Source organism: Monodon monoceros, unplaced genomic scaffold (assembly GCF_005190385.1).
Source record: "Monodon monoceros isolate NGI ecotype Baffin Bay Population unplaced genomic scaffold, NGI_Narwhal_1 Super_Scaffold_18, whole genome shotgun sequence".
NCBI classification, from domain to species: Eukaryota; Metazoa; Chordata; class Mammalia; order Artiodactyla; family Monodontidae; genus Monodon; species Monodon monoceros.
Genome location: NW_021703774.1, coordinates 176,524,868 through 176,662,928, shown reverse-complemented (window position 1 = coordinate 176,662,928; position 138,061 = coordinate 176,524,868). Strand labels below are relative to the sequence as shown.

The following is a 138,061-nucleotide window of genomic DNA, read 5'->3' as shown; positions in this document are numbered from 1 at the left end:
GGGCCTCTGGATCTTGGCTGGAGCTTCTCCGCAGACACCAGACGGTGGTGAAGGGCCCCAGCGGGCTGCCTCCGGTGGATCGGCTGTTGCAGTTCCTGGTGGACAGCTCAGGGGATGGTATGGACGTGGTGCGCTGTGCCAACTGCGACCAGGAGTGCGGCAAGCAGGCAGGGGCGCCTGGGGGTGGGGTGGGGAGCGGAGGGTGCCAGGTTGCACTGTCCTGACGCTTGCAGTGGGTGCCATGTCATCAGAGGATCACCCATCAGGGCATTCTCCAACGCCTCTCTAAGGCACCGTGTATCCAGAATGTGGGCCCCATTTTACTGGTGTGGAGACTGAGGTCCAAAACAACTGCCTTGGGCCAACACCAAGATAGTTGCAGGAGTTAAGGCTATTTCGATTTGGGGAGAGCTTACTGGTCCCCAACTCAGAACACAGTTGTGAATTGGAACAGGAAGGGCATGCCAGGGCACAGGCCTAGGCCAGCCCTCTGGGGTCCGCTGCTACCTGGGTAGCTGTGAGCAGCTATCAACAGCCCAAGGGGAAGTGAGGACATTGTGCCGTTGGGGAGGGGCGATCCCGAAAGACCAGGGAGCAGAGGCCAGGCTTCAGGCTGGACTGTGAAGGGCACGCGAGACTCTCTCTGGCCTGTGGAGGCTGGACCAGGTATTCCAAATCCCAGGAGGATGTCCCTGCAGGAGCAAAAGGTCTGGGAGGGCGGGCAAGTTCTAGAATATGTGCTACGCAGAAGTACAGACATAACCAGCAGGAGGTGAGGGGCTGGAGGTCGGGAGAGCGTGGGGAGGAAATGGCCTTGAGTGCCAACGTAGGAAGTTGGGGTCTGTGCTTTCATAGCCATTGCTGGGGTCAGTGCCCTGGGGAAGGACTCTCAGCCCTGGGGAAGGGCACCTGCAGGTCTTCACTCCTTTTCGCCTCCCAGCCAAGTTCCCACTCCAGATGGCCGGCGTAGGCATCCATGTGGCTACTAGTGAGGGCGCCAACGGGGGGCTTCACACACACACACACAGGCGTACACATACGTTTTTGTTATAGGTGAAATGTTTTGCAAATGCAGTGCCTGCCCTCCCCACAACCCCATGTAACCCCCTCCGCAAGACCGTCCTGGGTAACTGCTCCTTACTGGACCTACTTACCTATTCTCTGAGCCTCAATATTCTCGTCTGTAAACTGGGTACATGAGAGCGCTGCGCGTTGGGGTTACATGAAAGGGCTGCATGTGACCGCGCGCCTGCCCCAGGCCGGGGCCAAGACGCACAGCCACGACGTGCGGAGGCTGCAGTTCCCTCGCGGGCCGTGATGGGATCAGGCTCCCAGTTCACGGGCGGGTTGAGCCCGAGCTCTGTCCGCAGGACGCAGAGACCACGTACTTCTGCAACACGTGCGGGCAGCCGCTGTGCGCGCGCTGCCGCGATGAGACGCACCGGGCACGCATGTTCGCGCGCCACGACATCGTGGCCTTGGGCCAGCGCAGCCGCGACGTGCTCCAGAAGTGCAGTGAGTGCGGCGTGCCGGATGGGGACCAGCGCTGGGCGGGGATGGGGGCGGGCACCGGCCGGAGCCCTCACCGCCGCACTCCCCCCCTCCGCCGCAGCACTGCACGCCGAGCCCTACATCATGTTCTCCACCGACAAGAAGTCGCTGCTGTGCATCCGCTGCTTCCGGGACATGCAGGGGTGGGTAGAGGGCGCGGGAGGTCAGGGGGCTGGAGGGTGGCCCGGAGCAGGGCTCATCCGCGGGCTCGCGTAGGGGGAGCCGGGCTCACTGCGTGGACCTCGAGTCGGCGTACGTGCAGGGCTGCGAGCGGCTGCAGCAGGCGATGCTGGTGAGCGCGGGGCGCCCGGCGCGCCGGGGCGGGGGTTGAGAACGCGCGCCCACAAGACTGAGGCCGCCCTGTCCCCAGGCGGTGAAGGCGCTGCAGACCGCCACAGGGGAGGCCATCGCACTGCTGCAGGCGATGGTGGACGAGGTGCGACGCAGCGCGGCGGATGAGGAGGCCGCCATCCACGCCCTCTTCGGCAGCATGCAGGTGAGGGGTAGGGGGGACTAGCCGGCCACAGGCTGAGCATCCTTATCAGCCATGGCCGGTGCCCGGGACACAGGGCAGGCCCCTCCCCCCGGGGGCCCGTGTGGAGTTTCCAGTGTAGCAGGGCAGCAAGTCTTGAGCTGCTTTCAGAAGTTACTTAATCATCGTAGCTGCCAGGAGAGTTCTAGAGGTGGAGCACGGGCCTGCCCCAGGCTGGCGCTGGTGGTGAGAGGGTGTCAGGGAAGACTTCCCCCAGGAGGTGACATTTAAGGTGAGGGCACCAGGGCTCTCAGGCGGTGAGATGCAAGAAGGAGGTGGCCCGGGCAGCAGCGCTGGTGGGCTGGAGAGAGCCAGCCTAAGCAGCTGTGTGGCTGGGGCCCAGGGGACTGGGAGAGCGCTGGGAGGTGGCAGGGCGGAGCTTGCCCAGCCAGTAGCAGACCTTCCCTCCCAGGACAAACTGGCAGAGAGGAAAGCGCTGCTGCTGCAGGCTGTGCAGAGGTGAGTGGTGGCGGGCTCTCCATCCCCTGCCCCTTGACCTCCAGACACCTATCTCATAGCCTGGGCAGGTGCCGGCCCACCCTGGAGAGCAAGACATCCAGGTGTCTACCGGTGAGGAGGAAAGCTCAGGGCTCAGGGAAGGGGTGTCAAGGAAGGATGCACAAAGCTGGTGGGGAGATGGAACCACCCAGCTCTGAGCCCGCCCCCAAAGTGGGGGTGGGCAGCCCTCCCCTTGGAGATGAGGCTGCCTGCTCCTCCCCCAGCCAGTATGAAGAAAAGGACAAGGCCTTCAAGGAGCAGCTCTCCCATTTGGCTACTCTGCTGCCCACCCTCCAGGTAAGGGGAGCTGGGGGCACAGGGCCGGGCACCCAGCCCAGGCACTGAGCAGTGTCCCTCTCACAGGTCCACCTGGCCATCTGCTCTTCCTTCCTCAGCTTGGCCAACAAGGCTGAGTTCCTGGACCTGGGCTATGTGAGTGCCCACAGATTCTGTGTCTCCCCCCCTCCCCACCAGGAACCCACCCTGCACACCAGAGCCCCCCACCTCAGGGCTGGGCAGCCTGTTACCTGGAGGCTGGGCCAGGGGGTCTTTGGGTAGCCCCTTCTTCCACACCATCATCTACAAAACATTTAGGGGCTGGCTGAACCCCTTTTAATAGGACAGCAGGGAATTCCCTGGCGGTCCAGCGGTTAGGACTCCACCCCGTTCAATCCCTGGTGGTCGGGGAGCTAAGATCCCGCAAGCCACGCAAAGCGCGGCCAAAAACTAAATAAAAAAATAAGAGGACAGCAAAGCCTAGAAGGGAGCATAAGCCTCTCCCCCAAAGTGCAGAGTGTCTACTGGAGTCCAGACCCCCCAGTCTTTCCTGTGGATTTGGGGGCAGGGGTGGTGTGGAAGGATTGGATGGCAGGTGAAATCCTAAAGACGGACGCGTCCTCCGGTCCTCCCGCCTCCCTGTCACCCCCACGCCCCCACCCACCTGAGCGCAGGAGCTGGTGGAGAGGCTGCAGGGCATCGTCACGCGGCCACATCGCCTACGGCCCGCACAGAGCAGCAAGGTGGGCGGGGCCGCGGGGTGGGCCGGGCCGGGGGCGGAGGCCCGCGGAGTTTGGAGCTGCCTCACGAGCTCGTCCGTCCCCCCAGATCGCCAGCGACTACCGCGCCGAGTTCGCGCGCTGCCTGGAGCCGCTGCTGCTGCTGGGACCGCGCCGGGCGGCGGGTGCCGGGGGCGGTACCAGCACGTGAGCCGCAGGGGCGCCGGGACCGGGAAGGGGATGCGGGCACAAGGTCCCCGCTGGGGTGGGGGCCGCCCTTCCCAGCTCGCCGAGCTCCCCGCGCCGCGTCTGGGCTCCAAAGATGTCCACGCGGGAGGGAGAGTCCGCCCAGCCTGGAAACAGCCGTCGGGGCCGCCCTGGATCGGAAGCGCGTGGCTGACCTGGAGTGGAGCCAGGCCAGGGGTGGACAGAGGGACTCAGGGGCTCCCCCAACCGCCGCCGCTGCACCCGGACTGGGGTGCCTAAGCCCTGAAAGGAAGGGGTAGCTTAGGGTGGGGCCTGGGTCTCCAGAAGCCGCAGGGGGTCTGACTTCCGCCCAGTCTAGAGAGCTGGAGACCCCCGGGGGAGTTAGGAGAAATGCCTAAGCTGGATACGTCTGCTAAGAGCTCCAGGGCCCCAGGCAAGGGATACTGGGCATCAAGCCAAATTTGCAAGGTCGAGTGTGTGTGGGTGAACACACTGTCTGAGGATATCCTGGTGGACGCTTCTGCACGTTGGCATCACCCTCAGGATTTAACAAAATACCCTGCTGATGCCATTGGTCTTGGGTGCACACAGCCTTGCATCAGGTTTTTTCAGAGCTCCTGCGTGGTTGTGGTGTGCAGCCTGGGGTGAGAGGGTTGAGAAGGCTGAGAACGCGCTGGGAGGCTGGAGGAAGGGAAGACCCTCTGGAACCCCCACGTCTACATCCACACTAGTTCTCTCCCCAGGCTAGCAGGGGGCTCGGGCCCCAAGGTGCTGATGGGACCCAGCTGCCCCTCCCCCGTGGGAAAGATGTTGGGGTCACCGGTCCAAAAGCCCACGCTGCACCGGTCCATCAGCACCAAGGTGCTGCTGGCAGAGGGCGACGATTCACCCTTCACGGAACACTGCCGCCACTTTGAGAACTCCTACCGGGTGAGGGGGCCAGGGACCTGCCAGCTGGGAAAGGCCCCACCCCTTCTCGCCAAGGTGCAGTGGCCAAATCTAGTCCTGGCCACCTGGCCTGCAGGCCGTCCCTCCACTGAGGCCCCCGCAGTGCACCCAGCCTGCAGGTAACACAGGCACTCACGCCGTCTCTCCCCCCAGCGCCTGCAGGCAGAGATGCAGAACCTGAAGGACCAGGTACAGGAGCTGCACCGGGACCTCACCAAGCACCACTCGCTCATCAAGGCCGAGATCATGGGTGATATCCTGCACAAGTCCCTGCAGGTGGACACACAGATCGCCTTGGAGTATGCTTCCGTGGAGGGCATGAGAGCAGTCTTCCAGGAGGTAGCCCTTCCCGAGGAACCTCCCTCCCCTGCAGCCCCACCTGTCAGCATGTACATGAGCTACCCCAAGACAGGAAGGGGGAGGAGGACCTTGGCCTGGTGCCCCAGGAGGCCCTCGTGTGGCAGGCTCTGGAACCTGGGCCTTTGCTGCCTGGAACCACGTGAACTGGCTGGGAGTGCCCTATGGCTCTGAGTAGCTAGAGGACAGAAATGCTGCCAAGGGAAATTCCAACTCACGGCCACGTGCAATATCCAACTTACTTTCTCTTTCAGATTTGGGAGGAATCCTACCAGCGCATGGCTAACGAGCAGGAGATTTATGAAGGTCCCGGGCAGCTGCTGGGCGCACCCCTGTCCTGGAGCTAATCCACATGCTTTCAGGGGGAGGAAGCCAGTTACCAACTAACCAGATACGAACCCCCGTGCTCTTCCCCCTAGCTCTTGACTTTGCCTCACAGCTGCTAACTGGCCCCCAAATGATATATCTGAGATCAGGATTCAGTAAGTAGGATGCCTTCACAAGTCTTACCTCACTCTTTAATTAGAGGTAATCACTGAAATAGTTGGGTTATTTATATGGTTCAAGGCTGGAGAGTAAGAATTTGAAGCCAACAAGACCTAACGCTCTGGCCTGGGCCCCCACAGCCCAGCTCCATGACCTTCTCCAGCTGAAGCAGGAGAATGCCTACCTGACCACCATCACCAAGCAGATCACGCCCTACGTCCGCTCCATTGCCAAGGTGAAGGAGCGGCTAGAGCCCAGGTGAGAGCAGGGAGTGTTCCGGGGGAACCAAGACGCTTCAGAATGTGCGTAGGAAAGGTGCCACACCTCTGGAAGAGCCCCTTTCAGGGAAGTCAGTGGGCCAGGTCATGAAGGTTTAATCAGGGCATCTGGGAGGACCAGGTGCTGGACATCTGCCAAAACACAGAATGAGCAGGCTGCTCTGAGTTTCTGCTTTTAGGCACACAATTGCCCATCTCTTTACACCTTGGGGGTGTAATGAGGGTCCTCAGCTGATCCAGATAGCAGGACACAGAGCAAAGAGAACTTCCCCAGTACACGGTTAAGACAAGTCTAGATAGGAACCTGGACCAGGCTCTCAGCACCATACTTGAGCACTGGAGGTGTTAACAGTGGCAGGTCCTCAGTGTGCCTGCCTCTCAAGTCTGAGCCCCAGGGTGGTTGCCCTGTAGGGCTGGTACACAGTGGTCAACCTAGCCTCTCCCTCCACCACCCTCCAGGGGTCTCCATTTGCCTCACTCCAAAGTGAGATCTCCTGATGCCCATATGACACGTGTCCTCTTTCATGGTTTGGTGGAGCCCATCCCCCAAGCAGCTCCTTGAGAAAGGGTACAGAGAAGGGACGTGTTTTGAACAGCGTAAGGCTGCAATATCTTTATTCTGCCTTTGCACTTGACTGATAGTTTTGCTGGGTATTGAATTCTAGATGGAAATTCTAAGTTGGAAATGATTCTCCTTCGAAGGCATCACTCTATTGTCTTCTAGCTTCCAAGGCTATCTTTGAGAAGTTTGAAGGCATTCTGATTCCTAATCCTTGTAATGTGACCCACTTATTCTCCTTATTTATTTATTTATTTTAATATTTATTCATTTATTTATTTCGGCTGTGCCGGGTCTTAGTTGCGGCACGTGGGATCTTTAGCTGCGGCATGCGGGATCTTTAGTTGCGGCATGCGGACTTCTTAGTTGCAGTGTGTGAACTCTTAGTTGCAGCACGCATGCGGGATCTAGTTCCTCAACCAGGGATCGAACCTGGGCCCCCTGCATTGGGAGCACAGCGTCTTACCCACCGGACCACTGGGTAAGTCCCCGCTTATTCTCTCTTCAGAAGCTTGTGGAATCTTCTTTGCTCCCAGCGTTCTGAAATTTCACGTTGGTGAGGGTCTAGTCCCGTCCATTGGGTCCTTTCAATCTGGAAATTGTTTGGGCATATTTCTTCTTGAACTGGTTAGTTGATTTTCTCCACTTTTTCTCTTTCTGGAATTCTTATTGGGTATTGGCCTTCCGGGGCTGGCCCTCTGATTTACCATCTCTTTTCAGTCTTGTTTTCCACCTCTTCATCTTTTTGCTATACTTTCTGGGAGATTTCCTCTCTTACCTTCCGACTCTTCTATTTAGTTCTTCATTTTTTATTTATTTATTTATTTATTTATTTTTTTGCGGTACGCGGGCCTCTCACTGTTGTGGCCTCTCCCGTCGCGGAGCACAGGCTCCAGACGCGCAGGCTCAGCGGCCATGGCTCACGGGCCCAGCCGCTCCGCGGCATGTGGGATCTTCCCGGGCCGGGGCACAAACCCGTGTCCCCTGCATCGGCAGGCGGACTCTCAACCACTGCACCACCAGGGAAGCCCTAGTTCTTCATTTTCGAAGAAAATTTCCAAGAGCTCTTTTAAATGTTTTAAATTGTTTTTCATTTCCAAAGAGGTGTTTTTGGTACCCTGACTGCTCTTGTTACACAGCATTCTGTTGTTGCATGGACAGAATATCTTACCCCCTTTGGGGGCCGACAGATGTTTTTTTGCTTTTGTTTTTTTAAGTTTCCTTCTCCCTGAAGTCTGTTTCCTCCAAGTTACGTTTTATTTAGGTTTCTACCTTCCCTGTTAAAGGCTTTTCTCAGCTGTCAGGAAATCTTCAATTACCGGTTCATGTTAGGAGTTAGGGTGGAGGAGAGCAGGCTGGAAGCTCTGAGCACATGGGCGGTGCTTCGGTGTAAGGGATCTGGGTGGGCAGCGTTTTTCGTTTTGCTTTGTCTTAGTTTTGATGCCCCAATGTCAGTTTTAGATCTTTGCCCAGTTTCCTTCCTGGAATGTCACCGTATGGAGCATCTGTACACACAGCTGACTTTCTGTCTTTCAGTAGTTCTCACGGTGTGTCGCACCCTCCCAGAGACTAACCCTTCAGTATTGGGGGTGGGGGCAGCGGTTCGGAGGTAGGGATCTTGACCTTCATCGTCCTATTTCAGTCCCACCCTCCTACTTGCAGAGGCATTGGGGCTACCCGTTCCTGGGCCCCCTGAGGATTCTGTGGTGGGAACTGGTCGGGCCTCCGCCGCTCAGGTCTGCTGAATTAGTGACCATTGTCTACATGCTCTCCAGTTCCAAAATTTTGCTGTTATCCTTTCCTGCTGTCAACCTGGAGAGGTTTTTTTCCCCCTCATTGTTTTGGTCCCTTTACTAGTTTTAATGAGTTTGGGGAAGAAGGAAAAATTTGTGTGTGTGTGTGTGTGTGTGTGTGTGTGTGTGTGTGCGCGCGCGCAATTGCTGTATTAATCCAGAACTGCCAAGCCACCTTTAAAGTGACTATTTTAACGTCACACTGAGAGGTTGCACTCATCATGCCTTCTGCACAATTTTGATCAAATCCCTGTCCAGCCAGGACTAGTTACAATGTCCTCCAAAGCTGACATTTACTAAGCAGTTTACTCCAGATGCTGTGTGATTCCATTTATAAAACCTCAAAACCAGGCAGAACTAACCTCTGGTGTTAGCAGTTGAGATTGGGATTATCCTGGGGGGCCTCTGGGTGGAGGTGACATCCTGGTGCCGCCTACCCAGCCTGTTCACGCTGTGTGCCCGTTCTAAGCCGTGCTCTTACCATTGGCGTCCTTTCCCTTCTGTGTGCTCTGCTTCGGTGAGCAGCCGGCTTCAAGTAGGGTGCTCCTGCCTGCCTGCAAGGGGCAACACCCCGGCAGAGTCACATCTCTGTGGGGAAGTGGCCTCCGTGCTTGGTGTCGGCAAATGGAAAGCTCGGGCAGGAGCCCAGCTCCTGGAGGTTTGGGGCAAGCAGGGAGGCTGCCTCTACCCTTCTTCACAGCACTGCTTTCCAGGTATCTGGAGCTGCCCTCTGCTTCCTCCCCTCCCACTGCTGGCAGCTCACACCAACCCCACCTACCAAATCTGCTCCTGTTCCCACCATCAGCACCTTGTGTGCTACATCCCTTGGCCTCGAATCGTGAGCCTGGACTGTCTGTCACCTTCATCACACTCTTCTTTTGTTTCTGAGACGCCCCACACTCCCGGTTTGGTTTTCCTCCTGCCCCTCCAGCTGTTCCTTCTTCTTTTGTTTTTTTTTTAAAGGGAAAGAGAACCTTTTTTAAATTTTTATTTATTTTAATTTATCTTTATTTATTTGGTTGCACCAGGTCTTAGTCGCGGCTCGCCAGCTGCTTAGTTGTGGCATACGAACTCTTAGTTGCAGCGTGCATGTGGGATCTGGTTCCCTGACCAGGGATCGAACCCGGGCCCCCTGCTTTGGGAGCGCAGAGTCGTAACCACTGGGCCACCAGGGAAGTCCCCCAGCTGTTCCTTCTTAGTCTCTTTGGCTTTGGGCTCTGCCCGCTTGGCTCAAGGCCCAAATGTCAGTTTTCCCCAGGGCTCAGTGCCAGGCATTCTCCTTATCCTACGCCCTCTCCTTAAGGGGCTTCACCCAGTCTCCTGGCTTTAAAACCCCATGGTATTGCAGATGACCCCCAATCCCCCTCCCCAGCACAGATCTGCCCAAGCTCTAGACTCATCTCCAAGTGCCCCCTCCTGGGGGAGTCTCCTCTTGGTGGTCTCAGGGCACCTCAAACCCCACAATGGCCCCGAACTTGGTTTCCTCCCCCCCGAACATGCTACTCCTGTTTCATCTCAGTGAAGGCATCACAGTCACCCAGATGCTCAAGTAAAAAGCCCAGGAGACTTGGATTCCTTTCTTTCCCTCATCCCTTATTGCCAACCCATCCTCAAGTCCTGTTGACTCAACTCTCTTGGTCCGCCTGCTTTGTCTCGACTGTGACCCTCAATCCAAGCCGCCGTTGTCAAGCCCCGCACCCTGGCCCCTCCAGCATGCCACAGTCAGTGGTCTTTCTAAAGCCTATCGTGCTAGGGCCTGAAAGTCCTTCTGGGACCCTCTCTGCCCACCTCTGACCACATCGGCCCCTCCCCACACCCCAGGCACAATGGCCTCTCAGTCCCGCAAAGAAGCTAGACTGGCTGCCACTTCCCTGCCTCTGCCTGGAATGTTCTTGCTTCTTCTTGTTCCATGGACCTCATCACCCAGGTCTTGTCAGCAGGGAGGCCTTCGCAAACCACCCTAGTGAAAGCAGGTCTCCCTCACTGTCACTCCCCACCATCCGTCCCGCTGGGGCTCCTTCCCAACCTTGGCGTGTCTCCCCCCGCAGAACGGGTCTCCCACGAGAGCAGGGCCCAGCCTCTCTCGTCCACTGCCGTGGCCCTGGCCCTCGGTAAATATTTGAGGCCCAAAGTGTTTGCTCAAGTTCGGTGTCTGTGCAGTGAGCCTAAGCGCGCGCAGTGGGCTGGCCCTGCTGCATCCGCATTCCTGGGAACTGCTTTCTCTCACGCAGGTTTCAGGCCCCTGTGGATGAACCGTCAGACCATCTCCAAAACACGCATGATGATGGCGTGAACGGCGAGGCCCAGGCCAGGTAAAGTGAGTCTTTCCAACCTGAGCGGGCAAACGATGTAATCTCAGAGACAAATACAGGCGACAAAGACTGACCTCCGGTTTTCTTTTGGTCCCAACGTGCCATTGACCAGCTAGCTCTACGGCCTCAGCTGGGCCTCAGTGTGTAAAATACAGGGTCAGAGGGGTTCTTAAACTGGGCGGTGCCTTCAAACAGATGACCTCGTGACAGATGTGACCTTGATAGACATGACGTGAGGTTTCTAACTAGGGACAGCCGTGGTTGCCGCCTGCCCAACCCACACCTCCGAGAGCGCAGGCTCCTACACCACTGTGACTCGAGAAAAAGGGATCGTGGGTTATTTCCTCCTGTGAGAGAGCATTGCTACTCACTGGAGCCACAGTGTTTGCCAAAATGACTGCCAGAGGGAGAAAAGAATGTGCGATAACAGATGTGTCACTATCACAGGCTGATCTTTTTGTAGTTCTCTGGAGTTGTAGGAAGTCAGAGCTAAAAGGGCCTGGGGGCAGGGAGAGGTCTGCTGCATCTAGAGCCACAGAGCAGAAAGCAGCCCTACCCTCCCAGGCATCATGCTTCAGGGGAGGGTCAATTCAAAGAGCCGGGTCACCACAAGCCACTGAAACGGTCTGCACTGCCGATGTTTTGGCAACTAAAAGTCATCAGAAGTGAATAAGAATCCTTTAGGAGGGGCTTCCCTGGTGGTGCAGTGGTTAAGAATCTGCCTGCCAATGCAGGGGACACGGGTTCGAGCCCTGGTCCGGGAAGATCCCCCATGCCGCCGAGCAACTAAGCCCATGCGCCACAAGTACTGAGCCTGCGCTCTAGAGCCCGCGAGCCACAACTCCTGAAGCCCGCTACGCCAAGAGCCCGTGCTCTGCAATAAGAGAAGCCACCGCAATGAGAAGCCCATGCACCACAATGAAGAGCAGCCCCCGCTCTCCACAACTGGAGAAAGCCAGCGAAGACCCAATGCAGCCAAAAATAAATAAATAAGTTTATTTAAAAAAAAAAAAAATCCTTTAGGAGATGATGTAGTTAAGGTTCTACCACCCGCTGGTGCCTTCCCGGAAGGCTGGCCGTTCTGAAAGCCTCTGCCTGGGTGGATTTTAGCACTGGGACACAGTGAGACAGGGGAGCAGAGAGGAGCTCACATTAAGTGTTTCTTTAGGAACGATCCAGTGAGTGTCTCGGAGAGGAGAGAGAAGACCTCAGAGCCGAGAAACAGCCGGACCCTGAGCAGCCTCGCAGAAGAGCCTCCACTAAAAAATAAAGATTCTCACAGACCCAAACCGAAAAACGGGGGTGACGTCCCCACATGGAGAGAGCGCCCAGCTTAGCATGGGACAGCTCCCGGAGGTCGGGCGTCTTACAACGTGCACATCAATGCTGGCATATTTAAGAAAAGGCGGTTCCCGTCATGATTTCCTGTTTAATGTGTAACAATCATGCATCAGCAGAAAAACCCAGACACTCTCTGCCAGGTCCCAGTTTCAGGCTCTTTGGCTTGAGCTAGACTTCGTGTTGCCCCGAGTCTTGGTCCTCATCAAGGTGACTCGGGACGGCATCCCAGTCGGCGTGGAAAACGTTACACGAGTGAACGTCCAGCCTGAAGCCCCTCACTGCCCCTGCACCTCCCTGGCGTCTGTGTGCTAGTCCCGTGAGCGCCCGTCTGAATTTCGGGTGATGAGACTCGCCCACTGTGCAGCACCTGCCCTACCACAGAGGAATCCGGCTCCGCCTGAAGCACAGCCCCACTGTTCACCGGGCGCCGCTGGAAAGTTCCCCCCGCTAATCTGAGCGCTGACTCAGCATAGGGGAGAAAACCCTTTGCTCCAGCTTTTCTCACTGAGCGCATAAAGCAACGCGATAGCACCTGGTGGCCTGCATGGCAGGAGATGGCCTCCGTCACGACTTCCCCACCGCTGTCCCCCCCGCCTGCTGTCACTTTCCTGTGTTCACCTTCTATTGGTATTAAAGCACGATTCACCAGCAACTTCGCTCTAGTGGTTTTCCACTCCTACCCAGTACCCGTTCTATCAAGCGGAACTTAAACAAAATGCTTAAAAAAGAAAATTAACCTGCATGACCTAAAGTGTAAAGTTTCGGAGGCAAAACGATGCCCAAAGAATCATGCTTTAAGCAAACATCAGCTTGATTCGGTGGTTCAAACGGCGAGTGGCTTCTACGTGCCAGGTGGGCCTGCAGGTCAATACGCTGACGCATCCGCCACGTCCGTACCCAACACCTCCACACCTGCTCTGTCAGACGTTCCCATCCCAGAGCATCACAAACGTCCACGGTAGCCTGGGGGGCTGGAGGAACTTGTCATTACAAACTGGTTAGAGGTAGGACTCCAGAACAGAATCGAGGAGGCAAAACACATCTGGTTTTACGCTGTAGGTCTTGGACATTTCTTAGCCAGAAGCAAAATGACCTTAAGAGTTTCTGGGGGCTTCCCTGGTGGTCCAGTAGTCAAGACTCTGCACTCCCAATGCAGGGGGCCCGGGTTCGATCCCCGGTCAAGGAACTAGATCCCGGATGCCGCAACTAAAAGATCCTGCATGCTGCAACTAAGACCCGGCACAGCCAAATAAATAAATAAATAAATAAATATTCAAAAAAAAAAAAAGTTTCTGAATCCCACACGATCATACTATTGTTCATAGTGAAATCAAGTACAGTTTTATTTAAGCATTGGAAATAATTTCTGTGAAAGAAAATCCAATATTTAAATAAACATTTCTGCATGTAAAAAGAAGAGTAATTACCCCATTAGGTTACTCTCCTAGCCTAAGCTATGGGACAGTCCTGCAGGAGCAAGCACTTGGGACCGAGCCCAGGACAGGGCGTCAGGCCTCCACAGCAGGGCACAGACAGCAAGCCTCTCGCACCATGCCAGACAGGCTGGGGTCGCCTGGCCTCACCAAGTCACTGCAGAAGCAAAACACAGAGGGAGAGCACAACTATCTAAGGCAGTAAGAAAGCGCGGAGAACGGACAGTGGTTCACTCTTCCTGTCACAGAGGGGCTGCGACCAAACGGAGCTGCAGTCGAGACCCTACGGAACCTCACCTGTCAACACAGCCGGCTGGTTTAGCGATGTTCCCCCATCATGTTAAGCACCCGGAGTGCTAAGTAAGTGGAAGCGGGTTGATAAAGCTCACTTTGTAGGCTTATGCTGCAGTGTATGACAATGAAGGGCCGGCGGGGTGGCTGCCTCCTGCCCTCTGCCAGGCTCACCTACAACCTCGTTTCAGTAAACGGCCGGTCTCGGCCCCAGCCTGCAAACCCTCGTGAAGTGTTTTCACTTTGCACTGCTTCAAAATAGCTTTGTTCTGTGCAGTGCCTATTTTCCATTTCAGAGTCTCCGCTTTGAAACCTGCAATGGAAGAAGAAATCTCCTGACGGTTTCTTAATTTGAGGGAACCGGTGATGTGGCCTTTCCCCAAAATAAGCTTTCGGGAATACCCAAAAAGCCTGTACCCCATTAACCTGATTCTCTTCCTTGTGCGCTGTCACTGCTGAATTTATAAAGTTAAAAATAACCTGAAGATCTCAGTGCTAGATGAAAGTCAATCACTTGCCAAATCCTGCCCCTAAGTAGTTCATCTTTGATCCCCAAGTAATTGCGGACTTCCGCCCTGGGTTACAAATCAGGGTGGGAACTTGCTAGTGGAACTGCTCTTTCAAGCAGAGCAGAATGTCACGTCCAGCCCAGGTGGTGTGACAGCAGCATCTCCCTGCCGACACCAGGGCCTGCCTCCTGAGCTCCAGGCCTGGCAGGCCGGTGAAGGACAGACCGTCAGAGGCCAACACCTCCGGCCTTACTGTCCACAAAGCCAGGGTCGTCACTAGCTCCTCTCCATCTGCTAAAGAGACAACTTCACGATCCCCAGCTGGGTCCTAACCTGCTAGATGCAGCAAGAAAGGACTTTCCCTCAAAGAGCTGGGGGTGGCCGCCAAAACCCCAGCTACACCCTCCTCAGTTTTGCAATCCTATGAAGGGGAGTGTATTTCACTAGGAGTGGTCTGCAGAACAAGTTTACCACTGATTCAAGTCCCCAGACACAGTAAGTGCATGTTGATGTCCCGCCGGGCAGTGTTCCCGCCAGAAGAATCTGCCGCGAGACCCTGGCTGCTGCCTGGGTTGTCTGCCTGCGAGACCTCAGGAGGCCGAGGCTGGAATCTGTCCGGTCCTCAAACCAGCAAATGTCACACCTGTCACCGATGAACCTGTAAACCTCTTTGGTATATATAATGATGAAAAAACTAATTAGGCCATGAAATCTAGAAATAAGTTAATATTTTGAGTTGGTAAAATGCTTTTTTGAACACACATTTCCGGTATCTGGTACAGTGAATCAAATGTCCATTTTTGTGTAATTCATGCAATATTGGTTTCGTTTATGTCATCTCTGTCACCAAAGTATTAAAAACGTTTGACATTGTTCTTCTAAGTCTTCACAAGACCCCTGCGAGGTAGGTGGTATTGACCCCATCCTACAGATGGGGAGGTCTAGGCACGGAAAGGTTTAGTGGCTCCTTGAAAACCGCGTCGCGTCGCGTCGCGTCGCGTGGCAGCACTCCAGCCAGGGGCCGATGCCACCTCTGATTCACGCTCTGTTGGTGCCACTGCAGGACTGCATGGAAGGAATTCACACTGAGAGCAAGTTGCTCTCTGGTCCAGAATTCAACAAGGGTCTCAAAGCTTACATGTTTGATTCATAAAGCCAGCCCATCTTCCCGAACTTGGAAAACAAAAGTACTGACTAAATCTCAGCTGGGATTATTTGCCCTATTTTTTTCATGAGTTGGCTTGCCTGAATTTCATAGTTGTTTATGCTCAAACCCCTTTGGAAAAGATAGTTTGAAATGGCATTAGGGACGATGGAATTTTGAGAACAGAACATAGAAATCAATGGTTAACAGATTTAAGTCAAAACACAAAAATATAAGCTATGATAGAATAAGAAAAAACCCCAAGTAAACGGAGAGCAGTATTTCTCAACGTTTAACAATGCCTTGCACAGAGCAGGTGTCCAGGAAGCATTTTTTTGGATAAAGGAGAAATGACACACCTGTGACATGCCTGTCACTGGTAATAGCCCCCTTTGGGAGGAGCCAGGACCCAGGAAAGCCACAGGGGCCCACAGTGTCCCTGGCCCGGGGAGCCCTGGTAACACAGAGCATCAGCTGAGTCATCTGGAGGTGTCTGTGCTGCCTTTCTGCCAAGTGAAAGGTGGGGCTCACACGCCAAGCGAGTCCCCTGAGTTCATACTGCTGTTTTTGAAAACAGGTAAGTAAACATGATGAGATATATGAAGAGCCAAAGTGCCTTATAAGGAAGTGTCTTTAAAATTGTAGAGATGCTCATGCACTTAAGGACAGAAACAGGGAGGTTAAAGCTGTGCTGTTTGTGTGTTTCGGTCAAAGTAAGGACTCTGAATGGGTTTCTAACACTAGTAAGTACTGGTGCCCACATACCCCTTCCTGCTGCAGGAGCCTCACTCAGCATCAAGAGTGAGCCCACTTCTCCCCAAGGGTCTTGGTTACAACTTAACAGCCCTGGCCTCGTGGGGGAGGGAGTGTGGCCTAGGCTCTGCCCAGGCGCGTCGGCGGTCACTGCCAAGGACTGCGGTTATTCGCTTCTTGTCCACCTTTAATCTACGTCCTACCTTGATGCAGCCCGGGAACAGGCTGCCCGGGCAGCGGGGAGGTGGGAGTGGGGGTGGGAGTGGGGTCCTTTGGTCCTAAGGCCTTCTGACCATTTGATCTTGAGTGATATTCCAGAAGAGTCACTGGTGACACACAAAATGATTTAAGAAAGTCCGTTCTGCAGAGTGGCCGACAGGAAGCAGTTCCGTCCCACGCTGCCTGGAGTGGGGGGCCCCCCAGCCTGGCCTGGGCCGCCCGGGCCTATCATAGCTCCACCTTGACCCCCTTTATGAAAGGCAGGCCCGTGGGCACCCGCTTCTTATACTCCAGGTACTCGTCTCCAAAAAAGTGAATCAGCGAGATCTCCTCCTCCTCTGTCCGGTCGCGGAAGAAGCGCCACACTGTCAGAGCGTAGCTCACGCCACAGATGGGGTTACACAGCACCACCTGACGAAGGGACACAGGGTTAGTGGACTGGGGTCAGTGTGACCCGAAACCTTGAACTTTAGCGGCATGTGCTGCTCTCCAATGACCACAGAGGACTTCCTGCCAAGGGCCCAAGAAACTCTTGAAACATCACTAGGGTCTTTGAGACCCTGAGCCAGGGCGCCATTAACGGAAACCACACCATCACTTTCACAACAGGGCTAAACACCCATCACTGTAGCTTTCGTTCGTACGCTTTTCTGTTGTTCCTCTTACCTGAGAGATACCTGAAAACTGAAAGGAAAGAGCAACCTCCTGGATTTCAACCCCCAGGCAGGGGTGCTGGCAACTCCTCCCTCCACCCCCATACGTGAATTCCCATTCCAAGCACCACTGCCTTCCCGCGTGGCTCCCAGCCTGCCCCCTTCCTAGCACGCTCCCTCCCACCCCACAGCTGCCTGGCCTCCTGCCTCTGGCCCCCGCAACCTTCCTGCGTACGTGCCGTCGATACATTGCTATCAGCTGAGCCCCCAAAACCACTTTTCCCATCAGATCACTCCCCTGTTCAGAAAGCACGAAGGCCTCAACCACGCCTCCTTAGCCCAGCTTTCGAAGCCCAGGAAAGCAGCTCCTCGGCCCACTTCTTCTGTGTAGCTCAGGGAGCCCACTGATCCACCCCCGCCCACTCCGACGAACCCCCCGGCCCCCGCCCGGGACGTACGTCTTCCCCACATGGGTGACCTCACTTCTTCTCACCACTGTTTACTGAGCACCTACTGTGTTCCCAGCACATGCCAAGCCCTTTACCACCCGCCAGTAAGCCATTCGACGCCCAGAGCAAGCCTCTTGAGTAGCGCTGCCGCCCCCGCTTAACCCGCAAGGAAACGGAGGCCAATCAGTTGATGTTAGAGCCGGACCGGCCCCACCCGCCCGCCAGGGACCCCAGAGCGGGGTTTCACAGTCTCAAGCCGCAGCCCGTCGTGGAGCCAGGAGATCAACCCCGTGCATCCGAAACGGCATTACAAACACTAACAAGATAGGAAACAGAGTGTTTTGTACACAGTCAGGGTGAGTGTTGCTCAGGAAAGATCTGTGCAGTTGTTACACACACTTGTGTGCTGGGTCATGGTGTAGAAAGATCTATAGGCAAAGAAGTATGAAAAGCTGTCCAGTCCTAGAACACTTAGGTTTATTAGTTATAGCACTTACGGCAAATTACATGATTCCACTACCGTCAACCTGTTCCCGGGGAATGTGATTGTTAATGCGGCAGTCTTAAGTTTCAGGGTTGCAAGTTTTCACACAAGTGCTGTGCAGTAACCTACTACACCACTGGGGGTCACCAGAGTGCCCCCCCATACCATGCACTGCAATGGGATGCCTGGGGGCCCGGATTGGATGTTCCCGAAGAGATGATGAGTTTTCTAAGCTCTATCCACATTCTCTGTCCAAGTCCTTCTAGGACTAAGAAAGCAGATTCAAGAGACGATGCTCAAGAAACAAGGCTCGGTCTGCAGCCTGAGACAGAGCAAACCTCCATCGCTCATGTTAAACCTGACACATGACCCTGGGCTCATCCACAGCAGCCTCTAATGAAAATCAGCTAAGCTGCCCCTTGAGTGGCAGAGGGCTCTCCCCAAAGCCCCATGTCTGTCCTCATCCCACTGGGATGCTCCAGATCTAAGTTAAAGAGGCAGAAAAGGGGTACGACAGAGGGGGTAACGGCACCTAGAATCGCCGAAAGTTTACAAGCTTAGGACACCCAGATTTTAAGTACATAGCAAAAAGCGCTAAAGACTAAATCAGTTCTTTTGACTTTTATTTAACTATCACTTGAAACATGGCAGGGAACACGTGTACCTATTTAAAAAGGACCAACAGGGAATTCCCTGGTGGTCCAGTGGTTAAGACTCCATGCTTCCACTGCAGGGGGTCCAGGTTCAGTCCCTGCTAAGGGAACTAAGATCCCACCAGCTGCAATGGCGTGGCCAATAAATAAATAAATAAGTAAACACAACACTTAAAAAAAAAAAAAAAAGACAATGGCAAACAAATTAAAAAGACCAACAACTTCGTGAATACACTGAAATCTACTGAATTATACACTTTGAAATGGTGAATTTTATGATATTTAAATTATATGTCGATTTAAAACATATTTTTAAAAACTTTAAAGGAGACCAGTATCGTATCTGATACCATACCTGGGTTCCGATACTCCAGTAAAACCACCCAACATAAGAAGGATGCCGGAACCAAGCGTATACTCCGCTTGTCACCAGAGTGTGGGTTTCTGACTTTTCATTCTGCACCACGTGGTTGAAATTGGAACCAGCTGTAAACATCGCCGCTTTCCGCAGACACTCTCCAAAGACCACCATCAGCAGCCCCGTGGCGCTGAGCCAGGTGATCTGCTTCAGTTCTGCAGGAGAGGGATGGTGACAACCGGGGAGTGAAGACCCTGGACTGCTGAGTTCCCCTCTGCATGCTTAAAATTAACCTATGTTTCGAAAGACAGGAACACTAGAACACATGCTAGTGAGCAATCGGCATCTGTCATCACACTAAAATTTAATTATAAACAAAACACATTCCCCTAAGTTGTGCTGTTCACCCATTCACGTTAAACCGCCAACAGCCCAGTTAGAGTGTCATGGCAAAGAGGTGCCAGGCTCTCATCCACACACACCCCCCCACACACGCTCCCATCCTTCCTCTGGGGACAAAGACAGCTAAGTGAAGCCGAGAAGGATCCAGCGTCTCCCGCCTTGGCCCTTTACTGAATCTTAGGAACTACATGCATTTCATTTAACTTGCTGTGGAAAGTTCAGTGTCAGAGTAGGTTCCAGATGCAGTAGTTTTTGCTAATAAAATTTTTACATGAAATTTCTCAAGTCACAGAAAATGAACAGATCCAAATCTTCTGACTGTAAAACTGGTATTACAGCTATCAGACGTTGGGACTTCACGTTAAATGGTACACACTACGTCCTGCAAGGCTTAAAGCGTAAGGTCAACACATCCTCCATTCAAACTCCAGAAGCGGAATTCACAAGTGGAGCTTGTCCTTTATAAAGAGCTTAGTGAGGATAGAGGTCTGGGGAAGATCACTCGGGGAGATTAGACCTGAGAGGTGAACCCACGTCACTGTCCTGAGGCCCACGTGGAAGCCACCCATCTCCCCTGCAGAAGGGAAAGCAGGGCACACTGACCTGGCCAGAAGATATTTTCAAGTGTGAACTCTATCCAAGAAGAAAGAGCTGCTACTGTATACTCCACACTGTGATTCAGGAGAAAGGAATCCAAGGACAGACTCTTGGGATTATTGACTGCTGTGACTAAGTACTCAGAATAGTGGAACAATGACAGGGAGCACATATACCTATTTAAAAACAAAAAGAACGAGAGGTAAGTTGGGGCAAGGGAATCAAGTTAGCCTTTAAGTCCAAGGATAGATTTGGTCTGAACTGTCCCTGAATTCTCTGATGAGGGCCTGCTGTCACCTGTCTGAGAGTGGACATCAGGCACCCACATGTAGCATTATTCCCTGAGGTTTGCAGAAAGTGGGGTTGTAAAGGGACTATGTTTTTGAATGTCACAGGAGGGAAAAAAAGAAAAAAAAAACCAAAAAACAAAAAACATAGGTTAGGAAGGCACTATGGGCCTTCAGCCTTTTTTCAAATGACACTACACACAGTAAAACATGAAAGAAGTATCAAAATAAAGTAGTGATGTATGTCGAGTACAAAAATTCGGAAAACTGAAATAATTCCAGCAAAGAAGGATTAGATGGCTCAGAGTATTGATAGTAGGAGATAAAGCTTTTTACCTTGAAGCCACTGGTTCATATCCAGGTCAGGGACTAGAAGGCTCAAGGGACTGAAATCATAGTGTAGGGAAAAATCCTACACTGGCCGTGGGGGAGGCACTAGATGTGACCTAATAGAAATTAGAGACGGAAAAGGCCTGTGAAGACGAGCCAGAGCCTTGCCCCTTCCTGTCACCGAGGACCAGGACCCTCTTCTGGGAGGGGCTGGTCACATTACTGAAGGTGCGGTACATGAGAGCACCTGTGGGAAGGGTGCCAGGGAGACCTGTTTCCACCTGCGACAGAAGCAGCCAACAGGCACAAGTCCTCAAGGTTCAAGATGCGGGAATCTAGGAAGCTAGAGGCCTCATTCCCTTAGAGCCCTCACTAGCCTTCAGCCAGCCAGGGATGCGGGAATATCACTACTGACCCTCTGATCCGCCCACCCCCGCCTCAAAACTGTCATTCCCAAAGCACTTCTTACCAGCCAAAGTGATTCCAAGAAGACTGGCTAAAACTTAGTAGCACTCCACAGCCAAACACAAAGCCAAGGAAACAGGCTCGGATGGCTATCTGAAACGGACCCAAAAGAGGATCAGTCACCTGGTTGTTCACAGAGCATACATCGTACTTCCTGGGATAAGTAGGCCACCCGCAAGTCCATGGAGCCGATTTGCTCAGAGGTTAACAGGGTGAAGCACGGCCGCCTGGGTTCAAATCCCAATCCCACCCCTCTATGGCTCTGTGGCCTTAGGCAAGTTACTTAATCTCTCTGGACCTCGGTTTCCCCATCTACACAATGGGGATGACAAGAGTACCTACCTCTGAGGACTGCTGTGAAGATTACCCACGTAAAGCACTTAAGGCGAAGTGCTTCGTAAGTAAGGTTTAGCTACCATTACTATTATGATTGTTATTGTCACTCAGGGCTGTGGGAAAACTGCGTTAAACCTAGCTTATTGGCCGGATTCTCCCAAGTCCATGCAGCGAATCTGGTCGGGGCAGCCGGGACTCTGCGCCCAGCCCCCTCCACGTAACTGCGGGGGCCTCTGACCTCAGACTTGACAGCAGGTAGTTCTCCACACCTTAAATTACATAAAAGAACTCGTGGGCCCGCTCACTCCCCACCCCACGTGCATCTGCCGCAGCTGCTGAACGGCACCAACCGCAACTTCCCACCCGCTCCGCCGGGTGGAGGGGGACCGCGACCCACGCCCCCCGGGACTGGCAGGGAGGGGGCCCTCCTGCCACCTGAACTCGCAGCTGCTAAAAGACGCGGCCGGGGGAGGCAACCCCTCTAGCGGGCCGCGCTCTCGGCAGACCCGGACCTCGACCCCGGGGGGACGGTGCCCACGCGCCGCGCCCAGCCCGCCCGGCCCCCGGTACCCGCCCCGGCCCTCGGCCCGGCCCGCACCTGGTAGCGCGGCGGCCGGTAGAGCAGCAGCAGCAGCGCGTTGAGTCCAGCCACGTAGAGCGCCAGCCCGGTGCGGCCCTGCAGGCCGGCGCGCGTGAGCAGTGGCAGCGCGAGCACCGAGGCGCCCAGCAGGAAGGTGGCGAGGCTGAGGCGCGCCTCGGAGCCCGGCGGAGCCCGCGCCGCGCAGCCCGCCATGGCGCAGGGCGGCGGACCAGCGGGCGGCGGCCCCAACTGTAGCCTGGGGAAACCCGCCCGCTGCGCCTGCGCACTGCGCTGCCGACGCCGGCCGGGAAGGGCAGCCGCCCAGACCTGCGCACCGCCCGCGAGCTCTCGCGATACCGCCGCGCCGCGCGGCGGGGGCCCGAATTTGACAGGAGCGCCCCGCCCCGCCCCGCCGTCCCCCCGGGACCCCCTGACCCAGGCACAGCTGCGGTTGGCGGGCGGGGCCGCGGGGAGTCTGGGTCCTGGGCCGAGAAGTTGCCGGCGGCGTCTGCCAGGAGTCGGCCCCAAACTCCAGAATGTCCGCATCCAGAGAAATCACGTGAAATCTAAAGCACCCAGCCCCCGCCCCCGCCGCTCACGGGCCCCGCGCGATCCCTGGCGAAACCGACAGTCCTGGGCATGCGGGCGCGAGCCGGCGATCCGCCTCCACCCCGCCGCGCCCCGGGGGGGTCCGCGCGCAGAGACCACCCGCCTACGGCAGGTTCTCCGAGCGCCCGCTGGGCGCCCAGGCTGCGGGGACACTACCCTTGGGGCATGCACGCAGCGGGGTGACCGCCCACTTCAGTTCGTGTCGAGGGAGAATGTTAGCCGACGGTGGAAATCCTCAAGACATTACGTTTTTTATAATGCAGCATGCCAAACTTTGCAGTGTGATCCTGACTTCACTTGGGAAAAAGAGAAGCATATGTGTGAGCCCGGGAAAATGTTTGGAATAGAAGCCAAAATTACTTCACAACGATAATCTTCAGGTGGTAGGGACTCTGGGAGACTTTTACTGTCTTTTTTTATATGTTTTTGTATTTTCCATATGGTCCACAATCAATCTGTATTACTTAGGAATTTTTCCTTACTTTACCGGCGCGGCATTTTGGAACTTCCCGGACAGGGGATCCAGCCCGTGCCCCCTGCAGTGGAAGGGCTTAGTCTTAACCACTGGAGCACTGGGGAAGTCCTGTTCCTTAATTTTTTAAAAGGTAAATGCCTCCACTTCCGGGCACTCACAAAGGCCTGATGGAGGAAAAAGGCAGGTAAGCAAATGACTAGAATAAACTATGGTGGGATGGGAGTGGGTCAGAAGCCAAGTAGGGATAGAGAGGGAATGGGAGGGACCCCAGGGAGAGGCCCGTGGGTGGGAGCGTTAGGAGTGTGCCCGGAAGAGTCGGTAGTGGCAGCCCGCCTGAGACTGGAAATGAGAGCAAGGACATCTACAGGAGGGAGGGGACCGAGTTTTGCAGACACAGAGGCAGGAGGAAGCAAGCCTGAAGCGGGATAGGGGACAGGCCCTGGGGGAGGCTGGAACCCAGAGTAGTGGGTCAGAGAGCCATAAGGGCAGGTGGGCTGTGAGCTGCAGTCAGCCCAGTCTGCCTCCGAGTCCCTGGCCACTCTACCTTCCTGTGTCCTTGCAGGACCAGGCAGGAGGCCTGGTGTCTGGAAAGCTGGGTTCAGGGAAGGGTGGAGAGCCTACCTCAGCAGCGTTGTGAGCTCGGGCAAAGCAACTCTGTGAGCCTCAACTTCCTATAAAATAGGGATCCTGATTTCACGGGTCTCACACCAATGTTCTGTAAACCCAGTATCATGTTTAAAATGTGCTCAGAAGACATTTGCTAAACTCGGTAGATGGGAACTGAAAGGAGATTTAATGTTTTAAAATCCAACGTCACCCAGTTGCAGCACCATGTGGGAAGGAAGCCTGGACTGTTACTGGGGGCTGAGAGCCAGGGTCCTGCCACTGTCCCCTGTTTCTACTGTCTCCCCCCACTCAGGACCTCTCCTGCATCTCCAGGACACCTCAGGGCCACTAGAGGGTGCTCACTGCACCTTCACTCCCGGGAGTGAGTCTGGTCCTGGGGCAGAGGGCTGCTCCCAGGAAGCTCCTTTTCTGGCCATTGGTATCTGCTCTCCACGTTGACTTACGGCAGGGGCAGTCCCTGTTCTGGGGGGCACAGAGTAACATGTAATGCAGATTGGAAGGCTTGAGCAACTCTCTCTTCTCTGCCCATCAGTTCGTCTTAGACCATACATCTCCATCAGTCCCAACTTGGAGAAAGGAGAAAGAAGGGGGAGGCAGTCCCCTTCCAGGTAGGGCCAGACCAGCGGGAAGGGGAATTTTTAGAAGTCACTAGAGCTGCTGAATCTGTCAGGGCCCAGGGGTTCACAGAGGAGTGATGGAAGGGAAAGGCAAGTAAACGAATGTATGTACACACTGGCATAGACCCAGAGCAACAAAGTCACACAGAGAGATACACAGGCACACAGAAAAACAGTAATTCACAGAGCTATAGACAGAAACACAGAGACCTGCTTTCCCACCAGAGAGGAAAGCAATCTGATCAAACATGTCCACTCTGCACCCAGCTCTCCCGTGTCACTCCAGTTTGTCCTCCCCTAGGCTAGAGGAACAGCACACCTACAGTAATATAAGAAAATAAAGAGAAACCAGTCAGCCTGGAGATGCCATGCTTTCCATTTTTTCCCCTCTAAATAAGCATTTGAATGTGTTTTGTTCTAGGAGCTGTGAGGCAAGCACAAAGGGAACCCTTTCTCATGCAGGAAGTTCCCTCTCTAGGGCCTCCCCTCCCCGCCCCCCAATCCAGCCATCCACCCACCAGCTGAGGTGGCTTTCCATCCTGGGCCCAAGTGGGGATCCCTCTTGTTTTAAAAAGCCGTCAGAACCATGTTGACTTTTCCAAGTTAAGCTGCAGGCTGAGGTGAAATTAGTCTCCCTTTTCTCAAACAGGGTTGCTTTACGGAGAAAGAGGAAATGTAGGAAGGGGGAATGCTGCAGAGCAAGCAGGAGAAGGAGCAAGGATGGGTGTTAACCAAGCACCTCCACCCACACCAGCTTCCCAGGATGAAGGGCTGGCTCCTGTCCAAGCCTGACACCAAGTAGGAAACAGCTCTGGAACTCTGCCTCTCCCTCCTCCCTGATGGTGGGTGACCTCCTGGGACTCCTCGTCACTCACAGGCCTCTGCCCCATCCACTTCCCACGTGGAGGCCAGGAGGGGCCTGTCCAGTGTGGCTGCAGCTCGCTCTGATCCTCCAAAAGCTGTTTTTTCTTCCCCTCCTCTGGCCACTCCCCACTCCAGGCATGAAAGCACCCCCCACCCCCCCACCCACCCCCCACCCCTGTCTGGTAAATGACTCTCGTAATTTATGAGCAGATCAGCCCAACGTGCATAAGTCATATGTGCACAAATGGGCCGGGTAAATATTTAAAGATTAGAGCCAGCTGGGGAGAAGCACAAAAGGCTGGGACAGTGAGGGTCTCCCAGAATTCACTCTCTCTGAGCTGGGCCAGCCCGGTTCAGTGTTGATGCACTCACCAGAGTCCCAGCCTTTGTCCCCTGGAGGGCCCTTGGCTGCCAGGCTATTCGGAGTCCTAACCCAGCCAAAGAGAGTTAAACAATTGCAGCCTCTCCAACCCCATCTGGAGACAATCGGCTGAGTCATTTCTGAGCTTTTGCTGTGTCCCAATAGTTAATTACATGGAGCAATCACTTCGTTCCATTTAGAAGTGCATCCTGGAGGGGGCCGCACATTTCTCCCTCCAGTCACTGCACAGGCAGTGGCCTCGGCAGCACCTAACAGCTCGGGTAGCTTTAAATGCCTGGGGGCTGCAGGAAGGCAGGGGTTCCCATCCAGGGCCTGCATCGTTCTGTAATGTTCTTTCTTTTACCAAAGGCAAGAAAACCAAATGGAGGAAGAGAGGACAAAAGGCACAGGTCACTTTGGGCCTTAAATTCCCCAGCCTGAGGAAGCCACGGGCTTTGAGTAGCCCTGGAAGCCCCCAGAGCTCTCCTGAGTTACAGAAAGAATTTTTCCTGAATGAGCAGAGGGCAGCCTGTGTCCCCCCAGCGCTCTGCCTGGACCTGTGCTCCTTTCCAAGCCCCCTGGGAACCCCAGAGGCTAAAGATGGAAAGGGAGTCGGTGGCCTACATCCCGGCTTGCATAAGCCGGGTTTCTAAGTTGGTCCATGCCCTTGCCGGCAGCCCGAGAGCGCTTGGTCCTGCTTGCTCTCAGAGAGGACGAGGTGAACCCGCAGCCGTTCCCCCTACGTCGGAAAACGCCTCCCCAGCCTCTGCACGCGCCCTCGGAGCCCAGCCTGCCTAGGGTGTGTAGGATGCCCAGACGCAAAACTTGCAAACAGACCTGGGGGTCCCTAGCCTAGGTCTCCGAGCAGGATCTCGGTGGAGACTCCGGTCTTTTCCAATGACCTTGCCAAATGCAAAAATCTGCCTTTAACTTACTGGGGGGTATCGGCTGCCCAGAAGACTAACCCGAACTGGGGGTAAAGGGTGGCGAGGGTGGCGAGGAAACTGTCTCTGAAGGTGGGTAAAAGGTAAGATGGAATTTGCACAGAGATCCCTTTCAGCCTTGAGTCCCGCGCGACCCTCGGCCAGCTGGAGGCGACGAACGCGCCAAGGTGGCTGTTTGTGGTGAGGGAGCCGAGCGAGGACCCGGGCAAGCCCGGAAAGTGGGGGAGGGGATCGGCCTAGGTGGGGAGACGCCAGCTGAGGACCTGCCAGAGGGGGAGGGGCGCAGCGGGCAGTGCCGGGGTGGGGGTCGGGGGCAGCGGAGGCGGAGGCCCATTAAGCCGGCAGGGGCGGAGCTTGACAGCCCGAATTCCTCCCGGGCCGCCCGGGCCGGCCTCGCCTGCTGCAGCCAAAGCAGAACATTGCGAATTAGCGCATTTTGCGGTCAATTTTCCACTGCTTAAGAAACACTAAGCCACCCACGTGAGCGGCCCCACCCAGAGCGGCCGGGATCTCGGGGCACGGGCTCGAGAGGGGTGGTGGCCCTAGGAGCTGCGGGGGCCAGGGTGCAGGCGGGGGCGTCTCGCGGGGCCCTTTATTGCGGCCCGAACTCTGGATAGGGGGCGGGCCCGGCGCCCCCGCTGTGGGCAGCGAGAGCTGCGCCGAGGGCCATTGGTTTGCTAATAACGCCGGAGTTGAAAGGCGCGGGCGGCGGTTTATGGGGAGGGATCATAATTAGAGGACAAATTGCCCGGCTGCCCGCGCGGCTCGAGAGCTGGGCGGGGATGAGGGGGACCGCCCGAGCGAGGCGCGCGCCCAGCCTCCCTGCAGATGTGCAGCAGCTGGAAGCCCGCGCGCGGCAGGGCGCCCGGAGTTTGGTCCCGAGGGGTCGGGCGGGGGCGCGGCTTTGTAGGGCCGGCACAATGCCCTTAACACTCGGCTGCCCCCTTTGTGCCCGGCCTCGCCGCCCGCCCGCCCCGCGGCGCCTTTGTACCGCGCCGCCACCGCCCCAAGCCGGAGCGAACCCGCGGAAGCCACTCGGGGCTGGCCGGCCCCGGCGCTTCAAAGCCGCCCGGCGCGTGCCAGCGCCCGCAGTCACGCCGCGGCCCCGCCACCCGCCCTGGGCCGGGCCCGGTCCGGATCTGACCGGCGGGCCCTGCGGCCGGGGCGAAAGAACACTTTGGAGCCGCTGTCGCCGACGCTTCCGCCTGAAAGGAGGGCGGGGAGAGATTCTCCACGCTGCTTGGCGCCTGGGAACGCCACTGCCGGGCAGGGGCCCATCAATGCCCCGAGCGGGGGTGGATGGGTAAGAGGATGGAGCTGGGGCCCACCAAGGACCCAGCAATTTCCCCTCCCCCCCCACTGGGACCCCGCAAAGTCCAGTTTGTTCAGTCTTCGGCAGCAGGGCTCCACTGCCGAACTTTTGGGTCCTTGCGACTTCCACAGCGCCCTCACAAGCAGCGCTAGGGGCCGCATGTTCACTGAGGCCAAGGGAACTCAGTAAAGGGAGCTGTGTAGGTTTGAACCCAGGGACTCCCGCAGACGTCAGTTTTCCCGTCCCTCCCAGCTCCTGCAGCCCAGCCTCCTGAAGCCCAAGCAGGGACTGCACCAGAGTCGTGCTATAGGGCCTAGTGGGTCCGGGGGCAGGTGTCTCCTCCTCTGAGCTCCTTGGGTCTTCAGCCACAGCCTGAATAATGAACAGGGGTTGACATCCCGGACCTCCAAACGTGCAGAACGGTGCTCTCCCCAGATGCTCAGTGGTCTTCACCACCACCTCCCATTTGTTGGGACCCAGAGAAGGCCAACGGGCAGGGGTGGGGGGAATAAACTCCTAGGCCTTCCCTGTGAGGGAAAGGTCCTCAGAGCCTGAGTTTTCCAGCCTGCAAACTCAGGACTGGGGGTGGGGGAGGCCTTTCTGACTGCCCTGGCCTGAGGCTGCCTGCAGCTTGCCCCCCAGTTTGAAGAGTGTGGGTTGGGTCCTAACAGGGCCGGAGGGCCCCTGAGCCCAGACTGAACCCCGACGCAGGACGGCTCCCAGTCCCGAGGCCCCAAGGAGGAGGCTGGCTGTGGCCCCGCGGGCGGGCTGCATGCTTTAATGGGACACATGTTGCTGCTTGGCCCCTGCGGGCCTGCTCTGCACCTGGCTTTGAGTGGCCACGGGCAGAAAATTGCTGCATTGTCCCGACATTAGGGCGAGTAATGTGGCATCGCCAGCGCGGCCCGAGCGTGAAGCCGGCAGAAAGGCCTCGCTGGTGGCTGCTCCCTGCCTCCGCGTCTTCATCAGGCCCGAGGAGGACCGGTGCTCAGTCATAGTCATTAGTGGGTCTTGCAGCCATCTGTGCCCATGGACCTCCCCCAGTGGGCTTGGTGGTGAGGCCCAGAACTTAGGGAGACTGGGACGGGAGGGGATGGGCATGGGAAGGAATTCCAGACTCAGGCAGTAGTGAGGGTGAGAGGGAGAAAGGAAAGACTGAGAGGACCTCCCTGGTGGCGTAGTGGTTAAGAATCCGCCTGCCAGTGCAGGGGATACGGGTTTGGTCCCTGGTCCAGGAAGATCCCACATGCCGTGGAGCAACTAGGCCCGTGAGCCACAACTACTGAGCCTGTGTGCCGCAACTACTGAAGCCCACGCGCCTAGAGCCCGTGCTCCCCAACAAGAGAAGCCACCGCAATGAGAAGCCCGCGCACCGCAACGAAGAGTAGCCCCCGCTCACCGCAACTAGAGAGAGCCCGTGCGCAGCAACGAAGACCCAACGTAGACAAAAAAAAAAAAAAGGAAAGACTGAGAAAGGGTAAAGGTGGTCCCTCAGGAGGGAGGAGGGGTCCTGGAGGTGAGGCCTGGACTAAGGGAAGAGAAGAGGCAGAGGGAGGTGGCGAACTTCCCAGTTTGTCCCTCTCTCATCCCCTCCCCCTGGGGGTTCCACAAGTCCAGGAGCGCCTCATTGACATGTAAACGAGGTGCCCCTATAAAGGCGGTGCCGCCTCCAGTGGCCTCCGCTACGACAACATGGGCACTGAGTCCGAGACCCAGGGCAGCTCTGGCGGCCCCGCCGGCAACTTCCGCAAGGTCTGGGGTCCCGAGGGCTGCGGGCGTGAGGGGTGAGGCAGAGCGCGAGAGGGCCAAGGCCCTGCCCTCTAACTGCTGCTCACCCACAGATCTCCAAGCCGCTGATGGAGAAGAAGCGACGGGCGCGCATTAATGTGTCGCTGGAGCAGCTCAGATCGTTGCTAGAGAAACACTACTCGCACCAGGTGAGAAAGGGGACGCGGTGGAGGTAAGATGATACGGTCCGCAGCCTCATCTGCCCCAGCCCAGGCTGCGGTGCTAAGAGCCCTTTCCACGGATCCCCAGATCCGGAAACGCAAGTTGGAGAAGGCAGACATACTGGAGCTGAGCGTCAAGTACATGAAAAGCCTTCAGAACTCGGTGCAAGGTAGCGGGATGGCTTGGGGAGTCGGGCGAAGAGGCGGGGGAACTTGTGGGGTCAGAGCCACGGATTCTACAAGGCCAGATAAAGGAGGGATGGACGGAGAAGAACTGCTCAGGGCAGTGGGCAGCTGAGTGACAAGGGGGCCCCATATTGCTATGAGTGGGCAGGCAGCAAAAGCCCGGCTGGCTGTGGAGTTGTAATCTGGGTGGGCGAAGGTCTGGACCCAGGAAGGGGGGAGCGGGTTCGGGCTGACTCCCCTCCCTTCTCTTCCCTCCCTCCACACTTCTCCCCTCCCTTGCTCTCTCCTCTCTCCATCTTTCCTTTCCTACTCCTCTCCCCTCCTTTCCGCATTTCTCTCATCCGCTCCCCTTCCCCCAGGGCTCTGGCCGGTCCCCAGCGGAGCCGAGTACCCGTCGGGCTTCCGCGGCTGTCTACCGGGCGTTAGCCAGCCTCTGCGGCGCGAAGAGGAGGGCGGCGACGGTCTGCGCTGCCCCCTGGCGCACGAGCGCGCGGGTGGCAGCACCATGGACAGCGCCAGTCCCGGCCCCGAGGCACCCGCGCGGCGCGGCCCCGGCGCCCCCCCAGTTTGGGCCCCTGCTCCGGCCGCCGCCGGCTCGCGGTCCCCGCCACCCCGGCTCCTCTTATCTGGAGGTCTCCCCGGTCAGTCCACCAGCATCCCCGCGCCGCAGTCGGCGTCTCGCCGCTTCGCCGAGAGCCCGGGGCCGGGGCTGCGCTTGTGGCGGCCCTGGTGAGGATCAGGTACGGCCTCGGACTCACAGAGGCCCTCGTCTGGCCTGGGGACGCAGAGACTGTTTTGGACGGCCGGGACTCCGGTCATCGGTTCTGGTTCCGGGACGGGGTGGCCGGGAGGGTGCCGCGTCTCTTCGAACTCGGGGAAATACACGAAGCTACGATTGGACCGGGTTCTGCGCGTCTAGGCATAACCCACCCCCCACCCCAGCCCTACCCACTTAGGCCGGACCCGCTTTCTCCTCCTCCCACCTTCCATTGGGGCTGGGAGTGGGTGTCCCGGGCTGCGCCCCTTTCCCAGGGCCCCTGGCGGGCAGCTCGTCCCCGCCCCGCGGCCGCGCCGCGGTGGGAAGGTCGCCGTCCGCAGCAGCACAGAGCGGACCCCTCGCAGCGAGGAGAATCGCTGCCCCGCCCCTGCCCATTCAGCCGGCCAGGGACACCCGGTTCCCACCGGCACAAAGCGCGCCAGGCCCCGCCCCCCCGGCAAGGGGCCCCCATCCCATCCCCATCCTGGACCCACTCGACTTCCAGGGATCCCCACCCCCTCCGCACGCGGCGCGGCCCACCCGCTGGCGCACGCTCCTAAGTCTGCCCTCTCGGAAGCCCCCTCCTTAGCGACCCTGCCCGGCGCCCGCTCAGCGCTGTGGCCCCGCCCGATAAGATGCTCCACCTACCGCCCCGGCCACCCGACGCTTGGCTCCGCGCGGCCTCTGGTAGGGACCCCGCGCACCGTCGCACCAACTTGGGGGCTGCTAGGGCACACCCCGGCTCCTCTCAAGGGAGAGTTCACTTCTTCCCACTTGGAAAAGACCCCGGCCCCGCAGAGCCCCCGACTCTGGACCTCTGGGGCCTCCAGGGAGCCCACCACCCTTGACAACCCTGGGAGTGCTGTGCGACGGTTTACTCGTCCGAAAATGAGGTCATTGCTGTGCCCGGACTCGAACCCGGGGCTCCCGGCCCTCGAGGGGAAGCCTGGGGGTGGAGGACAGGGACCCTGCCCTGAGCCCAGGAAGAGATCCTAGCACCTCCTCCCACCAGCTTGAAATTCAAAATAAGGACAGTGCGAACTTCTGAAATGGGTATAAAGAGGCCACGAAGGTTCTAATTGCTCCCGTGATGCCTACTTAGGTGAATCTTTTTGAACTACCAACATCAACTTTGTATAAAACGTTTCTCATTTTGGGCTGCCCCTGCCTTGCCGTGTGCTAAACCCGTCCTGGTCAGACCGCGGGGAGAGGGCGACCCGGCTCCCCTACCGCACCACCCAGCGGGCTCTCCGGTGCTGGGGCGGGGCTCCTGCAGTGGTGGTCCCGGGGCGGCCTCTCGGGTCTCAACTTCCCGACACTAATCCTTCTGCAGGCCACCAGGCTCCTGCCGGCCACCAGGTGGCGCTCTTACATCGCGGACCCAGGGCACGTCCTCGGAATTCCAACCCAGGCTGGTGGGCGGGTCAACCGGCACAATGGGTCCTCCTCCCCTAGGCACGGCTCCAACTGCTCTGCCTTTCTCGCCCTCCGGAATCAGCCTCACTGGTACTAGTGGTCCCTGAAGCCAAACCTGGGCAGGGGCTGCCATCTGCACTCATAGGTCATCTCCGCCCTTTATTAGGGCTTTGGAACCCACCAGGCCGCTCCATCCTGCTGCTGCCCCAGGTCTGACTCACTCGCTGGGTGGGGCCGCTGGATTTGCCTAGAGAAAGGGGCAAGTCCAACCCAAATGAAGGGTGCACTAGCGGAGGAATTCAGGACCCAGAGGGAGAGACGTTTAGGGGCAGCTGGCCAGCGGTGCTGTTAGGTTCTAAGTGTTTCCATGAAATCGGCCTCGGATTGCCTGGTGCAAATCATAGGAAGTTTTTATTAGATTCTGTACAGAAGATAAATGCTCAGTTGTCAAAAAAAACTACAAACGGATCCCTGGCTCTGGGCTGGGTGGTGGTATGAAGACAGAGCTCCCTCCACAGTGAACCCAGGGCCAAGCTGCTCATCAGGGCAGCAAACAGGCCTGGAGGCAAGACAAGGTGAGAGAGGGAGCCCCACGCTCCGGGGGCCTCTGCCTGGGGTCCTCCCTCTTCTTTAATAATTTTGTAAAAACCAGGACTGGAGGGACTTCAGGGGGCCACGCCTCCTTGCAAGTATTGCCGTTGGATATGAAATACACAGATTGGATATAAAAACCCAAGGTGACAAATCGGCCGGCGGGGGGTGGGGAACAGTGGCTAACCGGCTACCTCCGCCCCCACATCCCATGTGGGTCCTTGAAGGTACAGCAGCGTTGGCGAGGCAGGCCTCCCATGGCTGAGGCTGGACCGGAGCCTCCTGCCTTACTCACCTGTGGCCAGCTCCTCCCCCCAAGTTACCCCACAGCCAGAGACTGAAGGGGCCTCTGAAGGTGAGACAGAGCTGCGTAGTCCCCCCTGTTCTCCCGGCTCCCAGAGGCCTCTCTGGAGCTGGGACCCTGTCTGGAGGGTGAGGAGACAGGCTTGGCCACCTGAGGGGCAGAGGCAGTGCTGCAATTCCAGGTTACAGAGTAGGAGGGGAGAGGGGGTAGACCAGCTCCTTGCAGGCCCTGGAACCCCCTCCAGATCTTCACATGGAGGGGCCACTGCATGGAGGCAGGGGATGGAATGAGACAGTCTTTGCATTCATCCCAGCCCCTCCAGCTCAAAGTCCACAGCTATTCCTGGGCTTCTCCTTAGCCTGAGTCGAGGGTCTTCCTCCATGCAAGACCCAATAGGCCCTCTCAAGGGCCCATGGCCAAGCCCAGGCCTGCAAGAGGTCTGCCCAGCATGGAGAGCAAAAGAAGACCCCTGCCCCAGGGTGGAGGAAGACTCTTACCAGAGACCAGGCCTTGAACCCAGAAGCTGCGAGGCCTCTAAGGCAAGATCCCTTCCTGGCCAGACCTGCATAGGTTGGGGATTGGCACCAGGAGAAGGAAGCCCGCTCCCCCTTTGCTTCAGTTTTCTCCACCACGTACCCACGACCTTCGTGGTGGGAGTCAGAGAGGTGGCTGACATGTTGTGCATAGGCAATGGAGGCACAGTGATGAGGGTGGGATGCTAACAGCGGCCAAGGTGGGTGTGTGCCAATGGTGATGGTGCGAAAGTGTTGTGCTTTAGCTTGGCTGGGGAGAGTTCTCAAGGGGGCCAGGGGCACTAAGTGTGGGAGGCCTCAGGCTTGGGGGCCACGCCAGGCCCCTGAAAACTGAGCCCCACAAAGGACCCATGGAGGGTCCTCCACTACTCACTCCCTGTCCCCTCGGTGGCGGCCGGGGCACACAGACCAGGAGACTTGTCCAGACAGTCCTGAGAGCTAACACGGTCACCTGCTCCTCACAGATGCAGAAACCAAGGCAGAACAAGTCAGCAGGGAGACCTGCTCAGAGAACTTGGTTTGGGCTCTGAAGACCCCTGTGCTTACAGACCCTCTCTGTACCCCACCCCCTGAGGTGTGACAATTACGGTGCAGAGTGGGAAGCGGCTGCAGTCTGGTGGCTCCTGCAGGGCTGGGCTTTGTTCCGTCCGGCGGTAGCCAGCTGCCCCGTGCGGAGCCCGCCTTTTCCCAAGCCCCAGCCTCACTCTGCCCAGAGATGCCCTGCCCAGAGGCTGGCCCGTGCCCAGTGTGGTCGTCCGGGGCGGGCTTTGCCCCTCCAGGCAATGGCCGCTTCCGGGGCGGCACAGAGCCGCCGCCCCGTCAGGGCTAGCGCAAGCCCAGGCGCCGCCGGCGGCCTCAGCGTAGCCTGCCCCGAGCCTGGGCCGGGTTAGGATGGCATCTTTGGTGCTTTGGCCCCGTGGGTGGCCCGGCCCGCCTGGAGACTTGGGGAGGCGCCGGCGGGCCCTAAGACGCCGAACCCATCGAGTCCGAGTGCAGCGTGACGTAGCCCGACGACTCCGAGGGCGAGCTCAAGAAGCTGCTGATGCTGCCGCCGCCGCCGCCCGCCGCGCGCAGGCCCCCGGGTTCGCCCCACGACGCGCTCAGGCCGGTCCGCAGGGTCCTGGAATGCGCGTGTGCGGCCGGGCGCGGCCCGGGGCTCCGTTGCGCGCCGCCGCCGCCGCCAGGGGGCGCCGCGTCCCCGCCGGGCTGGGCGCCGTCGCGGGGCAGGGCGCGGACGGGGAAGGGCCCCGGTGAGGCGGGCTGGCGGCGCAGGGCCTGTGGCTCCCGCTCGAAGGCGGTCAGCGCGAAGGCGTCGGGAAGCAGCGAGGCCGAGGCGCAGCGGGCGCCGGGCCCGGCGCGGCGGTGCGGGCTGCCGGGGGGCGAGCCAGGGGCGAGGCGCGGGCCGTTGTCCAGGGCCGGGGGACGCAGCGACAGCAGGCTCTCGGCCGAGCGACGGCGCGGGCGGAAGGGGGGCGCGTCCTCCGCCAGCAGGCCGCCGCGGCGCCGGTCGGGCCCGCCAGGCAGCACCAGGGCGGCCAGGTCCTCGCCAGAGCCCCAGCGCGGTAGGAACGTGGGCAGCGGAACGGCGGCCCACACGTCCGCGTCGTCGTGGGAGAAGCGTCGCGTGGGCGGGACCTGTCAGGACCAAGGGGTTAACCCGGGCTGCCCTCCTGGAAAAGGGGGACCTAGCCTCCCCTCACCGGGCAGGGCCGCCCGAGGTCAGGGACCAGGCCTGGTCCAGGGCACCCTGGTTTAGAGCTGTGAGATTTGGGGCAAGTGACAATCTCTTCAAACCTCAGTGTTGTCGTCTGTAGCTTGGGTCAGCTGGGGACGAGTCCCTTTGAGTAGGGTGCTGAGCCCCAAGGAGACAACACCGGCACCAAATGGACCATCCTCCTAGAGCACCAGCGAACTTGGGCACAGGGGCTGGGGTGCCGCCCATGGGTCCACCTGCACAGGCTCTGTGACCTGGGGCCAGCCCGTCTTGGGAGGATGAAAGCCAGCCCCAGGAGCTGTGGCAGGCGTGAGATGGGCTCAGAGAGGAAAGGCCTTGGAGAGGCATATTTGCATCTCCAGCACTGGCTGTCCCTACCTGCAGGTACTGCATCTTGTCCTCCTGCAAGGGCCGCAGAGGGTAGAACTGGGGCAGGTCCCCCTCCAGGGCAGAGAGCTCATACTTGGCCGTCCTGTCCAGGGCCACAAAGTCACCCCCATAGCTGTAGTCCAGGGAGCGGTCCAACACTAGGTCTGGGGGGATGCCACCTTCCAGGCTGGTTTCTGCAGGGCGGGGCAGAAGCTTAGGGCCGTGGAAACTTGGGGGCATCCAGGAATGGGTCCCAGGGACCCCCCAGAGACACACGCAGGGCTGGTGGGCTGGTTAACAGAAAAGGAGCAGGGCGGGGTCCTCTATTCAGATCCTGACTCTGCCACCTTTTAGTTGAGGGCCTGGGGAAGTCACAGACCCTGAGCCAGTTTCCTCCTCTATGGGGGTGAGAACTAAATAGACACAAGGAGCTGACACTGCCTGCCAGGTGGCAAGGGCTCAGCCCAGGGTCACATTATTACTGCTGGCAGGGAGACAGGACCGGTCTACAGGAGCCCCGGGGCAGTTCGCCAGGACCCCTAAGGTTGGAAGCTCCAAGAAACACGTTCAGGCTGCAGTCCACAGCCCCTCTGTTAACCAGAACGTCTGATTAACTGGAACCCTGGGGGCGGCCAAGCCATACAGGGGAATGCCCCGTGTGACACCAGGCTTGAGTCCTTGAGGGGTTTAAGAACCTTTGGGGTAGAACAAGGGGGCTCTGACAGCTGTTATCCCGCGGACCCCCAGTGACCTCACCCAGGCGCCACTCTCCCTGGGGGGCATGCTCAGACCGTCCTCACCATCACCCGAGTCCTCGTCGTTGGCCATGAGGGCCATGCACTTCTCCCAGACAGCCTTGAGGTCAGCGCGGTAGCGGTCGCAGGCCCAGAGGACTACGGGCAGCAGCAGGGCCTGGGTCACTGAGCACCAGAGCACACACAGTGCCATCCAGGGCGCCGAGGCGTCAGCCCACAGGCTGCTGAAGCTCACCACCTGTGGGCACAGGGCTGGGCCTGGCACCCGGCAGGACCCCCATCACCCAGCTTCCCTTCCCGGCCTCAGTTCTCCCACCTGTGGGGCAGGTCTGACTGCCTACCTGCCGGAGGCGGGGGAGGGGGAGATAGAGGGGGAGGGGGAGGACAAAGCCCTGGGGTTTTGGGCAGGAGAGTGTGAGGGGAGAAGCCCCTGCCCACCGACAGCCGCTGGTGCCAAGATGAACAGTCACAGCCCCATGTGTGCAGAGCCCTTCACAGTGCACCAGGTTGCACTGGGCACGGCCTCCCTCATTTCACCCGTGACCGCCCAAGGAGGAGAAGGCGTGGATTACCAGCCCCTTTTTGAGAGCCAGGTCTCAAGTCTCCCAGTTCAGGGACCTTTCTACCATCCCTGCTGCTCCATGGCTAGTGGCCTCCTTGGCCCTCCCCCTACTCTGAGGGTCTAGACCTCAGACCCCAGAGATCTAGAATCAGAGTAGTTTCTGGGGGTCAGAGGATCCAACCAGGTGGCCTTTGGGTCACCGCCTAGGGATGCCTCATTCCTCTGCTCCCAGGAGAGTTCATTCCCCCACTGAGTGACATAACTATTCCTCTTTCAGAGCAGAAGTGGGCATGATGCAGACATCATGTTGTTTCTTCCATGCGAGCTGTGTGACCCTCAGAAAGATGCTAAACCTCTCTGGGGCTCAGTTTCCTCATCTGTGAAATGGGCCAGGAACACCCCACAGGGTGAGGTAAAGATTCCAGACACCATACCAGGCCCGCAGCATGGAGTGGGTTCCACAAACGGCCCTGAAGAGAAGCTGGGGGGCCCTTCCCCCACTGCTGTTCCCATCTGGCTCTGCAATTTCACACACACATCTTCCCTCTATCATCAAGGGACTGGGGACACCAGGCCCCACTGCACACAGGAGGACTCTACTCTGGCCCACTGAGGGTGGGGCAGAAGGTCACCCCTGACTATGAGGCTGCCACACCACCTGTCACCTTCTGGAGCTTGGGTCCTGCGATGACTCCCTGCCCAGCTGCTAGGATGAAGCCTCTATCTGGTCCTTGCCCCTAGACCCTTCCCTGTCCAGCTCCATAGCCTTCAGGGGCAGGGCTGGAGCCCTATCAGTGGGAGGGCTTGTCTTTGAGTCCAGACGTCATTCTTGGGCTAGGCCTGGGGCATAGCCTCACAGACAGGACCCCAGGCAGCCTCGGTGGACCTTGGACCCTTGCTGGCAGGGTCTTCAGACCAGCCCTCACCTTGACCTTCCTCAGCTCCTGGGATCAAGTCCAACTCCCCAGCACACATTCAAGGCCTGCCCTGCCTCCCGATTCGGGATCAAAGCCAATTCTGCCACACTAAATCCCTCCTCTGTCCATCCTGGGACCTGGACCCACCAGAAAGCCTGTGGCATGTCACCCCACCTTCCATACCCTCTGCATCAAATGGGTCTCACTCAGGTCAGGAAAGTCCCCTGCCGTGTGACAAAAGACCCTGGTCTCTGCAGCCACCTGCCATGGGTTCAGACCCCACCATGGGTGCCCTGACTTTAGGCGGGTCATGTGACCTCTCTGAAGTTCAGTCTCCACCTCCGTAAAATGGGGATGATGATGCCTCCTGAAAAGATCGGGTGTGAGGATTCACCCACCTAACGCCTGGAGCACGCCTGGAGCACGCCTGGAGCACGGCTGTCCCAGAGCCCACGTCCCCCCGCCAGGCTCCTACCACCTGACAGGCTCACCCACCAGCACAGGGAAGCCCATGAGGCAGTCGTATATGACGACGATGGTGGCCACCAGGCCGGTGATCTGCAGCGAGGTCCTGGCGGGCTCGGAGCCGTCGATGGAGGAGCGGCGCTTGCCCTGTGCGTCCTCCACCACGATGGTGGGCACGGTGAAGGCGTGGAAGTCGGCCCGGCGCCCCACCCGCACCGCCAGCGTCTGGAAGAGGGCGATGGCCGTGCAGACCATGCCCATGGCCACGCTGCCGCCCACCAGCAGCAGGAAGCAGACGCCGAAGCCCAGGCCAATCTCAGCCACGATGAAGTGGCAGCCGTGGGTGTAGAAGCGCTCGCTCGTGTCGTGCCAGCCGACGGCAGGCAGCGCCGACAGGATGAAGGACACCATCCAGATGCCCATGACCGTGTGCACCGCCTGCTTCTTGGCGTTGCTTAGCCTGGCATGGGGCGGGGGCAGGACAGAGGGACCTGGCGTCACTCACAGGGTCTCTCCAGAGGCCCCTGGGGACCGGCAGAGGGTCCTCAACTGCCCCAGCCCCGCAGTCAGCACATCGTCACGTGTCCTTCTCACCGAGCCCTTCTGCACTGGACACTGTACGCACCCACGTACACCTACACGCGCTCGTCCCTGCAACCCCAGCACAGCATGGGTGCGGCACACCGCACAGGGACCCTGTCCCCACACCGAGGGTACCTGCGCGCTCAGGCACCCACGTCCCCCTCTCCAAGGACACCAGATGTTCAGGTGCACACGGGCACACGCCCAGGAACTCACCGGTAGTTGACGGGCCAGCGGACCATCCACATGCGGTGGTAGGAGAGGGAGGTGACGGAGAAGCAGGTGGCCAGGGTAAGGGTGTAGAAGGTGGAGACGAAGACCTTGCAGAGGCCCTCGTTCCATTCGTAGTCGGGGCGCTGGCGCCGCAGCTGCACCACAGCGTAGGTGGCGATGGGCACGGCCACGTTGAGCATGTGGGTGGCCGCGAGCGTGCACAGCAGGAGCTCCAGGGGCTTCCACTTCTTCTGCTTGGCCCCCACACTGAGGATGCCCCACGCGTTGGCCAGCAGGGAGAGGCCTCCACAGGCCAGCCAGCCCACCGCGCTGCCAGGCAGCCGCCGCTCATCACTCATGGTGCAGAGGGGAGCTGGCCGGCGGCTGGGACATCCTCCTCAAGCCAGGGCTCAGCTCCGAGCAGCAGCCCTCACACGTGGCGGCCTGGGGACACCAGGGACCGTGAACATCTGCAGTGGGTTTGGGGGGAGCCAAAGAGCTCTCAGGGACCCTCCCTTGGGCTCCGGCAATGACGCTCCTGGGGCTCTTGGGAGTGCGAGATAGAGGGGTCCCCTCATGCTCCATTGCCTGTCTGGTCCTGGCTTGGGCTGGGCCGCTTCGCCCTCCTCTGCCCTCTATGGAACCTCCTGGCTCCCAGGGGATGTATACAGGGGTGCTCAATAAGTGCATATCCCCTCACCTCCACCTACTCCTGGTCAAGGTGCGGCACCTAGGCTTCCTTCCAGGCCGCCTGCATCCTCAGGGAAGCCGCCAGGCCGGGCCCAGGTGGGCGCTGTGCCGCGTGTGTACCTGGTCCTGTCCCAGAACCAGCCCTCTCACCATCAAACTCCCCAAATCCTCACACAGCCCACGCGAGGCTCCCCCAGTGCATGCTGGGGGCCCTCACTTTCATTGGTTTCCACTTCCTTTGGCCAATGAGGACATGCCTGGAGGATGAGTGCCCTGAACCTCCCCTGTAAGGAAGGGATGCTCTGGGGACCACTCTCGTGCCCACCTTGGGAAAGGGCGGCCTGCTTTACCCAGGTCAGCCCCCAGCAGGCCTTCCATGGCCGTGCACGCCTGGCAGGCCCTGGCACTACCCCGGGCTGGGGGGTACACTAAGCTCTAGTGTACTAGTCATGTGGCCCCAGCAAAGTCCCTGCACCCACGTCCTACTCTGAAACAGGGACGATGAGGCTTCCTCCAGGGGGAGGCTGGGGTGGACAGACGCCCATCTCTAGCGCCTGGGGCGGGCCCGGTCTCACACACGGTGGCTGCCCTGGATGCCGCAGGCAGCATGGGACTGTAGCTGGTCCAGGGACCAGAACCTGCCCCCAAGGACGGCCTGTGGATAGGTAGGAACCAGGGACCTAGGACGCGGGCCAGGAGGCACGTGTTGGGGAGCCGCCCCATCCTGCCAGTGGGCCTGGCGGTGAGTCCCCCCGCTTCCCAGCTCGGCGCGTCCCTGCGCAGAGCACTGGCCGGTCCCTCTGACGTGAGGCCCCCCACAGCAGGCCCCTCTGGCCACAGCCTGGAGCAGGTGGCGTGGGGGACAAGTGCAGTGCTCAGTGCAGGTCTACTATGTACGCTGCCTACACTTGGGCCTTCTCACCCTCTAGCCTGTGTAATCTCATTGGCTGCAAATTTGTTGCCCCCAACACTTATGGGCACCACTGAACCAGACACAGCCACGTGATCCTTCAGGGACTGTCTCCAGCTTGGGGTGGACAGGCCATTGCAGGCCCCTGGCGCTCAGGACAGGGGAAGTGACACCTCCCAGCCTGCTGCCAGGCTCCCCTGCTTGTCTCGTGCAGGGTGTGGCCTGAGCCCCACGGACACCGAAGGATCTCTTGAGTCCTGATGGGTGTCATTCATCTCTGTGCCCCTGCAGTGGGCCTGTCCAGGCCCCTGACCCACAGGAGGAGTCTAATCTGGACCACACCAGTGCCCACTAAGGGCCTTTTAGCGGGGGCTGGGGGACTCCTGGGGCCAGGGAACTTCCTTCCCAAACATTAGGCTTCTGCTCACAAAGCTGCCTCCCCTTCCCCACCCCAGACCCAGCGTGGGGGGTGAGGTGGCCCCGCTGAACCCTCCACCAGCCGTTCTGCTGTCCAGCAAGCCTCCTTGGCTTCAGCATACAGAGGCCACTCGGTATGGGGTGAAGAGCTGTTAGACTCCAGCTTTAGCTCCCCAGCCAGTCACGTGACTCAGCTGGGCCTCAGTTTTCTCATCTGTACGTAGACATGATAGTCTCTATCTGCCTCGAGAAGTGTGTGGGTAGCCGGTAAGCTATGCCAGGGAAAGCGCTTAGAATGGAGCCAGGCACACAGTAAGTGCTCAATAAATGCTTGCCACGTAGATGTCTGTACCAAAGACCTCCCTGCTCACTGAGCTATGCTGTCTCTTCAAAACACTGAGCTCAGAGGTGTGCACGAGCCTCAGACCTGCAGGCAGACGCACAGTCACCCCAGCCAGAACCTGGGACAGCCCAGCTTGGAGGGTAATGAGGCCACAGGGCTACACACAGCCAGGTGGGGTGTCTGGCAGCCTACCAGGGGTCCAGAGCGGGCAGAGGCTTACATTGTCAAATGGAAAACCGGACTCGGCATGCAAGTGGTGGGCTGCCATCCATTTCTACTCGCATCGCGCCGCCTTGGCCGTCAGGTTGGGAGGCCTTCCCTCAGAAGCCCAAGCAGGCAGGCTGTCTGACTCTTGTGACCCTGCGCCTGGCCCAGCCCACACTGCCCACCTGTTGATTGCTGGTCCAGAGTGGTAGGGAAGGTGCCACAGGCTGCCACTGGTACAACCCTTCCTGGTGCCGGTTCTTCCCTGAGTCTAGCCGAGCAGTGTCTCACTGCAGGGAGAGGCCCTAGGTCTGTGTGGGCAGGAGAATGTGCCCTACAAGTAGAGGGAGGAGGCAATCCTCCTTCGAACAGGCACACCCCCCTCAGTTCGCACCCCCAGTGATCTTGTCTGAAGGACTGCCATTGTTCCCATTTTACAGATGGTTAAGGGGAGGTAACCAAGCTCTTAGGTTCCCGAGCCAGGATCCAAACTCCACTCTCCTGACATCAAAATCCTGATGTCTGAAACAATGAAATGCTCAGAAACTTGGCATTTTTTTGTTCCTTGAGCTGAGGTGGTCTTCCTGGGCCTCCTGCCCCTGCAGGATGGGTCCTACTGTCCCCACAGTGTAGATGGGAACACTGAGGCTCAGAGCCCAGTGCAGCACAGGGAGGAAGTATGGAGGCTGGCTTTATGGACTCCTGAGCGTGGTGGTCCTGCGATGGGAGAGGAGTGTCACCGGGGTGGGGTGGAGAGCAAGGTCTCCAAATGCAGAGTGAGAGGGGGCTGGCTCTGCGGAAACAAGCAGACCCCCTTCTTCCAGGCTGGTGACACCTTCTGTTCATTCTCAATCACAGGGAGCAGGGGACACTAGGGTCCAGGCCCCAACACTCCAGGGGTGTTACCGCCCCCTGTTGGGAAGTTTCTCCCGCAGCCCACTCAGGCTCCGCAGCATTTCAGGACTGGGCTTCCCGCTGCGCCTGGATCCCGGAGACGCTCCCTGCCACCCCCCGCGCCCCCCCCAGGACACCGCAGTGCAGGCTGCAGGTGTGGCGGACCTGGGACCCACCGGACTCTCTCCGCAGGGTCAGCGGGCGGGGCTCCGGCGTGACGTCGCGGCCCCGGGCCAATGAGGCCCCACGGCCCCCGGGCTCTATTGCGCAACAAAGAGAACCCAGAACTTGAAAGGATTCCCGGGCTCAGGCTGCCGCCCCCAGGCTGCTCTCCGCCGGCGCTGCTACCCATCAGTCCCGCAGGGCCCCGCTCGGCCGCCGCCCAGGGCGGAGCTCTCGGCGAGTAGCCTCCACATCTCCGCCACGCCCGCCCTCCACCCTCGCGGTCCCCGCTCCTCCGTCCTCCGATCCCCCGCCCGGCCAGGCGCGCGGTCCTGCCCCAGCGGGGCCCCCAGCTCTGCCCAGCCCCGAGGGCGCGTCCGAGCGTCGGCCGCGAGCCAAACGCTGACGGGACTGCGGTCCCGGACGCCTCCCGAGTTACGCTGGGCAGGGGTGGGCCCAGGACCCCCAGAGCGGCCATCCCCGCCCCCTGAAAGCAAGCCCCCCGGGGCGGCGCTGCCAGGCTCAGAAGAAGGGGCGGACCCCGGGGAAGTTACCCCGAAGGTCCCCAAGTTGGGGGGAGGGGTGCGCAGCCTTAAGCGGAGCCCGCGGCCATCGGACAGACCCCGTGACCGACCGACCACGGACAGCCCCTCCCCGCCCAAAGTCCTCCCGCCGGGGGTCCCCTGCCCTGCCGCCTCCGGGCTAGGGCGGCGGCGCTCACCCTGCATTCGGGCGCCCGGGGCTCCAGCTCGCTGCTCCCGCCTCCGGCTCCGGCTGCGGCTCCCGCGCCCCCGGGCCGAGCGCGGGCCGCCGGGGACCGCGTGGGTGGCCGGCGGCGGAGCGGCCAGCGGGCCGGGGCATCCTGGCGGCGGCCGCCCGTGGCCTGCGCGTCCCGCTCGTCTCGGCTCGGCCCCGCCGCCCCTCCCTCCCTCCGTCCCTCTCTCCCTCCCTCCCTCCCTCTCTCCTCCCTTCGCGCCGCCGCCGCAGCCGCGCTCCGATCCCGCCGCTCGGCTGGCTGCGCCCGGGCGGCCGGGGGCGGGGGGCGGAGCAGGGCGCAGGCCTCCGAGGGCGTCTCCACACCGCCTCTCGGACCGCCCAGCCCTCCCCTCGGAGACGCGGCCCGCCGCGTGTGTTTGTGTGTCTGCCGCGCGTTTGTCTCGTACCCGCGGGGGCGCGCCCTCCGCATCCGCGCCTCCCGGCCGAAGACCCCTAGGGAGGGCGGCGCCTCCCGCGACGCCTGGATCAAGCTTGGGCCTCTCGCTGCCGACTCGGGTCTGTCCATACTCCCGACGCTGGCTGCGAGCCTCCTGGGGAAGACCTAGGCCAGGGGGGCCTGGGGCAGGAATGGACACTGGGGACTTAGGGCCGGCGGTGGGGGGGCTCAGTGAGGCCTTACTGAAGGAAGTCACATCTAAGGTGAACTATAGGGGCGGGGCGTAAGGAGGACTTGGGGGCCCTGAGGACTGGTGGCCTCTAGAAATTGGGGAGTCGTTTATGGGGGGGAGCCAGGGCAGGAAGAGGTGAGGTTGGGTCAGCTAAGGATTCAGACTTACCCTCGGGCCTTTGGGGGGGCGGGGGTTCCACCGCGGGAACCAAGTGAATGGACCACTGGGCCGCCTGCCGGGTGGTTGTCCCTCCCCCCATGGGCTCCGAAGTGTTCTCTGTGAAGCTGAGACCACGACCAGGCAGCTGGGAGAGGCCAGGACCTGCGACCTGACACCCATGGCCCTCTCTCTTCCCTCCCTCAGGAGCTTGCCCTCCACTTAGCACTCCTAGCAGGGCACAGGCTGTCACCTCTAGGCTAGGTGGGGAAACCCATTAATCCCCTTGATGGGGTTCTCTGGAGACCCAAGTCACAAGAGAGAGTGGCCTCTGGCATCCTGGCCTCCCATCCAGTCAGAGGATCCTGCCTGCCTCTTCTAGAAAGCCAGGGACCACACACACCCCGGACGAAAGGCCTCTGGAGTCGCTCTGGGCTGCCCCGCAGGGCACTGTCCTGCCCCACAACCGGGAGCACCCACGAGTGCCCAGCCCTGTGTCTGGAGGAAGGCGGGCATCTGCTCGGGACTGGACTCAACAAAATGCAGCCAGTGCTGCCTGTACCACTCCATAGCCTGGCTTCTGTGCCCACCTACACCATCTCCTCCACACCCCAGAAACAGCTGGGGAGTTAGAAGCAGCTTTTAGGGGGCCCAGAGTGAGTCTTGGGATCAGGTTTTTTTTTTTTTTTTTTTTTTTTGACCGCGCTGCACGGCACGTGGGATCTTAGTTCCACGACCAGGGATCAAACCCGCACCCACTGCTTTGGAAGCGTGGAGTCTTAACCACTAGACTGCCAGGGAAGTCCCCAGGATCAGTCTCAGACAAAAGTCAAAGTGTTTGTATAGCAAAGGTTCCACAATGAAGCAGAGCTGGTGAATGGCGAGTCCTGGGCCATGCGCTCCCTGTGTGTGGCTTCTGGGTGGTCAGGGCCCCTGATGAGCTCTCCGTGGACAGGCCAGCTCCCTGCCCATGTGACCCTGGTTGTAAACAGGGCATCAGCAGTAGGAGGCTGACACAGGGTAGCTGGTAGTCAAGTGTGGCATTTCTAAGGCAAACAGGCAATCCAGCCATCCAGAGCATGGGCCAGGCCGCTGCCCAGCTGGCAGAAGGCAGCCTGCCCCACGCCTGTGGCCCCAAGTGCACCTCCACGAGCGAGCCCAGCTCACCACGGCCGCCTGTACTAGTGCCCCTGCCCCTGGCTTAGCTTGCTCTGGGGGCAGGTGGGAGATTAGCTTCCGATGGCCACCGTGGGGAGCCCCAGGGCCCAGGCACTTTGGGGCCGGCGTGGCCGACTCTGGTTTCTCAGACCAAGGCTTTGGCCGGCCTGGGCTGGCTCGCCTCCGCACCACTCCCTGCCCAGGGCACCGCCTATAGCCTTCAGGAAGTTGGCACAGGGTGTGGGTGGAGCTGGGGAGGCTGAGGCAGCCTCCAGGGGGCCAGGGAGCAGGGTGGGGCTGCCGTGGCCTCCTGTGGTCTGTTCCCCCCCCACTGCTCCCAGGCAGGAAATAACCCCGTCAGCCAGGACTGGGGCCCGAGACGGATTCCGGAGGTCCTGGCGGGCGTTTCTGCACATCTGGAGCCACGTTCTCTCTGTCGGGGCCCGAGGGAGCCCTGCATGAGGCCGTAGTTGTTGGTGGCCAGTCTCATCCCAGGCTTCGGGGACCAGCCTGGGTCAGGAGCATTCTCCTAGGCGATGGTGACTGCCAGTGCTTGATGCAGGGGCCTTTCTCAGCTGGGGCTGGGGCTGGGGGGCTGGAGTGGCCTTGGCAGCGTATCTGCCCTGAGGCTGCTGGACCAGGTGCACACACACAGCCTCATACTTCACATGTGCGCACACACGTGTGCAGAGACAGGGATGCCGACACACGTGCACACGCGTGCACGCACACACACACACACACACACACACACTGCCCCTCGGACCCCCACCCCACGAGCCTTCCCAATAACGCCCCTGCCCGAGTGGCTGGGGGTTCCCACATCGGGCACAGGGGCCCTGGCACCAGCTGGGGAGGCTCCCTCCAGCAGGATCCCTGCCTCTTGCTCCAAGGTGTCTCAGCTGCCTCCAGGGAGCAGAGGCCAGGCCCAGGGCAGGCCTGCCCCATGCTGAGCTGTGGTCTGGTCTGGCTGAGCCCGGCTCTTTCTGCCCACCTCCTTGCCTGAGTCCTCACAAAAGCACCCCAGCCCCATCGACAGGAAGGCCAGCGGGACACTGGTTGGGGCCTCAGAGCCAGGACACGGAACCAGGGCCCAGGAGGGGGTTGAAGGGTGGGAAGGGAGGAAGTGGTGCTCTCTCTCTGTCCAGCAAGCCGTCGGGCAAACACAAGTGGGTGCCGCTGTGCCCAAGGTCCTGGGGTACGTGCAGGTACAGGCACCGGGGGGGGGGGGCGGGTGGCCCTGAGGAAGGGGGGGACCCGTGGGAGCCCACCGCCCCCAACACCCCGGGGAGAGCAGCCGCCCAAGACAAGCAACCACCCAGACCAAGGTCCAGCCAAACAGCAGCTTTATTAGTGATGCTGGGCTCTTTCCATACCATACAGCGTGCGCCCCAGTATTCCCCAGGGTTTCCAGGGAATGCCTTGGGGCGTCGGGACAATACTGTGTAGCATTTACACTGGGATGATATAAATAAAGCTTTGGTGTATAGGTTTCCAGGAGAGGTTAACACAGGTTAACACTGCGAGACGAATACTTCACACAACACCAGCTGTCAACGTGAACTGGGGTTTTGGCCAAGGGGTAACTTCTAAATGATGAGACGCTGGGGGCTGCTCCAGGCCCCAGCGGTAGGAGGGGGCGTCTAGGGCTGAGGCTCCGCTTGACCCTGTCGTTTTGCCTTCATCTGCAGGTACCGCCCTTTGCCTTCCTCAAAGCGCTTCTTCTCGTCCTCAGTCTCGGGCTGCGGACCACACACAGAGAAGCAGGCAGGTTAGAGAACCTGTGACTGCAGCGGAGCCTGGGCCCTGCCCCGCCCCGGCCCCAGCTTCCTGACAGCCCACAGCGAGCATCCCTCCCCGTGTCACCTTCCACAGCAGGCCAAACGCTGAGCCCAGCGCCATTTGGGTGATGAACTTCAGCGGAAAACACAGTTGATGATGAAACGCGGGAGGGGAGGCCTAAAGCAGAGCCGAGCCAGCGCAAGAAAAAGGGACCCCCACGTTTGCGCCACTCCCAGGGAATGCCAGCTGCTGTCCGTCTCTGCCCCGAAGGGAAGTGGGGACAAGCACCGTGCTGGCTGGGTGACCTTGAGAAGGCCACTTTACCAGGAGTGAGTGACCACACTGTGGGCAGCGAGTCCTGGCCAGCACAGATGCCTAGGAAGTGGCACCTGGTGTCCTCTTCACCTCTTCTCTGCTGCTTCCTTCCTCTGAGCAACCTAAGAAGCCAGGTCCCCGAGTGACCAGGGGACTTGGCCAAGGGCTGGGTTTTGCCCAGGGCAGTCCCGGCTTGTGCCTGCCGACCCAGCAGGATGGCGAACGGTGCCCCCTCTCACTCTTGAGAGTGGCCTGGCCTGGCCGCTAAGTGGTGTGGCCCTGGCCAGAGAGGTCCACTGCGGCAGCATCAGGGGGTCACTTCCCAAGGCTCCATCTCTTGCCCCCCAGGGCCAGCGATTCGGGCTTAAAGAGCTGTGCGAATTCCTCTGGGACGACACTGCCTTGCGACACTATGAAGGTGTCTGAAAGCCAAAGAAATGGGGCAGTTGCCCTTCATCCACAATGACACCAAGCCCTAGCAGCTATTTTTGGCCCCAGGGTTTTACAGACAAATGGTATATTGGCAAAAGAGAGAACGATCAGCCTGAGGATGGAATGTCAGGTCATACCGAATACTTCCTCCCCTTCAGCCTTCTCAGCAATTGTTCTCTAAATGTCACCAGGTGTAAACTGTCAAACCTTGCGGCTCAAAGCCAGTAGAAAGTTCTGGTATCTGAAGCACTAGGATCGTGGTCCTTATAGTGGTTCCGGTTCCTGTCTGAAGAGTCTCAGGGCAAACATGGGAAATGGTGGCTTTTCCAAGACACTTTATTGGAGGCCTGCTCTGGTTTCACCTCTGGCTGACTTTTTAAAAATAAAATTTGAGGCTACTCAATTTGACTTGAAACAGCACAGGGAGGTAAACTGTTCTATCTCAGTTTCAGCAGGCAGTTCTAAGCGGGCAAGACCCCCGAGTCCTCCAGCCCCTGCTGCCCAAGGCACCCCATGAACACAAGTCCACATCCTGCTGGGCCCAGCCCAAGGTTTCTGCACACATCCAGGTAGAATGTCGTTTTGCCTTCGCACGAATCACTTGAGGATCTTGTAAATGTGGATTCTGACCTGGTGGGTCTGGGGGTCAGAGGCTGAGACCTGTTTCTTTTTTTTTTTTTTCTTTTTAATAAATTTATTTATTTATTTTTGGCTGCATTGGGTCTTCGTTGCTGCGCGCAGGCTTTCTCTAGTTGCGGCGAGCGGGGGCTTCTCTTTGTTGCGGTGCGCAGGCTTCTCATCGTGGTGGCTTCTCGTTGCGGAGCATGGGCTCTAGGCACGCGGGCTTCAGCAGTTGTGGCACACGGGCTCAGTAGTTGTGGCTTGCGGGCTCTAGAGCGCAGGCTCCGTAGTTGTGGCGCACGGGCTTAGTTGCTCTGCGGCATGTGGGATCTTCCCGGACCAGGGCTCGAACCTGTGTCCCCTGCACTGGCAGGCGGATTCTTAATCACTGCGCCACCAGGGAAGTCCTGAGACCCGTTTCTAGCACGGGTCCAGGTGATGCGATGCTGCTGCCCGCAGAGCACTTTGGGTAGCAGGACCCTGGCTCCTCCCCATCTCCATCCCTGTTCCAAACGGGGGACAGCCAAAGCGGCCAAGAATGCAAGGTCAAGGCCACCGGGCTAGAACAGTGGGGGCTTTTTCCTCCCCCTCCCCTATATGGAATTTGCTTGGCATGGCTGAGGAGACCTGTGGCTCCCATCCACCTGCAGCCCGAAGGCACAGCCCTTCCTTAGTGGGAGGAGGGGTGTAGCCGGGCTTCCTGCCTGCCTCGCAGATGACCCCATCAGTGCCTATGGGGTCCCAGAGCTGGGAACCGGGGAGTCGGGGCCCGGTGGGGCTGGCTGAGAGGAGAGCTGGAGGAGGGCAGTGGGGGGTCTGGACCACGTTCCAAGGTTCCTGCCAGCTCTAGAAACCCGCCCCTCTCTGCTGGGGCTCTGGAGCAGGCCCTCCTTCTAGCTGGTGGAGTTGCCATCTCGGGGGCAGGGGAAAGAAGGCAAGGGCTTATTAGAAAGAAAACGATTTCTCAGAAGCAAGAGAGTGTGAGCTTGGCCTGGGTAAGGCAGCAGGACCAAGAGGTGGCGGCTACCAGGCCCTCTGCAGAGCCCCCTGGAGCCACGGCCTGCCTCGCGAGACGGGCTTCCTGTTTCTCCAGCCCATCAGTAGTCTTGGAAACCAGCAGATATGGGATTCAGGTGAGAACTGGGTCCCTAAGTGCCAGGGTCATCAGCCAAGTGCTCCTGGGGCTCCAGGGAGCAGGGAGGGGACCCAGGGAGGGTGGCAAACGGCCCCGTGGAGCTGCTGGCGTGAGCTCAGGAGCTGGCGTCCCATCTGTCAGGCAAGGATGGTCCACGTGAGGCCAGGGCCTGGGTGGGGGGTGCTGGCACTGGGACTGAGGAAGGGCTGCTGGGCCCGGGAGACGCCCGGGGAGCAGCCCACCCTCTGTGGGCACCTAGCCATTGACCCCTTGGGGCCGCCCACACCGCGCACTTGGGTTCTTTCCCTCAAGGACGCACACCACCGTTCAGTTTGCGTTGACACCACTGCCTGCAAACTTGCAGCAGGAGTGCGGGCTCTGTGGCCTCCTGCATCCCGGGTCTCTGTCTCCCAGCTCCAAACGGGAGATGAAGCCTTCTTGATGATTTGTGGCCAAACGGGTCTGGAAGCCTGAGCGCTAACTAGCCTCTCCCAGCTAACGATGCACACAGGTCAAAATCTTGAAGTCAAATAAACCTGTTGAATGGTGTTTACTCAGGGCTGTCCCGCAATGATTTAGCCAGGGACCCCTTTTCCTAAGGAACCTGACTCCCATCTTGGGGGTGGCCGAATGGGAAGCGCGGCCCACCCTCTCCTGAGGTCAGCTTGTGGCACGCCCTCAGAGCTGGCCGACAGCCCCGGGAGAAAGAAGCCGGGCACAAAGGCCCACCTCACGTGTGAGCCCAGTTACACAAACGTCCAGAACAGGCAACTCGACAGAGAACACAGATTAGTGGTGGCCAGGGGTTGGGGGAGGGATGAAGACTGGCGGTGTGCTGTGTCTTTTGGGGTTTTTTTTAAAGAAATGCAAGCATTTCTTTCTTGCTTTTTCTTTTTAAGTAATTTATTTGTGTATTCATTTTTGGCCACGTTGGGTCTTCATTGCTGCGTGCGGGCTTTCTCTAGTTGTGGCGAGGGGGGGGGGCCACTCCTCGTTGCGGTGCGCGGGCTTCTCATTGCAGCAGCTTCTCTTGTTGCGGAGTACGAGCTCTAGGAGTGCGGGCTTCAGTAGTTGCGGCTTGTGGGGTTCAGCAGTTGTGGCTCACGGGCTCTAGAGCGCAGGCTCAGTATTTGTGGCGCACGGGCCTAGTTGCTCCGCGTCATGTGGGATCTTCCCAGACCAGGGCTCGGACCCGTGTCCCCTGCATTGGCAGGCAGATTCTTAACCATTGCGCCACCAGGGAAGTCCCTCCTTTTTTAAAAAAAATAATTAATCAATTAATTAATGGCTGCATTGGGTCTTGCTGCTGTGCGCAGGCTTTCTCTAGCTGTGGTGAGCGGGGGCTACTCTTTGTTGAGGTGCGCAGACTTCGCATTGCGGTGGCTTCTCTTGTTGCGGAGCACAGGCTCTAGGCACGTGGGCTTCAGTAGTTACAGCTCATGGGGCTTAGTTGCTCCGTGGCATGTGGGATCTTCCAGGACCAGGGCTCGAACCCGTGTCCCCTGCATTGGCAGGCGGATTCTTAACCACTGCACCACCAGGGAAGCCCAGATTGTACATTTTGAGCAGGGGAACTGTACGGCGTGTAATTATATCTGAAAAGCACCCCAGAGGTACAAGTGCCATCCTAGTTTACAGAAAGTCAAAGGGAAGGTTCAGTGGGGCGGTGCCCCACCCAAATCCGGGCACATGACGGAGGGGCACCAGGGCCGGGGTGATGCGCACTGAATTAAACCATGCACTTGCCCTGCCGCGGCGCCCGGGCCTGGATGCGTGCACTCCCCACGAGCACACAGACCACCCCCTGCGGGACCCTGCCTTGGGGAGCTGACCCGCTAGCTGACCACACACGGGAAAAGAGGTAGCCGACGCAGCACTAGGAACGTGACAATGGCAGGGACCAAAGACAAAGGAGAGCAGAGTGAGGTGGTCTCGAGGGCCAGGTCCTGGGGAGGGTTCCTGGGAAGGCGTGCGGGCACCACCCAGCCCACGAGAGTCTGTGTAACAACCCAGGAGGGGTTCGGAGCTGTCACGCTCCCCTCCCACCAATGAGGACGCAGGGCAGAGGCTGAGGCTGAGCTAGCGACAGCCGCTAAGTGGCAGAGCCGCAGTCTGAGCTGCTGCTGCCCTCCAGACACAGCCTGTGTTGAATGGGCTCTCGGGGCGGGCCTGTCGGTGGGCAGCAGGGCACGCAGTGGCCCTCCCGTGTCACCCTGGTGACCCTCCAGAATGAGCCTGGAGCCCCCTGGGCCTGCAGCGGCCCAGCCCCCCTGGCTCTTCTCCATCCGGGAGGGGACAAGCCGGGGCAGGGGTGCGTTCCTGTCCCAGCCTTGGAGCCGGGCGCGTCCCCGAGGAGCTGCCTGGGCACTAGAGGCGAAGAGCAGACGGGCGCTGCGCCTTCCCCTTCTGCCAGGTCCTGTGAGTGCCAGCGGGCCACATGCAGCTGCCCGAGCGTCCTCCGGATCTCCACACACACGAACAAAAATGCCGGCCCTTCCATCACCTTTGGGGCCACGACCCCCATGCTCTCCGCACACTCACGAGGAATGCCCTCTCTAGGTCATAAGCTCTGGGAGTGAGGGGTGAATGTCTGGGGGGAGCACAGCATCTAGAAGCCAGGGGAGGACCACGTTGGGTCCTCATCAGGGCCGGTTCTGGGGCAGCGGGCAGGGTGTCCACTTCCGGGTCGTGCCCGCACAGGGTGGGCACCTCGTCTGCTTCCCCTTGTCCCACCAGGCCCTGATGTGCAGCTGTGACGAGCCCAGCCCTCTACGGGGTCACCCTAGATGACTGCAGCTACTCACCCCCTCAGCAGCCAACGGGCCACCACGTGTCCAGAACGGGTGCACCAAAGGCTATGAATTCTTCTCTCAAAGCATGACCTGAGGAGGGGCCGAGGCCAAGGTGCAGGTACAAGACAGGGTACATTCTAGTCTCTGCTCAGTGGAGGGAGGGGCCCGCGGGCCCTGGGCCTCAGAGCTGCTGCCCTGAGTCTCTGACGTTCAGTGTTCTGCAGCTAACTCATCAGCCAGGAGCTGCCCTCGGACAGCCCTCACGCCGCTGATGGTGGATGTGCAGGCAGCTGGCCAGCTGGAGAGCGTGGCCAAGCCATGTGCCAGGCCTGGGGGGAAGGAGCCAGACGAGGGCTCATCCCTCTTCTCGCCTCTGGGGACGGCGGCCTGGGCTGCACGTTCCAGGCTCTGAGGATTCGGTGCTGCTACCCCAAATGCTGACGGTCCTCCTCACTGGCCTGCCCTGGAAGGTGCCCAGCAAGGGCACACGTTTAAGAAGACAGGCCCTGGCCGCCACCCTAGGGGGAAACAGAGCCAGAGATGAGCAGAGCAGCCTCTCTGCGGAGGTGGGCGCCCTGCCCTGCTGGCTGGTGGACACTCAGCCTCCCCAGGGCCACGAGCTCTGATAAACAGCTCTCCTGGCCAAGTGACTAAGAGGGTCCACCACTTCCCTGCTGGGCACGGAGCTGACAGAACGAGACAGATGGCTCCCGGCACGCGGCCCCGCCCACGGCCCCGCCCACGGCCCAGCAGCCGCCTCCTCACCTCCTCACAGTCCGTCTCCCTCCATCCGGCAAAGTAAATAAATACATAAGTTGTTGGCTGTTGCTGTTTTTAATGGGGGTTGGAGGTGACGGGGAGAAGGGGAGGACAAGGCTCCTCCATGGGAAATCACATTTTCCCTCAAGTGCCTGAAGCTGTTGGCAGGGAGGAGGGCTCACGACCCCCCCGCAAGTGGCCCCCCTGTGGGTATGAAAAAGGAGGGTGACAGCAAAGGGGCCCACAGGCCGCTCAAGGCGTGGTGACCCCTGTTTACCTGCCTGGTGGAAGGGACAGTGGAGGGGTGGTGAGGACCACAGGGTCACAGGGACCTGCTGTGTGGCCTCAAGAGACGCTGCCCGCCTCCCCAGGGCCAGGTCCTCCCACCTGTAAAATGGGGTTCTCAAGGAGGTGACGTGGCAAAGGGTTTCCTGCACTGCCAGTGCGGGCCGCTCTCCGCGCACGGCAGTCACACCGCGTGTGTGTGCGCGCGCACGTGCACGCTCGTGAACTACTGTCATCACGAATGGCCTTAGAGACCAACTGCGCTCCTGTCTGCCGACCCATAGCCACTGCGCTGGGAGGAGGGCGAACGGCCCTGGGGGTCACCTTAAGGCAGCTGGGCCTTTGGAACGTCACACAGCCCCAGGGACGTGGGGGTGAGGGGAGGGTCCCAGGGCCGGCCCCTCTGTGCTCCGGGCACCCCGCTGGCTCCCACCCGCCCGCTGGCTCCGGGCCCCCGGGCCTCCGATGTGCATCTTCTCCCCCTCTCCCCCCTCCTCCCACCGCGCTTCCTGCCAACGCTGTCTTCCGGGCTCCCGTCAGTGCAAACCAAATGTTTTCCATTTTGCATTTTCTGTGCTTCCAGAACACACATTTGGAACTTGGCAGGGAGGGTGAGTGACTAAGTTCCACCCTCAGTAAAATCAAGAGCTTGTCCTTTTTGTAATTAACGAACGTCTGGTGCGAAGAGGGTTCCCAGTGGTGATATAACAACTTCCTGTGAGCCTGAGGGACGGCAGACCTTCTTAATTAGGAAGCCATGCGGCACAGCCTCTCCGGTCTTCATAACAGGAGACGAGAGGGATTGTGGGACAATCATGAAGGCAATTAAGACATCCTCCAACTACTGGGGCCCTTCAGTGTGGCGTGGCGAGGGGCTCTGTGCATGGTGGTGTCCAGGAGTCCCCAGCCCCGCAGGCAGCTGTGTCCCCCAAGTGCAGCTCCACCTGCAGACCCCGACCCCAGGGGTGCTGGGCTGGGCACCCGGGAAGCCGCCGTCCGGGGGTTTAGTTCCCAGCGGCCGCAGGCTGGGTCTCACCGCCACCGCCGCCAGCACACGCAGCCCCAAGCCTCCAATGATGGGACCGCCATGGGGAGTTGTAGACACCCTTGCCAGGGGCTCCCCTCACCCCACAGCACCAGCTCAGCCCCTGAAATCACTGCCCTCGTGTGCGGTCACGAAATTCCCCTGCGGAAGGGCCAAGAGGAGGCTATGGAAGAGGCAGGGAGCTTGGGCGCTGCCTGGGAAAGGGCAGCGACGGGTACCAGTCTCCGCTGGGAGAGGGGACACAGGCCCTGCTCACAGCACTGGCCCCTGTACCAGCTCTGTGGACACGGCTGTCCCCACCAGACGACAGCTATAAGGTCCTCACCGCCTTTTTCTGAGCCCTTCCCACGGGCTGGGCCCCGGCCAGGGGCAGCGTCCTCACCGCAAGCCTCTGGCCCTGCGTGTGCTCACTCGTGTCGGCGTCTTCCCTTCCCAGCACAGGGCCTGAGACACGGCGGGGCCCAGAAGGCGTTTGCTGAGTGAACGAGCAAACCAACGGAGACTGCAGCGAGAAGGCCACATCAGTGTGACGTGTGTTAGAGAGTCTGCTCGATGGACACATTCAGGCAACCTCCGTGCCCAAGCAGCTCCAGAAGGCTCAGAGCACCCAGGGGCTCGGCAGGGGCCTGCGCTGGTGACAGAGGCACAAGGTGGGGCGTCCGGCACACCTAGGGGTGGACAACCCCCTCCCGCCCCCGATGAAGCATCTCCTCTCCTGCTGGCAGGGCCGGCATGCCGTTCTCTGATTCTGTGTGTGCACATGAGCGGGGAGATCCTTCTGCGTGCTTCCTCCCACTGCGGGGTTCCGGGGTCTGTTTCTTCCTTGCGTCTTTGAGCACGGGGTTCGGAAGTGTCCCTGTCCCTGGCAGGCCTTTGCCAGGGGACTCCACGCCACCTCACAGAGAAAGCACAAGGCTGCCAAGAAGCCACGGTTCTCACATGGTGGGGCGGCCTTGTGGTCCACCCCAGGACACACCAGGCATGAGCTCACCCTCCTGAAAGACCCTCTCAGGTCCTGCGGCCGTGGCCCTTGCCTGGGCCCAATGACCTTCACAGTCCTCTCCCCAGCTTCGAAGTCACCTTCCAGGGGGGCCACAGTGAATCAAGGCTGTCCCGACTCTAGCTGGGATGCTCCTCTTTCCGCTGCACCCTCTGCCCACGGGCCTCTCTTCCTGCAGCCGTGTTTCCAGCACCATCTGGGGTCAGGCCTAACAGTGCCCTTGAGAGCCTGCCTCGGGCCTTCACCTTCTATAGAAATCACAACAGCTGGGGTCACCTGGGTTTGGAGACACAGCACTGAAGCAACAAGAAGCTGATGTTCCAGAGGTAGAACCTACCAACGTTTTAACGAGAAAAAGTGTGTCATCGGTGCATTGGGCCCTCTTCTGGAGAGTTGACTGTTGAACTTGAATTGAGTGTTCTCCAGAGCACTACTGTTCCACAAAGAGGCCAGCCCAGAGCCGTCAGGGACACGGGATCTTCAGGAGACGTGAAGACTGGACGGGTTAAGAAGGTCAGAGGAAGAGTCTGGGCTCATGGCAGAGCAGAGGTGAGAGCCAGGCTGGCGGGCGCAGCACCCTCTCATCCACACCCCCTATGGTACCCGCACCCCTGGTTCCAGGGGCAGGTGGGACTCACAGGCCACTACAAGTTCCCAAACGCCACCCATTCAGGGGACAGGAGCAGCTTCAGGATTCTGGCATTTCCCCATGACAAGGCAGACTCCCTGCTAAGCATCCAAAGCCAAGGGAGAGAGAGAGAGGACATGGGGTCAAGAAGCTTCACGTATATTCTAGTCCCCGACTCGCTCCTGTGGACGGGCAGCAAGGGCACAGCCTCCCTCACTGACGTGGCTCCCCGGACCCTTCCTGGAACAGACGAGTCAGTCCTGCTGTGCTCCAGTCTGAGTTTCGTAAATCAGGGAGCAAGTAGAAATCATTCCAGCACACCGAATGTCTGGGACAGAGGTGTCTCCCCAAGCCGTAGGGCCACCTGGGGCCCCCAGCCCAAAACAAGCCCCATGTGAGGGCCCTCTTCCCTTCCCTGGGGGTGGGATGTATGTTCCTTTCACCATATCAGGCTGTAAAGAGCAGGCCTGGCCATGGTTGCGGGGAGGTGGTGGCTGCCCCTTCACCTCCAGGCTCGGGTCCTAGGATCGAGGAGCTGCCCACTGCCGGAAGCCTTGGCCCCGTGCTTCCTCTTCGGTGCAAAGTAGCGAGGAGCTCTCTGGTTAGATCACGGAGATGGTGCCGAGACCACAGAGGACCTGCCGGCCTGGGGTGGCTCCAGTGGGGAAACGGAGGCTCAGAGACCAGAAGGGGCTGCCATGGCCAAGGGGCTCAGGGTCTGCTCCAGGTCGACTCCATGGCAGGGCCGGCCACTGGACTCTGGGCGAGTCCCTGCCCATCACTGTCACTGTGGCCTGTCTGTGGGCTCGGACAACCCACCCTGACACCCACCAGGGAGGCGGGTCGGCATCTCGTGAACGCTCAGCTGCCTCCCCTGGGACCATCGCTGCTGTGGGCACCGGGGGCATCCACCCTGCCGGCTCCCTCCCAGTAGACAGAGAATGGCCTCGGCGGGCACCTGGCCCTAGGGAGTGGGCGCTCAGGGAACCTGGTGGCGACTGGCCCTCGAGGGTGCCCTGAGGTCCGGGTGTGATGCACAATGGAAGCACTCACAGCTGAGAAAGGGCAGAAGCACACGTTTTGCCGTGTTCTTGGCAGAGCTCCACCGGCTGCGAGAGGGAAGGCCGGCTGCCTCCCCGATCTCCTCACTGCCGCCGCTTTCATCCCGACTTGTCACTTCAGTGGCTGACGACGGAGGCCCCAGGGTCCAGGCCCCCGTCCTCTGCACGCCAGCTGTCCGTGTGGACCGGGAGGCGAGGGTCTACAAGCAGCGGCCAAGACCCCCGCGCCGCAGGCCGCTCTGTGGTTTGGGTTTTCTGGGAGCCAAGCAAAACGGCTTCGGAAAGACCCTGCTCCGCTGCCTCCACGTGCCGTGGCCATGCCGCTCGGCTCGCTGGGGAAAGCATTCCTATTCCAAATGACCCACAGAAGCAGCTGTGAACGTGCTCTCTCAAAACCCACATCGCCTGCGTGCTTGCGATGGAGCCCAGGCTTCTCCCTTGTCGAGGGCGCGACCTCTCCCGCACGCGAGTCTCCTGAGGCCTCGGGGGCTGCAGCGCCCACATGTGAACCAGAGAGAACGGAGGCCGGCCTTGCGCCCAGGACGGTCTTGCTCTGGCTTCAACACAGTCTGTCCATCGGGTTCTCACGCTTCTGGAGACTGAAAAGGCTTCCCACACCCGGGCTGGAAAGTCGCCCATGGGAGGTGCTGGGGCCAATCTGGGGCCGGGTCCCAGGGAGCCACCTCGGGGCGTTCCCCCACGTCCCTCCGTACCACCTCTCCAGAGCTGGAAGGTGCTGTGGGTCTGTCTGCCACCCCCGAGGTCAGAGGGCACGGCCACAGGGAGGCGTTTAGAAGGAGGCAGGGCCTGGGCCTGGCTGGTTCCGCGTCCCGCGCTTGCCTCCTCTAATAAGCAGCCTGGAAGTGCCGGCAGCTGCCGGGCGGGCACGGTGCAGTAGGCCCTCCCTAGCATAAAATATTCATCAAGAAGAACTCCAACAGCCACGCTGCCTTCCATGTCAGCCGGGCCCTGGGGATGGGAGCTAAAAATAGACAGGAGGATAAGTGCTGACAGCAGGGGTGGGGAGGGCTGAGCCCCGACGCGGGCACACGTGGGCTGAGAGGCAGACAACTGTGGTGTCGGTGGTTCCCAAGCGAGCGCCGCAGAGGCTGGGCTGGAGGCTAGGGAGTCTGCCCCACCCCCCAGAGGCTATTTTTATCCACATTGGTGGGCCCCAGGACACCCCAGTGAAGAATCAAAGCCCATCTTTAATTAGCAACAATAGCCTGGATCGACATGCAGCCGGCCAGTGGGAAGATGTGGCCACTGCCAACCACCGGCCCCTCAGACCTGGGAATTCGGTTACCCTCCCTTCCCCTTCATTCAAGCAGGTGACTTTCCCCTAACCCCCTGCAGCCCCTCCTGCACCGACCCCCCGACCCCCAGGTCCCTATGTTTCTGGAAAGGGCACAGACAGCCCCCAGGGTTCACAGACCAGCCCGGCACCATAAGAGTGTCCCAGCTCTGGGAAGGTCACGGGCTCCTCCACAAAGGGCTCTCCATGCAGACTGGAGCCCGGGGCCAGAGGCTCTCCTCCCTGAGCCCGGACTGCTGTCCCTCCACCCTGGCTGCGGCACTGGTCTCCCCGGCAGCCTGAGCTCTGGGGTGCGGGCAGGGCAGAGGGGGTAGCCATAGAGAGCTCCAATCAGGCCCGAGGCAGCTCCTGGGCTCCTGGGCGGGCGCACACTACAGCCGGCTACGGCCGGAATGCAGACCTTGCCGGGACACCCTGTCCACCTGCATGTACTCTGCGGGAGCCTTTTCAAAATGAAGATGGTCCCGACTCCTTGGCTATCCTTGGTCTCAGGGCCATTTGGGGTGTCCCGCAGGCCCCACTCTCCCTCAGCTGACGGTAGAGGAAAGGGCTCGGACAGCCGGAAGGCTGTCCTGGGCCGGGCCTGCCCTCTAGCAGCGGGGGGGCCTCGGGTGTGTCCCTGCCCCTCCTCTCCCGCTACAAGAGGCCAGCTCGGCCCCCAGCCCTCTCAGTTCCTTTTGCTCTCTCTCCCACCAACTCCAGGCTGGTTTCCAGGCAACGGCAAAGAGTCTCTGGGTGATGGGGTGGGCGTGGGGAGTAAGGCTTTATCCAGAGAGGGGAGGGAAGGTCATCAAAGGAGGAAATATCTGAGAAACGGTGGAAGGAGCTGCTGTCGTGACCATCTGAGGGAAGGTGTCCAGGCAGAGGAACAGCAAGTGCAAAGGCCCTGAGGCGGGACTGAGTTTGGGATTTGAGGAACAGAGGTGGCCGGCCTGGCTGGACCCCATGCCCAGGGCAGCGAGGAGCCGCTGAGCTGCTGAGCAGTTCAGGCGGGAGGCAGCCAACGCAATTCTGTTCTGAAAAACTTGCCGGGATGCAGCGCAGAGTCAGGGTGAGGGCAGCAGGAATGGGGGAGGGCATACAGCTTGGGGCTGAGCGGGAGGGAGGGGCCAGCCCGGTTCCCAGGCTCACCGGGAGGGAATCCACCAGGAGGAGTGGGAGTTTTGGGGGGAGGCGGCTGGGAGACAACGGTTCAGTTCGGAATGTTACATTTGAAATGCCTGCTGAGACCCTGTGGAGAGAGGCAGCCCATATGGGAGAGTAAAGCAAGGAGGCCCGGGGCCCGGTCCCAACCACCCAGGGAGGGCAGGGTGCAGGTTGGGACCTGTCAGAGCCCCGTGTTTCGGGGGCCATGGGGTGGCCATCTGCATACTCAGCCTCAAGGAGGCGCCAGGGAGAGGAGTGTTCCTGGATCTGGCCACCCTGCTGGAGCCTGGAGGCTAGGCAGGCGCCAGGGAGAGGAGTGTTCCTGGATCTGGCCACCCTGCTGGAGCCTGGAGGCTGGGCAGGCGGGGGGCACAGAGGTCAAGGGCTCGCCTGTGTGGGGCGGGACTTCAGCATCCAGGAGGGAGATGTCCCCCAGGGGTCCTGTGGCAATATGGAGAGAGATGGAACAAGGGTCTGGGGGAGAAGGGGGGCGAGCCTGCATCTGGGGGCCAAGAGGAGCAGGCAAGGTTCCCAGAGGAAGGGGTCTGAGACCCAGGGACACGTGGTTGCAAAGGTCAAGGCAGGAGGAGGTCAGGCCGTGGACAGAGGTCGGGGGGACGCGCGTGCGTCAGCCGAGGGGCTGAGGCGGCTGGAAGCCACCCTGCTGAGCCATCAGGATGGAGGGCGGGATGGCACCCTGGTACTCGTGGCCCAGGGCCCCTCCTGTGGGGGCAGTGGTGGAAGGTGGGGAGGAGGAGGGACGCAAGGCCGGGGGCTACAGCGCTGGGGACTCGGGAGGGAGAGGCCGAGGCTGCCGGACCCTCCACCCCTCCCCAGCAGCCTGGGGTGGTACGTGGTGGAGGTGACGGTGCAGAGCCTACCTGAGGACGGTGCCCACCCTGGCTCCCCTTTCCTTCCTTCCACACGGTGAAGCCCCCCATCCTTTAAGGCCAGGTTCACCAACCCTGCCCTGTGCAGCCTCCCCCCACGCCCCCCACCCGACTCACTGGAGCCCCAGCGTGGGGACCCAATGCCAGCGAAGAGTGAGTAGGGGGTGGCCCGCAGAGAACGGGGGAGGGACAGGAGAGGGCCCAGCGGGCAGCTGAGGCTCCTCTGGCCATGGCAGGGGCCTTGACGAGGCCAGACGGCTCCTCCACCAAACCTAGGCGCCGCCCCTGTGGGCCTGCGAGGCCCCAGAGAGGAGCGGGGCTGGGGGGTTAGCATCTCCGCGGCTGGGGGGTTAGCATCTCCGCGGCTGGGGGGCTAGCATCTCCGTGGTGGCAGGCCAAGGCGAGCGAGCAGGGGCCTCGCGCCCGCCTGGATGAGGAAGTGCTCCGAAATGCAGTATGTTTATCCTTACGGAGGCTTCTAGTACGTGCTCTTTGCCAGGAGGCACAGGAGCTGCATGGGAGCAGGGGCCCTGGGAGGCTGGCGGGGGGCCCGAGTCGCCTGCCAGTCGCTTCCACACAAGCGTCAGGTGCTCGAGACCCTACCCCCGGCCCCTCCCCAGGCTTCTCGGCTCCGCACCCACACCTCAACCACCGCCCAGGGTTCTGGCTTCCTCCTGGCCCCCTAGTGACAGACTGGCTCAAGACAAACCAGGAGCAGCCTGAACGGAGGCTTTCCTCTGCACCCAGGCTCCCGCGGACCGGCTGTGTGACCTTCCCCAAGTGCCTCAGCCTTGCTGGGCTGAGGGTGGCCGAGAGAAGCAGGCAGAGGACTCAGAACCGGCGGGCACAGGGCCGCCCTCCAGGCGGGGGCACTTACCCCGACCGGCATAGCTAAGGAATGTGTGAGGCTCATAAAGCTGTCATCAGCCTCAAGGGGAATCTGGAGGCATCGTTCATTCATTCACTCGTTCATTCCTGCATCCAACACACAGTCGCCCAGTGCCTCTGAGCTGGGCCTCCTCGCCACCCTGCCCTCCCCGCGCCCCGCCTTGACGCTGGCCGCCTCAGGCTCCCCGACTCCCAGGCTCCCCGACAGCTAGCACGCGCCAAGGTGTTGGGATTACAGCTCCCACGACCGCCCAACACGGCCCCCTGCCCCACTGGCCTTCCTGGGGGCTCCTGCCCACTCCCCAGGCACCACTTCACGTCCACCCCAGGTGGAGGCCACCAGCCCAGCGCGCTCCCCCGGCTCCCCTGAGCGTCCACGCCGCCTGTCTCTCCTCCTGGGATTGGCTTCAGGCCTTGCACACAGCAGGATTCATGCATTTTCCCAACCGCACCCACTAAGTGCCAAGACTGTTCCAGCCCCAGTGAGCCACTAGGAGCACACGTGTTCCAGTTCGTGAAGCTCAGTCCAGTGGGGGAGGGACAACCGGCAAATGAGCAGCTCCCACAAGCCGGGGGGCTGGTGCTTTGGAGAAAGGCAGGGCAGGGACGAGGCCAGACCGTGGATGGGGGTCTGGCGTGCGGCGGGTGTGAGTGGGTGGGAGCCCCGGAAGTCTCCGGGGATTGTGGCCTTGAGCGCTGGGGGCCCGCGGGCGCCGAGAGCTGAGGAGGGGGCCGGGGGCGAGAGGGAGGGAAACCCTTACATGTTCAGTGAATCCAACCTTCTCTTTTCCAAATTAAGAAAATGCTAGTGACTCACCTGTGCCCCCCCGCCGCCCCCGCCTCCGCAGCTCCAATAGCAGCCTCTTGGGTTGTGGAGCCCAGGACGGCAGCCAAGCAAACCCTGCTGGTGGCTGAGACCTGCCAGGATCCACGCCTGGGCCAGAGCCCCCAGCTCTGCTCCTGGTGGCGGCCGCCAACCTGCCACTGCTCTCTGCACACCCAGGGCAGAGCCTGGCTGGGGAGCCAGGGCCGGGAGAGGCCACGAGGCCCAGACGCCCAGCCCCGAGGTGCGGGGCTCTGGCTTGGCCCCATGATGCAGGACATGCAGGCCAGGGCCTCCCCGAGAGCCCACCCTGGGAGGGTCCTCACCCCCACCCCAGAGCTTGTACACGGTGCCAGGACCAGCAAGGCGGCGTGCTTATCCCACGGCAAGGAGCTCGTAAGGGGCGCCTCTCACCTTGTCTGCCCAGTCCCTCCCCCACAGTCCACGGGGACGGGGCCTCACGTTTGACCTGCCCCGCAGCCAAGGTCGCTGGCCCCTCAGGAGCTGAGCGGACCCAGCTGCCCAGAATGGATTCATGTAGCTCCGTTTCTCCTGGGAGCCCAGCAAGCGCCGAGGGGGCTGGCCCAGCAGCGGGCCAGCTGCCCCCAGGGACACACGGGCCAGAGGGGCCACTCACCACGAGCTGGGGCACAGGCAGAGACTTGCCCTCCTGGCTCAGGGACACATAGGTGAAGAAGGCACTGGCGGCCCGGTAGCGCTTCTGGGAATTGTCCACCACGGGGTCGGAATCCACCAAGACCTCGATCTCCATGGACTTATTGCTGGTGAAGGTCACGCGCCCAGAGATGGTGATGACACAGCCTGCGGAGCACAGACAACGGGTTAGGGAAGCCTCGACCCAGGGCGGCCAGGCGGCCGGGTCGGGCTGGGCAGGGAGGGCGCAGAAATCAGCAGTACCGAGGATGCTGGAAGACACTTGGTTAGACAGCACAGACCATCCTGCTAACTGCCAGGACATCACAACGACAGCACATCGGAGCCCCCTGAGTGTTCACCTTTCTAGTTAGTGAGCGGGCGTTTCCTTCACTTACGGAAACATTTAGAGCCGAAGGGATCTTGGTGGCCACCCAAGCGTGGGTCTCTATTCCCCGGGAGAGGCAGCGTCTGCTGGAAGGGTGCTTCCAGTGAGTCCTGCCCCTCGGGGCCAGCCCCCAACCTGCTTTCAGATCCCTCCGCAGGTTAAGGACAAATCTGCACTGTCCATGCTTTGGCCTTACTTGTGCCACTGGAGCCACACAGCTGCCCCACCAAGTTGCTCTCAGCCCCGCTAAAGAACCTTCCTCCACCCTCCCCGGCCCCACCCCCCCACCCCCCAGCTCCCTGGCTCCAGCGTTGCCGATGCTGGTCAGAGGGCAGCGTCACATGCACCGTCAGGCCAAGCTGCCACGCTGACCGTGGTCCTAAGTCCCCCTGGAGCCACTGTCTGCACTTCAGCCCACGTCCTCCTACCCTCTGTGCAGGTGGGACTGCGTCTGTCCCGTCAGGCTCCCCTCCCGGTCAGTGTCGCCCACCGGACCAGCGCTCTCCTCTGAGCTGCGGATCTGCCCTCCGACAACATCCCCGCGGCCCTGCCCATGGTCGGAGTCTCCAGGTGCTCCCCACCTCCCACACCAGCAGTTTCCCTTGTAGACAGTCACACGTTCCTGTAACACTGTCCTGGGGGTCCTGCTCTCCCTCCACCCTGCCCCAACCTCTCTGCACTCCCCATGCCCCTGAGTCCTGAACATCTACCCTAGAGCATCCCTTCTGCCCCCGCCCTCCTGGTCACGGGCTCCCAACTACCACTGGCCTTGGCCTCCCGTCCCTTGACTTCATCTCATGGAGCCCAGCTTTTCTCGTATAAACAAGTTGCCTCACGGGGTAACCATGGGGCTGGCATGAAACGAGCCAGGTGCCGAGGCTCCTGCCTGGTGGCAGGAGGCATGCAGTGCGGTTGTTACCGCCAGCAGTGCTGTTTTGGACCCTGACGCAGCACTGTTCCTTTCCACTGACGTGGTCAGGACCACCATCCCAAATGCAGCCTGGTTCTGGGCTGAGCTCAAGGAAATCCCTGGCCAGGCCTGACCGGCGCTGACTGCAGGGACCTTTTAACACCCCGGGAACCCCAATGTCCCAGCTCCATGGAGACAGGCCCCCACAAAAGATGTTTAGAGACCAGGAAGACAGACAAGTTGGGGCAGTGGGTGGCTGTTAGGGTGGTGAGCGCGTGGGCAGGCAGAAGCGGGAGCGGTTATCCGTGGCATGCAAAGCGCCTGGGCCCACCCTGGGAACAGCCCCCACACGGCCCACACGGGCCGCTTCCAGGGGAGCAGGAAGGGGAGGTGGGCATCCCCGAGGGTCTCCAGGCGTCCCTGCCTGTCCCCATCATGCCAGCCCCAGTGCCAGCCAGCACCCTCTCACCCACGACCAGACAGAAGACTTGGGGTCCATGAGCCGAGAGGTAGGGAGGGACAAGACCCCCCCTCAAGAGGAAACCCGCCAGAACTCCCTGGCCAAGGGGCAGGGATGCGGGGGCAGTGAATTCGGGGCATTGCAACACTGACCGTTTGTTCAAAGAACAAATGGAGGGCTTCCCTGGTGGCGCAGTGGTTGAGAGTCCGCCTGCTGATGCAGGGGACACGGGTTCGTGCCCCAGTCTGGGAGGATCCCACATGCCGCGAAGCGGCTGGGCCCATGAGCCATGGCCGCTAAGCCTGCGCGTCCGGAGCCTGTGCTCCGCAACGGGAGAGGCCACAGCAGTGAGAGGCTGGCGTACCGCCAAAAAAAAAAAGAACAGATGGAAACACACCCTTGCTTTGTCTCCTGTGCAAGCCCCCCCACCAACCACGTGGCTAATCACGTCTCATTTCGGGTAGAAATCCGAAGAAACTTCTAATCAAAAGTGGTTTCAAACAACAAAGAAGTTGATTATGAGCATTAGACACAAGAGGACGCCATCCTGAGTGTCACTCATGGTAGGAGACACAGTGATCGCTTCCTTTTTAAATTTTTAAATTTTTTGGCTGCGCTGGGTCTTCGTTGCTGCGCGCGGGCTTTCTCTTGTTGCGGCGAGGGGGGGCTTCTCTTGTTGCGGAGCGCGGGCTCTAGGCGCGCGGACTTCAGTAGTTGTGGCACGTGGGCTCAGCAGTTGCGGCGCACAGGCTTAGCTGCCCCACAGCAGGTGGGATCTTCCCAGACCAGGGATCGAATCTCTGTCCCCTGCATTGGCAGGTGGTTTCTGAACCACTGGACCACCAGGGAAGTCCCTGGTCACTTCTTAAAAGTCGTGAAAACTTCAATTATAGCCAAAACACCAGCCTCTTCACCTCTCAGAGATGGTGACATCTTTATTCTCACAGCCCACAGTCTTTATTTACCACTGGCTGGCCACCACGGGAAGGTGCCTGAAAGTTGGAAGACGGACTAGGTCATTGAGGGCCTGGGACCTAATTTGAAACTGACAAGGACAGACCCCCGTGCTGCTGAGGGCCTCCCCTTCCCTGACCCTTGGCTCAGAAAGTGCACTCTGGGGTCTGTGGTCATTCGCTGGGGATGGGGTGGTCAGAAGCACCTCAGGGCAGCTCCAGCCATGTCCACGGTTCGTCAGCTCCCAGATGCTGGGAAGGCTCCCACCAAATCCCTCACCTCCTGCGCCTCCTCCGCTCCCACCACCCACTGCAACATCACTAGGCTCCCCCAACATCCAAGAGCGTAGAGCGGCCAGTCCACAGTGGTGGAGGGTCCCCAGCAATTGGTCCCAGCTTCGTGGGAACAGACACCTCCACCCCACAGACCCCACGCCGCCCCTGCCCCATTGCCCAGCCCGGTCCACCCTCTCACGGCAGCTCGGGCACCCCCCGTCGCTCTCTTTCTAGAACAGAGCTCCTCTCCTTCAGGGTATCCAACCAGTCTGATGGCCTGTCTGATGTTTGCCTCCCTCCCAGCTGGGGAGCCCCACGAGAGCAGGTGCCCCATCACGCCTGAACCAACACGTAGCCCTGTGTGGACAGCGGGCCACTGCAGACTCCAGCCGGACGGGGACACTTGTGTAGACACTTCGCCTCAACTAGCATCATGGCCGCCCTCAGCCCGAGCAACCCAGCAAGGCCAGGCTCTTTCCACCCTCCCCCAGGCACAGAGGTCCGAGCCGGGACACTGGGGCCCATCTGAGCAGGGGGCGACCCCAGCCCGACTCTAGCTTGGTTGCTGCTCCCTTTGTCTCAGAAACTGCCAGAGCAGGCACGACCTGCCACGTGCTCAAGGGCGCTCCGAGGGCCGGTGGTGAGATGCGTTCCGCCCTGACCGCGTGCTCCGAAGTGCCGCGACGCTGCCTGGGGACTTTCCACTAGGCCACACATCCACATCCGCCCACAGGGTGACTAGTTTATTTAAGAGTGGGGTGACTGGGGCTTCCCTTGTGGCGCAGTGGTTAAGAATCCGCCTGCCAATGCAGGGGACAAGGGTTCAAGCCCTGGTCTGGGAAGATCCCGCATGCCACGGAGCCACTAAGCCCGTGAACCACAGCTACTGAGCCTGCGCTCTAGAGCCCGCGAGCCACAACTACTGAGCCCACGTGCCACAACTACTGAAGCCCGCGTGCCTAGAGCCCGTGCTCTGCAACAAGAAGCCACCGCAAGGAGGAGCCCTGCGCGCTGCAATGAAGAGTAGCCCCCGCTTACTGCAACTAGAGAAAGCCTGCGTGCAGCAACGAAGACCCATCGCAGCCAAAAATAAATAAATTATATATATATATATATATATAAATATACATATATATATATATATATATATATATATATATAAAAGAGTGGGGTGACCTGCTCAAGGGGAGAAACAGCATCTCCTGGTGGCACTGGGTGCCATGTGCCACCTTGGACAGGGGTGGGGTGTTGGGGCCACTCCGGATCCAGGAAGGAGGCCAGGAAGGGACCACCCAGTTCTCCTCGGAGCCTCTGAAGCAGGGACAGATTAGCCCTGACACAACCAGACAGTCCCCATGAGTGTCTCCACGACAGGCAGGCTCTCTGAGCCCGGAGCAGCCCCCCGGGGCCCCCAGTTCCCTCAGGCTACTAGGCCCTGGAGAGGAGCCTTGGGGTCCTCGAGCTCTGGGGTCCAACAGGCCTGGGCTTGAACGTGGGCAGGGGCAAGACAGGAACCTGCTGTGCCTCGGTCTCCTTATCTGCAAATGGGTGCAGGAGTGGCCGTCTCTCGGAGGAGGTCACTCCCGCATATTAGGTTGTCTGGACAGAAGCCCAGGACAGTCATTTCTGGTGGGGTCTGAGTGCCCTTCTGCAACAGCCCTCCAGGGAAAGGCGTCTCAAACCCAAAGGGAGAGTTTGCCCGCAGAACTCCCTGTTGTGTCTGCAGGGGGTGAAAAGAATCGTTCCAGGGCTTCCATGGTGGCCCAGTGGTTAAGAATCCACCTGCCAATGCAGAGGACACGGGTCTGAGCCCTGGTCCGGGAAGATCCCACATGCCGCAGAGCAACTAAGCCCATGCACCACAACTACTGAGCCTGCGCTCTAGAGCCCGTGTGCCACAACTACTGAGCCCGCGTGCCACAACTACTGAGCCCGTGTGCCACAACTACTGAAGCCAACACGCCTAGAGCCTGTGCTCTGCAACAGGAGAAGCCACCGCAATGAGAAGAAGCCCACGCACCGCAACGAAGAGTAGCCCCCACTGGCTGCAACTAGAGAAGGCCTGCACGCAGCAATGAAGACCCAATGCAGCCAAAAATAAATAAATTAAACAAATAAATAAATAACGAGCTTATGGTTTCTTTGTCAATATAAGCCTAATAAATTAAAAGTGGAAATATTAAAAAGAAAAAAAGAATCGTTCCAACAAGGTAATAATAAGCAGTGACATTTAAAACAAAGCCCTCCCTTCCTTTTTCTGTTTCTGCAGCAGGCACATTTACACTGGGCAAGAAGCTGCTTCTAACGCTGCCTAAATGAATAAAATGGGCGACTGTCTCCGCGAGGGAGTTCCAGCTCTTCAGCTGGTGAAGAACACAGCAACGAACCCCTGCCCCTCCTCCCTGGGTCCCCAGGACATTAGCAGTTGTGCAGATCCGACACTGAGGTGCGACCACCTCCGTGGCGGCCCACAGGGGAAGAAGGCCTGGGTCACAGCTCAGCATCCCCAGCATGTGAGCCTGCCTGAGAGGCGGGTACTCAGCTGCGCTCACGGGGACCCCAGCTCCAGCGCAAACGCTCTACGAGGGGCAGGGACGAGCCTGCTGCCTCCACGCTCACCCCTAATCCCCGAACCTCAGAGATGCCATGTCCTCGGCTGGGAGGCTTGGGACAGAGGGAGAGGCACTTCTTTTCATGCTGCCTTGAAACCCCAAGAGCTGAGGGGCCCCTTGTTCTTCCGAGTTTTCTGCCAGCGTCCTGTCCACAGGGCTCACAGGGTAAGACACAGGGCAGGGAAAAGGCAGAGCGCAGAAGTGGGCTGGAGCCCTACCTGCCTCTCCGTGTCAGCTGGAATTTACTGTGGCAGGTGGAACGGGGGCCCCCAAAGACGTCCATATCCTAATCCCAGAACCTGTGAAACTGTTACCTCACATGCAGAGGGACCTCACAGGTGTGATGTGGTTAAGGATTTTGAGGTGGGAGCTTAGCCTGGATCACCAGGTGGGCCCCAGGTCATCACAGTGGTCCTCACAAGAGGACGGGAGAGCCAGGAGCCGTGGCAACAGACGCAGGGTCAGGGAGAGGCTGCCTGCTTTGAGGATGGAGGATGGGCCACAAGCCAGCGAATGCACGTTGCCTCTAGAAGCTGGAAAAGGCAAAACACGATTCTCTCCTAGAGCCTCCAGAAGGAACGCAGCCCTGCTGACCAAGGAACAGCATTTTCATTTTATTTACTTTTAATTATAATGGAAACAGCCACGTGTGGCTACTGGCCGTTGTGGTAGGCGGCATTGGCATTGAGGGGCTCTTGCAGGCAAATCTGACGTAACCAGAGGACAGAACTGCTGGGAGCAGAGACTGAACTGTCTGCCTCTGGGTGTCCGAATTCAGCAGGAAAGGGGGCCCCTGGGCTGAGACCGATGAGAGGGTGACGCGAGCAGAGCCGGGCCTTCCTTGGACTGGACGCCCCTGACTGCGAGAACCCTCAGCCCTGTTTCAAGCTGCTTGATGAAGGCAGGAGTTTCACACACAACTGCGGGGGGGGTGGGGGGTGGGGAGGGGGAACGGCGGCGGCTCTGGCGGTCCAGTGCGGGCGCCTAAGATGGGGGGCACTGCACACTCATCAGCATCACCCACCGAGGCTGACGCCCCCGGGCCCTCGCAGCGGACGCCATGCGGTTCAAGCCCGGTCGGTGGTGGGAAGGCACCAGGGCTTGGGGCTGAGAGCTCTGGCCCTGGAGTCCAGCCTCCCTGCCAGGCTCCACCATGGACCAGCCCTGCGGCCGTGGGCAGTTTAATAAACCCCTCCATCAGCAGTTTCCAGATCGGAAAAACGGGGATAACAAGAGCTCTTGTCTCAAACCCCCAAGTGAGGGGTAATCGTAAAAAGCACTTTATTAGCACAATGTCTGGCACTCGAAAGTGAGCAGCGTTTGCCAGAGTTAAATTTAAATAGATGGAGCGCCTGCAGTGAGCAGAGCTCATCTCTGTTTCTAAATCATGGTCGAGCTGCCTGGAGTGGCACAACCCAGGAGGGCTGGCAGGTGCCCCACCGACTCCCCCAGCACCCGGGGCCTCTTCCAGGGCAGATTTCAGAAAGAGGACAGGGATTTGGAAAAGAAAACAGGATAATGAAACACTGTTCTTCCCAAGGCCACGTTGTCAAGTGTTGCAAACTTTAAGAACAGCTCAGCGTTTAAGCTCCAGAGAGCTGGGGCAGTGAATGTCCTTAAGAAAAACATGGAATCAGCAAAGTAACTTTGGTATTTCTTTTTTTACTTTTACTAATTTATTTATTTATTTAAAATTTTTTCCTACTTGTTTCTGAGATATACATTTTAAAGTAATAACTAGAATTATGACTTATAACATTATATCAGAACATATAAGATTTTTAGAAACTTCATGTAATGTCTGAAACATTTATATTAACATATTTCCATATAAATAACCCAAGGAAAGTTTAGTATTAGTTGTTTTTTGTTTGTTTGTTTTTTTATATTGCAGTTTCTTTTTAAAAAAATTTTTTTTTAATTAATTAATTTTATTTATTTATTTTTGGCTGCGTTGGGTCTTCCTTGCTGCGTGCGTGCTTTCTCTAGTTGTGGTGAGCGGGGGGTACTCTTCATTGCAGTGCGTGGGCTTCTCATTGCGGTAGCTTCTCTTGTTGCGGAGCACGGGCTCTAGGCACGTGGGCATCCGTAGCTGTGGCTCGCGGGCTCTAGAGTGCAGGCTCAGTAGTTGTGGCGCAAGGGCTTCGTTGTGCCGCGGCATGTGGGAACTTCCCAGACCAGGGCTTGAACCCTTGTCCCCTGCATTGGCAAGTGGATTCTTAACAACTGCGCCACCAGGGAAGCCCCTGCAGGTTCTTATTAGTCATCAATTTTATACATATCAATGTATACATGTCAATCCCAATCGCCCAATTCAGCACACCACCATCCCCACCCCACCGTGGTTTTCCCCCCTTGGTGTCCATACGTTTGTTCTCTACATCTGTGTCTCAACTTGTGCCCTGCAAACCGGTTCATCTGTACCATTTTACTAGGTTCCACATATGTGCGTTAATATACGATGTTTGTTTTTCTCTTTCTGACTTACTTCACTCTGTATGACAGTCTCTAGATCCATCCACGTCTCAACAAATGACTCAATTTCGTTCCTTTTTATGGCTGAGTAATATTCCATTGTATATATGTACCACATCTTCTTTACCCATTCATCTGTCGATGGGCATTTAGGTTGCTTCCATGACCTGGCTATTGTAAATAGTGCTGCAGTGAATACTGGGGTGCATGTGTGTTTTTGAATTATGGTTTTCTCTGGGTATATGCCCAGTAGTGGGACTGCTGGATCATACGGTAATTCTATTTTTAGTTTTTTAAGGAATCTCCATACTGTTCTCCATAGTGGCTGCATCAATTTACATTCGCACCAACAGTGCAAGAGGGTTCCCTTTTTTCCACACCCTCTCCAGCATTTATTGTTTCTAGATTTTTTGATGATGGCCATTCTGACTGGTTTAAGGTGATACCTCATTGTAGTTTTGATTTGCATTTCTCTAATAATTAGTGATGTTGAGCAGCTTTTCATGTGCTTCCTGGCCATCTGTATGTCTTCTTCGGAGAAATGTCTATTTAGGTCTTCTGCCCATTTTTGGATTGGGTTGGTTGTTTCTTTAATATTGAGTGGCATGAGCTGTTTATATATTTTGGAGATTAATCCTTTGTCCGTTGATTCGTTCGCAAATATTTTCTCCCATTCTGAGGGTTGTCTTTTCATCTTGTTTATTGTTTCCTTTGCAGTGCAAAAGTTTTGAAGTTTCATTAGGTCCCATTTGTTTATTTTTCTTTTTACTCCCATTACTCTAGGAGGTGGATCAAAAAAGATCTTCCTGTGATTTATGTCAAAGAGTGTTCTTCCTATGTTTTCCTCTAAGAGTTTGATAGTGTCTGGTCTCGAATCCATTTTGAGTTTATTTTTGTGTATGGTGTTAGGGAGTGTTCTAATTTCATTCTTTTACATGTAGCTGTTCAGTTTTCCCAGCACCACTTATTGAAGAGACTATCTTTTCTCCATTGTATATCTTTGCCTCCTCCGTCATAAAGTAGTTGACCATAGGTGTGTGGGTTTACCTCTGGGCTTTCTATCTTGTTCCATTGATTTATGTTTCTGTTTTTGTGCCAGTACCATATTGTCTTGATTACTGTAGCTTTGTAGTATAGTCTGAAGTCAGGGAGTCTGATTCCTCCAGCTCTGCCTTTTCCCTCAAGACTGCTTTGGCTATTTGGGGTCTTTTGTGTCTCTATACAAATTTAAAGATGATTTGTTCTAGTTCCGTAAAAAATGTCATTGGTAATTTGATAGGGATTGCATTGAATCTGTAGATTGCTTTGGGTAGTATAGTCATTCTCACAATACTGATTCTTCCAATCCAAGAACATGGTATATCTCTCCATCTGTTGGCATCATCTTTAACTTCTTTCTTTCTTTTTTTTTTAACACCTTTATTGGGGTATAATTGCTTTACAATGGTGTGTTAGTTTCTGCTTTATAACAAAGTGAATCAGTTATACATATACATATGTTCCCATATCTCTTCCCTCTTGCGTCTCCCTCCCTCCCACCCTCCCTATCCCACCCCTCCAGGCGGTCACAAAGCACCGAGCTGATATCCCTGTGCTATGCAGCTGCTTCCCACTAGCTATCTACCTTACGTTTGGTAGTGTATATATGTCCATGCCTCTCTCTCGCTTTGTCACAGCTCACCCTTCCCCCTCCCCATATCCTCAAGTCCATTCTCCAGTAGGTCTGTGTCTTTAATCCTGTCTTACCCCTAGGTTCTTCATGACATTTTTTTTTCTTAAATTCCATATATATGTGTTAGCATACGATATTTGTCTTTCTCTTTCTGACTTACTTCACTCGGTATGACAGACTCTACTTCTATCCACCTCATTACAAATAGCTCAATTTCGTTTCTTTTTATGGCTGAGTAATATTCCATTGTATATATGTGCCACATCTTCTTTATCCATTCATCTGATGATGGGCACTTAGGTTGTTTCCATCTCCGGGCTATTGTAAATAGAGCTGCCATGAACATTTTGGTACATGACTCTTTTTGAATTATGGTTTTCTCAGGGTATATGCCCAGTAGTGGGATTGCTGGGTCGTATGGTAGTTCTATTTGTAGTTTTTTAAGGAACCTCCATACTGTTCTCCATAGTGGCTGTACCAATTCACATTCCCACCAGCAGTGCAGGAGTGTTCCCTTTTCTCCACACCCTCTCCAGCATTTATTGTTTGTAGATTTTTTGATGATGGCCATTCTGACTGGTGTGAGATGATATCTCATTGTGGTTTTGATTTGCATTTCCCTAATGATTAATGATGTTGAGCATTCTTTCATGTGTTTGTTGGCAGTCTGTATATCTTCTTTGGAGACATGTTTATTTAGGTCTTCTGCCCATTTTTGGATTGGGTTGTTTGTTTTTTTGTTATTGAGCTGCATGAGCTGCTTGTAAATTTTGGAAATTAATCCTTTGTCAGTTGCTTCATTTGCAAACATTTTCTCCCATTCTGAGGGTTGTCTTTTGGTCTTGTTTATGGTTTCCTTTGCTGTGCAAAAGCTTTGAAGTTTCATTAGGTCCCATTTGTTTATTTTTGTTTTATTTCCATTTCTCTAGGAGGTGGGTCAAAAAGGATCTTGCTGTGATTTATGTCATAGAGTGTTCTGCCTATGTTTTCCTCTAAGAGTTTGATAGTTTCTGGCCTTACATTTAGGTCTTTAATCCATTTCGTGTATGGTGTTAGGGAGTGATCTAATCTCATACTTTTACATGTACCTGTCCAGTTTCCCCAGCACCACTTACTGAAGAGGCTGTCCTTTCTCCACTGTACATTCGTGCCTCCTTTATCAAAGATAAGGTGACCATATGTGCATGGGTTTATCTCTGGGCTTTCTATCCTGTTCCATTGATCTATCTTTCTGTTTTTGTGCCAGTACCATACTGTCTTGATTACTGTAGCTTTGTAGTATAGTCTGAAGTCAGGAAGCCTGATTCCTCCAGCTCCGTTTTTCATTCTCAAGATTGCTTTGGCTATTCGGGGTCTTTTGTGTTTCCATACCAATTGTGAAATTTTTTGTTCTAGTTCTGTGAAAAATGCCAGTGGTAGTTTGATAGGGATGGCATTGAATCTGTAGATTGCTTTGGGTAGTAGAGTCATTTTCACAATGTTGATTCTTCCAATCCAAGAACATGGTATATCTCTCCATCTATTTGTATCATCTTTAATTTCTTTCATCAGTGTCTTATAATTTTCTGCATACAGGTCTTTTGTCTCCTTAGGTAGATTTATTCCTAGATATTTTATTCTTTTTGTCGCAATGGTAAATGGGCGTGTTTTCTTGATTTCACTTTCAGATTTTTCATCATTAGTGTATAGGAATGCAAGAGATTTCTGTGCATTAATTTTGTATCCTGCAACTTTACCCAATTCATTGATTAGCTCTAGTAGTTTTCTGGCGGCATTTTTAGGATTCTCTGTGTATAGTATCATGTCATCCGTAAACAGTAACAGTTTTACTTCTTCTTTTCCAATTTGTATTCCTTTTATTTCTTTTTCTTCTCTGATTGTCATGGCTAGGACTTCCAAAACTATGCTGAATAATAGTGGTGAGGGTGGACATCCTTGTCTCGTTCCTGATCTTAGAGGAAATGCTTTCAGTTTTTCACCATTGAGAATGACGTTTGCTGTGGGTTTGTTGTATATGGCCTTTATTATGTTGAGGTAGGTTCCCTCTATGCCCACTTTCTGGAGAGCTTTTATCATAAACGGGTGTTGAATTTTGTCAAAAGCTTTTTCTGCATCTACTGAGATGATCATATGGTTTTTATTCTTCAATTTGTTAATATGGTGTCTCACATTGACTGATTTGTGTATACTGAAAAATCCTTGCATCCCTGGGATAAATCCCACTTGATCGTGGTGTATGATCCTTTTAATGTGTTGTTGGATTCTGTTTGCTAGTATTTTGTTGAGGATTTTTGCATCTATATTCATCAGTGATATTGGTCTGTAATTTTCTTTTTTTGTAGTATCTTTGTCTGGTTTTAGTATCAGGGTGATGGTGGCCTCAGAGAATGAGTTTGGGAGTGTTCCTTCCTCTGCAATTTTTTGGAAGAGTTTGAGAAGGATGGGTGTTAGCTCTTCTCTAAATGTTTGATAGAATTCACCTGTGAAGTCATCTGGTCCTGGACTTTTGTTTGTTGGAAGATTTGTGTGTGTGTGTGTGTGTGTGTGTGTGTGTGTGTGTGTGTGGGGTACGTGGGCCTCTCGCTGTTGTGGCCTCTCCCGTTGCGAAGCACAGGCTCCAGATGCGCAGGCTCAGTGGCCATGGCTCACAGGCCCAGCCGCTCTGCGGCATGTGGGATCTTCCCGGACCGGGGCACGAACCCATGTCCCCTGCATTGGCAGTCGGACTCTCAACCACTGCGCCACCAGGGAAGCCCCTTGTTGGAAGATTTTTAATCACAGTTTCAATTTCATTACTTGTGATTGGTCTGTTCATATTTTCTGTTTCTTCCTGGTTCAGTCTCGGAAGGTTATACCTTTCTAAGAATTTGTCCATTTCTTCCAGGTTGTCCAATTTATTTGCATAGAGTTGCTTGTAGTAGTCTCTTAGGATGCTTTGTATTTCTGTGGTGTCTCTTGTAACTTCTCCTTTTTCATTTCTAATTTTATTGATTTGAGTCCTCTCCCCCTTTTTCTTGATGAGTCTGGCTAAAGGTTTATCAATTTTGTTTATCTTCTCAAAGAACCAGCTTTTAGTTTTATTGATCTTTGCTATTGTTTTCTTTGTTTCTATTTCATTTATTTCTGCTCTGATCTTTATGATTTCTTTCCTTCTGCTAACTTTGGGTTTTGTTTGTTCTTCTTTCTCTAGTTCCCTTAGGTGTAAGGTTAGATTGTTTACTTGAAAATTTTCTTGTTTCTTGAGGTAGGCTTGTATAGCTATAAACGTTCCTCTTAGAACTGCTTTTGCTGCATCCCATAGTTTTTGGATCATTGTGTTTTCATTGTCATTTGTCTCTAGATATTTTTTGATTTCCTCTTTGATTTCTTCAGTGATCTCTTGGTTATTTAGTAACGTATTGTTTAGCCTCCGTGTGTTTGTGTTTTTTACGTTTTTCCCCCTGTAATTCATTTCTAATCTCATAGCGTTGTGGTCAGAAAAGATGCTTGATATGATTTCAATTGTCTTAAATTTACTGAGGCTTGATTTGTGACCCACAATGTGATCTACCCTTGAGAACGTTCCATGCGCACTTGAGAAGAAAGTGTCATCTGCTGTTTTTGGATGGAATGTCCTATAAATATCAATTAAATCTATCTCGTCTATTGTGTCATTTAAAGCTTGTGTTTCTTATTTATTTTCATTTTGGATGATCTGTCCATTGGTGTAAGTGAGGTGTTAAAGTCCCCCACTATTATTGTGTTACTGTCAATTTTCTGTTTTATAGCTGTTAGCAGTTGCCTTATGTATTGAGGTGCTCCTATGTTGGGTGCATATATATTTATAATTGTTATATCTTCTTCTTGGATTGATCCCTTGATCATTATGTAGTGTCCTTCCTTGTCTCTTGTAACATTCTTTATTTTAAAGTCTATTTTACCTGATATGAGTATAGCTAGTCCAGCTTTCTTTTGATTTCCATTTTCATGGAATATCTTTTTCCATCCCCTCACTTTCAGGCTGTGTGTGTCCCTATGTCTGAAGTAGGTCTCTTGTAGACAGCATATATATGGGTCTTGTTTTTGTGTCCATTCAGCAAGCCTGTGTCTTTTGGTTGGAGATTTAATCCATTCACGTTTAAGGTAATTATTGATATGTATGTTCCTGTGACCATTTTCTTAATTGTTTTAGGTTTGTTTTTGTAGGTCCTTTTCTTCTCTTGTGTTTCCCACTTAGAGAAGTTCCTTTAGCATTTATTGTAGAGCTGGTTTGGTGGTGCTGAATTCTCTTAGCTTTTGCTTGTCTGTAAAGCTTTTGATTTCTCCATTGAATCTGAATGAGATCCTTGCCAGGTAGAGTAATCTTGGTTTTAGGTTCTTTCCTTTCATCACTTTAAGTATATCATGCCACTCCCTTATGGCTTGTAGAGTTTCTGCTGAGAAGTCAGCTGTTAACCTTATGGGAGTTCCCTTGTATGTTATTTGTCATTTTCCCCTTGCTGCTTTCAATAATTTTTCTTTGTCTTTAATTTTTGCCAATTTGATTACTATGTGTCTCGGCGTGTTTCTCCTTGGATTTATCCTGTATGGGACTCGCTGCGCTTCCTGGACTTGGGTGGCTATTTCCTTTCCCATGTTAGGGAAGTTTTCGACTATAATCCCTTCAAGTATTTTCTCTGGTCCTTTCCCTCTCTCTTCTCCTTCTGGGACCCCTATAATATATGCGAATGTTGTTGCGTTTAATGTTGTCCCGGAGATCTCTCAGGCTGTCTTCATTTCTTTTCATTCTTTTTTCTTTAGTCTGTTCTGCAGCAGTGAATTCCACCATTCTGTCTTCCAGGTCACTTATCCGTTCTTCTGCCTCAGTTATTCTGCTATTGATTCCTTCTAGTGTAGTTTTCATTTCAGTTATTGTATTGTTCGTCTCTGTTTGTTTGTTCTTTAATTCTTCTAGGTCTTTGTTAAACATTTCTTGCACCGGCCCCAGGGGACTCCATAACTGTTATTTCAGTTTGGCCCAAATTCCTCTATACACAAAACAAGATGTGACCTGAGAAAATGGAAGCAATCTCTCTGCTCTCTGGGGGGCCGCACAGGCCCAAGGCCAAGGCTGTGACGGCACGAGGTGCATGGGGGGCCTGCGGAGGGCTCAGCACCATAGGCGGTAGCCGGTGAGCCCACAGCCCACCCTGCACTCTCACTCCATCCATGGTGGAATGTTCTGCCAGAAAGTACGGCTGGTGAAAATGGAGGTCCCTTTCTGTGCTTTGGAATACGAGTAACATTTTAGAAACAAAGTCCTCTCTGCACCCACGTAGCCCTGACGTCCCCCAGGCCCCTCAACGTACCCCTAGAAAAAGTGCTCTCCTCCATCCGGGGTTCATTGTCTCTGCTCAAAACGAACCAACGCGGCCCCTCCTTGACCTCTTTGAAAGGTAATTCTGGTCACACGAGGGACTGAGGGTGAGGTGTCGGGGGTGAGGGCTCTTTCATCGGCTCCTTTTTTCTAACGAAGGAAGGTCAACTTTCATTGTTTGGGAGCTTCCCTCAACTGCAAAGCACCTTCGCCAACAGGGCTGACCTTGAGAAGTCTGGCAGGCTCTCGAGGAAGGCCCACTTTGCTTCTTAGCTGGCGGTGCTCAAAGGGCAACCGGGAGACCCTGAACAAGTGAGTTCTGTGGAACGTAAGTGCATTTTGCACAGTGGGTTTTGAAGTCATGTTTAACAGTGGAGCTGTGATCACAGTAATTTACCCAGGGAGCAGTTCCAGAAAAGGAGAGGCCAGGAATCGTGGCACGAGAGGAGCCTTCCTTTTCCAAACGTCCACACCACCACCACCACACACGGCACCAAGGCCCGGGGGGGACCAGCCAAGACAGACAAGATCCACTTGTTCTGGGCAAATCCTAAAATGATACTGTGCTCTGTGTCTGAGGCAATCGCCTACTAGCTGGGAAGGGATTCTACAAAGCAGCGCTGCAAACCACCCTTCCCCTAAAAGCACCCCAAATCCAGTGTGGGTCAGACTGACGTGCTCTCAGTTAGGCCAGGAAGGGGAGGCACCCCTTCACCCTTCCGATCTCAGGACGCCTGTCCCCAGCACTCAGGCATTCAACTGACAGGCGTGTCTGCAGGAGAGAGCGCACAGCCGGGCTGGGACCAGGTCGGGGCCTCGGAGCCCGGATGAGGTCTCTGTGGCTCTGGACCCAGCACTGCTCCACTCAGCGGTGCCCCTCGAGGCTGGTGGCAAGGAGTCAGCCTCCCTTCCTTCTCCTCTGTCCCCCCCACGGCCTGGGGACGGGTCTGACTCAGCTTTTCCAACGGCTGCCTTCCTGGTGAGGCTCCTTCAGAACCAGTCAGGCTCTCGCAGCCCGGACACCCCCGACCCCACGGTGAAGGGCTGCTTTCTGGTGCCACATGGCCTCATCTCAGAAGACACGACAGACAGAAGTCACCACGTGCCAGGAGGGGACAGTCACTGTACCTCTTCAGATGAGCATTGATGTGAAACAAGCACGGGAACCATCTTGTTTCTGGGCGGGGCTGGGACTAGACCTCAGTGTCGGGAAAACCACCAACACCAGCACTGCCCTGGATGGTGCAGGCAGGCTGGCCGAGGAGAGGGCCGGAGGCTTCCCTGCTCTGCCCCCGCCACTGCGTACGGCACGGGGGACCCGTACCCCCCGAGAGAGGTTACGTGCCGCCACGGGATCTGGTGGCAGTGGTCGCAGCAACTGTGTGCGTAGGGTCTTCGCAGGGCTCCGTGCCTGGGGCAGTTTAAGAGGACGAGTTTATGTGGCTCTTCAGCAGGATAAAGGCCCCAATCGCAACTGAGTTACAGAATTTACCAGACTGAAAAGTCAAACCGGCAAACCGTAACTTCACAGATGCATCACCAAAGGCAGACTCGAGGCTCTGGCTCCTACGTCCTGGCAGATGGGCAGAGGCCAGGGCCCGGGACAGGCAGGGTGAACCAAAAGCAAACTGTACACGGGACCCAAGCAGCCAAGGCAGCGCCCCTCTTTGTTGGTGGAGTTCTCTTACCTTTTCGGATCTTGTCGTAAAAGTTAATGGCGTCCACAGAAGCCGTGACGATGTTGGTCTTGCAGTGACGCGCGGCCACGATCCCGGCCACCTCGTCCATGAGCTTCATGGTGACCCCTGCAGAGAAGGGCAGGCGGCAGGTTAGACATGGGGAAGGGGAGCCTATTGCCTGTCCTGGAAACAAGTTATGGGAAACAATGCCCCCATTCCCACCCGCAGGGCCGCAAACCTGGCTTCCCTGAGAGCTTTGGAAGATGACTGTGGCTGAGGTTCTAGGCCACTGACAAAGTGACGACCATTCTCCTAACCTCTACAGGCATCCTATCCTGCCAGGAAAGCTTTGTCACACTCTCCACCAGGATGGCCACAATCAGAAAGCCAGATGCCAAGCGCCAGTGAGAATGTGGAGAAATCGGAACCCTCTACACGGCTGCTGGGGATGGAAATGGTGCAGCCGCTTTGGAAACAGTTGGGAGGGTCTTGAAAGGCTAAACACAGAGCTGCTATGTGACTCAGCAATTCCACTCCTAGGTGTGCACTGGAGAGAAATAAAAACAGGCTTTCACGCAAAGACCTGTACACGAGTTTTTGATCCCATGAGAGCATTACTCATAATAGCCCCAAGATGGAAGCAACCCAAATGTGCACCAACCAATAAATGCACAAGGAAAATGTGGCATAGCCATACAATGGAATAGTATTTAGCAGTAAAAAGAAACAAAGCACTGACATAGGCTACAAAATGGATGAACCTTAACACATTACGCTGAGTAAAAGAAGCCAGACACAGGGCTTCCCTGGTGGCGCAGTGGTTGAGAGTCCGCCTGCCGATGCAGGGGACACGGGTTCGTGCCCCGGTCTGGGAAGATCCCACATGCCGCGGAGCGGCTGGGCCCGTGAGCCATGGCCGCTGAGCCTGTGCGTCCGGAGCCTGTGCTCCGCAACGGGAGAGGCCACAGCAGTGAGAGGCCCACGTACCGCAAACAAAACAAAAACAAAAGAAGCCAGACACAAAAGACCACATCTTGGAGGATTCCACTTATATGAAATCTCCAGAATAGGCAAATCCATAGGTACAGAAAGTAGATGAATGGCTGCCTAGGGATAGGGGATGTGGGAGAAGTGGGGAATGGCTGCCAATGTGGTTATGAGGCTTCTCTTCGGGGTGATGGAAATGTTCTGAAATTGATGGCGGCGACAGTTGTGTAACTCTGAACAGACTAAAAATCAATGACTTGTAATGGGTGAGCTGTACGGCATGTGAATTACATCTCAATAAAGCTGTTATATAAGAAAACAAACAAAACTAGACAAGTGGGCTGACTGAGAGAGCGCTGTCGGGCCAAGGTGTCTAAAACCTCAGGCCGTAGACGTTTTCTTCTGCTGGCGCTCCCTTAATTGACGGGATCAGGACGGCATACCTGCTGCTAACCCCCTACCCCCCGTTCCTGCCCCACCAAGAGCAACACAATATTCTTCTTATCTTATATTTAAAACCTTAAACCATATCTTTTATTAGGTCAAACTACATGAAATGGCCAATATTCAACCGTTTTGACCTATAAAAGCAGCAAAATGATATTGATCTACCTGACAACTATCAGAAATCTTAAAACTTATGGGGACTTCCCTGGTGGCGCAGTGGTTAAGAGCCCGCCTGCCAATACAGGGGACACGGGTTCGAGCCCTGTTCCGGGAAGATCCCACGTGCCGCGGAGCAACTAAGCTCGTGAGCCACAACTACTGAGCCTGCGCTCTAGAGCCCGTGAGCCACAACTATGGAAGCCAGCGCGTCTAGAGCCCGTGCTCCGCAACAAGAAAAGCCACCGCAATGAGAAGCCCGCGCACTGCAATGAAGAGTAGCCCCCACTCGCCACAACTAGAGAAAGCCTGCACGCAGCAACGAAGACCCAACACAGCCAAAAGCAAACAACAACAAAAAAAAGTTATGTACATTCACCCAAGGATACAGAATGATTTCTAAAAATGCAGAGAGAGGCAGGCTCATAAAACCCTGGCTCCCGGGGAGTCATGTTTCAGGTGGGGCTCGTGAACTTCAGTGCCTGCAGGGCCAGGCAGGTGACGCCGGACAGCTGATGGTGAGGAGAGCTGGCGGGGACCCTTCTACAGGACAGCTGCTGCTCGGCCCCTCCTACTGTCCCTCAGCCCCAGGAACAAGGGCCCAGCACGACCAGACTAACGATATTTTAAGAGAAGCCTGGAACCTACAAGTTTATGAGGAATCTACCAATTTTTAAACATTGGTGATTAATTAAAACTCTCTTTACTGTGAAGGGGAAACAAAATACAATAAACTAAAAACAGGACAGAAGCCCCGTATGTAATGGACCAGCGGCCTCGTACAGATACTACAGCAGAAGACACTAATTATAAGGAACATGGGAGACAGGGAGGGGCCCTCTGTCTGGGAGAGGCATACCTGGGGGGTTGGTATACTCTTCTCTCTACCTTTGTGTATATTTGAGCACGTCCATAATAAAAAAGTTTTTTTAAAAAAAACATTAGGGTTGTTGATTTTAAAATTATGCGTCTATTACCATGACTTTTCTCATGCAAGATCCTGATGATGACGATGAAGCATGGAGACACTGGGGCAGAATTAGCGGGCACCTGCCACTCTCAAAGCGTTTTCAAAGATACTGCGTCAACGGAGGCTCAAAGTCACACAAGGTCCAATTCTAAAGAGAGTGCAAATGAGAGGCTGGGGAAAGGCTCTTCGGCAGAAAACAGAACCACCGGTGCCAGGTGTTAACCCTGGGCGGCTGGCAGGGCAGGGCGGCTCTGGGCTTCAAGCAGCTTGGCGCTCAAGGTCTGAGACAAGGGGTAACACCTGGCTTTGCGAGGAGCCTCTGGGGGGGTTAAGTCATATTGGAAATGGACCCGGGAAGCCATGCCTAAGCCCAGCACAAGTCCTTCCTGGCCTTTCTACCCACAGTGAGGGAGGGGCCTTGATGAAGGCAGGGCAAGTGCTGGCTTAGCAGCCAAGTCCCTCACCGGCCTGGGGCTCCAAAGAGGTGAAAACACAGGCCAGCATACAGGTCACCTGGCGGGGGAGGGCACTGTCCCTCCCACATGGTGGTTCAGAGCTGGGAGGGCCTGGGCCTGAGCGCCCCCTGCCCCCACCTGGCTGGGGACCCTGAGCAGGCAGATCATCCTCCGAGCTTTGGGCTCTGCATCTGCAAATTAGAAGAGATGGCAGCAGGGACACGCAGGTGACCGTGCAGAGCGAACAGGAGCTGAGCGGCTGCAGCTCAGAGACTCAGGGGCTCGTGAGCACCGCTGACCTCCACCCTGGTTTAATTCGGGGCTTTGGGTAGAGAGCTGTGGTCTAGAGGGTAAATGTCAACAGAAAGAGAAAGATGAGGGAAATGTCTCAGAACACCAGGAAACACGCTGGGCAAGGGCGACACACACCACCTGCGGATGAGGCCGTGGGTCAGTGTGCGTGTCTGCGCCTGCGTGTGTGTGTGCACGTGCGTGTGTTTGTTTCCTAGAGGGAGTGAGAGAGCCCAGACTGAGTGCTCCTAGGCTGACCTGCCTCATAAAATTCACGTCGTTAGAGCAGCTGGACAAGTGGTCCCACTCTCGAAAGGACTCGGTGTGAGCTGGAGGCTTGAATTCTGAAGGTGTTTCCCGTAGACTTACTCCAAGTGCGGTAAGTGACCAGCAAAGCTCATTCGGTGTCTGGGGTCGGCTGCATTTGCCATGAAACACAGCTGCAAAGACGATAATTTATTACATTAAGCAAAGGCCGATCCAGAGTCTTGAAACAGTTGAATGCAAGAAGGATGAAGAGACAGAGGGGATTCTGGTAGAAACTGTATGCGTGTGTCACGGGGGAGGGGGGTTTGCGGGCATTTTAACCAGAGGATGTTAGAAATTTATGATGGAATGTGTACTACGTGCGGCTGTCCTGTTTTTCGATGGAGACACCAGCGAACTCAGCCACATCAGGGTCCTTCTGGGAACAGATGAGACAGAGATAGCCAGAGATTTTTTTCGAGAGAAAAACAAAGAAAGGCGACACTGGAGTCTGGTGCAGGATGGTGGTGGGAGCAGAGAACTAGACGAAAAACAGCGGGCGTTTACGGAGGTCCAGGCGCAGGCAATGCTCCAGCGCGTGGCTCAGAGCCCCTTGGGCTGGAAGGACACTGTCCTTGTTCACTAATGCCCGCCGGGGCCGGCCCCATGGTAGGCTCTTAGCACATACTGGGTGTAAGAACAAATGAATGAACAAACGAATGAATGAGTGCTGGCCCTCCCTGGACAGCAGCCTCGGAGGGGGAGGGGCCCTTATTGTCTCCGTTTTACAAAGCAGGAAGCAGAGGCACAGAGAGGCACGTATCCGTGTCTCACGCTGGCTCACGCCCTCAGGCAGAGGCGGGGACCAGCTCCTGACCACAGGCCACCAGAGGCCACGCCGCCTCTCGACCCAGATCCCACGGTACTGAGACTAAGACAGGACTGTGGAGAAGACAGCTCAAGTTCCTGCTGAGAGGTGGCGGTGGCAGCGACATCCGTGTGTGCAGGGTGGGGGTCCCGGATCCAGAGCTCCCAAGTCACCGGGTGGTGTCATCGCGGAGGGGTGGCTTGGAGTTCGGAAAGAAAGAATTTATATTGGGATTAATGTTTAGAACACAGAAGGTACCTACAATTAATCCCTTATTTGTAGGTCCTGAAAAGCAGAAGCTAAGAATGGAAGACTAAATGGAACAAGTAATAATCAGCTCCTTCAACCAGCGTTTTGCCCCATTTATCCAAAATGCAGGGACTTCCCTGGTGGCGCAGTGGTTAAGAATCTGCCTGGCAACGCAGAGGACCCGGGTTCAATCGCTGGTCCAGGAAGATCCCACATGCCGTGGAGCAACTAAGCCCGTGTGCCACAACTACTGAGCCCACGTGCCACAACTGCTGAGCCTGTGCTCTAGAGCCCGCGAACCACAACTACTGAGCCCGCGCGCCTAGACCTGTGCTCCGCAACAAGAGAAGCCACCGCGATGAGAAGCCCGCGCACCGCAACCAAGACCCAACGCAGCCAAAAATAAAAAATAATTTTAAAATGCAGGTAGAGGTTCCACGAGGGACTTCACTGTTACTAAATATACTGCAGGATCCAAAGCATGTGCTAGCCAGGATGGGCTCTGAGCCCAGCGCACACCGGGTGGGGTGGGGGAACGTGAGCAGCTGGCTGAGCTCCTGCTGCCTGCTGCCCCGTCAGCCCGGTGTGGCACCCCCAGACCATCACATCACGTGACACGGAAGCTGGCACACGGTGGGGACACGCCTTACAGTCCCCGTGTCCTGACCAATTCAGAACCTGACACACAGCACTCAGAAAGGGCTGCAAGTGAGTAAGTGAATCGGGGACCAAAGGAACGCTGAATCGACCCCAGGAAGCAGCTCCAATAGTGAGTCACAGGGCCCAAACTTGGGTAACAATCACAGTTAGTCCAGGTGAGGCCAGGAAAAGCCAGGTGAGCTGCTAGGGGACGTGTCTGATGACAAAATCACTATTCATCTCACACGTGAAGAGACAGCCCCCTGCTGACCCCAAGAGCCAGCAACAAATCTGAACTGGGAGACCAGGGAGAGAATTGCGATTGGCTGAGACCCATAGGAAACAAGTGGTTACAGTGACGGCTCCTGGACTGAGGCCCTGGCCTCCCAGGGCCCACGTCAGGAGGCAGACATGACCCCACCACACGAGTCTACCATCAGACGATAGCCCAAATCGGGGCTGATCCCAGGTACTGGGACAGTGATGTACGGGCAGCTGGTGACAAGGCTGAGGAGGAATCCCAGCACTGAGGGACAGGAGGTCTGCTCCACAAGGAGAGGAGCTCCAGACGGGTCCCACCTGGACCATCTCCGCCCACCTCCGTTATCTCTACCTCCCGGGGACCACGGTGGGGTCAGTGGGAAGTGACAGCAAGGCAGATTTTAGGGCTCACTACACGGAAAAACTTTCTGGGGGAAAAACAGACTTGTGCAGAACTCAAGTGTTTGGCCTTCTACAGGCGGGGCTCCCGGACCCCCGCTTTGCGTGCGGGTAGCACGGGGTCAGCGCTGGAAGCAGAAATCTGTGCCCGTGGCTCCCGGCGGCCCCGAGTCTGTTCTCACAAACGCGACAGAGAAGCGTGAAGCATAACCGGGCCCTCTGGGGTCCTGTGCGCAAAGTGGACTCTGGCGGCTACTTAGAGGGAAAGGAACTGATCTCTTAAAACTGAGATTACAGGCACCTCAGAGACATTGCGAGCTTGGTTCCAGACCCCTGCAATACAGGGAATTTAGAAACAGAGTTGGTCAAACGAATTTTTTGGTTTCCCAGTGCATATAAAAGTTACGTTTCTACTACACCGTAATCTATTACGTGTGCAATAGCATTATGTCTAAAAAAGCAATGTACATACCTTAAATAAAAAAGAATTTATTGCTAAAAAATGCTAACCATCATCTGGGCTTTCAGTGAGTTGTAATCCTTTTGCAACAGCAACTGTTGCAACCAAAGTCACTGATCTCGGGTCACCATAACAAATACAAGAATAATGAAAAAATTTGAAATATTCCAAGAATTACCAAAATGTGACACGGAGACATGAAGGGAGCAAATACTGTTGGAAAACGGGTGCTGGACAGAGTTGCTCAATGCAGAGTTGCCACAAGCCTTCAATTTGTTTAAAAAAAAAAAAAATCTGTGAAGTGCAATAAAGTGAAGCTCAATAAAACAAGGTCTGCCTGTATAATAAAATGTTGATTATGAGCCCTCTTCCCTCTTCCCGGTGAGGAACAACCCTGGACCCATCGCTGCATGGGTCTGGGCTGAGACATTCTTGTTCTCTGTTGCTAAGAGAAAATGGCCCTTGCAGAAAACAGACGATAAAATCCACATAATCTCATCCCGTTATGACATTTGTAAAGAAAGAGTGTTATCACAAAATATCTTTATCTATGATGGTAGACACAAGACATTACAATCAATGTGTCCACTGAGAAAAATAAATTTTGTTTAAAAACAAAAACAACCAGAAACCCAGCTGCCTGGTTTGTAACTGCCCTTCCTCTTACTTTGCCCAGCCGGGCCCTCTGTCCTGCCAGAGGGAGCCACCAGCCCTCTTTGACACTGGAAGTCACCTTCTCCCCTTCACTTTTTTACGCTTTAATTAAAAATATCAAGTATCCGAGTTTTCTCAAAAATGCCTCGGGCTTCCCTGGCGGCGCAGTGGTTGAGAGTCCGCCTGCCAATGCAGGGGACACAGGTTCGTGCCCCGGTCCGCGAGGATCCCATGTGCCGCGGGGCGGCTGGGCCCGTGAGCCATGGCCACTGAGCCTGCGCGTCCGGAGCCTGTGCTCCGCGGCAGGAGAGGCCACAACAGTGAGAGGCCCGCGTACCGAGAAGAAAAAAAAAAAAAAAAGCCTCTTTCCAGGCTCCCACTGAAAAACCTCATCAATTCATTCCTATTTAGATACAGTAGGTGCCGCTGACGATGGGAAAAGAACTTTGGCAAATTAGTCTGTCGTGAGCTGCTCTTGTTACCCGAGATTCGCCATTTAAAAGACGACAACAAAACAGTAGGATTTGCTGCCCTTGGATACTGCGTTCATTTCAGGAATTATGGGAAGGAAAAAAGTAAGACTCGCTTGGCCACTAACATACAGATAAACATCGGGTACCGGAGACATTTTGGAATCTAACACTTAACTGCTTACAGGTTTGTGTTTGCTTTTGTTTTTAAAGTACCGACAACACGCTGACCGGCTTAAAAATAGAGGCTGAATTTTCTTTTCCCGGGCCTGCCTGGCTGACTGTGTAGCGCGCCTGCTGCAAACCCAAAGCAGCCGTTGGCCGCTCAGAGCCCGGCGCCACCGACTACGCTGTGGGGGGCGATTCGTGATGCCCCCATTTCTATATTTAGTCCCAGCTGAAGGGGTGTGGGTGCCGGCCTCCTATATTAAGAAAACGATAGTAAGTTCATCTTATTTTAACTAGCCCACCATTTGGAAATTACAGGGGGAGTTATTCTAAGAGCCGGTTGAGCGACAGCCTCCCGAGACTTGTCTGGCTTCTCCCCCTTCAGGTTCCAAATGTACTTGCAGGTCTCTGGGAACCGGACCAAGGGCAGAGGAATATTAATTAAGGTAGCTAATAAAGGTTGTTTTTGGAAATTAATGCACAGTGAGTGAAGACGATTGGTTTCTAATGACAAATGTCAAAGGTGGGATCTGGCGGAGGCCTCAGGCACAGCTGGATGCGGCTCCCCCCGCCCCGGGGCAGCACAGGGGGCTGTCCGGCCACGAGGCCACGTCTTACGTCTGTATCAGGGAACTGGAGAAGGTCACAATTAAGTTTGCTTACTGCTGTTTGAGAATCAATGCCTTCCCTGTTTTGAACAGGCAACAGGGGAAGTAGGGCACACGTGTTCCTGCCCCAAATGCCATGGAGAGCAGGGAAAGGTGGCAGTGGTTACGCACGAGCCCCTCCCAGTGGGACGTGGTGGCCTCGCCGGAGTCCACACGAGGCAAGGTCACGCCTTTGACGGCCCACAACCACTCTGGAGGGCCTCAGTTTCCTCCCAGGAGTCCAGGCTGCAGGCAGGGGTGAGGCTAACACAGAAGAATTCACGCTCCTGACGCTGAGCAGGAAAGACACCGTTAGGGGACGTCTGCCGTGTGTGCCCCTAGTGATGGCAACCAAAGGGGAAGCAAAAGCTGACTAACGGGGCACCACAACCCCAAGCACCGGTCTGTTCGTAGTGAAGGACGTGCGCAGGCTGTAGAGCCGGCTGGGTTTCTCAGGTGAGATGCTTTGCAGCTCAGGAAGAAGAGGGGCCAGGAGCCTCACACGTCCCCAGCTGCTCAGGGGACCAGTGCGGGCAGGAGGAAACCAGTTCCGGGATGGGTGTCAGCAGGCCCTTTGGGCGGGGAGGCAGCAAGCGCACAGGCAGCTCATAGCGCCTGGGGCTTCAGGGCTGTAAGCAGACCCCAGCTCCTGCCCTTCCATCCAGACGGACAGGAGCTGCTCTCTGGAGCCTTCGCGGCAGACAACGGTATATTCAGAAACAAGGATTCTTGGAACGTGAGAACTGGAAGGGACGGGGGCCATCGCCTAACACAACTCAGCCTCGCGGTGAAGAAACGCGGGCCCACACCGGCCTTCACGCCCTCACCTCTTGACCCCATGAGACCAGAATCTCCTCGAAAGTTGGAAACACGGCTTCCTGGCCTCCTTGCTTCGTCCCCGGCCACAGGTTGGACACCCACTCTAACACGCAGCAGGGGCTCCAATGAAACGAGGTCACAGAGCTGAAGAGGAGCATCTGTGCCTCCTTCTGCATTTTTCTGGGAAATCGGTTCCTCCTCCAGGTGCAGAGGACCGTTTTTTCATAACTGCCCCACGAAACCCGAGCAGACACGAGCATCTGTGCAGGGGTCGCACGCCTCGCCTCGCCTCCCAGACCTCCTTCGCTTGGCAGGGGCTCCTCTCGGCCCGCGTGCCCCCCGCCACCCCGGGGCTGCCGTTTCTGCCTCCCCCTCTTCCTTCAGGTCCTGCGAGGTCCCCCGGCCTTGGGATCCTGGGGCAGCCGTGTGTGTCCCCTTGGCGGCTGGACGCTCGTGTACAGGACGTGCTGCAGGAGCACTTCTGTCTCTGGACGTCTCAGGCGGCGCAGTGACTGCGTCCCCGAGCCCCCCACGGGGCTGGCACACCGGAGGGGCTGCCAGATGCTCACCGAGCCAGGGGCCGTCCTCACGTGTCCTCTGGGGGGCTGGGGGGGGCTGACCTGCTGTTGCCCCCTTCAGTTCTGGGGCCCCTCTGCTCACTCAGGGACCATCTTCTCTCTCTCATCTTCACTCTCTCTGGTCCCTTCACTCAGCACGTGGCCCGTCTACACCGCAGGGAAGGGATCCGTCCAGGCCCGGGGAGCAAGCAGGCCGGGGTGGGGGCCGTTTTACAGGCGGTGGTCAGGAAAGCCCTCTCCTTTTCTCCAGAGACCAGAAGACAGAGAGAGGGATATGCGCAGCTGTTTGGGGACCACAACCCCGGCAGAGGGACGAGCAGGCGGAGGGCCCGCAGGTGGAGGTGCCCTCCCGCCGCCGCGTCCCAGGAACCCGAGGAGCAGAGCCCGGCAGCTGACACGGTGGGGCGGGAGGCGTGTGGCGAGACGGGTCCTGGAGGCCTTGGGAGCGGAGAAGCAGCACGAGCGGAAGGCTGGGCTTCTGCTTGGAGTCAGACGGGAGCCAGCGAGGGGGCCGAGCAGGCCCGGCTTGACCTGCCTTTGGCTCTGAGTGGACCAGGGAGGCTGCTGGGCTGCTCCTGGTCACGGAACTCGGGCCAGGTGTGAGGCCACTTCCATGGTAACACGCATGTCCCGGAGACGATGGTGGAGGTGGCGAGAACTCAGGTTCTGACGTTTTGAACGTAGAGCCCGAAGGACTGGCTGACAGATGAGACAGAGAGCCTTGAAGTGAGACTGAGTCCCGGAGGACCGCAGGGATTCTGGCTCGACAAGCAGAAGGGTGGCCTGGCCGCCACCACAGGGGGAGCAGTGGAGCTCCGTGCCAGACATCAAGTCAGAGAGGCCCGTCCCGAAGAAGCAGCTAGAGTCAGGAGCCGCTGGCCTAGGCTGTTGTGAGACACAGGAGTCCCGGGGTGGGCGGGGGGGAGTGCAGGGGCGAGGATGGGGCCCCGGGTACCCGATGCTGGGCAGGACAGGAAGGAAGGCGGAACGGCACAGGGACTGAAGGGGTGGCAGCGGGCGGAGGAGAGCAGGGAAGGGCGATCCTGGGCCTTGGGAAGGAGGTGGCAGGGTGGAGGGGAGCCGGCTGAACTGTGAGGGCCAGACCCGCCCACCGGTTTTGGGTCAGAAATGACCTTGACAGGAGGCACGGGTTGCAGCAGGCTCCAGGGAGGACCCTGAGAGGGACTGGACTCGGGGGACAGGAGGGATGGAGTGCAGACACCCCAGGGCGCCGAGCAGAAAGCGCGGTGCTGGGGGTGGGGAGAGGGGGTCAGGCAGACAGACACGCGTCCCCTGCAGGAACGTGGGCACCACAGGGCACCGTGAAGCACGGGGCAGAGCCTGTCCTATGAGTGGGCCCAACCCGGCAGCTTAGTCTGAGGACATGGGAGCCACATGCCCAGTTGGATTTACGGCCCGTGATTCTAACAGAGAAAAGCTGCCAATGGCTCAGGACATGGCCACCGGGCAGCGTCAACTCAAACCGTCTTTCCAAAAGATTTCTTTCATTCACTCAATGGCCGTTCACCGAGCTCCTTCTCTGCAGAGCACCACGGGAGACAGGCAAGGGACAGGGGGACATCCAGGAGACGAGCGCCTGAGAAAACCACAACCAGTACGGGGGGCAGGACGAGAGAGGCCGTGGCGTGGAGCGGGGTGAAGGGCGTGCAGCTGCCTGGGAGGGAGGGGCTCAGGGGGCACCAGGAGGGCGTGGGATTTGGGATGGGCAGGCGGACGGCGCCAGGTGGGAAGAACAGGGTGAACAAAGACACCGAGGCAGGAGAGCAAGAGGCGCGTTGAGGGGAAGAAAGGCACAGGCTGAGCGCAGGGAGCTGTGAGCCGCGAGGCAGCAGGGGCCCACGGCTAAGAGCCACGCACACCATGGGCAGAGCTGGGGTGCCCCCATCACGGGGGTCTCCCCCTCTGCTCTGGCCCTCACAGCCAGATGGGTCTTGGCAAAGCACAGTGGTCCCGGCCTTGGGGAGCATGCTTCTTTTCACATCCGACCGGTTGTGGCAGCAACACCCCCTCTCGGGCTGGGAAACCCACACGGAAACAGCCGACAGAGGGCCGGGCGAGGAGAGTCCGCCAGGAAAGAAATCAGAGCAAAGGACATCTCAGGAGCCAACACGGGAGAAGGGAACGCCATCTTCAAGAAGATGAATCAAAGGCGCAGACACAAAACCAACGCCCCCTTTTCATCAAATTATGAAAAAGTCATGTTTCATGATCCGAGTTAAAATTCACTGACACAAAACACACCTTAGAAAACAAACAGACCTGCAAACAAAAACAATGAAAAGAAGTTTTTCTATTTCAGGCAAGCCTTTTTTATTATTATTCATTTTATATGCTGCTACCTTACTGAATTTTTAATTCTTTGAGTTACTTTTCTCACTGAATCTCTTGGGTTCTCCAGGTATGTTACTGCACCATCTGCAAAGCCAGATAGCTCTACTTCTTTTCTGCCACTTCCTGTGCCTTTATTTTCTTCCTCCTGTTTTACTGCAGTGGCTAAAATCTCCAAAACAACGTTAACTAGGGTCCCTTGCCTTACTCCTAACCTCAGGGGACGATCCTCTGGGCTCCCTTCTGAGTAAGATGCTCACTCTAGGGCTTTTATCATGTTCGGGAAGTAAAATCAATTCCTACTCCGAGTGTTTTCATCAAGGATGGGTGTCCGGGTGAGTGACTGTGGCAAGAACCTAAACAGCCCCGCAGATAGCTGCTGGGTCACCCCTTTCAGCCGACCATGGGGGAGGGGAGAGCGGAGGGGAAACGGCCTTTTCTGGGCTGAGATCCCAGAGCTACCAAGAGGAGAAAGAGAGGACTGCACATTGATTCATGCAGGACTCAGAAGGCAGAAGCCAAAAGCCCGGCCAGTGCTTCTGCACAGAGGCCCTGAAATTCAGAACCACGGAGAAGCAGCCAGCCCGCCTTCCCACACAGCAAAACGAGGGTCCTCTGCTCTCTCCCTGCGTCTTTTCTATCCCCTCGATGAATTATCGGAGGCTCTGTCCCTGCAGCCAGGAAAGGAGGGAAGACCCAGCATCTGACAGGAGTCCTGGATTCCATCTGTGATTTCCAACCCTTCCTACTACATCTCTCACCAGTTCAGCGTTGCCAAGATCTGTTGTGTGTGTGTGTGTGTGTTTTAAGTGGCAGGGTAGGAGCCAGTCCTCAAGATGAAGACTATCCCATGTGTGAAAATCACAGAAAACAAGACAGGGAGGAGGTTTTCAAAGACCCATACGCAGTGCAGAATTACTGAATAAAAGCCAAATTAGCATCCATCTCAGTTCACCGTTTCCTCCTGCGATTGGCATCTACTGATTTACAGTTTACAGGAGACTTTCATTCAAATGACTTAGACACCATTCTTGCCGACAGTATTCTCTCTATAGGAAAATACAATAAGATCACAGGGCTCAGTGTTTCCAGTACGGTATTTATTTTGTTCCTTCACACCTGGTGAGTTATGAGGCACTATAAGAAGTGATTAGGTTTGGTAAGAGTATTAGGCATGGTTCTCAAATCAAGAGCACAAAACCCCCACTAAAATAGGCACTAAACATTGTAAAGCCACCGTAGACACTTCTTTAACACACGTTAAAAAACGCGCTTGTTGTAAATGCAGCCGCACAGCCTCCGTAAATGAGCACGATGTGCTGTAGGTTTCTAGGGGATTCCAACAATTCCCTCGCTTCCTGCATTTCACGGACGCCTCTCAGCATGTGAGGAAAGATCGGGCTGAAGAGTATAAACTTTTTGCCAAGGAGACAGTGATGATGGAAATGCCACGTTTAGTGAACTTCCAACATCTGGATGAAATAAGCAAAATTTCTAGCATAGAGTTTCACAAATTTCAGGTAGAGCGGAGCTCTATGAGGCTCAAAGACAGTTCTTAGCAGTTACAGAAGCCCGGCCTTTGGCTGGCAAGGGCTGGCAAAGAACAAGAAGGCTGGTAAGGCCACGGCTGCTCTCAGAGAAGAAAGATACCCTGATTGTCACAACATTCACGGGGCTGGAAAGCACCCTTTGTTGTAAAGTAGAGCTTCCCTTAGGTAGGACTAAGTTAATCATATCTAAGGGCGTCGCGAGCAGTGTTTAGTTGAAAGAGGAAAATAATCATGAAATTGAAAAAAGAAATACACAGAAGAGGATTAGTTAAAAAAAGAAACAAACTTGAAAAATATATCTCAGGGGCTTCCCTAGTGGCACAGTGGTTGAGAGTCCGCCTGCCGATGCAGGGGACGTGGGTTTGTGCCCCGGTCCGGGAAGATCCCACATGCCGCGGAGCGGCTGGGCCCGTGAGCCATGGCTGCTGAGCCGGCGCGTCCGGAGCCTGTGCTCCGCAACGGGAGAAGCCACAGCAGTGGGAGGCCCGCGTACGGCAAAGAAAAAAAAAAAAATCTCAGATCAGGGCCCATTCTCTGATTCTGACAGGTCCAGGGCCCCTCATCCCAAGCTTTTCAACCCAAGCCTGACCTGTGCCTCTTGTTCACAGAACAAGCTTCTGCAAAGCACCTCTCTGGCTCTGTGTGAAACCCTGGAGCCAACACGAAGAATAAGACTGAGCCCTGCTCCTGAGGCATCCCCTGGTAGAAGTATCAGTGTAATCCTGCACAGAGCGGTACCACTGGGACTGGGTTTTGAAGGATCAATAGGAATTTTCAAGAGTGGAGAAGCAAGGAGAGCTTGGCATTCCAGGCCACTGGAAATGAAGAGTGCAGACGAACGGCACGTGCAAGTTCCAGTCATGCCTGGGGGACGATGAATTGCTCGGTGCCCCCAGAGGAGCGGTGCCCGGACTCCACCGCCCACACAACTTCTGCTAACGTCTACACCACTTAAGAACATTTCCCCTTATGTTTTTCTTTAAAACGACTTGTTTTTTAAAGTTTACTTTGACCTCATCTGAGATGATAATCTCCATTAAATTACGGGTTTGATGTGCGACTTATATTTTCCCTAAATCACACAAAAAAATAATTACACACTGTTAAAGTAAAAAGTGTCCCTCTGTGAGCCTGGAGCTAAGTCATCTTGTGTCCCAGCCGTGGTTCCCAGGCTGGGAACTTCAAGGCCTGTATTTTCTGAGGTGGAATCTGATTAAAGGAAGAAACACATGCAAACGCCAGAGGCAAAAACGTGCTGAACTAAGCCTCCTTCTCAGTGGGCCACACTGTCACTCCCTGGTGACTTCACTGTCCCCCACAGGGCCCTGCCCTGACCCACGGGCCGCCACTAAACATCTCGTGGCCATGAGCTCCCAGGGCTGCGTGTGACCCTCCCTTAGGACTGTCACCCATCTGACTTGCATTCCCAATTTTGAAAACAGGCGCCGACAGGATTTCAGCAATTTTTTATGCAACCTCTTAAAAGTTTAAATGTACACTTCATTAAACACAAGAGCCTAAACTGGGTCAGATGGCAGCATGGCCTCCTGGGGGGATTAACAAGGAACCAGGAGCGGGAAGGGGACAGCAAGAGTCACGGGTCCTTACCTCCGTGCACAAAGCCGTGCAGGGTGCAGTCGGAAGGCCCCACCAGGTGGATCAAGCTGGACTGGCTGTAGCTGACCGTGTTCGGCTCTGGAATCACAAAGGAGAGAGATTAGGCCACGGGACCGATCGACTCCCATGGCCAAAGGGCCCAACAGTGGCGACAGCGCCCTGATGTTCGCAGGGTCACCGAAGGCTTCCCGCTCTCATCACCTTAGGTGGGATTTCTCTAAGGAAAACCGTGCTCTCAAAACGCTCCAGTCCGTGAGGGGGGAAGGCTTTCGAGGATTAATTAGCCACTCTGCTAGTGGGTCATGACACTACTCCCTGGGGACACCAGTGTCCCCAGCGAGGCCCTGCCCTGACTCCTGAGCAGCCACTGAACACCTCCTGCCTATAAGCCCCCAGGGTTGGTATGACCCTCACTTAGGAGACAGTCACCCACCTGACTTTCATTCTCAAGTTTGTAAACAGGCACTGACAATATTTTAGCAATTTATTATGCAACTTCTCAAAAGTTTAAATTTCGACTTCATTAAACACAACGGTAGGTGGAGACACGGAACTGGACAGAGACGCCACAGACGTGCATCCCTAGACCTCACCCTGGGACTCCTGCCAGCCCTCAGTCCCGACCCGGCCCCGGAGACATTGCACCGAGGCCGTGTGCTGGCCTTTCCTCCAGTGTCTCCCGTTCATCTTCCCAGAGCACCAAGTCTCTGGGAGCATCCCTCACCCACGCGGCACTGCTGCTGCTGAAATATCTGTAAGAGGCTGCACTTCAAAAAAAAGATGAGGGCTTCCCTGGTGGTGCAGTGGTTGAGAGTCCGCCTGCCGATGCAGGGGACACGGGTTCGTGCCCCGGTCTGGGAGGATCCCACATGCCGCCCAGCGGCTGCGTCTGTGAGCCATGGCCGCTGAGCCTGTGCGTCCGGAGCCTGTGCTCCGCAACGGGAGAGGCCACAGCAGTGAGAGGCCCGCGTACCGCAAAAAAAAAAAAAAAAAAAAAAAAAAGAATGAAAAAAAGCCCCGTCTCCAGAAATCGATACTATCCCTCGACACAGACTCTTCCAACGGGGTGGGTCTTCTGAGCAGACCCCACTGCTGTGCCTGCTTCCACCTTCCCAAAGCCTTCCGGGAGGGATGACGCCCATTTGTTTCCTGCCCGGACAGCTGGCACTCAGAAAGGGTAGCCCCTTCCTGCCCCAGCAAGACCAAACTGCCGAGGAAGCCAGCCTGCCGGGCCCCCGAACGGCTGGGACAGCCTGCAGGTGAAGAAAGGTCCTTCCTGTCTCTGGCGGTAGACAGAAAAGTCTGTGCAGGAAGTAACGCTGCTCAGGAGCCAGAAGGGGCGCCAACCCAGAGGTCGGGGCCTGGGTCTCTTAAGCGCCGACAGTTGCCTCCGAGACTTTTTCTGATGCTCCTCCACGTGGGATCTCAGACCGTGTGGTTGCCTGAAGGGGTCACGAAGTGGGAAAAACTGGAGTTCCGGTGAGCTGGGGCCTTAAGGATTGACTTCCAAACTCAAGATATTTTCTATTTGTTCTCAAGCCTCACGGCTTAGAGAGATTTAGACTCAAGTTTTGAGCTCGTGTGTGAAGTGCCATCTGCTCTGAGAGGTCCCTACGGGAAGGACTCAAGCATCTTGGGATGCTCTCAGCTGGAAGGGCCCTCGGCTGTGTCAGAAGCAATGAAGTGGCTGCAGCCTGGGGTGCGGGGTGGGATGGGGGGAGGGGTCTCTCATTATTATCCACAGTCAGTTCCCACCTCCGGGGGTTCTGGCGACCGGCCTGCTTCCATGGCTCAGTGTGACTGGCAGAGGCGGGCGCCAGCCACCACGGGAGGTCCCAGCTCCCCCCTCGGGTGAACCCTCAAGCCGGGGACGTCGGAAGCAGCAGCCTGTCGCGGCGTCAGGAGCTGGTGGTCAGCAGCCGAGTGGAGAACTCCGTCCCGAGAGGCCACAGTCTGAGGACTCAGCCATCCAGCCCACCCACCCGCGTGTGGGCCCCGTGGGAGCAGGTGTGCAAGGATGCTATCTAAAACCAGCCAACAGATGACACGGATGACTCCAAAGGCTCTGGGAGGGGAGCTCCAGGGTCCCCCGGCATCCCCGGGGATACAGACGACCGGTCAGTGCAGACGACCGGAGGGAGGAGATGCTTCCTCTCGCAGCTGCCTCCCAGGCCCCGGGGCGTCCAGAATGGCCTGGACCATCCGAGACCATCTGGGCCTCGGGTAATGTGGCCGGACACGCTGTGCGGGATGAGAAGGGAGGCCCTGAGAAGGCGTCCAGAACTCTGCCCTGCCCGGTTCCTAATTTCCCTCCAAGTGGAGAAGACGCACCCGAAACCCTCCTTGTGCTCAGGAAGTGCGGGTAACAGCCCCGGCCGGTCAAGGGTGCACCCAGGGCCACGCCTACTCTGGCCTCTGGGCTTCAGATGGTCTGGGGAGACGGGGTGGAGGGGCACAGCCCAAGGGCCACAGAGGATGCCAGCGAAGTCCCTCTGCCACCACAGCCATCAGAGAAACACTCCAGGCCAGTGCTGCCAGCCCACGACACACCTGATCTCCAAGGACTGTCTCCCTTGGGCCTCTCTCTTCAAAGAATAAACAGGCCCCGAGAGCCACGGGGTGCCCTCCTATGCTTTCTTTGCTTTGGGTCTCACTCATAGAAGACATCCAAGTAGCTACTTTACAGCACGAATGCAAATGAAAAGCCTCAAGCCTGGCCTGCTCTCAGGAGCTGCTCTGACCAGCTAAGAGGTTTGTGTGTGCACGATGACAAAAGAGTTTTTAAAAATTTCAAACAATGGAAATAGCATACAAAAATCTTTGTCATGTCAACTATCTACTTATTCGAATGACAAGCCACTTGAAATGACTATAACAACCTGGTCAAAGAGATGCCCCCCACCGTTCTGCAGTCATGTTTAAAGTATCAGTTAAGCCATGTCTAATGATTCAGTGTGCTTGGAACTGGCACTGATGAGCTTCCAACGAGAGAAAACACCACAGTTCTGATGGGAAAAAAAAATACACCCACGCACCCAACACCCAGGTCCTCCTTCCCTGGGCCGTGGCCTGTAACTCAACGGGGCTCTGCAGGGTGGGACCGTGTCTGTGGGTTCACAGCCCCTGGATCAGGCACTTCCTGTCCTCAGTGGCCTTTCCCCCGTTCTTCACGTCCTGTTTCTTAGGGGAACTACAGGGAAACGTGAAGAGGATCTTCGAAGTTCAAGGGCAAGGCACAGACACCTGGGGCTTATCCGTGATCGCTGCCAGCGTTGCCTTAACGAACGGATGGTGGGGCTGGACAGGATTCCAGGTCGCTGTCCTTGAGGGTGAGGTGTACCACGTGTGACCAGAAGGCAGGACTGGGCAGCTCCTCTCCTCACCCTCCCCCGTGTACGGCTGGAGCGCGTTTCCCAGCCTCCGCTGCACGGCTGCTCTCCTGCCACAGGAGAGTGAGTGGAAGTGCTGCATCCAGGCCCAAGCCGTCAAAACCCCCGGGAGGGGGGCCTCCCTGCTCTTTCCCCTCCCGAGAGCTACCTGATAAAAGGTGCGGAGCTACAGGACCAAAGGGCCTGAATCCTGAGTCCCCACCTCCTGGAGGAGATCCCCCGATTAGGAGTTCACAGGAAATAAACCTCTACTGAGTTATTAGGAGCTAGGATTTTAGAGCGTAAGCAGCTACAATGACCTTGACTAATGCAGTGCCTAATCTTTGAACCTGCGATTTCAAAATGAGGTCCAGGACCTGAGTTAGGTCCCCAGGGCAGCCAGAGACGAGCACAGAACTCCCTCTTCCGTGCTTGCAGCCGACGAACCTGAGGCACAGAAGGGCTAAGTCCCCATGGCGCAGAGCTGGGATCCAAGCCCAGAGGTCCGGCTCCAGACCCTGTATTCCTCCTCCTGCCTCCCCCAACGCCCCCCAGGTCAAGTGCTGCTGGGAGCGGGGGAACGGGGCCTGGCCAGACCCTGGGGAGAAGGCTCTCCCATCCAGCGCAAGCCCCTAACGGGCACCAAGCACTCTTAGGGGCGGCTCCGGGCTGATCAGCCTGCGGGAGTGGCCGGGCACCGGCTGACCTCAGGGAGGCAGGGTCCAGGGCCTGAGCAGGAATGAAGGGTGGGTGTGACTCACCAAGACCCCGGCTGTCCCGGTAGTGGGGACCGGACTTAGAGGTGAACACTGCTTCAAACACAAAGGCCGGGGAAGAGGCAGGGCTGGTTTTGAAGATTTATTTTCATTTACTTATTTATTTTATTTACTTTTGGCTGCGTCGGGTTTTAGTTGCAGCACACAGGACCTTCGTTGAGGCACACGGGCTCTTCGTTGTGGCGCGCGGGCTCTTCGTTGTGGTGCGCGGGCTTTTCTCTAGTTGTGGTGTGCGGGTTTTCTCTTCTCTAGTTAACGGCACGCAGGTCCAAGAGCGCGTGGGCTCTGTAGTTTACGGGACGCGGGCCCTAGTTGAGGCGTGCGAGCTCAGTAGTTGTGGCGCGCAGCCTTAGTTGCCCCGTGGCATGTTGGATCTTAGTTCCCTGACCAGGGATCAAACCTGCGTCCCTGCATTGGAAGGCGGATTCTTCACCACTGGACCACCAGGGAAGTCCCAGGGCTGATTTTGTCATAAACCCAACAGCTCCCAGAAAGAAGGTGGGTCACGTGGCCAAACAGTCCCTACATGGTTAAAGCTGGACAACTAATGGCCATGGGTTGAAGAATTCAAGGTAATTGTATTTTGTCTAATCAGATGGAAAAAACAATAAGAAAAATTGGGCCTGTAAAGAACTCCCAGACTCTCTGAAAAGACACCTGAAAGAGGAGGTTGGCCCCTTGTGGGGATTGCTAGGCAACAGCCACAGAGGCTGAAATGTGATTCTGGTTTCAAAAGTAACAGGGAGCGGCAGGTCCAGAGGGCCTTGCCGGCGCGGGGCGGGTGGCAACTCTCGGGCCAAGCCTGCCTCATCAGGGCGGGGCGGGGGTCCTTCCAGGAGCGGGGAGAGTGTTAGAAGACCCCAGTGACAACAGCACACTGTAGTATTCAAAAAGACCAGAGAATGGATATGTGACTTCCTTAAGAAGTGGTTAAAAGCCAGTCCCTATTGCTGAGAAAGATGCGGTTTTTTTGTTTGTTTGTTTGTTTGTTTGTTTTGCGGTACGCGGGCCTCTCCCGTTGCGGAGCACAGGCTCCGGACGCGCAGGTTCAGCGGCCATGGCTCACGGGCCCAGCCACTCCGCGGCATGTGGGATCTTCCCGGACCGGGGCACGAACCCGTGTCCCCTGCATCGTTAGGCGGACTCTCAACCACTGCGCCACCAGGGAAGCCCAAAGATGCGTTTTTATTAGGGCCAGAAAAGGAAAAAATAAAAGCTTGTAAAAATCTATCAAGAAATCTTGAGATTTAGAATGCCACTTTCCATTAATATCATTAGAGAATAACAGATCCTGAAAAATATTATGGATCAGATTTACAATCAGAGGATGGCAAACAGAAAATTATCTCATGAGTGAAGGAACTTAAACTGACTGAAAACCCTGAGTAATCTTAGTTCCCCAGACAGTCAGTCAAAGGAGTAAACCAGGATGAACCTCATGCCTCTCAAAGCTCTAGACTGAGCCGGCCCCAGCCTCCATCCAGCACTGGCCAGTAACCACCCAAGGACAGGTGGGTCCAGCCCCCAGATGCCAGCCAGCGCCTCTTCCGAGCTCCCCTCTTTGCTGCTTTTGGGCTGACACTGTCTCTACCCTTCTGTCTCTTACAGAATTTGGGGCCCTCGTTGGATTTGGGACCCTCCCCACGTTTGTGGGTAACACAGGACGACCTCATCTTGAGGTCCTTAACTTGATACCACCTGCAAAGGCCCCTTCTGCGAATAAGGTCACAGTCACAGGGCCCAGGGACCGGGCGTGGACCTGTCTTCCAGGGTGAGGAGTGCTGCCTTTGGCCCGCTCCAGCCTCTCTCCCAGGAACGCGCCCGGCACCAAGTCTGTGCCTTTCCCGAGACCTCTCGGCCCCTCTGCGTCCCTCTGCAGTCCTCCGTGCCTTTGCCTGACCTGCCTCCTGAAAGCACAGGCTGGGCCTGAGGTTGCTGCCTGATGGTGGCATGTGTCCCAGGGCCTGGATACACTTGAGTCATCACAAGAGCCCGCAGGCCTGTGGATTACCGTCTATTTACATTTTATTGTTAAAAGATACAACTTTATCCGGTTTCATCAAAACAGCAACATTTTATTATACCGATAGGTTTTTCTTTTCTTCCTTTTTTTTTTTTTTTTGGTGTTTGTTGAAAATGCAGAACAGTGGACTTCCCTGGTGGCACAGTGGTTAAGGATCTACCTGCCAATGCAGGGGACATGGGTTCGAGCCCTGGTCCGGGAAGGTCCCACACGCTGCGGAGCCACTAAGCCCGTGCGCCACAACTACTGAGCCTGCGCTCTAGAGCCCACGAGCCACAACTACTGAGCCCGCGTGCCACAACTACTGAAGCCCACACGCCTAGAGCCCGTGCTCCACAACAAGACAAGCCACCGCAGTGAGAAGCCCGCGCACGACGACAAAGAGTAAGCCCCCGCTGGCCGCAACTAGAGAAAGCCCGCGTGCATCAGCGAAGGCCCAATGCAGCCAAAATAAATAAATAAAATAAATAAAAAAGCAGAACAGTAAGGACACCAACCTCCAGTGCCCTGGCCTTCACTGTGGGCAGGTGAGGGTGGAACTCAGGAAGGATGAGCATGAGGGGAGCCCTACACAAGCCGCACAGACACTGCCAGAGGCGTCAAGCGCACCCCCGATAAACGACAGAATCCGAAACCCAGAAAGTCCTGTCCTAGTCTGCACGCCTGCGAGGTGTTCACCAGTCCCGACCCCCTACACCCACCCTGATGCCAAAAGTGGGCTGCAGCCAGGAAGGCAGGCGGGCGGGCAGGCGGAGCTTCTCCAGCCCCCGCGCTAGAGCTCACCGCGCTCCTCCTTAGCGGCAAGCGGGCAGAGCCCAGGGCACATGGAGCAGCAGAGGGACGCCCTGGGGCCAGTGCTCAGGCGGCAGGCCAGGACCAGATCAGGAGCCACAGCACCCGCGTGCAGGGCCCCTGAGGAGTCGCTCCGGGACCCAACATGGAACGTGGACACTCATCACAGGAGCCCGGCCAACACGGGGAGGCTGAGGGCACGCAGCCCACTCTCCACACGGTAAGACGTGGTCGCTGTGTGTGCAGAGGAGGGTGATGTGCGCCAGGCCCCAAGGCCCCCCGGCGCAGCCCTGCACGGTGTTCTGGCAGGGACTCGGGAACCCTCCCTCACCTGTTTGGACTGTGGAGGCGCATCCTGTTAAAGCCGACAGCCCGGACTTACAGGCACAAGGATGAAGACCGGAAGGCAGCAGCCCCGGGCGCTCAGAGTCTGTCTAACTTGAGGCCGCGTCTGGGCGGCGGGCCGGGGAACAACAATGTGGGAAACGCTGCTGCCCTTCTGTCTTTTTCATGAGCTGGAAATCCCGTCCAGAACACACTCTCAGGCGAACTTGGGGGACAGATTCTCCGTGGCCAGGCGTGTGTCCCTCTGCCTGGGCAGCAGGGCCTCTCCCCACGGGGGCCTCCGGGTCAGCACTCTACGGAAGCAGACGCACCGAGGCCTGCGGGGTTGTCCCCCCATCTCCATGGTCGGCTGTGCGACTGGGAAGGGGCTTGCAAGGTGCAGGGCCAAGGGGACAGTGCTCCCGGGACCCCAGGGCCTGTCCCAGGAGACAGCACCAGGGGACGCACCGGCCCAGGAAGAGGACGCTCGTGAAGTGGCTGCGCTGCCTCGGCCCCAGCCCACACCCCAGCTCCTACCTGGGTTCAAGACGGGCTGGACGATGTCCCCGTTCCGCCACGTGGTCTCCATGCGCTCCAGCTTCTGGGCCTCGTAGCGCTTGCGGCCCTCCTCCTCCTGCCCCTGCCGGGAGTACTGCGGGGGGCACGGGAGAGGGTCAGGTCCGGGCCCCAGGCTCGGCTGCTGTGCGCGCTGCCTTTCTGTGACTGGAACTATCTATTCTTTCTCTGATAGTATATGTTTAATATAAATAATGAAAACACAGAGAAGGGGAAAATATCATGTATTCTTCCCCCTGCAAGAGTGCCTGGGTCAAATGTTTGCGTTACGTCCTCCCTAGAATTATTTTCATGACCGTGTATAAATAAAAGGTACTGCCATGCTGTATGTGAAGTTCAAAGTCATGGTATTTCCTCCTCTCACTGTATCCTCCTAGCATAATTTATGTGATGGATCCATCGTATCTGGGCCTTTAGTTTGCTCCCAATTTTTGACCATTAAAACAATATCAGGGACTTCCCTGGTGGCGCAGTCGTTAAGAATCCGCCTGCTAATGCAGGGGACACGGGTTTGAGCCCTGGTCCGGGAAGATCCCACACGCTGCGGAGCAACTAAGCCCGTGCGCCACAACTACTGAGTCTGTGCTCTAGAGCCCGCGAGCCACAACTACTGAGCCTGCGTGCTGCAACTACTGAAGCCCACGCGCCTAGAGCCCATGCTTCGCAACAAGAGAAGCCACCGCAATGAGAAACCCGCGCAACGCAATGAAGAGTAGCCCCCGCTCGCTGCAACTAGAGAAAGCCCGTGTGCAGCAACAAAGACCCAATGCAGCCAAAAATAAATACATAAATAAATGTATATAAAAAAAATCATACTGACAATCTCAGCCACTTACCATGCTATACCTACCCCATTCCTTCCTGGGATTCTTTCCTGGACATAGAACTACAGAGTCAGGGAGCCCCAGGAAGGCTGCACCCCCTCTCCCACAAACAGGGAGAGGAGGGAACAGGTCCCCGTGTGCCCCTAACACTGGGCAGCCTCACTCTGCTGACTCCTGGCCAGCTGACACCCACCAAAGCTAAAACAGCCCCCCTGACGCTTTCCTAATGGATCACGGGGGTTCTGACCCAAGAAGTTAAAAATAAAGGTGACAATCAAGGTTGGCACAATGGAGAATGTCGGGCCCTCTGGTGCCCACCGTCCTGGGGCCCAGTGTAGGGAACACCCCCTACCCTGGGATCCATCAGACAGGCCCGGGGTCCACAGGCCCCCTGACCAGCCTCACCCTCCCTGCTGACCCCTGCCTGGCCGCTCTCCTTCTGATGGGCTCTGACTGCTGCCCTTCCATCCATTCTACCCGCATCTCCTGCTGAGCCTGCAGAATAGCCGCCAGGCTCAGGGCCCCGTGTGCTCCTCTCTGCCCCCTGCGATTTCAGACCTTCTTCCAGAAGCCGCTTTTAAACATCTTGCTTTTCCTGCTCGTGGCTCTGCTCCAAAACTGCCCAGGTCTGAACACATTCCGTGGCTTAATTACCATTATCTTGGGCTTGCGACCCCGTCTCTAAAGGAGGCTGTGAAAGGAGCTGAGTTGTTTGTTCAAAAGAAACAAAGCATGGTGAGTATTCAAGTCGCCGTGGACAAAGCCTCTTCCTCCATAAACAGATGGTTCCCCCACGTCCCACCACACAGAGCAATGCCTCTAAGTGTAGAGTTTGTGCTGTGCCTTTCTAGTAAAACTCAAGGATGTCTTACGTGTCCTCAAGAAATGCCTTTTTAAGGGATTTTTGAAAAGCGAGCCAACCTCCCCAGTCTAATAAGTCCTCGTGCCCAGCACACTCCTCAGACCTCTGCAGTCACACGGCGACCGACGAGGGCCCCGGTCCTGACACGGGCGACGAGGACCAAGAAAACGCAGCCTGTTCACAAACAAACGCCTCCTGCTGGCTTTAAATCTGGGGACAACATCACGGGAACATCCTGACGATGGGCTGGCACTCAACTCTCACCCCCATGGACTCATCAAACTCAGCTGTTTTGAAGCAGGAGACAGCTCAGCTCAAACGTCCAAGGCAACAGTCAGTGTGAGCCTTTTAACTCAAGCTCATGTTTAGACACCAATAAAAACCAGTGTCCACTCTCCAATGGCCCCCAGCCTCTCGGGGGCCACAGCTGTCCCCGGCCACCTCAGGGGTCTCTTTTTCCATCACAGGGCCACTGAGGTCACTGTTCCCTGGGGGAAGAGGTGGAGCAAAGTGACAAAGTCCTCACTGAGTGACACTGCAGGGGGGGAGGTGGGCTTCCCCCAGGGAGACACACACATGTGGTCGGTTCACACACGCACATGTATGTGTGACAGCGGGTGTGTGTGTGTGTGTGAGATGCGTGTTCTGTGTGTGAGATATCTATGTACGTGTACGTGTGAGATATACGTATGATCAACCTGTGTGTAGTATATGTGCATGTGTGAGACGTAAGAGACACACGTAGACAGAGAGACGTATGTGTTCTTAATAAATGACTGCTACCTGTGAGGGGTCGGCAGGGGGATGCTGGCAGGACATAAGGAAGTCGGATGGTCGAGCTACCAGCACCTGAGCATAAATGCCCATGAGAGCCAGACCCGAGCTTTCCAGGACCCGATATCGCATGACTCAGCTGGGCCGTGCCAATGAAAAGAGCAGAATGAAACATTTCAAATGAAATGATGAAACGAAAACAGTTCAAATCAACTGAAGGCTTATACGTGGGCCTAGCATGTGTGGGGGGAAGAAAGTGCAAAATAAACATTAGCAATGGCTGCGGCTGGGAGCCGTGTGGCTTCTCCCGTCTGGAGCGCTCTGCACCCGATGGGAGGCTTCCGACACTCGCCTCTAACACGGGCAGAGTGGATATTTACGTCTTATCAAACTCGGCTAAAACAAAGGGAATGGGAAAGCTACCGGGGTCTCCGCCAGAAGGTGGGACGGAGGGCAGGGGATGAGAGGGGTGATACAGAGAGCTGCCCTGTCCCTGCAGGGACAGCGGAGACTGACACTGCCCACCCGCCCCTCCTCACTCCCCCGCACTGGCTGAAAACCCACTGGCTCTCAGCACTCGGGCCCCTGAGAAGCCAGAAGGAAACAAAAGCTAATGTGTTTGGCCCAGGAATCTCCCTTCAGCAGCAACCCCTTAAGATCCACCATGTGGTGCTGAAACCAGAGATATGGCCTGCTAGAGATTTCTAAACTGTGTAGCATCTGAAAATTAGATCAGTTAAATAATGTGCCTGAGTGTTTACATGTGATGTGGCTAATTTAACACCAAGTGCTTAGTGGGAAAGATGAAAGCAGGGGTTAGCATGCTTGTAATCTCTAAAGGGAACCGTCACTGCGCCTCAGACTCACGCCTGCTTCTTGGGTTTGAAAACCCCTCAGTTAGTGCTGCTTGAAAATGATGCAATTTCCATCTTGCCAGCAGCAGAGAGGAGAGCAGCTCCAGGAAGAATGGGGGGCGGGGTGGGGGGAACACAGAGAGACAGAGACGGAGAGAGAGCTGGAGAGAGAGAGAGAGAGAGAGAGAAAGACAGAGGTGGGCTGGACTGAAGGCCAATGTTCTGGGTTGAACGGCGTCCTGTCAAAATTCCTGTCCACGTGGGACCTGTGCATGTGACCTTTTTGAGAACTAGGGTCTGTGCAGGTGTAATTAGTTAAGACACGTGCGCACCCCCACACACAGACAGACAGACAGACAGACACACACACACACACACACACACACACACGGGAACTCAGCCAGATGACAAGAGAAGCGGAGGTGAGAGTGATGCAGCCACAAGCCAAGGAATGCCTGCAGCCCCCAGGAGCTGGAAGAGGCAGGAAGGATCCCCCGCAGAGCCTCCAGTGGGAGCCCAGCCCTGCCCATGCCTTGATTGTGGACTTCTGGCCTCAGAACTGGGAGAGAATGAACTCGGTTGTTGAAGCTCCCCAGACTGTGTCACAGCAGCCCCAGAAAACTCAAACAGGTGGGAAGCGTGGGAACCATCTGGCTCACACCCTGGCCCTGAGCGCCCCTCTCTCCTCACACGTGGAGGGACAGGTGCCACCGATGCTGGCCTGGTGCTCCTGGCACTACCGCCCTGCCCTCAGGGTACCAAACCCTGGACCACCAACCTGATGCAGACCAAGGTCTAAGCACACTTCCTGTTCTGCATGGAGAGAGCTCCTGCTACCAAGATTCTTTTTTAAAGTCTAGACTAAACGGCAGCTGGAGCCCAGCAGCTGGTCGCCCCCCAGGAAAACGCCCCGCCGGAGCCTGGACTGCGTCCATAGAGGCCCAGGCAGGGTCCCAGGTCAGATGTGAGCTGGCACAGGGAGAGGGCAGGGAACGCCCCCGGGCTGACATCCGCAGCAGCACAACGAGCAAGCCCCCCATCACCCCAAGTGACCCAGGCCCACAGGAAGGTGCGCAGGGGGGGAGACGGGGCGGGAAGGGCTTGCAGTGGGGGGGAGGGGACAGGGACCGTTCCTCCGTGTGCTCTATACCAGGGGTCCCCAACCCCCTGTTAAGAGCCAGGCCGCGCAGCAGGAGGCGAGCGGCGGGTGAGAGAGCGAAGCTTCATCTGCTGCCCCCCATCGCTCGCATTACCGCCTGAGCTATCCATCCATCCCCCCTTCCACGGAAAAATTGCCTACCACAAAACAGTCCCTGGTGCCAAAAAGGCTGGGGACCTTTTACTGCTCTATACAGCTCCTAACTGTCTGGTTCCCAGTTTTATTATTCTTAAAAGTTTCTTCTACAGACATCTCGACCACAGAAAAATGCTCCCTGAGGGCAGACACTGCTAAGCCAGGCCCCGGCCCTCTGAGAACGGCCCTCCCTCACAGGGGTTAGAGCAGAGCACCAGGCCTCCGGGGAGAGCCGCTCAGGCGTGTCCTCGGGACATCCTGGGCCAGGAGAGCCACACGAGGAGGAGTGGGGTGCCGTTAGGGAAGGAGCTAAATCCCTCTATCAGCCCAATATGCCCCCTCCAAACGCCTGCCCCCCGAGCCTGCCTGCAGCGGGGCCCCCGGGAGTGAACATGGCCAAGTCTCTTCACCCAGAGATGCCTCTGTCCACAGCAAAACCAAAATGAGAGGAACCAAGGCAGGAAGCAGACACAGCAGGGGGAGAGAGCGGGGCTGAAGCAGAGACGTCCCAGCCTGTGCCCCCAGGACTGGATGCCTGGCACAGCCCCGTCACCCGCCTTCCCTCCGGCCAGGCTCCTCTGGGAGGGGTGTCCGCGGGGCCCAGGCCAGCCCCCACTGGCATTCCCAGCATGAAGGATCCCAGGAGGGACGCCCCTTCCCATTGAGCCTCCTGCTGCAGCCCAGCCCTGCCCAATGCTGCTCTCCTAGGACCCGGGCCCCTGCCACCCACCCAAGAGAAGTGGGAGGGGCCTCCTTACCACCACCGGAGGCACCTCCAGGACCTTGTCCACGTTCTTCAGCGACAGGGGCACATACCACAGGGTGGCCTTATTGGTCAGCTTTTTGGTACCTTCAGAGAAGACAAACACGTGAGTGATGGCTGGGAGCCGGCAGGGCGCCGGGCACAGGGCAGGCAGGGCCGATGCCACCTCTGGCCCCCACCCCCAAGGCCTTCTTCAGCCGTGAGGTGCACGTGTGGGCACAGACCGGGGAGAGGCATGGCCTCCAGCCTGCCCCCACCCTGAGGCTGCTGGAAAGACTGCAGGTCACGCGGTCTAAGCCTGGGGGGCCTGGGCCTGTCGGCTTTCTAGCACTTTCTAACTCGGAAGGCCTGCATCTGGAGGGCACCGACTCCAGGCAGGCCTCCTGGGAGCCTCCGGAGCAAGAGGGAGGGAAGGGCTGTGGGGAGGGGCAGACTGGCCACCAAGAAGAGCTCCGGTTGGACAGGAAGCAGCTCATGGACCTGAGGCGGAGGGGCGGTGGAGGCAGAGCCCACCCAGGCAGCGGGGCCACAGCCCAGAGCACAGCAATGGGGTGGGCTCATCACAGCTCCCGCCCCCGCGGCCCCTCCCTTCCCCAGGGCCACCTCCTTCCAGGTGGGAGGCGCCACACCAGACACTTTTGCTGCTGGTGACTCAGCGCTCCAATGCAGAAGCTTGCAAATGGGGGCTGAGAGAGGGCGGTGGGCTGCTGGCTTCTGCTCTGGGCTGAAGGACAGGAAAAAGAACCTTCTTTGGGCCTCTAAGCCCAGCCTCAGGGCAGAGTGGTGCCGTCAGGGCGGGAGGCCTGTCTAGGCTGAAAACCATGGGCCAAAGGAGCCTGGAGATCACTTGGTCCACACCCCTCACTTGTACAGGAGGAGCTTGAAGCCCAGAGAGGTCAAGGGGATTGCCTAGGCTCACACAGCAACTCGACGCCATTCTGAGTACAGACCCGGACCTCCCAGGTCCCAGTAATTTCAGAGAAGTGTTTTCAAGGAGGCCTTTTAGAAGTTGCCTCTTCCAATGTGGTGGCTATCAGGAGAACTGCAGGACAGAGAGAGGAAGTGGAGAAGCAAGGAGCAGCCCGGGGGCGGGGGGCTTGCCCTGAAGTCCCCCTCAGTAACTCACTTCCTACCAGTTCCTTCTGACCTGCCTTCCCAAGGCGAACCTGGGCCTTCAGTTTCCTCCCCTTAAACGTAGCCCCAAGGACCAAGCCAAGCCCTGGCCAAGCCCTCTTGTCAATTAGAAAGAGGGTGAGGCCCCTGGCGCCCCAGGCCTGCTCCTCATGCCAGGATGTCCGCCGCTCCGCCCGGGCTCCACGGCACCACCAGGACCACAGGCAAATAACACGGAAAAATATCTTCACTGCACTTTGACAGAGTGAATCTGACAACCTGCTTTGGGGAATAAAGATTTCCTGTTTGACTCAGCTAGAGCCAGCCTGACAAGCTGGTTTCCGTGGAAACCCCAAGTGGCCCTCCTCCAGACCCAAATGAACACCATGGAGCAAATAAGGCAAAACACGCTAATTGTACTTTATCATTTAATAAAACCATCAAAAGACAAGTGCAGTGCTAAAAACATCTATTCTGAAATCTTGAGAGCTCCCAGCTATTTTCTGGAGTGATTCGCAGCAATCACGTCCCAGTTAGCTTAATATTTTGACAGTTGCTGAATGAGCAAAGGTTTGCTGGTTGTCTGCCTGGGCGCATGCTCGCCCGGCTGCCTCACGGCAGGCGGCAAGGCCCCGAGCGAGGGGGATGCACAGAACGGGGGCTCTGCCCCCTGGGGTCTCAAAACACGGAGACGGCACACGAACAGCTTCAGGGTTCAGCCTGGTTGCCTGTTTGTCCGCCCAGCCCGGTCTCCCCACCTGTCCGAGTCCACCCGCCCACCTGGCCCGTGTTCACAGAGCACCTGCTGGGTGGCCCTGCCCCGGACCAGGCAGCCACATCGCCTGCCCTCGTAGGGCTCCCATCCTCGTGGACACGTGGGCAGAGATGCATCAAGACAGGAAGGCCTCGAGACACAGGGTCCCAGAGTAAAAGAGACTCACACAGATCCAAACATGGAAAGATGGAGAGAGTTTGAGAGATGCACAGACACGGTGCTGAGACCCAGAGAGGGGCACCCGGATGTGAGAGTAAGGGAGGGGGCGCCCGGCCCTTCAGCAGGGGCTCCAGGGCAAGGCGGGCAAGGTGACTGAGACGTGTAGAGAAGGCACAGCCCCAGGGCTCCAGGTCTCGCCGTCCCCATCCTGTGATCCGGCCCTGGGGTCTTCCCAGGGCCTCGCCCCCCGCACCCCATCTCGAAAGGCTGGGCAATGCTGGCCGGCGCCCCTGTGCTCTGAGCTTGGTCCCTCTCACGAGCACAACGCCCGGCCCGCTGTCCCGGGAGCCCGTGCTCCTCAGTCACTTCTCTTCTTCTCGGGGCAGCTCAGGCTCTGCGTGTCCATCCTTCAGGGTCAGGGCGGCTGGGGACACTGGCGGGTGCAGAGCATCCTGACTGCGGGGTGGGGGCTGTCATCTTGCCACCACAGCTCTGGGCAAGCGCTGCCTGCCTCCTGCCCGCTCCTGCCCCCAGAGGGGGGATCCCGCAGAAAGTAGGCTGGGGCACATCCTTGTAGACAAGGCCCTCTGCCCGCTTCCCCTCAGCGCAGAGGCCCAAATCTTCCTGACTCATCCACTCCTTCATTCATTCACTCATCAGTGACTGAGTCCGCGGCTGTCGTGAGCCAACGGGAAAGCACGGCCCTTTCCCCTCTTGTGTCAGGAGCAGGGAGGCTCAACCCCCAGCACAGCCCAGGAGAGCAGGGCTGGGTCACGTGGAGGGGGGAGGGGGGAGGGGGGATGGAAGGAGGGGCCCGCCCCACCCCCGCCCCCGCCCCGCCCTGGGCCTCCTCCCAGTGGGCTGCCAGCCCCAATGTGGGGAGTCAGGGCCAGAGGACCCCTTTCTGTGCCACAGCCCGAGACCAGCATCCAAGGTCCCTTAGATGCCAGAGCTTTCTGCCAAAGACCGGGCTCAGGCCACAGACGCAGGACATGGGGCACAAGCCCACTGACCGCTCCCCACCCCCACCCCCCACCCCCGCCCCAGGCCGCGGCTCGGCTTAATCGTTCACTGTGCAGTGGCTGGGCCTGCTGCGGTCACCGCAATGCTCCAGATGAATAACTGAGCTCCTGGCCCGTGTCGGGGAGAAGCCTGGAGCCCGTTAAAGATCTCTGAGCACAGCGCTCTGCAGGCAGCCACGGCTGAGAGGGCATCGGCAGGAGGCACAAGGACCCAGGCAGCTCCTTCCTCTAGAATGAGCACGGACTCTCCTCTGGGTGCGACAGCGGGTGGCCTGGGACGAGGCAGTGGGCAGTGAGGGGCCCAAGGGGCCTGCCTGCCTCAGCATCTCCGTTATAAAAAGCAGCGACTGTGAACCGAAGCCACACTCCCCTGCAGTGCCCAGTGGGAGGGTGAGAAGGGGTTTCCATGGTTACCACTCCGAGGAAGAGAATATTCAGATCAAAGCAGAGTCAAAGGTTCGCCCAGGGAGCTCCAGCCTAGGCCTGGCTTGCGGGGCCCAGGGGAGCAGAGCAGAAGCCAGGGCAGCGCCTTCCAAGGGGCAGCAGCTTCCAAGGGGTAGCAGCTCCACCGTGCAGGGAAGGGCAAGGTGGGGGCTGGGGAGACGGCAGGGGGTCCGGAGGGCGGCATGCGCCCTCCCAGCCCGTTTCCAGCCTTCTGCCTGGACCAGCTGGCCGCCAGGCCCCTTCTTCCCCAGGAAGGCAGGGGGGCCGTACCCTGGGCTCGTTGCCTAACTCGTCTGCGCCCCCGTTTCCCCGTCTGCAAACGAAGCGAGGACGGCAGAAGTCCCTGCTCACAGGTGGAGGCGGAAGTGCAGGGAGGTCAGCCACAGACAGTGTTAGGACCATCCAGGGGCAGTCAGCCCTCAATGGACGTGGGCTGCGGCTGCTGCCTTATTTCTACTGTCACCGTTGTTCCCAACCCCGCACGCGGGCTCAGCAAGAGGAAGTTACCTGTGAGGATGTTTTCGGACATCACGTGGACCTGAACCTCCACTGAATGCTTGGAGGTGTAGGTGATCTCCGCACTGACGTGGGCCACCTCGCCGATGCACATGGGTGACAGGAAGTCCGTGCGCTCCACCTGGGCCAGGGCGGCCACACAGCACTCCTGCAAAGACCAGAGGCGGGTCAGCCTCCCACGAGGCCCCACCCTGGACACGCTCCCCCAAAACGGCCCTTGGTTTTTTCCCCACTGTTAAAGTAACGCAAGTTATTGCCACCACACACTCCTACGTGCAAAACCAGGAGAAGAGGCACTGCCCGAGGGCAACCCGGCAAAGCAGTTGATACAGGCGATTCTGAGTGGTGGGGTTCCGAGCAGCCTGTTTCTTTTTTCTGACTTTTCTACAAAAGATACGTATTACTTGTATAATGAAACGTGGAAAAAGGCATACATACTTATTATGGAAAATTTGGGAAGTACAGAAAAGGAGGCAGAGGAGGGAAGATCCCTCCTCCCATCCAGAGATAACCATGGTTTCTATTTGGGGATCTTTCTTTCCAGGCTTTTTGCCCCAAGAACAGGGGTTTTACTGGTTCACTTGTTTGGCTGTCTGGCTCCTTGTTTTGCAGTTTTAGTCATAGACAGTTGTCACTTACAGTCATGTATAGCCGTCATATATAGTCTTACACACTTTCACAATCTGCTTTTTTCACTCAACAGGAGGAAAAATAACCTGCCCGTGTTGTGACAAGCTCTTAGAAATCACAGTTCTTCTTTTTAAATGTTATTTATCCTTCAAATAGGCAACCCATTCTCATGACTCAAAATTCAAAAGGAACAAAAAGGTGTATGTCCCTGGCCACCCAGGACCCCTGGGTAACTGGATGGACGCAGCCAGTCAGCACGTGCAGGTGGGGTCCAGTGGGATCCACATGGGAGCTCACATTCTATGAAAGTGAGGCACTTACTCCCTCATTTCTTTTCTTGACACTTTCTACGACTTCCACTTCACGATACTCCATTGCAAAGATATTTCTTAACGGCCAAATAAAATATTCTTCCGTTGTTAGATTTGTATCAACCTCAGCTGTCTCTTATTATAAATAACCCTGTGATGAGGGTCCTTTTAGTTAAGTCATTTTCAGTATTGGGGATTGTTTCCAGGGTGGAAGGGACAAACATTTCGGTACGTGTTCCCAAAGTGCTTCGCAGAAGGGCAGAGTGCTTGACGTGGCCCCAGCACTCCCGCACCAGCACTGAAAATCAGCTTTTTTTTACGTTTAGTTTTTATTGAGGTAACATTAGTTTATATCATTGTGTAAGTTTCCTGTGTAACAACGTTATATTTCTACTGTATACCCTAGAGCGTGCTCACCACCAAAAGTATAGTTTCCATCCATCACCAGACAGTCGATTCCTTTACCCATTTTGCCCCTGGGCCACTCCCCCACCCCCCTCTGCTAACCACTGCCTTGTTCTATCTATGCATTTTTGGTTTGTTCGTTTATTTTTTGTCTTTTATATTCTACCTATGAACAAAATCATCAGGTATTTGTTTTTCTCCATCTGACTTATTTCACTTAGCATCATTCCCTCAAGGACCACCCATGTAGTCACAAATGGCAAGATTTCATCTTTTTTTTTTTTTTTTAACCTCTGAGTAACATTCCATTGTGTGTTTGTGTGTGTGTGTATACCATAATGTATTTATCCACTCATCCATCAATGGGCCCTTAGGTTGCTCCATGTCTTGGCTGCTGTAAATAATGCTGCCATGAACACAGGGTGCAGATACCACTTCGTATTAGTGTTTTCATTTTCTTTGGATACATACTCAGAAGTGGAATAGCTGGATCATATGGCAACTCTATTTTTAGTTTTTGAGGAACCTCCAGGCTGTTTTCCACAGTGGCCGCACCAGTTTACATTCCCACCAACAGTGCATGAGGTCCCCTTTTTCTCCACATCTTCACCAACACTGGTTATCTGTTGTCTTTTTGATAACAGCCATTCTGGCAGGTGTGAGGGGAGATCTCATGGTGGTTCCGATCTGCATTTCCCTGATGATTAGCGATGTTGAGCATCTTTTCGTGTGCCTGTTGGCCATCTGTATATCTTCTTTGGAAAAATGTCTATTCAGTTCCTCTGCCCATTTTTTAATCGGGTTGTTTATTTTTTGTTGTTGAGTTGTATGAATTCTTCATATATTATGGAATCAGCTTCCTTTTCATCCATGCTAACCGAAAGACACAAAAGACAATCTTACGTGTGAGCCACAGGACCGTGGATCTTCACTGCCAAACACAGCACCTGGCACGTTTTGGACTTTCTACCAGAAACCAATCAGGGTTTTTAGGACACTGGACAGCATGGGTACCCCTGGGCTGGGTGGGGAGCAGGGAGCAGATGGGCCCACTCTCAAGGGCCTGTCGGTGCCGTGCCAGCGCTGGACTTCACTTTTCCAGCTGGTCCCCACAGCACCCCTTCTGCAGGGGTTGGAGATATTAAGCTTGTAGGTGACAGTCAGTTCAAGCTCTGGCATGTCTGCACTCTTCCCACCGGCCACCTGCCACCACCTGTGGCACCAAAGCACAGCTCTCCCACCTGCGCGAGAACTCACCTAACACCTGGCAAACATGCAAATTCCCTGACCCGCCCCAAACCCACAGAACCTGTCTCTTTGGAGGGACGCCTGGGGACCTCCATCTTCACCCCTTCCCCCGAGATCCTCAGACACACGGGGGTCCTCTGATGGTTTCTGTTCCTATAAATGTCCTGGAATCAGCTCTCAACGCAGCAGAGCACGAGCTGAGCAGGCAAGTGCAGCTTGTGGCGTCCCCCCTCTGACTTGCCGGGGCCCTGTCCCCCCGCCCCCGCCCCACACAGACGTGTCACCCCTGACGCTAAAACAATGCGAGGGAATTGCTGGGCGTCACCCCGAGTACATTTGTGTGGCTACAGCGCCACCCACTGGCAGAAAGCTGGAAAGGCAAGTGCGAAGTGAGGGGGGCAAGAATGTGGGGCCAGCCTCTGGGCCACTTCTGGAACTATCCAAGCTCCGCCTGCAAGACCCAAAACGAAATAAAGGAGCTGTCTTTGTTGAAGGGTGGCTAAACTATGGAATGGATATGTCCGCACACAGGTAACACTCCTATACGTTAGTTAATATTTTAAATGGAAATGCAGCTCGTTTCTTCTGCCTTTAAACATCTGAGCCTTAGATGGACCCCAGCCTTTTTAAGGCTACAGAGGCATTCCTTCACTTGTGGTGGCATCTATGGAGCCAGGCCCTGCACTCGGTGCCTGCCCCTGGCCTGGGGTCTGGTTGGGGGACGGATGACAGATAAGCACGTGGCAGGTGCTCCGAAGAGGGCAGCGTGAGGTGTGGGGGGTGGGAAGTGGGGTTCAGGTGCCGATGTGGGAGGGGCAGCTGCAGGTGAGGGGCTGAGACCTGGATGCTGAGGTGTCAGGCAGGAGAAGGTGTGGGGTGCAGACACCCCAGGCAGAGGGGAGGGCAGGGCGACCCCGGGGGAACTGGAGGCTGCTGCTGAATCCATGTCCAGCTGGGTGTGGACGGCACAGGCTGGGACCCAGGCAGCTCCAACTTGACTGCCGTTTCCCAAGACCTAGCGGGCCACCCCAGGCACTCCATAAAGACCTGTGTGACCCAGAAATTCAAAACACAGGCTGACAAATGTTTATTCAGTGTGAGCGTCTCCGAGCTGTAGGTGTCTGTGGCTCCCAGCGGCTCAGACACACCCGTAAGTCCCTGCTTCGGGGCGTAAACTAGGAGGAGCGGCCCCGACCCGGGAAGCAGCCATGAGGGTCTGATCAGCATCTAACCCAAGAAGCACCCTCTGCCATGCTCCCGAAGGCAGCCTGAGTCGCACTGCCCATTGGGCACAGATGCCTGGAAAACCACGGGCCTGAGCTCCTGAGGGGCCACGGGGCTTTGAGCTGGGACAGCAGCTTCAGAAGCAGAGCCAGAGGAAACAGGTCTGCGCCCTGGACTCAAATCCCAGCTCTGGCACTAGCTCTTGACCTGGTCTCTCTGCAAAATACAGATAATAAATGGTACTAGTGACTGCCGCCAGGATTCAAGTGGATGCTGTGTGGAGAGGAGGGGTGGGCTGCCTTGCTCTCACAGAAACGTAGGGATCAAGGTCCAGAAAGAGTTAACTCCTACTGCTCTTGTTATGTGAGCTGCACCTGCCCCCTCACCCACCCAGGTCCTCTCGGCTGATGCCCACTCAGAGGATGCAGCTCTGTGACCTTTGGGAGCCACATGACTTTTCCGGGCCTCCATTTCCTCACCTGCAAAGTGGGGTTAAGGAGATTCCCCAGGTAAGGAAGGTCAAGCACGCAGTGTGGCCACTGGTGCATCGTAAGTGTGCATTAAACAGAAGCTCTCCGCAGACAACTACTCCAGACACACAGCTAATGGGAGCCTACTGCGTTCCAGACCTTGGCCTAGATGCTAAGGGAATCCAGCAGGGAAATGACGGGCAAAAGTCCTTGCTCTGGTGGGGCTTACATTCTAGTGGGGGAAGCAGCCCAGAGCTAAATGAGCAAAACGCAGCGTGCCAGGAGGGACAGTGCTGTGGACAAGAGCTGGGAGCAGTGAGGGAGCCGGTTGTCGGGGACGTGGAGATCGTATTTACGCAGAGACTGGAAGGAAGGGGGAGACACGTGGGTCTCTGGGGGAAGAGTGGTCCAGGCAGGGGAAAGGTCCAGTGCAAAGGCCCTGGGGCAGGAATGCTGGCGTGGCCCAGGGGCGTGACGAGGGGAAGGAGTAGGAGCCGTGCCCTGACTTCACACAGGATGGGTTTCTCTGGCTGCTACTGGACAGCAGACCAGGGGCAGGGAGGCCTGTTAGGAAGCTGTTAGGCAATCTGGGCAGGAAGCGGCAGTGGCTCGGCCCAGATGGCGGTGGGGCTGGTGTGCAGTGTTCGGACCTGGAACTATCCACAAGGTGAAGCCAATGGGACTGGATGCCAGGGTCCACGGGTGGGAGGAAGAGGGGGTCAACGGAGGCTCCAGAGGCCATTTACTGAGGAGAGGGAGGCCGTGGGAGAAGCAGCCTGGGAGCGGGCCCCGAGTGTGTTTTGGGGCCCATCCAGGTCGAGGGCGGATTAAGCATCCAGGGGGAGCCAGCTAAGAGGCACCAGCTGGACAGAGGACCTCGGGGCTGTGTCGTGGTACTAGAGCCACAGGCTGGATGAGACCACCAAGGGAGTGTGGGTGGCAGTGCTCCCGGCGCACCCAGAGCCCCAGCAGAGCCATTCAGAGGCCAGCCTCAGCCCCCTGGAGCTGCCTGGGGCTCACGCCCCCTTCCTGAGCCTGGGATTCCAGATCGCTATCTTGGGGCCACCAGCCCAGAGGCATCTCCCGGCCAACAGGCCAGACCTGCAACCCAGGCTCACTCTGGGGAACGAGTGAGAACAAATAAGTCTCAGGCAAGTATCCAAGCTCTCTGGACCTCAGCTTCCTCATCTGTGCAGTGGGGATAATACAATAACCACCTCGACCTCTAAGGGGTGTCGTGCGGACGACACAAGCTAAATGCTACAGAGCTTTGCAAAACCCTAGGTGGTCACTGAACTCTGGCGGTTACCAGGGCATTGTCACCCACTTGGCCTCCCTCCCTCCCAAGTCCTGGGGCTCTTCCTTCCCAGCGTCCAGCCTCTCTTGCCAGGCCTGGCTGGGACCCTCACCGTCCCCCTCTCGGAGGGTCTACCAGGGGCCGGGCCCCCACCTCAGCCCCGGCCCCTCGGGCTCAGGCCGGTCCTCACAGCCACCAGAGGGCGCTCTCTGAACGTGGCCGGGTTTGCCCCAGAACTTCAAGGGCGAACTCTTAGCAGGCGGGAGAGCCCCTTCCTCACATGGAGGGCCCCCAGCCCAACCCACTCTCACTCCTCCCCAGGTGAAGGCCCCCAGGCTCACGTCCACCCACACACACTCACCCGGCTCGGTTCAGTCTACACACGTGCACACGCATGCGCACATGCACAGTCTGCGCGGGCGTGGAATCGGCCTCTGGGCCTGGAGGACAATGGGACAGCAAGTGGCTCGCTGGGGCCCCCAGGTGCACAAGGCCTCAGGCTTCCTTGGAGTCTCTTCCGTGCCCGCCCGGTGCCGAGTTGGCAGTTGGGGTACAAGACTGACTCCTTCCCCCAGCACCCGAGGGGGTCTTCAGAGAGAACGACAGGTCCCGCAGGGCTGGGGGCCGGGCAGGAGATGACGGGCTGAATTCCCCGCAGCTGCCCTGAAGCCTAAAGCCACCAGCCTGGCCTTGTCTGGGCGGCGGGAGGAGAGCCGGCAACATCGCAGGAGTCTGTGCGGGCCTCTGCGGCCCGGAAGCCACCAAGGGGAGAGCCCAGACTTGCCTGTGGACCCAGGGTCAGTGGAGCAGGGGAGGGGTCCGGGTCCAGGCGGTGTGACACCCAGGATTAACTGTCGCCCATGGAGGCTCTGGGGGGGCTGGGCCCCCGGGGGCTCAGGAAGCTGACTCTCCCTGAACACAGCGGGGGGGCTGGAAAGGTGGCTCTGTCAGCTGGCAGCTCTCAGCTGAGTTTCTGGAGGTCCCCACCCCTCCTCGCTGAGCCCCAAACCAACTGCCAATGCAAGGGGTCCGCAGTCCAGAGCCGGAGCTTCCCAAAACCCGCCAAGGCCCAGGGACCGGGGCGGGGAAGGCTCCAGGCCTGGCCTCCACCCAAACTCCCTTCCTGACCCGACAGTGGACAGGGGTGCGGCACCGCCAGAGGGGACTCCAGGCCCCCAGGGCCCGGGGTCTTCCACGTGACGCTCACCCCGTTCTGGCTGTTGCAGTGCCGGGTGCTGATGATGGCCCCTGCCTCCTCGATCATCTTCAGAATGGTTCCTCCGTGGACGTTGCCGGCCACATTGGCGTCATCTGGCCGCATGATCCTGGGCGGGAGGGGAGAAGCAGCAGGGTGAGCCTCGGGAAGGACGTCGCTTGTGAACAGCAGCAACCCCGGGGAGGGGCAGAAGGTCCTCCAAAGGGCCCGACGGCTCCCAGAGAAGGAAAAAGAACTTCCCGTGTGTTTGCTCAGGGTGGGTGCTGATCTGACAGCCAGACAAGGGGCTGCAGGGTCGTGTTTCCACGTGTCTCCACCTTCCTGCCCTAGGGCCGCAGGCACCCGGCCTGGCAGGTACCAGGAAGGGCGGGTGGCGGGGACTTTCCGCAAAGGTCGTGAGCGTGGCAGCAAGGCGACCCGGCTGTGGGGCGCCCAGCGCACCTGCCCCTCCTGGTTTCCAGGACTGCCAACGACCAGCAGAGCTGAATGAGCACAAGGACATGGGCTCCGACCCCTTGGAAAATGGACAAATTCCCAGGACCACCACCTCCATCAGGAGTCCCAGGGGAGCTGGCCTCGTGCGGCCACAGATATTCTGAGAACTGGAAACAAGTCGCAGCATCCAGACCCATCAGCAGGTGAATGCCCGCTCGCCACCTGCCCCTGGGCTCTGAGAGAGCACCAGAGGGGCCCGATTCCCTGGGATTGAGAGCTGGGAGCTCCCGAAGGTCAGGAAGGACTGAAATGCCACCCCATTTCCTTGCCGTGGGCAGTGGGGAAGCGCCGTGAAATCCACGGAGTCCCAACAGGCCAGCCTCGTGCTCCTACCTTGGGCAACCCCAGAGAGGTTGGCACTTTCCCAGACTCCAGTCTGGCTGATGAAATCTGCCTGCACCAGCCTCAGGCCCAGAGACATGTACCAGGCATTGAGCGAGTGTGCGGTTCCTAGGTGCCCAGCATCCCTGGGCCCACCCAGCCTGTTCCAACCCACTGGCTAGCGTGGCCTCCGAGGCTGGACCCCCCCACTCTGGGCCACGGAGCTCCACTGCCCTCCGGGTCTGGCTCCTTTCAGGCAGACTCAGAGATCGTTCCTGGCTCCCACTCTTACTAGCTGGGTGACCTGAGCAAAGCTGCCAAAACCCTCACTTCTCCGCTTCCTTGTCTGTAAAAGAGGAAGAAAAGCACTGCATTTGACGGTGGGGAAGACTGAATCACTCGAGACAGTGCAAATGACAGGCTCCGTGGCTGTGCCTGGCACACAGTCAGACATAAACGTTCACCAGCACTTCTCCCCTCTTCTCTGAGTGTCAGCCAACTGACCGCAGGAAGGCTGGAGGCTCCAAGAAAGAGCCGTAGCTGCCACTTTCTGGAGCAAATGAGCACCGACGTCCTGGGGTGACTGACAGCTGTCTGTACCTGTCGCCCATCCCCAAATGTCACCCCCTCATCCTGGGGTGCGGGCATTCAGGCCGCCTGCTTCTCACCTGCATCACTGGCTCAGGGGCAGCCGCGACGGTCCCCAAGCAGTGACCAGGGGAACCCCCGGAGCACAGGAAAGAAGCGTCACTTGGCTTCTCAAATGTTCACTTTAAAAGATCTTTAAATCAACTCAAAATAGATTAAAAACTTGAACACAGACCCGAAACCATAAAACTCCTAGGAGAAAACATAGGCCTTAGCGATGATTTTTTAGATTTGACACCAAAAACAAAGGCAATAGAAGCAAAAATAGACAAGTGAGACTACATCAAACTAAAAAGCTTCTGCACAGCAAAGGAAGCCATCAAATGAAAAGATAACCCGTGGGATGGGAGAAAACATTAATATCCAGAATACATAAAGAACTCATACAACTCACAGAATAGCCAAACAAACAAACAATCCAATTAAAAAATGGGCAGAGGATCTGAATGGACATTTTTCCAAACAGGCACATGAAAAGCTACTCAACATCATTAACCAGCAGGGAAATGCAAATCAAAACCACAATGAGGGGACTTCCCTGGTGGTCCAGCGGTTAAGACTCCTCGCTTCCAAAGCAGGGTGCGTGGCTTCGATCCCTGGCCAGGCAACTCAAGATTCCATACGCCATGTGGTGCGGCCAAAAAATAAAAACATTAAAAAAAAAAATACCAACACAATGAGATCTCACCTCACACCTGTTAGAATGGCTATTATCAAAAAGACAAGAAACAAGTGCAGGCAAGGATGTGGAGAAAAGGGAACCCTTGTGCACTGCTGATGGGAGTGTAAACTGGTGCAGCCACTGTGGAAGACAGCCTGGAGTTTCCTCGAAAAATTAAGACTAGAACTATCATATGGTCCAGCAATCTCGCTTCTGGGTATTAATCTGAAGGAAATGAAATCACTCTCTTGAAGAGATATCTGCAGCCCCACGTTCACCGTAGCATTATTTACAGTAGCCAAGACATGCAACAACCTAAGTGTCCACTGATGGATGAATAGATGAAGCAGACATGGTGCGTGTGTGTGTGTACAATTCAGCCATAAAAAAGAAGGAAATACTGCCATTTGCAACAACACGGATAGACCTTGAAGGCAGTTAAGATCCGTTAGATAAGTCAGACAGAAGAAGACAAAAACTACTTCATTTTCCTTATACGTGGAATCTAGAAAGCTCAAACTCATAGATACAGAGAACAGACTGGTGGTTGCCAGAGGCCGGAGGGGTTCCGGGGGGATGGGTTAAAACAGGTGAAGGGGGTCAAAAGGTACAAACTTCCAGTTATAAAATAACTCATGGGGATGTAACGTACAGCACGGTGACTAAAGTTAACAACACCATGTCATATATTTGAAAGTTACCAAGAGAGCAGATCTCAAAAGTTCTCATCACAAGAAAAAGAAATTATAGCGATGTGAGATGATGGGTGTTAACTGAACTTACCGTGGTGATCATTTCACCACACACACGTATGCCAAGTCACCATGTTGTACAGTTTTATATGTCAATCATATATCCATAAAACTGAAAATATAAAATAATTAAAAATTTTAAAAACTTTAAGTTTAAAAAATTCAAGCTTATACCAGAGTTGTGGGTTTTTTTTAAGCTTAAGAGGTAGCCAATTCAAATAACAAAACTGCTGTATCAGACTCTTTCCTTTGTATTTGTTTTCAACTTAGTAAAGACCAGATGGTGCATCTCTGCGTGCGGGAACCAGTGCCTGGTGGATGCCGAGGTGGGGTAAGGGCTGGATGGGGGTTCCAGACAGGTGAGGACCCAAACGTTTTGACACCAGGAGTACCAGAGCCTGCCTCTGGCAGAGCCTGGTTCCTTTCTGTGGGTTTGCCTTTCCCGGTCTGTAAAGTGGGGCTGCCCACGCCAGGCTGGTGCAGAGGGATGCAGGGCCAGGGGGAGAAGTGCAGACAGAGGGCCCCAGGGTGCAGGAGGAAGTGCTTGCATCCGGCAGGGCCCTGAGGAGGAAGGGACTGATAAGGAGGTGGCCTCTGAAATAGGAGAACAGGGGATGGCGCCTGCGCCACCCTGCCACACTGGGGGTCCCTGGGGACCCCACGCCATCAACATCCCACTGCCCCCGGGATCCCTGGGCACTTAGGAGTAAATGCCAGGCGCTCCAGACTGCATACTCTCCAGCCCCCTCCCGACCTGGTCACCCTGGGTCCTGCCCCAAGGACCATCCTAACCCCCCAGGCCGGCTGGTCACCCAGGCAGGCAGCGCAGACACAAACCTTCCCCCAGGACCTGACCCTGACTCGGCTCTGCAGTTCCCGCAGACACAGGGGAGCAAGAGCCCAGCTCACTCACCCTTTTCCTGTGGCCCCAAATCAAGACTCCTTCCCCATGGCCTCACTGTGGTTCCTTCCTGGCCTCCATCCGCATGCTGAGCTATGACCCCACACCTGCCCTCCCTCCCTCCAAAGGGCTCAGGAGCTGCTGGGCAGGGTCCTCCTCAACCCACCTTCCGCAGAGCTCCCCCTAACGCGTGTCACCTCCAGGCAGGACTGGGAGGAAGGAGGGCCGCCAGGAGAACACGCGGCCCCTCTGTGGAGCTTCTGTTTTCCCGCTTTTAGTAAAGACATGGGTATGAAAAGTGCTTCACTGTTAAAAAAGAAGAAAAGACAGCCCAGCAGACGAAGCACGATGCCACGCAGCACTGCCCACGGGTATCTGAGCAGGGACGCAACGGGGCGATACTGGGCTTGCACGCTGGCCGGCTGCGGCTGTGCAGGTGTCTGAGTCCAGGATGCCGAAGCTCTGGGTTTTCAAGAGAAGCTGGCAAAATCCAGAGTCTAACGCGACATCTCCTGATATTTGACTGGCCACGCCCGACTGAAATGTTTCAACCCCACGCAGGGCAGCTCGGGGGGCGGGGGACAGAGCAGGTGGCGGGCCTGACCCAGTCCTGGGGGGAGACTCTGTGTGACCCATTCTCCCTCCCACCTCTCTCTGCCCCTCTGCCCATGCCAACCTGTGACTCACTCGCTCCTTGGACCCCAGAAACTTCAGAGGAAAGTGGAAGGTCAGCCCAGGGAGCCCTGCCAGCTTCCCACCCCTCATGTCCTCTCAGCCAGCCGGTGGCACAGACACTGCCTCTGGTGAGCAGGCCCACACCCCATGCATCCTCTTCACCATCCTCCACTCCCCCCGCCCTCCCAGCAGTGGCGTCTGAATGTCACCATGTCAACCACTGCCCCTCCCCTTCTACTCCAGCTGCTCCTGTCCCAGAGCACAGGATGAGATGGCCAGGGCTGGGCTCATGGCTAACCGAAGTAGACACCACCCGGACTCTGCTCCCCTCCGGAGCAGACACAAAGCTGATGACAGGAGCGCGAAGGAAGCTGCACAGACCCGGGTCAAGGAGTCACTCCCAGAAGGGGCAGCCACTCACCTGGACGCCGGGGAAAACTTCGCAGAGGACGTGACACCTGGGCCAAGTCCCGGAGGGGGAGCAGGGCTGAGCCAGGGACAGGGGGCAGGGGATGTTCCAAGAAGAGGGCGCATCTCAGGGGAAGGCCCCAGTGCTGGGAGAGCTCGGTGGATCCAGAAACAGATTACAACCGCTCAATGCTGGCCAGCAGCCTGTGGGGAGACGGGGGTGAAGAGGGGAGCGGGACGATGGAGCCAGGAGCTTGTCACAAGGGCCTGGGGCTGGCTGGGGACGGCGTCTGGACCTGTGCTGGGGGATGGGGTGGCTTCAGGGAGACCAAGGCAGGGCTGGTATGTGGGGAGTCACTTGGGGACCAGGGGTGGGGGGGCTTCTTTGTCTGCCTCTTGCCTCCCAGCCCTAACCCACTGCCTACCCCACTGCCCCAAGAGTCCCTCTTCTTAAGCAGGAGTGCACTCCCCTGCTCAGACCCTCCAGGGCCCCTCCTATGGAATAAAGATTCAACATCCAACTCCCGGGACTTCCCCCGGTGATCCAGTGACTCCCGCGCTTCCACCGCAGGGGGAGTGGGTTTGATCCCTGGTCAGGGAACTAAGATCCTGCATGCTGTGCGGGGTGGCCAGGAAAACAAAAGATTCAACTTCCTAGTGAGGCGTTCGAAGCCCTCAGGGATCCGGAACTTTTCTCGCCTGATCTCCCACTGTCCTGCAGGGCTCCAAGCTGCACCTGCCCAGACCAGCGCTGCTGGCCAGGCACACCCAGACCTTCCCACCGCCCTGCCTGTGCCCACCGGTCCCGAGAGGCTCATCGATGAACGGGGAGCATGAGTGGATACAACCTCCTGGAGGGCAACCTGGTGTTATCGTTATCTGTCCAAACTCCAGATGCATAGGCTGCTCTGAGCCAGCCATTCCACTGAGAGAAATTCACCCTACAGATGTTTTCACACATGATTAAACCAAGTGTGTTCAAGGTTACTCACTGCAAAGCTGTTTATCATGCAAAGACTGGCCGTGTCCTAAATGTCCACCAATAAGGGACTCAGATTAACTTATATCCACACAACACAAGAGTGCACAGCCCCAAGCAAGAGGGAGGAACGGTCTAGGAGAAGCACCATTAGATGAAAAAAGGCAAAGCGCAGAATAATGGGAACCAGGTGACTACACCTGCAGGCCCCGTGTAGACCATCCCTGGAGGGAGGCCAGGGAAACTGAAAGCTTTCGTTGCCCTTGAGAGGGGAACTAGCGCCTGGAGTCAGGGTGGTGTGCTCTAAGAACAAAGAAGATAAACTTAAAGGACCAACATTGCCGGAACAAAGAGTTACAGGACTCCCGTCATTCTGTCACAATGGGACCACTGCCATGGCCCAGAGCCCTCCCAAGCAGCATGCCCTATCCCTTTCCCATCCCATATAAGGAAAGACATTTGCCCAGTTTTCCTCCCACTCAGCACGCTGAAAGTATACATACTCTGACCAGTTAGCAGATGACTCGCAGGTTCCCTGGCTATAAAAACAGACAAGCAACCCATACTCATTGTCGACTTTCCCTGGCTACCAGGAAGTCGGCCAGCTGTTCTTGCAGCAACGCTTCTCTTTAATAAACTGTCTTCCTTACATTCTGCCTTGTGTCTGGAAATTCTTTTCCAACCCACGCTCGGATCACAGCATTGTGGTGGCCCGTACGGGGATATCTCTTGGGGGATCTCTTTCCCCACCTCCTCTCCTCATTCCTTGGGACTCTCTGGGAACAGGCAAGTTGCCATGGAAGCAACAGAGGACTCTGGCCAGGGCCACACCCTGGTGTGTTCCGAAGGCTCCATGCTCACTTCGCCCCAGTAACTGCCGCCCAGAACGGGTGAGGGTCCCTCTGTCTTCCTCCCGACTGCAGACTAGGCCAATTGGCATCGTGCGGGCACAGGTCAGGCATTTAAAAGCCATTAGGGTGCCTGCCGCTTGAAGACTCCCGTGAAAGCATAAGAGGGTCACGGAACGGACCAGGCTGTTAGAGCGTCTGTCCCCAGCAAGACAGCTTCCGTGCACCGTGAGGCGCGTATTGGTTCAAGCAGAACACTGAGCCTCCTCCCCTTGGCTGCCGCCTTCCCGGCAGGGCTACGAAGCCGATTCCTCAGCCGGTCTTCTCTGTTACACTTTCACCTTTTTCTCCGTCCGGATTGATTTACAGGAGCCTAGGCGTTGCCTCTGAGCCGTCCCCGGAGTGCCTTTCACGTTTCAGGGCATCGCCAAGCCGGGGGTCACCCAGTGGGTCCCGGGAATCTCTCTCTCTTTTCTTTCTTTCCCTGCCCGAGTCACAAGGTGCCTTAGTTGCACGCTCAGGGGTCACCTCTCACGGTCAGACGCGACTGTTGAGACGGTCGACCCATTTTGTGCCTCAGTCGCACGGAGAGATCACTGGGACAAAGGGGACACCTTTCTGTCAGCCGGTGACTCTCAGTACCCCCATTCTATGGCACATAGGCTAAGAATGGGTTCTGGTATGTCTCAGGAGCTTCCCCAGACTCACCCCGTGGTTGTATCCTCAGGAACTGGAAAATTTTGACCCTGAGAACCTCAAAAAGAAGAGGCTCATTTTCTTTTGTAATACGGCTTGGCCCCAGTATTAACTGGGGGACCGAGAACAATGGCCTCCTAATGGCACACTAAATTATAACACGATCCTCCAACTTGATCTCTTTTGCCGGAAACAAGGAAAGGACTCAGAGGTTCCTTACATCCAGAGCTTTATGGCCCTTAGTCAGAATCCGGAGCTGAGGGGCTCATGCCACCATGTGTCTTTCTGTTGCCACCTTATCCCCCTGACCCCCTCTGCCTCCCTCTCCATCAGATCTCCTAGGCGACCCTCTACTCGACCTTTCCTGTCCCCCACCACATCAACCCCCCTTGCTTCAGCCCCTGCCCCCGCCTCAACCCACAGCTCCCAACAGCCACCCCCTTATCAGGGCAAAAGCCCCCTCTTCCCTCCCCACACAAGATCGAGGACTGCCCAATGCCAGGAAACAGATTCTAATATGCTTCCCTTAAGGGAAGTAGCAAATGGAGACATGGGCACTATTAGAGTCCATGTTCCCTTTCCCATTTCGGACATTTTCCAAATTCAAAACAAGTTAGGTTCCTTCGGTCAGGATCCCACCACTTTTATTAAGGAATTTCAGGCCCTCACCATAGCCTTTGACCTGACCCGGCAAGACATTCATGTAGTCCTGACCACTTGTTGTACTCATGAAGAGAAAAACAGGATATGGGCATCAGCCCAAGCTTGGGTAGACGAGGCACAGCTCTGTTTCCAAAACCTGGATGGTTGGGGACCCATTTGGGCTGGCTAAATGACTCTCTTTGTAACTACACCCTCAATTTTAATCAGACTAGCCTGGAGTGGGATCCCTGGTCCGAGGAAAATAAATATAAGGTACATGAAGGTAATTTCACTTTGTGTTGGGGAAATTCAAGGAAAACTGTGACTAAGAAATATATTAATGAAGACCATATCCCCATAAACAGCTCGGTCCTGGGAACTAAATATGTGGGCATCGGTGTGACCACCAGACACTTACTTAGTTTAACCTCCCGGCAAGACTCTCCTCCAAAATATAACATAATTCAGCCAACATTCAGAAAGTTGTTATGCCAGTGCCCCGGTCACGCTCACAATCAGTCAGAGCCCGGATTCTCCCCTTCATGTGTAGATGATTACTTCCTCGGAGTTTGGCCTTCCCAATCTAATCCTAGGCCATGGGACCCCAGTCTATTTCCAGAGGAAAACTCCCAAAAGGTCAGAGCCTGGCTCTGGGGACCCACAGCAGGGGTATCCTTGAGGGGCACCGGATTTTCATTTCTATGTGGTAAAGGGGTCTATCTGGATCTTCCCACACTTTGGAGGGGCTCCTGCACAATTACTGCTGTGGTCCCAGAGGCGACCATTATGACTACAAAGGATTTAGCTTCCTCAGGAGGCAGTCCCAGCCTTGGATCCTTCCTCGAAGAGGCCATAAGACCTGTCCTGGAGAGACAAAAATGAACTGCTGCTTGGTGGGGACATGCTTATGATAACCCAGTTCTTGATCAGCCTGAAATAATATGTAGTGTCTTTAGAGGGCTCTTCTGGTTTGCAGGCATACCCCTCTTAGAGAGGAGCGTTCTCCCTCTCACCATCACGGTCCAGGAACCTTGGAAGGCTACAGTAGCAGCCATTGAGGAACAGCAGTCAGCCCCAGGTTCTCTGGCTGAGGGGGTTTTACAAAATAGGACGGCCCTTAATGTTATAACAGCTGAGGCGGGGGTATCTGTGCCCTGCTAAATGAGACATGCTGCTTCTATATTAATACCTCTGGCCAGGTTGAAGAAGACCTTCAGATTCTAAAGAAAAACATCAAATTAATAGAAGATTTAAAAGAGAGAGCAGGACAGGGCCCCAAGCTGGCTTTCCAACCTCCTCTCCTCTATGGGGATCCAGATATGGACATGGCTATTGCCCTGTTGGGACCATTAATCCTGATAGCCTTTGTTTTGTTGTTTGGCCCCTGCATTATTAACACATTATCTCAATTCATCTCCCGACAGGTTCAAAAGATTCAGTTCCAGATGGTGCTACAACAAGAGTACCAGCCAGTTGGCACACGGAATACACTGGAACAAGCTGCCTAATCATTGTGCAGGATCTCATCTCCCTCCGTAAATACACCCTGATAGAGAGTGGGCATTGGGACCCAGGGCCCCACAATGCCCCTGTCCAGCAGGAAGTAGCCAGAGAGATTGTCACCCCCTTCTCCTTACAAAAAGGGTTCCTGAACGCCTGAGAAGGAGCTAGGCAGGTAGGTTAGACGTGAGTAGGGTATCCAATAGGGCCAAAGAATTGGCCCTGTAAATAAAGAGGGGGGGAACGTAGTGTGCTCCAAGGACAAGGAAGAAGATAAACTCAAAGGGACGATGTTGCCGGAACAAACAGTTACAGGACTCCCATCACTCTGTCACAATGGGACCACTGCCATGGCCCAGAGCCCTCCCAAGCAGCATGCCCTGTCCCTTTCCCATCCCATATAAGGAAAGACATTTGCCCAGTTTTCCTCCCACTCAGCACGCTGAAAGTATACATACTCTGACCAGTTAGCAGATGACTCGCAGGTTCCCTGGCTATAAAAACAGACAAGCAACCCATACTCATTGTCGACTTTCCCTGGCTACCAGGAAGTCGGCCAGCTGTTCTTGCAGCAACGCTTCTCTTTAATAAACTCTGTCTTCCTTACATTCTGCCTTGTGTCTGGAAATTCTTTTCCAACCTGCGCTCAGATCACGACACGTAAATATCTCAGCATTCCCTCGGAAAGATAAAGACTCCATTTGAAAACAGAACCACAGGAACTCCCTGGCAGTCCAGTGGTTAGGAGTCAGTGCCGGGGGCCCTGGGTTCGATCCCTGGTCAGGGAACTAAGATCCCACAAGCCAGATGGTGTGGCCAAAAAATAAAAATAAAAACAGAATCACAAAACAATTATTCCACCTAAAATACGAACTCCTTAATATAACTTTTTTCTAATTGGCTTTATTCAACAATTCGTGAATCGGGCAGCATCCCATCTAGCAAGCAGAAAGGAGCTCCTCTTTTTCTTTTTTTTTAAACTAACATTTTTTTAAAAAAAATAAATTTATTTATTTTTGGCTGCTTTGGGTCTTCGTTGCTGTGCACAGCTTTCTCTAGTTGTGGTGAGCGGGGCCTATACTTCGCTGCGGTGCATGGGCTTCTCATTGCGGTGGCTTCTCTTGTTGTGGAGCACGAGCTCTAGGCGTGCGGGCTTCAGTAGTTGTGGCATGCGGGCTCAGTAGTTGTGGCTCGCGGGCTCTAGAGCGCAGGCTCAGTAGTTGTGGTGCATGGGTTTAGTTGCTCCATGGCATGTGGGATCTTCCCAGACCAGGGCTCGAACCTGTGTCCCCTGCATTGGTAGGCGGATTCTTAACCACTGAGCAACCAGGGAAGCCCAGTTTAATATCATTAAATATCAAGTAAGCGTTCAAGTTTCCTCAGCTACGTCCTAAATGTTTTGAAATCTGCAGTTGTGAACTGTTTTCATAACTGCCCAAAGCTGGAAAGAACTCAAATGTTCACTGTCTGATAAAGAGATAATGAAGATTACTAGGCAACAACAGCAAGAATCACTGACACACACACACACACACATACACACACACATGTGAAACTCACAAGCATTGTGCTGAGTCTATGACTCCATTGATGAGAAATTCTAGAAAAGGCAAAACTAGTGATAGGAAGCATACCTGTTTGCCAGGGGCCAGAGCTGGGAGGAAACCAAGTGCAAAGGGGCAGGAAGGCACTTTTTTTTGTTTTAGAAATGTAATTAATTTATCACTTATTTATTTATTTATTTTTGGCTGTGTTGGGTCTTGGTTGCTGCGCGTGGGCTTTCTCTAGTTGCCGTGAGCGGGGGCTACTCTTCAGTGTGGTGCGTGGGCTTCTCATTGCAGTGGCTTCTCTTGTTGTGGAGCACGGGCTCTAGGCTCTCAGGCTGCAGTAATGTGGCATGCGGGCTCAGTAGTTGTGGCTCTAGGGCTCTAGAGCGCAGGCTCAGTAGTTGTGGAACACGGGCTTAGTTGCTCCACAATATGTGGGATCTTCCCGGAACAGGGATCAAACCTGTGTCTCCTGCATTGGCAGGCGGATTCTTAACCACTGTGCCCCCAGAGAAGTCCCCAGGAAGGCACTTTTTGAGGTGGTGGAAAAGTTCTATGTCACAACTGTGATCATTCCACACGTGTACACATTTGTCAAAAGTGAACCGTACATTAAAAATAGGTACATTTTATGGCACATACATTATACCTCAGTAAAGGTTGTTTTCAAAAAAAGCATAACTACAATATAATTACCTCACCTTAAAAAAAAAAGCGGGGTTGGGGGGGCTTCCCTGGTGGCGCAGTGGTTGAGAGTCCGCCTGCCGATGCAGGGGACACAGGTTTGTGCCCGGGTCCGGGAGAATCCCACATGCCGCAGAGCGGCTGGGCCCGTGAGCCATGGCCACTGGGCCTGCGCATCCGGAGCCTGTGCTCCACAACGGGAGAGGTCACAGCAGTGAGAGGTCCGCATACCGCAAAACAAAAAACAAACAAACAAACAAAACAAGGGCCGGTGGCGGGGGTGGGGGTGGGGGGGGTAATTATCTGGCGGTCCAGTGGTTAGGACTTCTCGCTTCCACTGCAGGGGGCCTGGGTTCGATACCTAGAACCCTGGTCGGGGAACTAGTGAGGCAGGAGATAGATGGGCTCCAGGCTAGGCATTTACAACTGGCCTCCTGTTTACATTTCTTGGGGCAGGAAAAAGGTGGGCTTCAGGCTGGACACTTACAACTAGCCTCCTGTTTGCATTTCCTGAGACAGGAGATAGGTGGGCTCCAGGTTAGATATTTATGACCAGCCTCCTGTCTGCCCTTCGAGATAGAAATAACAAGAGAAACAGGGTAAATAGCTGGACTTTGTCTCCTTTGGACACTTTACGATAACAGTCATGGCAGGAACAGAGAGGGGCTAAACCTTGCTTGAGCAAAAGATCAAGAGGTCTTATATTTCCCATCCTTGGGGCAAGGGAGACATTGTACCTGTGCAGAAAGGCTCCTTGGGGGTCAAAAATCACCCAGAATAGGTGATGCCAAGGCCCCCCTTAGGCCTCTGGGCCGGAATCCATCTTGGAAAAAAGTTGTGCACACAGGCTGGGGAGGGTCCTAGGGCAGGTCAGGTGTGGAAAAAGAAACCCAGATAATTGGCCAAAGGTAAACAAAGACCCGGAAGAACTGCCCCATATAAATGACTTAAACCCTCTTCAATGTTCCTCCTCATTAGGGGGGACGCCCACACCCTTCCTCTCTGGGTGTGCATCTCTGCCCTGCTTCTGTCTTAACTAAACAGTTTCTCTGTGAGCTCTCCTACGTGTTGTGTTATGTCTCTAATGATAAACTTTGTACCTGTTTTTACACTTTTTGCCTCCTTGAGAAATGCATTTTTCAGTGGGGGTAAGAGCCAGGGGAACTTTGCTTCTAGACTCTAGCCCCTGGTGAACTAGCGGCTAGGATTCCTGGTTTTCATCCAGGCTGCCCAGGTTCAATTCCTGGGAGGGCACTAAGATCTTGCTTCAAGCCACCACTCACTGCTGCTGCCTCTCCGAGATCACTAGGGTTCTGCAGGCCTCGTGGCAGGGCCAAAAAAACCACCAGAAATTCCTTAGTATCCCTAACTGTCAAGGGACTATTCACGTTTCCCCAAGTATCTCATAAATGTTTTAAAATCTGCATTTTGGGGACTTCCCTGGTGTCTCAGTGGATGGGACTCCGCACTCCCAGTGCGGGCAACCCAGGTTCAATCCCTGGTCAGGAAACTGGATCCCACACGCATGCCGCAACTGAGAGTTTGCGTGCCACAACTGAGGAGCCCACCTGCCGCAACTAAGGAGCCCGTGAGCCACAAATAAGGAGCCCGCCTTCCACAACTAAGACCCAGTGCAACCAAATAAATAATTTTCTTTTTTTTTAAATCTGCATGTTGTTGACTTTTCTACTGAAGCAAAATTTGCATGCAGAAAATCAGTATTTATAATAAGCTTCCTCAGTTATTCAGATGTAGGTAGCCCGCAGGCGGGGTGACCACATAATTTACCCTCCTCCTCAAGATACTTCCGAGAGTGAAAGAAAGTGGACCGGGAAGCACAGGGCATAGTCACCCCAGGCTGGGCCCCATCCAGAGAAGCGCCACCTACAGGAGGAAGCAACTCCTGGCCTGACTGAAACCAGGGAGGTGGGAAGCAGTGGTGCCAAGGCGAGGGCGATGCCAGGCTGCCTGGCCCACTGACGGGGAGGCTGGATGGTGGGTGAGCACAGCCTGGCCCACCACAGGCTCCCTGGGCTGCAAAGACTGCATCTTCACCCACAGCTCCTGCATCCCCGCAGGAAGGGAGCCAGCACTGTGCATCGCGTTATGGAATGTCCCAGAATACTAACTCCGAGTGCGGTTTCTGTAACTCAGATTCTATGTTTTCACTGACTTCCCTGTAAACCCAAAGACAAAGCCCCAAAGAGAAAAAATTCCAAACGGGCATACCTCGAAGATAAAGCAAGTCACATGACTATTCTGGCTTCCCAGTGCATATAAAAGTTATGTTTACACTATCAAATGTGTAATAATTTTAAAAACACTTTATTTTATACCTATGACACGAGGACTATAGCCAATATTTTCTAATAACTATAAATGGAGTATAACCTTTAAAAATTGTGAATCACTATATTGTACACCTGTAACTCATGTAACACTGCGTAGCAACTATAAGTCAATAAAAAAAATTTTTTTAGTTAAAAAAACTTTATCGCCAAAACATGCTAACCATCACCTGGCAACACAAAGTTGCCACAAACCTTCAATTTGTTAAAAAAAAAAAAAAAGCGATATATTCAAAGTGCAATAAAGTGAGACGCAAGAAAACGAGGGTGTGCTTGTACAAAAATTCAAGTCCATTCCACTAATCTTTATTGGCACATCTACCAGATGCCAGGCACTTTGCTGGCGATTCATGGTACAGCAGTGAACAAAGCAATCCCTGAGCTGAAGACACTTCCTAGCGGATTTACACCTACAAGCAGGGCAAGCAAAAGGAAACTCTGCAGACCTCACACATCTCCCTACAAAGGACTCCAGGGCATCTACCCTGGGCCACGTACCTTCCAAGGTCCCCCTCTGTTAGCTCTGTTGTTGGGAGAGCTGCCTACAGTCCCCAGAAAGCTTCCAAGCTTCCCTTAGGAAACCCTGCCCCTCAGAGGCCTACCAGGAATTCTGGTTTTTAAATTCCTCTACTTATTGCACTGTCCCATAAGGTAGCCACCAGCCACAGGAGGCCAGCCCGTATGCATTTAAATAAATTTAAATGAATGCAATTGAAAATTCAGTTCCTCCATGTCTGACTGCATTTCAGGCACTCATTGGCCACTTGCGGCTAGTGCCTAGCGTACTGGACAGCGCAGACGCGGAGCATCTCCATCACTGCAGAAAGTTCTAGTGGACGTTGTACTCTCCACCAACCTGGTATGGGACATGTCCTTCAATTTCACTGCGACCAACACCCAGGAGCTCCTACTAGGGGCCCACACTGATGCCATGATCCAGCCTCACAACCGGATGTGAATGTGAGGCTGAGCAATGGAAAAGCACGACAATGGAACACCGGACAGGGAACAACACACCAGCTGCCTTCGCTCCCTTGGCTGTCAGGGTCCGAGGCCACCCTAGGCCAAGTCTTCACCCTCTGAGAGCCTCATTTTCCCCCATCGGTAAAATAACAGAGTTGGGCTGGGGGCTCCTAGGGGTCATTCTGATTCTGACATTCTAGAACTCTGACTCCAACAAGGAAAAAAGCAATTTGCTAACAAAATGTGAACTAACATCATTCAGAATAAACCAAAAGAAAAATGCTCTTCTGAGACTTTAAATGCTGTCCCAGAGCCTGCATCTGTAGGGCTCGATAAAAAGAAGGAGGAACATGGGAATTCCCCGCAGTCCAGCAGCGAGGACTCCACGCTTCCACTGCAGGGGGCACAGGAGGGTACAGCACACCGCAGTGGTCTGGCTGTCCAAAGTTTGGGTTCTCGGGGGTAAACACCCCCCTCTGTTTTCAACTGCCCAGCACTGTGCCAAAGGTTTTAATCCTCACAGCCACCATGAAACAGGCACTGTTATTACCTCCGATTCACAGACAAGAATACTGAGGCCTAAAGCCTACGCCTGCAGGAGGCAGAGCTGGGATTCGAACCTAGGCCCTTGGCTTCCTGAGCCTGGGTCCCACTTTTCAGACAAAAAGAGCTTCCGTTTACTTACAAGGTGCCAGCCATTCTGCCAAGCTCCAGATGCACTTTCTTTAGCACTCAGAACAGCCCATGATAAAACGGGCCACAGAAAGTTAGGCAGCTTCCAAGGGGCAGAGGCCACATTCACACCCAGGCCTGGGACTGGAGAGCTGGCTCTGACCACTGCCCTCCCCAGACTTTAGGGGCCCTAGCCCTTCAACACCTCCTTCTGAGCGAGAGCATGGGACCCTCTTAATCATCTAGGATGGCGGTGGGTGTGGCATCCTCTCCCTGCTAGACTGTGAACCTGCTAAGCTGGGGACTGAATTTTCCATGTCCGTGTCCCTCCCTCAGGGCACTTCACCCCTTGGAGGCGTCCAGTGAAGCTTGTTAAATTCATGGGCTGGGTTGCCCTAGGCCAGGAGGCTCCTCTTTCAACATGGGGTGTCAGCTCAGATGTCCTTAAAGGGCTCCCCACCCTGCTACATCCACTCCAGTGTCCTGGGGTTTCTCAGGGCCAAGTCGCTGTGACCACGGGCCTCATCACAACCCCTCCAACTCCCCTGGGCAGTTGTGTTGGCCACCTGAGGCTCACCTCAGCCAGGTATCCTGCCCACGTGTCCCCAGTCAGAGACAATATGCCATTGTGAATATATGAGCGGCAGCCCGGCAAGCAAGCACCGTGGGTAAGAATAAGTGTGCGCATACATGTGGAAGTGTCCAGGCTATCCAAAAGCCTATTAACTATGTTAGAGGCTGGTTTTTAAAAAGGTAGTATGTATAGACGGGCTATTCATCATCCTGATGAAGTAAATAAAAGCCCAGCCTTCCACGAGTAGATTGAAATCAGTATTTTCTTTTGTGGGGAACGCAGTGGAAAGAAAGTGGGTCTGGAGGCAGAAGACCCATGAGGAGCTGTGCTTCCCCGCCCCCAGCCCTGGGCTCTCGTGCCCGGATGACCTTACAGAGGCAATGGGTCTCCCGGGACCTCAGTTTCCTCTTCCCTGACAAGAGTGGTGGGCTCCCTGCCATCCTCCCTCCCAGGGGTGCTGGGCAAACCAAGCGAGATGAGAGATGTTATGAGCCCTTAGCAAATCACGAACTGCAAGGTCACCCGGCCAATATGAGGCAGAGACCGATCCAAGCACCTGATTCCAGGCCCGTCTGTCTCCCGATATCAGTTACTTCTATTATTTTTGCCCTCGGAACCTGGAGTGGGTGGCGCCAAGATGGCCACACAGCCAATAACAAATCAATGGCGCAAGGCTCCCCCAAAGATTTCTTCTCCCTAGAAAAGTCAAAACTGACCTTGAGGTCAGGAAAGGACTTTGACTCAGTCAGAAGTGGGGGTGGGTTCAGGGCACCCCACGATCCAGCACTGTCTGCCGAGCCTTTGCCTGTTCCAAGGAGATGTCACCATCCACAGGAAACTAACCTGGCTTGGACCCAAGGTCAGTGTGACGCCCGGTCTCCAAATCTGAGGCACCGGGCCCCAAACAGGAAGGCGGGGTCACTGTCAACAGTGCATCAAGCAGCACAGGCCCTGTTGCAGGCCCCAGCGCCTGTTCGGCCTTGCCAGGCTCCTCGCTCTTCCTCAGCTCAGGCTCCAATGCCACCATGCCTGCTTCCGTTCTTAACGACGGAATGGAAAGTAACCTTGAGGCTGCCCTCCCGCATCTGTCGGAAATGAGCCGGCTCGTGATCTCCGGCGTCCTCGGGGCCCTCTATATACCGGTGCCGGTGGCGGAAGGCAGGGATGGTCCCCTGACAAGAACAACCCCTTGCCCCCTTTGTGTGAGATGCTTCCGGGCTCAACGGACCATCCTCTGTTCTTAGCCATGAACTGTTAGAGGGGAAAGGTATTTACCGTTCTTCCTGTTTTCAGCCGCCTCCCGCCCAAAACCGTGGCAGGGCACGGAAGGGACCGCATATGTGCAGCCCCCGCCCACTCGGGCGCCCACCGATGGGCTCAACCGGCTCCGGCCGCCGCCCAGCGAGCGGGTTACCTGCGCCGCACATGTCGGGGGATCCGGTTGGCTTTGAACCACCGCCCGGATAACGACCCCGAATTAGGGGGCTCACTGGGACCTGGGCTGGGGCTCCGGGGCGCTCGGGCAACGGGCGGGGCGGGACGTGGTGGGGCTGTGCTCCGACCCCCGCCCGGGGAAGGGCGCCGCGCCGCTTCCTCGCGCAAACGGCCTGCGTGACCTCGGCGCCGCCCCGCAGATGCGCCGGAGGCCGGCGCGGTGGCGCGCGGGGAAGCTGCCGGATCTGCGGCAGCCGAGGCGCATCCCGGCCGCGGCGGGCGGGCGGGCGGGGTCCGGAGGCGACCGGCCCGGCGGGGGCGGCGACTGGGGAAGGGAAGGCGCGGGGCCGGTGGGGGTCGGCCAGGCCCGGGCGGCGACTCGGAGTCCTGGCCGCCCGCCCTCCGCGCGCCCCTCTTACCGGCAGATCTGGATGGCGGACGGGGTCTCGGCGGCGGGGCCCGACATGGTGGCGGCGGCGGCGGGAGCCTGAGGGAGCGCGCAGGTGTCTGGCAGGCCCAGCGCTGAATGAATTAGCCCGGGCGGTGCCGTGGAGGGGGAGGGGAGAGGCGGAGCCATTGCGCCGGAGAGGCGGGGCCTGTTCGCCGGCGGCGAATCGAACGCAGCCTCCCGAGAAGCCCCGCCCCTCGCACCCGCCCTCGTCCCGCCCCCGGGCCGGCGCCGGCTCCCCAGGCGTCCGGTTCTGGCGGCGGCGGGGCCGCGGTGGGGCGCCGCTTCCAGAAGGTTCGGCGGCGGTTGGGCGGAGCCGGCGCGGGACTGGGCGACCTCGAGGGTCAGCCTTGCCCCGCGTGGCGCGTGTTTGTATGCTGCCTTCCCCCTGCCCGCGCCCGGCAGTTCGGGAGGCTGCGACCGGTACTCGCCTTTTCAGATCAGCCCTGAGAGGAAATTGGGGGCGGTTTCCCGTAAAGGAGCATTCATGGCCGAGCTGGGAGGCACGTGGGTGCACAAAACGGGGAGCCAGGAACCATCAGGCCTCAGCGAGTGTCTCTTGCTGCAGGAACACGCAGCTGCTGGAGAGAAGCCAGGACCTGGGGTCCGTCTACACCGTCCGCTGTACACCACCTCTGGGTTGTTCCAAAAAGACTTCCTGAGAGTGCTGAGCATTTGCTTGGGGGTGCGTGTCCTGCAGTGAGGAGCTGTAAAGATGCTGCTCTGTTCCGTTGCACACCCTGTGCCCAGCAGTGGAGTCCAGGCCAAGTCGGTGTCACAAAATCCACCCAGAAAAGAGGGGAAACGTGATCACATCTATGTGCTGTAATTTTTTTAAATTATTTACTTATTTATTTGGGGGCTGAGTTGGGTTTTCCTTGCTGCGCGCGGGCTTTCTCCAGTTGCGGCGAGCGGGAACTACTCTTCGATGCGGTGCACGGGCTTCTTATTAA

The 138,061-nt window shown here is 56.5% G+C and overlaps 5 protein-coding genes across 13 annotated transcripts in view; 2 read left to right on the top strand and 3 right to left on the bottom strand.

The window, feature by feature from the left end:
- Window positions 1-11,914, top strand: part of RNF207 (ring finger protein 207) — a 12,953-nt gene extending 1,039 nt beyond the window's left edge. Inside the window, exons 2-17 of one of the 8 annotated variants that reach the window (XR_003794411.1) lie at window positions 35-167; window positions 1,371-1,515; window positions 1,613-1,694; window positions 1,768-1,843; window positions 1,922-2,047; window positions 2,496-2,542; window positions 2,806-2,878; window positions 2,945-3,013; window positions 3,532-3,600; window positions 3,686-3,783; window positions 4,515-4,767; window positions 4,885-5,070; window positions 5,343-5,394; window positions 5,656-5,832; window positions 10,436-10,516; window positions 11,685-11,731. Coding sequence is in view for 5 of the 8 variants with exons in the window: in XM_029228335.1 (XP_029084168.1) it covers window positions 35-167; window positions 1,371-1,515; window positions 1,613-1,694; window positions 1,768-1,843; window positions 1,922-2,047; window positions 2,496-2,542; window positions 2,806-2,878; window positions 2,945-3,013; window positions 3,532-3,600; window positions 3,686-3,783; window positions 4,515-4,767; window positions 4,885-5,070; window positions 5,343-5,394; window positions 5,715-5,832; window positions 10,436-10,516; window positions 11,685-11,853 (1,777 nt within the window). In the remaining 3 variants the exon portion in view is untranslated. Of the gene's footprint in view, window positions 168-1,370; window positions 1,516-1,612; window positions 1,695-1,767; window positions 1,844-1,921; window positions 2,048-2,495; window positions 2,543-2,805; window positions 2,879-2,944; window positions 3,014-3,531; window positions 3,601-3,685; window positions 3,784-4,514; window positions 4,768-4,884; window positions 5,071-5,342; window positions 5,571-5,655; window positions 5,833-10,435; window positions 10,517-11,684 lie in introns of all 8 variants that reach the window. The other 7 variants (XR_003794409.1, XR_003794410.1, XM_029228336.1 and 4 more) reach the window with 7 other exon arrangements.
- Window positions 11,915-16,248: 4,334 nt separating this feature from the next.
- ICMT (isoprenylcysteine carboxyl methyltransferase) lies at window positions 16,249-22,036 on the bottom strand. Its single transcript, XM_029228342.1, has 5 exons — window positions 21,819-22,036; window positions 20,889-20,977; window positions 19,809-19,978; window positions 18,801-19,018; window positions 16,249-16,617 (listed from the first exon to the last, which is right to left on the bottom strand). Exons 1-5 carry the CDS (start codon window positions 22,011-22,013, stop codon window positions 16,435-16,437), a joined length of 855 nt encoding a protein of 284 aa, XP_029084175.1. The 5' UTR covers window positions 22,014-22,036; the 3' UTR covers window positions 16,249-16,434.
- A 7,429-nt stretch (window positions 22,037-29,465) lies between these two features.
- Window positions 29,466-30,477, top strand: HES3 (hes family bHLH transcription factor 3). Its single transcript, XM_029228343.1, has 3 exons — window positions 29,466-29,546; window positions 29,647-29,728; window positions 30,104-30,477. The coding sequence occupies exons 1-3, from the start codon at window positions 29,466-29,468 to the stop codon at window positions 30,475-30,477; spliced, it is 537 nt and encodes a 178-aa protein (XP_029084176.1).
- Window positions 30,478-32,309: 1,832 nt separating this feature from the next.
- Window positions 32,310-43,414, bottom strand: GPR153 (G protein-coupled receptor 153). The gene is made up of 6 exons (XM_029228340.1): window positions 43,264-43,414; window positions 38,926-39,392; window positions 38,158-38,587; window positions 36,229-36,421; window positions 35,438-35,622; window positions 32,310-34,980 (listed from the first exon to the last, which is right to left on the bottom strand). Exons 2-6 carry the CDS (start codon window positions 39,279-39,281, stop codon window positions 34,309-34,311), a joined length of 1,836 nt encoding a protein of 611 aa, XP_029084173.1. The 5' UTR covers window positions 39,282-39,392; window positions 43,264-43,414; the 3' UTR covers window positions 32,310-34,308.
- A 3,156-nt stretch (window positions 43,415-46,570) lies between these two features.
- On the bottom strand, window positions 46,571-137,253 carry ACOT7 (acyl-CoA thioesterase 7). Of its 2 annotated transcripts, none has more exons than XM_029229794.1 (9): window positions 137,080-137,253; window positions 118,904-119,021; window positions 112,103-112,259; window positions 108,078-108,169; window positions 102,673-102,787; window positions 94,844-94,930; window positions 79,582-79,698; window positions 62,796-62,980; window positions 46,571-46,983 (listed from the first exon to the last, which is right to left on the bottom strand). In XM_029229794.1, exons 1-9 carry the CDS (start codon window positions 137,235-137,237, stop codon window positions 46,885-46,887), a joined length of 1,128 nt encoding a protein of 375 aa, XP_029085627.1. In that variant the 5' UTR covers window positions 137,238-137,253; the 3' UTR covers window positions 46,571-46,884. The 2 variants fall into 2 exon arrangements, with proteins under 2 accessions (XP_029085627.1, XP_029085628.1); XM_029229795.1 differs by lacking the exon at window positions 137,080-137,253 and adding an exon at window positions 123,787-123,972.
- Between the last annotated feature and the right edge of the window lie 808 nt (window positions 137,254-138,061).

Bases quoted from the DNA above. Each gene is read 5' to 3' on its own strand.
- HES3 (XM_029228343.1), top strand. From the start codon at position 29,466: ATGGAGAAGAAGCGACGGGCGCGCATTAATGTGTCGCTGGAGCAGCTC. The intron at 29,547-29,646 runs GTGAGAAAGGGG...ACGGATCCCCAG, and splicing joins AGAAACACTACTCGCACCAG to ATCCGGAAACGCAAGTTGGA. The intron at 29,729-30,103 runs GTAGCGGGATGG...CCCTTCCCCCAG, and splicing joins CCTTCAGAACTCGGTGCAAG to GGCTCTGGCCGGTCCCCAGC.
- ACOT7 (XM_029229794.1), bottom strand. From the start codon at position 137,237: ATGGCTCCGCCTCTCCCCTCCCCCTCCACGGCACCGCCCGGGCTAATT. The intron at 119,022-137,079 runs GTAAGAGGGGCG...CCTCCCGCCCAG, and splicing joins TCCGCCATCCAGATCTGCCG to GATCATGCGGCCAGATGACG. The intron at 46,984-62,795 runs GTGAGTGGCCCC...TGTGGTCCGCAG, and splicing joins TGCCTGTGCCCCAGCTCGTG to CCCGAGACTGAGGACGAGAA.
- GPR153 (XM_029228340.1), bottom strand. From the start codon at position 39,281: ATGAGTGATGAGCGGCGGCTGCCTGGCAGCGCGGTGGGCTGGCTGGCC. The intron at 35,623-36,228 runs GTGAGGACGGTC...CCCGCCCTGCAG, and splicing joins CGACGAGGACTCGGGTGATG to AAACCAGCCTGGAAGGTGGC. The intron at 34,981-35,437 runs GTAGGGACAGCC...TGGTCCTGACAG, and splicing joins ACAAGATGCAGTACCTGCAG to GTCCCGCCCACGCGACGCTT.
- ICMT (XM_029228342.1), bottom strand. From the start codon at position 22,013: ATGGCGGGCTGCGCGGCGCGGGCTCCGCCGGGCTCCGAGGCGCGCCTC. The intron at 19,019-19,808 runs GTCAGTGTGCCC...CCTCTCCTGCAG, and splicing joins TGAAAATATCTTCTGGCCAG to AACTGAAGCAGATCACCTGG. The intron at 16,618-18,800 runs GTATGGTATCAG...TCCCTTCGTCAG, and splicing joins ACTGGAGTATCGGAACCCAG to GTGGTGCTGTGTAACCCCAT.